Genomic DNA, 127,090 nt, shown 5'->3' on the forward strand with positions numbered 1-127,090 from the left:
GCTGTAAAGTCACTGCCTTTAACAAGTTTATTTTAGTCATCTGCAATGAAATTAGTTAGATTAATTTTGAAATATTTTAGAATGTTGTTGAATATGTTAGAAGTGCTATGGAATGTTTATGTCATGTGGTGAGGAGATTTTGGAGTTATAAATATCCACGACATGGTCCAATTGAAACAAGGCTGAGTCGCCTACACGGGCGTCCATTAGCCAACGAAACCTGACCCCCATCAATGACGATGTACGGTTCGTAGTGACTGCGAAGTCATATGGGGATCTACCAGGGGTGTTCGGTGAATTTGGACTTCATGAGTTTGTTTTTGCATTGTTCTAGTCATCTGCAATGAAATTAGTTAGATTAATTTTGAAATGTTTTAGAATGTTGCTGAATATGTTTGAAGTGTTATGGAATGTTTATGTCATGTGGTGAGGGGATTTTGGAGTTATAAATATCCACCACATGGTCCAATTCAAACAAGGCTGAGTCGCCTACACGGGCGTCCATTAGCCAACGAAACCCGACCCCCATCAATGACAATGTACGGTTCATAGTGACTGCGAAGTCATATGGGGCTCTACCAGGGGTGTTCGGGGAATTTGGACTTCATGAGTTTGTTTTTGCATTGTTCTAGTCATCTGCAATGAAATTAGTTAGATTAATTTTGAAATGTGTTAGAATGTTGTTGAATATGTTTGAAGTGCTATGGAATGTTTATGTCATGTGGTGAGGAGATTTTGGAGTTATAAATATCCACCACATGGTCCAATTCAAACAAAGCTGAGTCGCCTACACGGGCATCCATTAGCCAACGAAACCCGACCCCCATCAATGACGATGTACAGTTCGTAGTGACTGCGAAGTCATATGGGGCTCTACCAGGGGTGTTCGGTGAATTTGGACTTCATGAGTTTGTTTTTGCATTGTTCTAGTCATCTGCAATGAAATTAGTTAGATTAATTTTGAAATGTGTTAGAATGTTGTTGAATATGTTTGAAGTGCTATGGAATGTTTATGCCATGTGGTGAGGAGATTTTGGAGTTATAAATATCCACCACATGGTATTTTGTTATTTGTTGGTTGTGTTTCTGTGTGTTCCTAGTTACTACGACGAGTAATGGTTGTCTGATAAAAAAAATTTCCATGACGACCATCTCGGATTTAGATTATAAATGGTTGGAAGAAGACAACAAACTCCTCGATCATATGACATTTGGACCTTCGATGATGACAACAAAAAGCTCGATCTGTTGGTTGAGCAAGTCAATATGGGGAATAGGATGCCTAATGGGGTTTGGAAGCATGAAGTATATTTGGACTGTGTCAATAGGTTCAATGAAGACACAGCTAATAAAAAAACTGTTGAGCAGCTCAAGAATCGAACAAGATCATGGAAGAAAACTTACCAAGCAGTAACAAGTTGTCTCAACACTAGTGGGTTCGGTTGGGATGCAACCACACATCGAGTTACTGCATGTCATTCTGTATGGCAAGACTATATCAAGGTCAGTAAATTATGATTGACTGTAAAACATTTTGTATGTTTTCCGCATTACTAGAACTCTATGCCAAGTCGTTTAAATGATGTTTTATCCTTGTAGAAGCATACAGAAGCTGAAAAGTATACACAACAAGGTTGCCCTCTTTATGACAAATTGGCTTTGGTAGTGGAAAACTCAATAGCCATGGGGAGAACAAGTCAAACTGACGAAGACATGTGCAATGATGTCCAACATCAGGAAGAAAATGAGCGCATGGACATGCTCGAGGATGTCGATTTAGGTAGAGATACTCCTTCGCCATTCTTTACAGAAAATGAGTCGGCACCTGATCAGTCTCCAAGTACTAACCCGTCAAGTTCAAGTCGTCATAGAAAGAGACCACAAATGGCCACCGATGATACTATTATGTTCGCTGATACAATGACAAGAATTGCCACCCTACTGCAATCTCTACAATCTAAAAATGATAAAACCACCGAAGAGAATTGGTATGAAGCACTCACAGAAATCCCGGACCTGTCGGTAGAGATGAAGTTTCGCTCTCCTCTATTGTTAGATACACCAATGAAGAAGGACATGTTTACGAAGTTGCCAATGGAAGAGCGAATTAATTGGCTTAAATATTGTGCTGGTGAAATGTAGTCAATAGTTTGAAGTACACTATGTATTTTGGGACGATTGTTTTGAAGTTTAATTATGTTTTTTTAATTATGACTTTATAAGACGTATCATTGATAGATTATGAATTTTATTATGGTTAAGATTTGGGTTTTCATGATTGTCGTGTTCTTATTGTGTGGATGAATGTTGTGGGTGTGTGATTGGAGATGGTTTTATATAGGTGTGATTAAAAATAGGTTATGATTGAAGAACATGGTATGTTTTTGTGTTTATGATATTAGGAAGAAACAGGAATTATTGTTGTAGTCGTTATTATGGTTGTGGTGATTGTATTTGCAGGTTTCCATGGAAGACGAAAATAGGAATACAAGAATGATTTTATTGACATGTCTTATGTACATGATGGGAATATACTATATGAACCATAGGTATAGACGTACATTACGTCCTCGTGGGATTGGTGGTCCGATTTATTTGCAAAAGGCATTAGCGAAATCACCTGTTAAATTTTGAAAAGTTTACAGGATGAATCAAATTGTGTTTAAAAAAATGGCAGAGATACTTTATAGTAAAGGATTTTTATCACCTACAAAGACCATCTCAGTGGAAGAACAACTTGCATATTTTTTCCTAACTGTTGGTCAAGGACAAGCGTATAGTGTCACAACAGAGATGTTTGATAGATCAAACTGGATTATAAGTAGGTATTTCAATAAGGTGTTGAATGCTATTATCAAACTTTGGCCTGATTACATCAAACGGCCTTCAGAACGGACTCACTCAAAGATTTTAAACAATCCAATGTTTAATCCGTATTTTAAGGTAACATCACTTGACATATAATGAACAATTTTAGATTAATATTTAGAGGTACTTGTATTAATTGAAATGATATAATTAGGATTGTATTGGGGCTATTGATGGAACTCATATCAAAGCAAACATCCCACTTGAAGAACAACAAAGGTTCTGGAACAGAAAAGGTTATCTCTCACAAAACGTGATGGCAACATGTACATTTGATATGCAATTCACTTATGTACTTCTTGGATGGGAGGGATCAGCAGTTGATTCCCGTGTATTGAAGGACGCATTGACTCGCCGAAATAGAATCTGTGTACCTGAAGGTAAATAATATATTGTTATGTAGTATTTTTTTTATTTTATCTTCAATTATCTTATATGAAAAATATTTTGTATTGTAGGTAAATATTATCTAGTCGATGCTGGTTATACAAATATGTCAGGATTTTTGGCTCCATATCGAGGAACTCGTTATCATCTACAAGAATTTGGAGACAACCTTCCTAGAAATGATAAAGAGTTATTCAACAAGGCACTCATCTTTGAGAAATACTATTGAACGAATTTTTGGTGCTTTAAAAGCTCGATTCCAAATATTGAAAGTCGCTCCTCCGTTTTCTTATAAGATCCAGATGAAAATTGTAATAGCTTGTTGCATATTACACAGTTATATACGTAAAGAGGATTACAATGATATGTTTGAATTGGAAGATGATGATTCCGATGATGAGGTACGTGGAGGAGGTGATGAGGTTCGATTAGCAGGTGAAAATTTGGATGGAGATAGCGATGATAGCGATGATCTTGGGGATGAAGGCAACCTATCAACAACAATGCAGAGGCGTCGTGCATTAGAATCCACTAGAGCTACACAATTTCGAGATGCCATAGCAACTAGCATGTGGAGTGATTATTAGTGGTTGTACTTTATTGCATTTGAACATGTATGTTGTCGTTCGTATCTACTAAACTAGTAATTTGATGATGTTAAATGCACAAACTCGTTGATAGAAATAATTTACTCTAATTATATTCGTTGTTGTCATTTTATACCTTTTTGTTATAATTTTATTTATTAAGTATTTTTATACTATATATTATGTTATTACAAAATAATTTATTTATTAATTATATTCATTTATGTTATTTTTAACTGTTTTATGTAATATAAATAATTTATTCTACTCACACGTTATTAGTATAATAATTTATAATAAACTATAATCATTAATTGGTTTAATTACGCAATTGCTATAATTAATTAAGCAATTTGGTTTATTTATTATATTCCCTTATGTTATTTTTTCATTTTTATTAATTTTATATAATTTATTCTACTCACACGTAATTAGTATAATAATTTATAATAAACTGTAATCATTAATTGGTTTAATTATGCAATTGCTATAATTAATTAAACAATTAGGTTTATTTATTATATTCCCTTATGTTATTTTTTAATTTTTATTAAGATTAAATAATTTATTCTACTCACACGTAATTAGTATAATAATTTATAATAAACTGTAATCATTAATTGGTTTAATTATGCAATTCTATAATTAATTAAACAATTAGGTTTATATTATATTCCCTTATGTTATTTTTTAATTTTTATTAATTTTATATAATTTACTCACACGTAATTAGTATAATAATTTATAATGAATTGTAATCATTAATTGGTTTAATTATGCAATTTCTATAATTAATTAAACAATTAGGTTTATTTCCTTATGTTATTTTTTAATTTTTATTAATTTTATATAATTTATTCTAGTCACACGTAATTAGTATGTTAATTTATAATGAATTTTAATCATTAATTGGTTAATTATCCAATTGCTAAAATTAATTAAACCATTATGTTTATTTATTATATTCCCTTATGCTATTTTTTAATTTTTATTAATTTTATATAATAAATTCCAGTCAAGTAATTAGTATATTAATTTATAATGAATTGTAATCGTTAATTGGTTAATTATCCAATTGATATAATTAATTAAAAAATTAGGTTTATTTATTATATTCCCTTATGTCATTTTTTAATTTTTATTAATTTTATATAATTTATTCTAGTCACACGTAATTAGTATGTTAATTTATAATGAATTTTAATCATTAATAGGTTAATTATTCAATTGCTAAAATTAATTAAACCATTATGTTTATTTATTATATTCCCTTATGCTATTTTTTAATTTTTATTAATTTTATATAATATATTATAGTCACACGTAATTATTATTTTAATTTATAATAAACTATAATCATAAAAGATTACTCATTCTCTTCTTTATTTAGAAAAGGATACTGAAATCTGTTTTCCAAGCATTAACACTGGAATCTGTTTTCCAACCACTTCAACTGGCCTGGACTAACACCCAAACATGAGTTGAAGAGGAAGCAATTCATCTCACTTCAATTCAATTTTCCACTTCATTTCCACTTCATTGTGGACTAACCCCCCCTTAGTGTATAATGAATTACACTTCAAGTGAATCACGTCAATTCATTTGCTCAGGCAAAAAAGGGGTAATTTGGATTCCGACCTGTTTTGAGAATCAAACAATTGAAGAGCGCGGGATGCTCGTGTCCCCCCCTCCCCACTTGATCCTTCGGCCAAAATTTATTTTCTCTTCCCCCTACCAGCTCCCCGCCCCCCCCCCCCCCCCCCCCCCCCCCCCCCCCCCCCTCCGTCAGTTTACCTCTCCTCTCGACCTCCGTCGTAGAGCACAGGAGGCCGAGCCTCTCGCCCTCCCGACTTCTCTTCTCTCTCGGCCTCCCGACTTCTCTTCTCTCTCGGTCTCCCGACTTCTCTTTTCTCTCGGTCTCCCTCTCGACATACTGTCAGAACACCACCTCCGTCGCCGTTACCCGCTGGCCCGCCGCCTTCGTCGCCGTAGTCTCCCACCGCTGAGGAAGACAACGCGCACCGTGAGGAAGACGATGGTTTAATTTTTCCTAAGTTAAGGAAAAATTAAACCATCGTAATAAGAATAATAATTTATATATTTTTTATAAAATAATTTATTTATTTAATTAATATATTCATTTTATAATTACTATATTAAATCGTTATTTAATAGTCATAATTAAAATATTTGATAAATTGTTTTGGTTTAATTATCCCATTGCTATAATTAATTAAACCAATGGTTTTAAATTTGGTGACAATATATTATTAATTAATAATATATAAAAATATATATTATGTTATTGATAAAAAAATATTTATTTATTATATTAATTTTTTATTATTGTATTAAATTAGTGGTTTTTAATGTTAAAACATATCTTATGTTATTAAAAAATTTATTTATTTATTATATTCGCTTAAGTTATTTTTTTATTTTTTTATTTTTAATAATTTATTCTAGTCACACATAATTATTGCATTAATTTATAATAAATTATAATAATTAATTAATATAATATATATTTTTATTAATTATGATATTAATATATTCTAATACTATACATTAAATCACTTATAAGTGTAGTAACCATCTTTATTTTGGTTAATTATCTAGTTAGGTATATGTTATATTTAAGTATATTATAAAAGGTTACTCGTTCTCTTGTTTATATCATATTTTTCATTTGGGGGCATTAACACTGGAATCTGTTTTCTAATGCACTTGAACTCGTTTACACTAACTCCCAAGGATGAGTTAAAGTTGAATCAATTCATTTAAGATTAACTGTATTCTTCACTTCATTTTAAGTTCAATGTAGTAATTCTTGCTCTCTATCTCCATATCTTTAATGGCGCATATGCTAAAAAGATAAATATATGAAATAAGTGTAGGAGGGGTTATTCAACACTAGTGTTAACATGAACTTGAACTTCAAATTCAAGTCCACATCCATTTGAATCATCTACATGAGCTTTAACTTCAAATTTGGTGTTAGTGTGGACGAATTCATGTGCATTGGAAAAAGTTTCTAGTGTTAGTGCCCCAAAATGAGAAATATAACAAAAACAAAAGAATGAGTAACTTGTAATAATATACTTAAATAAAACATAATACCTAAATATCAAATTAGGTAAAACAAACATGATTACTACACTAATACGTAATTTAATGTATAATTAAAATAAATTAATATGATGATTAATTAAATTAGATTATATTATTTAATGATTACAGTTTAATGTACATTAATATATTAATTACGTGAGCCAATTAACTGTGCACATGATTAATTATAAAAAAATAAAAATAAAGTTAAAAATAACATAAACAAATATAATAAATAAAGTTATTAAATTATTAATAACATAAGATATACTTTAACAAAAAAAGAATGATTAAACAAAAATAATTGATAAAAAATAAATATAATGAATAAATAAAAATATTCTTTTATTCATAACACAAGAAGGATTTTTTACGTATTGTTAATATATTTCCACAAAATTAAAAATGATCAGTATAATTATTTATAAAAAAGGATAATTATTAAAAAATAATTGATCAAATGCATACTTTAACTATATTTTAATTACCAGACTTAAATATCTATTTTCATATAGTAATCAATATTAATGAATATAATAAATAAATAAATATACTATTTTATTAATAACCTAAGATAGATTATTCAACAACGAGTTCATGCCTTTAATATTAAAATCATTAGGAAAGAATCATGTGTAACCATCACCGACAAAATTTGTTATCAGAAATGGGCCTAGTGCCAGTTTGTTCAAAACTTAGCCCAGCATTTAAAAGTTTTTTTCGAATGCACTTGAACTCTGTGTATACTTAACACCTAAATTGAAGTTGAAATTGAATTTAAATCATTAACTTGAATATAAAATTAAAAGTAAAAAAAGAAGATGGAGACAACCTTATTAAAGCCCAGATCTATTTCTCCTTGTAAAAAAACTCCTCATTGAAGACAGAGAAGATACGTACCATTTGTCGCCGGTCTTTGCAAAAACCGGGCCTAGCTTTGGTGACCTCACAGAGGGGACATAACCATTATTATAAGCCAACCACCAGCAACCGAGTGGTTTAAAAAAACAAAAACTTAAAAACGTACTTGTAATAGAAAGTGTTGAGCCGACAAAAGAAAAAGACATTCCTATCATTACCGGTAACATTGAATGATTAGCTCAAGAGTTGTGTCGTCAGCACTATGACCTCGAGTTCTTTTGTGAAAATTATTTACCCTAAACAATTATCTTAGTCCCAACATCACAAGTTCGGGAGCAGTCGTTTTCGCTGCCACAGATAGGAACTCGAGGTCATACGGCATTTATAGACGTAAGGAATCTGGTGTAGTAGGATTCCGATCAGCAAGAACCTACCTGCCCGTTACCAATAAGCAAGTAAAAAACAAATCCCGACCGTGGCTTCCTTGAACAATCCAAAAAAGTCCAGATAAGGTAACAAACGGAGAGAGAATCAGAATGTCCACCTTCCATTCAATTTCTTCTGCCTGAACCATCCCATCTTTCTGCTTATGAAAGGCGACGAGCCACTGCTTCATTTCAAATATCCAAGCTCTTTCTTGTCTTCTTTCTGAAAAGAATTTGCAATTTTCTTCCCAAACCTTGGTAGAAAATCCATTGGCCACTCTTTTTTTGTCCTTAGATATTGGTTACATTATTGAGTACCATTAAATAAGGAAAGAGACATGGCTAGTAGATACATTGCACAATGTTACTTGGGTCTATAAGATTTACCACCTTCATAATACATTTTTTATATTATATATTGGTAAAAAGATATTTGAGTCAATTTTCCAACACAAAAAGACTTTTGGCAATCTGAGTTTTCAATAAAGAAAACTCGATATCTGAACCAGCAAAGGTTGGCCATCAGGAAAAGGTATGAGCAACAACAGAAAGTTTCACTTTTTTTAGGCATTTTATATTATCAAGTAGAAAACTTTATATTGAAGAAATAACCTCAAACGAAAGCTATTTGAGGCTAATTTATGACCCAATGAACCGTTTCTTAATCTGATATTTCAAGAGAGGTATCAATATCGGAAGACTCAAAGGTCATGTTGGAAGTACAGAGCTTGTGGAAATCCTAAATTGAAGCTCTCTCAGCCGCAACTGATGATTCATCTCGATGATAATCCTAACAACGGCGCCCCAAAATATAAAGAGAAAACTAGGGTAACCGTAATACAAGTGTGAAATCCACATACCGACTCAGCGTAAAACGTTAATTACTCTCCACAACTTAACAACTTTCTCTCACAAAAAAGTCATTTACAAAGACAAATAGGAGAATAACTCCCTTATTAGTACTCTATTCATTTCATTCATCTAAATAGTAGCCAATGAGATCCTTTTCCGCAAAAGACTCTCAATGTTTCTACTACAACAATCTCAACCTCTTAAGTTGCAGACATTGAAATCGACAACAACTTTGTACTGTGAAGGAGCCATTTAAAGGCCTTTATGTGTAGAACAGGTTTTTACTTTTAAAAATGGTAGACAGGAAATGATCTCGTTTTTTATCTTTTTCTAGCTACAGAGGAACACTTTCCATGAGCAAGGACAGGCTGAGCTCCTTGAGAGCTACAGGGCGCTCATCATCATTGTAGCTATAGGCCATCTGAGCCATTCGGGGTATATTGAGCGAAGCTGTTGTGAAAGCTGCCGAGTATGGATTTGCCGAGAGGCATTCCGCGTTGAGTTTCTTCCATGCAACGTTGAGCCTCTGCTTCACATGTTCTTCAACACTTTCTATAGAAAGGAAGGTGCCACAGCGCTCTTTCATGTAGCAGTCAGCGTAGGACCCATCATGGCCGCGTCCCTTGTCTCCCTTCACGTCAGAAAGCCAACCGATCAGTTGTTATTATTATTTGAAGATAAGAAAAAGCTTCCCATGTCCTTCATGGAGTAAAAACTAAAAGGCGGGGCCAAATTAAGCCAAAGGTGATCAGGTTTCTTACATTGACGCTTTTCATGTCGTTCCATAGCCTAAATATCATGGCTGAATGTGAAATCAGGTCAGGAATGCTGCGCAGTAGGTTCGTCGTCTCCTTCTTCTTCCCCTCTCCCAGCAACACGAACATGTGAATCAGAGCCATCGGCACTCCAGAGCTGATCATTCCGTTTCTCAGGTATACCTCTGACTCCGGCAAATTCCCGGAGGAAAGCCATCTTTTCTCTGCTAGAAATGATCTACACATGGCTGCCCACTGCAATATATAGAAAACTCACAACTAACACATGGATTTCAGCTAGTTAATTTTCATGAGTTAATAACGTTTAGGGTGCAGATAAACACCGTTTTTCTTAATGTCTCTATCGGATTCCAGCCTTGTTGTTTATGGACCTTGCCAGCAATGTCGTTGGTTGTGTTATAAAGTGCCATAAAGCTCATCTTCATGAACCTTGGGAGCATTTTCGTTGATTCAACTTCCCATCTGCAATCAACACAGTGAATTTCTCGTCAATCAAGTAGTCCCCAGAGTGAGTTTCTCTCACTCCGTACCAGAATCGCCGAAGCAGCAAAAAGTCACCTTTCAACTGCTTCCGTGAAGATAATGAGTTCATCAAGTGTTCCATAAACGTCAAAGATGTCGTCGATCAGGAAGATGAAAGCAATGGGCTTAGCCATTTCTACGCGAGAAGTTGATAATTGAGGGTCAGAAGCGACAATCAAAGACCATATGAACCATTCGACGTAATTCTCTCTTGCAAGCTTCAGTTCCTTCTGCAAACCCAAGCCTCTCCACCACCTATAATGGCATAAAAAGTTTCAAGAAAGTGGTTCGTGCGAAGGTCAAATACGCTAAATACATCATTATTATCGACCTCATCAACCAGGGCATCTATTATAGAAATAAGAAGGATCTATACCTCGCAACCTCCTGCAATTCTCTCTGAAGCATCAATTGTACAATGTTGAAGTCCAATTTGGCAAGTTCATTGACGATCTCGTTCTTTCCTCCAGCTCCCGTCGACTTTTCTAGGTAGTGCTTAATGTTGAACCTCGGTATGCTCAAGTAAAAAGGATGATTCAAGATGTACTCTATCTGTCCACTTACGGAAGCCTCAACGTCGCCCACCAACTTCCGTAGGTAACTCGAAGAAAATTTTCTGGCTTCGTCGAGCATGTCTTCTCCTTCTAAACTGAGAAAGGAAGCTTCATACAGAGCCAACATCCCAGCAATGTCTTCGCTTAACTGTGTTTTGAATCGCCCATCTCTGTCCCTGAAACGATTGAACACACCTGCAGCATGGAAATTTGTTATTGGTATCTCACATTTATACGCATTTAACATTAAAATTTGCAGAGAGAAGCAAAATTTACCCACTTGTAGACACGTAGTAACCACATTGCCGCAACAAACGGAAGGAAAGCGCAGCAAAGAGCAGACCATGGTGAGCATCATCATCACCTACGTTGTCATGAATGAGAGGTAACAGTTGCTCGATCTCATCTCTGAAATGGTAATCAATGCCCAGACGTTGCAGTTTGTCAATCAGAACTGCGGATTCGACTGGTTCGTGCTGCGGTAGTAATAATCGTCTTACTTCCTCAACTGCCTTCAGTCGCTTCGTCTGTAAATCCTCCTGCATGGATACAACCCATTGACCAAATGAAAAATCAATAACGAGAAACAACAACTGGATGTGTGAAAGAGTTACGTGCCATGTTATTAGTGAAGGGCGTAGATGTGAATAAGTGAATGACTGAGTGCATCTCTTCTGCCGACACACTGCCTGCAGCCTCCGATGAGAGTGTTTCCATGGGCTGCAAGAAAACTGACGGCAACGGAAGTGATTCTTTTTTTTTATTCTGGCAAATTGAAACAGAAGCTATTGTGATGATTGAGGCTTCCACGGAAGCCTTTTTTATAGTGAGAGCTAGGGCTTACTGCTCCAGGTGTAGCTGCACATGTAATGGACAATATTATACGTAAAGAGCATATAAGTGGTGACGGGTCAAAAGTAATTGTTGCCGAAGGACAAGATGTCTCTTTCGCCATAAATCAATAGAGAGACATAGCACGAAAGATCGATAACGACGAGGAATGCAGTCAGTAATGAGGCTTCCTCCATCGTCAGCTTGCTGCAGTGTGTTCCACGAGGAAACGAACCGTGAAGACAGATGTTCCACGTTTTCCTCCCGTTATGCTTGAGGAACGATTGATTGCTGCCGACGGTTTCATTGAAGACGAGTCCTTGCACTTAACTAGCTCCACATATTTTACTGGTGGGGCACACAAAGGTCGTTCATCCACGACTAAAAGAGGTTTCTTGCTGGGGAATTAAAGTTGAAACCAAGGCTGCCATGACTCCACCTTTTCATTCAATTTCTTCTGCCTGAACCTGCTACACATGGTTCTCTGCAACTACAACTCGAGTGTCCACACATACCATCTTTCTGCTTAGCTTCATTTCAAATATCCATGCTCTTTCTTGTCTTCTTTCTGAAAAGAATTTGCAATTTTCTTCCCAAACCTTGGTAGAAAATCCATTGGCCACTCTTTTTTTGTCCTTAGATATTGGTTACATTATTGAGTACCATTAAATAATGAAAGAGACATGGCTAGTAGATACATTGCACAATGTTACTTGGGTCTATAAGATTTAGCATCTTCATAATACATTTTTTATATTATATATTGGTGAAAAGATATTTGAGTCAATTTTCCAATACAAAAAGACTTTTGGCAATCTGAGTTTTCAATAAAGAAAACTCGATATTTGAAGCAGCAAAGGTTGGCCATCAGGAAAAGGTATGAGCAACAACAGAAAGTTTCACTTTTTTTAGGCATTTTATGCTATCAAGTAGAAAACTTTATATTGAAGAAATAACCTCAAACGAAAGCTATTTGAGGCTAATTTATGACCCAATGATATTTCAAGAGAGGTATCGGTATCAGAAGACTCAAAGGTCATGTTGGAAATAAAGTGCCTATGGAAATCCTATATTTAAGCTCTCTTGGCCGCAACTGATGATTCTTCTCGATGATAACCCTAAAAACGACGGCCCCAAATATAAAGAAAAAACTAGGGTAACCATAATACAAGTGTGAAATTTGCTTACCGACTCAGCGTAAGGCATTAATTAGGCTCCACAACTTAACAACTTCCTCTCACAAAAAAATCGTTTACAAAGACAACTTGGAGAATAACTCCCTTATTAGTATGTCTTAAAAATACTGAGTGATCCATCATGCATCTTTTAAAACCAAACCATGCTCTCAATGACCGTTTTATAATTTGCACGCCAATTCCCCCTCAACCACAAACCCAAGTGGTTGATCTATATAAATTAATCTCCTCTTATACTTCTTCATTAAGAAATGCTTTTGTCACATCAATTTGGCGCCAAGACCAACTAAAATTTGCAACAAGAGAAAGAAGAATCTGAACCGAATTTAATTTGTAGCTCTCGAAGTTTATATAATTTCAAATATAGGAATTACATTTGGTTGTAATTAGATGGAACGTAAAAAGTGAGAAAGTGCTAGAGAGTAGAGAGAAAGAGAGAGAGAGGTGAACAGAAAAAAAGAAAAAAAAGAAAAAGGAATTGTTTTAATTTTTTATTTGTACAACTAATTTTCAAAAAATTAAGATATATCTAAAATGAGTAATAGGATCCATCAATTAAATTAAGCTCAATGCTTGGAGCACTTCTTCAAGTGCTATCAAGGTCGGCTCTTTGCGGCAGTTAGGAGTGGCTGATTCATTTGTACGACTTCCTCTAACAGCAGAATTTGTATTAATATTAGTTACTGCTTTTGCCATATTATCTCCCTTTTGGGAAACACTAGGAATGTCAGGTTCAGCCCTCGTGAGGTTTGCCGGTTCTTGCTAAAATTTGAGCTCTAACTGAATCAAAATGATGCCTTATTGCAGGCCGTGTTACACGAGGCAGATTCATCGTATCCTCGCGCTTCGCAGATTTGCACAGAAACGTGAAGACTAGGACCAGATGTTCCTCATTTTCCTCATTAACTGCTGCCGACTGTTTCATCGAACGGAAATTTCTGTGGTTTTGCTGATCCTGGAGTCACGTTTCTGAAAAGAAGTGAAGTAGAAGATGAGTCCTTGCACTTAACTAGCTCCACATGTTTTACTGGTGGGGCGTACGAAGGTCGTTCATCCACAACTACTTAAAAGATTCCTTGCTGGGGAATTAAACTTTCAAACCAAGGCTGCCATGGCCCCTCCTCATTCAAACCAAGGCTGCCATAGGTTTCGAGATGGGATGGGCAGATTTAAACTGCAAGTGAGTGATGATGCAATGCGACTGTTGGCGTTATACGAAGCTTCTTATCTTGCGATAGAAGAGGAAGATGCACTCGTGGAAGCTGCAGATTTCATGAGTAAACACATTGTGGCGACGTTGCCGACGATGGGGTCTAGTCTGGCAAAGAGAGCTCAGTATGGATATTGTTGCACACGACCAAGTGGGGTCCTCCCAATGCTATGAAGTGTGGTCCTCCCAATGCTATGACTACAAATAAGTACCCATTTCGCTGCATTTATTCATGTTATTTGTAATAGACACAGAACTACCTTTTAAGATTCGTCTTCGGAACTGATATTTTTTCTTCTGATATTGAGTTAGCTCGAAGGAGATGTCGACGAAGGAAACAATGGAGCGAGCATCTGGGATACATTCACGAGAAGACCAGGTTGGAATCCGAATTAAAGAACGCCATGATTGTAGTATAAAGGCATGCTCAGTATGTCGTGCCATCACTGTAACTTTTTTGCGTTTGTAACAGGGAGGATAATGGAGTTAGCAATACAGACACGGCCATAGACCAGTATGATTGTTTCAATGTACAATTTCGCTATAGTTTGATGAAGCCCATGATCAGTTACATTATCTTTGCTAGTATCAGTAGCGTGCAGGTCTGGTGTCCAGTGTCCAGTGTTCGCTTTTGAAAAGCAACCGTGTCTATTCGTCATGCTTGTAAATACAGAGACTTCGAAGAGCACCTCTTAAGATTTGATCCTCATCCAACAACGTTACAGAGTGTAGATAAGACTACTAATGTTCATGTCTTATTTCGTTAATCTCGAGCCTGCCCTGCACATTTGTTAGGCAACTCCATTAATCTATTATGCAAAAGGTCTGTAATCAGTTTTCAGTGACTGGTATCAGCCCACCTTCTTGATTAAGAGGTGCAGCCAACTCACGCTTCATGACAATCAAAGGAGCGCACCTCCTTGAATAAGCCTTAATCTTCATACAACAAGATTGGCAAGTTCACCGATGAATTAACATTAAGATTTAATTAAAATCTAATTAATCATCACGAATTGATGGTGAGAGTTTACATTGAATTTATAAAGAATAATTACAATGGTAATCAGGTTTTTCTACCACTCAGCTAACTGATCTTCTGCCTCTGATTCTGGTAATGGAAGCCTAGTCATCGAGTTTCTATTACGGCAGGATATCCGCACCCCCCCCCCCCCCCCCCCCACACACACACACACACAGAAGCGTCATATTGGAACAAACGTGAAGTTTGAAGCAAAAAAATTCAAAAAGAGTACGTGAAATACTTTTGGTGAATATTGTAGAGATGACACCGACGTAATTAGGTTAAGTTCCAAGGGCATTATTGTAAATTATAGTTTTATTAATCTATAAATTGAGTTTAGGGGGAGGGTTAGGACAACAAGTCCATAACCTCTTCTTGCTCCTGTTTTGTCCCAATGTGTCTTTTTTTTTTTAATCCATGAGCTAAATCCATGGAGTCTTGAAAATTAACATGGAATCAGAGCATTGGATTTTGGGACTCATATTATTTTTAGAATTCCACAGTTTTTTTCTTTATCTTTTTCCTCGTGCCTTGTTTTTTATTTTGGTGATCTTTCGTACTCAAGTTTGACCTATCTCAGGGTATAGCAACAGATTGACCAATCTCGAAGTATCAAGAAGCATTTCCACTGGTGACTCTTCAGATTCGTCATCTTCCTTCCTGTTTCTGTTTTTGCTTCTTGACTCTGCTCTCACAATAGTTTACCCCCACATGACCTTTACAAAAACAACCTCGCCGGTGTGCTCAAAATAGTCGTGATGAAATGCCGGTGTGCATTTTGGGTCGTTGTTGATCTCACTCGTTTGGCGAGCGAGAGTTTCTGGTTGCGGGGAGAACATCTGACTAGAACAACAGAAGATACACCATCTGCGTCGCTAGAGGTGGTGGCGTTAGGGTTCCATCCACATAGGTGACGAGATTCTAACTCTAAAGAAGGGGAAGAAGTTGGCATTTCAAGCAGAGATAGGTTGTGGAGGAGAGTTTAATGGTAATCATGTGGATTAGGGTATGAAAGGGGAGAAGATGAGGAAGGGATTCAACGGACATTGAGGTTTGACCCGAGAGACCGACTACTTCGTGTTTCTAACCTTTGAGATCAATGTCTTGGATAGAACGAAGAGACGAGGGAGTTGGACCAAAAACTTTTGAAGAGAAGTGACTTTTCTTCTTCTTTTTTACTGCCTTAACGGTGAAGGAGCCGTTCAAGTCAACACCATTTGACTGTAGCGGTTACATCACAGTCGAGTGAAAGAGATGAGATAGAGAGACGCCTCGGGTGGGAAAGATAGTATCATGACGACGATGATGATGAGTTAGAGACATTGTTTTCGTCTCGAAAACTGATTTGCCTTAGGATTACAACTAGGTGCTATTGCCAATCTACGAGGCTCAACTTACCCATCATGCTAGGGAAGAGGGGAAGGCGATGGAGCGACAGGAGAGTTTACATTGAATTTATACATAAAATTTACAACAGTAATCGGGTTTTTCTACTTCTCGGCTAACTAGTCTTCTACCTCTGATTCCGATAATGGAAGCATAGTCTTCGTGCTTCTGTTACGGCGGGATATCCTTCACCCAAGCTGACTCGGGCCTCCCTGAATTGAAACCGCGAGGGCAAAAGTTCTCCCCCATGTAGTGTAGGGTAGGGGTGGCTTCGAACCGAGCCGGCTCGCGATCGGCTCGTGTTTGGCTCGGTTCGACTCGTTATATATCGAGCTCGAGCCAAACTCGAACTCAAAAATGGGCTCATTTAGGTTAACGAGTCGAGCTCGAGCAGAGCCAAGTTCGGCTTGTCGGCTCGTGAGCCGACTCTTTAATTTAACGAGCGGCGGGATGGAGCAAATTTTTGGGAGTCTCGCACTCTCTCTCCCAAAAGAAAAAAATTGGTCTCTCTCCCGCCCTCGCTCTCTTCATCCCCTCCTTCCCTTCTCTCTTCTTCCTCCGAAATTCCCTCTCTCGGCCTCCATCTCCCTTCTCCCTCTCGCCGCCGACGCACCTAATCCTTCCCCCTGCTCATCGCCTTCTCTACCTCTCATCGTCGTCGTCGTCGACTCCCGTAGTGTCGCCCTCGCCTCGTCGTACCCCAACTAGAGCGGTTGCTCTAGACCCTCTCCTGTCGTCGTCACCTCCTTACCACCGCCTGCTACCACCGTCAAATCAGTCGGCCACCGCTCTCGCCGGAATGGCAAAGAACCCCCAGGTACCTAAAGTTCGGATACCTAAGTTGAGGGGGGGGGGGGGGGGAGAGAGAGGGGAGGGGGGGAGATTATTTTCCCCCCTCGACGCCCCGTCCCGCACGAACTTGCACGTGCAGTTCACACATGCGAGTTTCGCACATGTGATTTTTATAAAAAAAAAAAAAAAAAAAAAAAAAAAAAGCTTGCAAATCCTATTCTCACCTTGTTTTTCCTCTGGACAATGCAATAATACTTAAAAATATAGTGTTAAAGTTAGTATTTTGATCAATTTTTCCTTTTTATTTTTTTATTTTTTTATAATTAATCATGTACACAGTTAATTGGCTCACGTAATTATTGTATTAATGTATACTAAACTGTAATCATTAAATAATATAATATCTAATTTAATTAATTAAGATATTAATTTATTTTGATTATACATTAAATTACTTATTTATGTTGTTATCATGTTTGTTTTACCTAATTTGGGGTTTAAATATTATGTTTTAATTAAGTATACTATTATAAGTTACTCATTTTCTTGTTTTTCATATTTTTCTTATTTTGGGGCACTAACACTTGAAACTGTTTTCCAATGTATATGAACTCGTCCACACTAACACCAAGTTTGAAATTGAATTTCATGTAAAGGAATTAAATGAATTTGAAGCAGGAGATGAAGATGAACTTCAAATTTTAAGTTTGTTGACTAACCCCCCTTATAATTTTCATATCCACAATAGCTTCAGAGTCATTATTTAGTGCTGGTGGTAGAGTAATAGACTCGTATCATTCTTCCTTGGTACCAAATACATTTCAAACTTTGATTTGTGGCAGTGATTGGGTTCGGACTCTTCACGGTATAAAGAGAAATCAAAAGGTGAATTTCTTTGATTAATTATTTATTACGATATTTTTTAGTATATTTTTAGTTTTATTTATTAAAATTTTGTTTTATGATTACAGCCTGAGAAGAAGAGTGCAGAGATAATGCTACCAGTTACATGATTTTTCATGTTTTTCTCATCATGGTAATTTAAATATTTAACGATATTAAGTAACTAGTAGTGGAAGAGTATTTTTTTATCTGACAATAACTAATTTTATTTTTTTTGTTTTTGTCATAGGTGGAGATTTTACTCAAGCAAATACGTATATTATTTTCTAGCATGAAGAGAAATAACTATAGTTTGTAAATTTATAATGGATTTATAGTTTTTATTTGGGTGATTATAAATTGATAGTGATATTTCATTTAATTTTGTTGTGTTTGATTATTGTATGGAATTTATTTATAATATTATGCAGTGTATGGAGTGTTTAGACTATTTTATGGAGTGTATAAACAATTTCTTAGAGTGTTTATGGAATGTATAAATAATTTTATGGAGTATTTATGCAGGTATTATGTATATTGATTATGCCCAATTTTAAATAGAGGTTATGTCGAATTTTATATAGGTATTATATATATAGATTATGCTTAATTGTAGTAGAGGTTATGCCCAATCTTATACATGTATTATATATATAGGTTATGTCCAATTTTATGTAAAATGTATGCATAATTTTATATATATTTTATTTGATATATATTTTTTGAAAAGTTTTAAATGTATGTTGAGGCTCGAACTCGGTGGGCTTGAGGCCACCCCTAAATCAAACTCGGGTAGGCAGGTTCAGGCTCGGCTAGGCTCGATGCCACCCCTAGTGTAGGGAAGGGCTGTCCTTTTCCCAAAGTCCGGTATATCACTGAGTTAGTGATCTTATAATATTGGTTGAGATGTTCGAAATTGATCCTATCCATTTCTTAAAGGGGGAGGGACCGGCCAAGTTGGCGGCGTCAAGGAGGCTACTGTAATTCACACTGGACGTTTGGTGTTCAGATCTACGCACGTCGACTACTCTTTCTTAACAATAAAAACATCTAAAAGTAGTGGTTGCAGTTAGTCCGACGGAAAGCTGCTCCTGTTCTATTGCCGACAGCTGCTGCTCATTCATGATCTTCTCTCACCATATCCTCCCCGGTATTTATCGAACCGCTACAACAAGGCTTCGATCTTCATCCTCTGATTCTATCGTCGCTATGCAGTTGTTACCTAAACATCAGCTACGTTTATTGCTTAACATCTGGAGGAGGACTCTTTAACGTATAATCATCGTCTACAACATGATTCCTAATGCAGTGAACTAGATTTATGGAATCATTATCTTTGAGGGCCACCAGGAATTACATACTTTTGACATGAAAGCTCACCGGACAGAAGGTTGCATTATTCATGTGAAGATGAATGTTGTGGACAGAGAGCAGTGCCTGTCGTTAGTGTTCCTCCCCAAAAATTGAATATAACGTACAATATTTATCATGAAAGGGTGGGGATATGTTAATCTGTTCATGGATGATTAAACGACTTCCAAGAGAGGTGTCGTGTTCCATGAAATCCCGTGGATCGTCAAAATCCAAAGTGGGAATTTCGTTCTGGCAAGATAGTCTAATATTGGAATCAAGACTGATCGGCCAGTAGGTTAGCCGTGAAAGCAATATATCATCATGAATTTCAATAAATCTGAAAACGGAATCCCGAGAACACATACATCTAGCCATGCAATTAGATTCCAGTTGTGACATGAAAGCTCAAGGTTGCATTATTCAAAAGTAGGTGAAGATGACTGTTGTCGGACTGAGAGCAGTCCCCCATGGATGATTAAACGATTTTAAAGAGAGATCTCGTGTTCCATGAAATCCCGTGGATCGTCAAAATTCAAAGTGGAAATTTTCATTCTTGCGTGGTAGTCAAATATTGGAATCAAGACTGATCGTCATCCTGGAATTCGGTTCACCATGCAAAATAAGGTGAGCATCTCTGAGGGGAGGACATCGATGCGGCTATAAAAAGGCAACGAATCATCTCCAAATGGCATGAGCCCTCGACAGATCTCGAGCCATAATCCAGTACTCTTGTTCCCATGGCAGTCCTGTTCCTCGCCTGCATGATGTTCCCTCCAAAATCTGTATCCTTGCATGTCTCCTTCCCTAAAATGTCTAATGCCCTGCAACGAAGCATCTCCAACCTGAAACACAAGCATTCTTCGGCTTATATCATCAAGGCAAGCTTCCTAACCTACTCCTTTTTTAATTTTTCGTACGTGTTGTTTGGCTGGAATAGACATCTTATCTATCAATGCCGAGCTGATGATGGTCCCATATTTTATGCAGGACGGCATCAAGACTAAACAAGCAGAGAAATTGGAGGAAGTTAGGCGAATAATCATGGAAGAAACTGAACCAGTGCAGTCTCTCCTTATGATTGATGCTCTTCAACGTCTCGATATTGACTACCACTTCTCTGAAGAGATTAATTCGCTACTAAGAGAGCACAACAATAACTTCAATGGCAGCCGAGGTGGGAGAATTATGGAGAGCTTGCATGATGTTGCTCTCAGCTTTCGGTTATTAAGGCAACACGGCTACTACGTGTCTGCAGGTGCTTGCTGATCATAACACTTGAATAGATATGGATTTAAGATGAAGCCATTGATTAATAATTGATGTGATGGGTCATCAGATGTGTTCAACAAGTATAAAGACGGTAAGGGGAGGTTTCGAGCAGAAGTCGCTGAAGATATAAGAGGAATGTTAGCTCTGTACGAGGCTTCCCACCTGGGTATAGAAGGAGAAGATGAACTCGATAAAGCAAGAGTATTTGCAAGTAAACATCTCGAATCTTCGGCGATGAGGATGAACGCGGGTCTGTCAAGGCAGGTGCAGCACATTTTGAAGCATCCTTTTCATTTGAACTTGCCAAAGTTCAACGCCAAGTTCTATCTGAACAATTCCAGCGGATCTGTACAAGGCAAGATGAGAATCTTCCATGAACTAGCCCAACTGAGCTTCAATGTCGGTCAGGCCTTGCATCAGAGAGAGCTCGAGCATTTTTCGACGTACGTAACGTTAATTCAATTGTGACAACTTTTTTCTGAAAAAATATAGTAGCAGCAGATTGTAGTTAATCTATTCGTTTTGCCAAGAACAGCTGGTGGAGGGACATGGGATTAGCACAGCAGCTCAGGTTTGCTCGGGACCAGCCAGTGAAATGGTCCATGTGGTCCATAGCATGCCTCCCTCACCCTGAATTCTCCAATTACAGGGTCCAGATCACAAAACCAGTTGCATTTGTTTACTTAATCGATGACATTTTTGACACCCACGGGACACTAGATGAGCTAGTTCTCTTCACTGAAGCAGTTAACAGGTAATTCTGACCCAAACCAGTCTTTTCTGAAGTCTTAAACCAGAAAGATAAGCATCAAGATCAGTACTGATGAGCAATGAACCAGTTGGGACGACGATGCAATAAACAAGCTGCCAGGCTACATGAAGACGTGCTTCATGGCTCTGAATAAAACCACGAACGAGATCGCTGATATGGTACTCAGACACCACGGGTGGGATCCCTTAGTAATCTTAAGAAAATCGGTAAGCACTGCTGACTTTACTACTCGAGCTGTCCCTGGCTGTGCGCGGTGCTTCAATTTTGTCGCTTTTCTGCTCTGCAGTGGGCGATGCTCTGCGACGCATTTTTGGTGGAAGCAAAATGGTTTGCCTGTGGACACTCCCCAAAGGCAGATGAATACTTGAAAAACGGAGTGATCAGCAGCGGAGTACCCACAGTACTGATACACCTTCTTTCGCTATTGGGAGAGAGAGTAACCGAGGAAGCTGATCATGATCTTGTCGACAACATTCCTGGTCTTATCTCATACCCAGCAAGCATTCTTCGACTCTGGGATGATCTTGGAAGTGCAAAGGTACGGAATTCAACATTTTCTTTTCCTTTTTTATTGTTAAACTCCATTAATACAACCTGACTATCTCGTTTTTTATTCCATTTTCGTGCGAACCTGAAAGGATGAGAAGCAACAAGGGCATGATGGCTCGTACCTGGACTATCACATGCAAGAAAGAGGGAAATCCTTGTCTCTCCAAGATGCCAGAGAACATGTGATGCATTTGATAGACGAAGAATGGAAGAAGCTCAACAAGGCGTGTCTCTCCCCTAATCGTTTCTCTTCCACTTTCACTGTCGCGTCTCTCAACAGCGCTCGGATGGTTCAAGTTATGTACAGTTACGACGATCATCAACGGCTTGAGGCACTTGAACAACACATCAATACCTTGATAGGAGAAAACGATGGGTCTGAGATCAAGCCAGGTGTCGCACTTGAAAATAGTTAAAGCAAATCATTCTTAATAAAGTTATTAGTTTAAAGAGATATCGTCATGTTTGTTGTTAAATTGGGTCGAAGACCCTATCCCAAAATGATTAGCCACTTAAGAAACTTTTTTCCCAGCTAATAAACTCAAGATCTTTATATCCGCTAATCCATGTGAATCTATTTCTTAACACTCTCCCTCACATGTAGGCTCGCTCTCTTTTGTAGCTCTGCCCACATACTAAGTGACTTGCTCTGATACCATGTTAAATTGGATCAAAGGCCCTATCCCAAACTAACTAGCCACTTAGGAAACCTTTTTCCCAGCTAATGAACTCAAGATTTTTATATCCACTAATCCATGTGGGTCTATTTCTTAACATTTGTTTTTTCAAATTTCATCAGATCTTGAAGTGGGTTGATTCTAACATGACCTGAATCTGTGTGATATTCGAGTTCAAGTTAAAATGAACCATTGCACCCCTTAATCGATAATTCAAGAGGTTATTGACGACGCTTTATGTGCCCATGGATCAATAAGGCATTTCTGTATCAGTTCATATATTTATCAAGACACTTTTTTATATTTCACTATTTGAATTACCATAAGTTCAAATTATAATCTCTATGTAAATAGGTTCTATTTATTCGTTTCATATGATCACAGAGCTTATGGAGACACTATCCTCTAAGATAAAGTGGAAACCAATGTTGGTCATTAAGTGTCAAATATCAGTTAAGTGTGTATGATATCTACTTCAAAATATAAAGATTCAGTGAGGCTACCTTCTTTGTAAAACTTAAAAAATTTCAAATTCATGAACAATATTGTATCTATAGAGTATATAAGTGGTGACGGGTCAAAATAATAGTTGCCAAAGGACAAGCCTTAAATTTCAAATTTGTAAGGATGTTGTCTCTTTCTTCATAAATCACAATAAAGAGAAATCGAATGAAAAATCCATGACGAAGAGGAAAGCAGTCAGCATTGAGCTTCCTACAGTGTCAGCTTGCTGCAGTGTCTTTAGGCAGGCCGTGTTACACGAGGCAGATTCATCGTAACCTCGCGCTTCACGGATTTGCACAGAAACAAGAAGACTAGGACCAGATGTTCCTTTTTTTTCTCCAATGGCTGCTGCCGACCGGGACCACTACCTTCTTCATCGAACGGAACTTTCCGTCAAAACCTTCTATTTTCCTATACTTGACACGCTTTCTCTCCTTCATCTTGACATAGGTCTCAACTCCTATACTAAGGATGTCGTCTTTCTCCATAAATCACAATAAAGAGACATCGAACGAAAGAATGCAGTCAGCATTGAGGCTTCCTCCATCGTCAGCTTGCTGCAGTGTCTTAAGGCAGGCCGTGTTACACGAGGAAGATTCATCTTACCCTTGCGATTCACAGTTTTGCACGGAAACGTGAAGAGTAAAACCAGATGTTGCTCATTTTCCTGGTGTTTTGCTTGAGAAATGATTCACAGGCCTTTGCTGTATATAAAACATCCAACTCCACCTCTGATCTCAATATCATCAAACACTTTTATCTATCCACGGTTTACCCAAGCTACTCGGTGCCAAATAAGTCGTGAGAGGTCCATCCCCACCATCCCCAATGGTGTTGGTGTTTTCGGCTTATAGACCAACCTTTCCTGGCCGCGCGGCTGCCTTGCACATCGCCCAAAATACGAGCAGGCTTGTACAAGTCTCACTTCCTACCAAAACGTGTGTCCCTTACGAGCAGGTGATATTGATCTCTTATTTCTCATTATGCCTGTTTAATTTACTCTGGCTTCATTATCTTCCTCTGGCTAATTTAATCTGGACAATGCTTATAGGACGACCTACGCGTCAAGCAGGCGGAGAAAGTGAAGCAAGTCAGGGACATGATCCTGGAATCAGCTGATCATTATTCATTGGAGCATGCGAAATTAATCGACACCCTTCAACGATTGGGCATAGATCATCACTTCCGCGAAGAGATTGCACTGCATCTGGGTCTCTGCTATGAACATATCATGAGTGGTGACAGTGCCAGAGACAGCTTGTACGATGTTGCAATTGCTTTCCGCTTGCTGCGGCAACATGGTTACTATGTATCTCCAAGTAATTAAGTCCTTTTCAATTCAGTTTTTGTTGGGCACATTATTCAGCTCTGAAAATTAACAGGAAGCTGCCAAACAGATGTGTTTGATAGGTTTCGAGATGGGATGGGCAGATTTAAACTGCAGCTGAGTGACGATGTAATGGGACCGTTGGCGTTATACGAAGCTTCTTATCTTGCGATAGAAGAGGAAGATGCACTCGTGGAAGCTGCAGATTTCGCTAGTAAACAAATTGTGGCGAGGTTGCCGACGATGGGATCTGGTCTGGCAAAGAGAGCTAAGTATGCTTTGAACAATCCCATTCACATGACCTTACCCAGCTTTGGCACCAAGTTCTATCTGGAAAACTCCAAATTAGGAGCCACGGGAAAGACCGGAGCCCTCCACGAACTAGCCAAACTCAGTTTCAACTCTGCACAGTTCATGCACCTGGAAGAACTGAGGAGCGTTCGGCAGTAAGCAGCATTAACTTCATTAATGGTCTGTCACTTTAGCTGTAGATTGGTCTAATTTGTTCCATTAATTTGGACTAATAGGTGGTGGAGTGACCTCGGAGTGGCCAAGGAACTCAAGTTTGCAAGGAACCAGCCCCTGAAATGGTTTATGTGGTCGATGGCCCTCGTTCCCGACGCAAGATTTTCAGAATATAGAATTGAGCTCACTAAACCTATTTCATTTCTCTACGTAATCGACGACATCTTTGACACTTACGGGTCACTCGACGAACTCATTCTCTTCGCTGAAGCAGTAAACAGGTAACTATTTTTACGCAACAACCCACTGCAATTACAACAAATAATCCTGAAATTATGGCTAACTTACTGGCAAATTATAGATGGAGCATCGACGGAATCGACAGTTTGCCGGGATACATGAAGATAGGCTTCTCGGCTCTCTACAACACCACAAATGAGATCGCTGATAAGATCCTCAAAGAGCATGGATGGAATCCCATAGACACACTAAGGAAATCGGTACGTAAGAGCTCAAAGACGACGTTCGTGGTAGAGTATAAGTACTTTCCGACTGAAATTCTTTACGGTTTTAATTGATATGTGCTAGTGTAAATATTCCAGTGGGCCGCACTGTGCGATGCATTTCTAGTAGAAGCAAAGTGGTTCAGCATGGGACATTTGCCAACGACAGACGAGTACCTGAGAAACGGATTTATCAGCACGGGGTTGCCCATGGTGCTTCTTCATCTGCTTTCATTGCTGGGTGAAGGAGCATCTTTTGACAGCAGCAACCTCCATTGCGGAATGCCCGTCCTTATCTCATCTCCTGCAACTATTCTTCGCCTCTGGGATGATCTGGGAAGTGCCAAGGTAAGAAGAGAGAAGCAAGTGCTCAAAACTGTCGACTCCTCTGCCTGATTAGATTAGATTATTTCTTGGTAGCTAGTTTCACCGTCTTCTCTAACAAACAATTTGGTACTCTTTTATTTGTCTAACAAATATTCATGGACGGCCTTTGAAGGATGAGGAACAACAAGGGTATGACGGCTCCTATTTGAACTGCTACCTAAATGAAAACGGGAATTCTTTACAAGTTGAAATGGCACGAGAACATGTGGTGCATCTGATCTGGGGAGAGTGGAAGAAACTCAACAAGGCGTGCCTCTCTCCCAATTCCTTTTCTCCAGCTTTCACATCTGGCTCACTCAACGCCGCTCGAATGGTTCAAGTTATGTACAGTTATAACGATGATCATCGCCTTGAGTCACTCGAACAACACACCGACTACTTACTAGGAGAACGAACCCTCGGGATCAATAGATTTTACCCATAGATCATATACACGCGAACTGGTGTATAATCAGATGATGAAATAAAGAATACACGGCTCTCTCACGGAGTTCAATTCACTTTGTAGAAATGTCAAATTAGAAGAGATTCCACTCATGGGATAAATACACCCTGCAGTCCAATGCATTTGAGAACTACACTAGGGAACTATTTGTAGCATTTGATGTGTTATACGGGTGACCTGAATAAATCATTACAGCAATGTAGTAAGATCAGCAGTATTTACAAGCCTCTGACACACAAATCAACAAGCATACAACTAGAGAACCACTCACCAACTCGAGATCTAGCAACCATTGCAGCCTCGCAAAGAAAAGAGTACAGAAGAAGGATACAAACGCAGATCAAAATAAGAAAAAGATGAATGCGAAACAATATTACAAATGATTCGGAAAAACTATTTCAGTCACAGATGATTTAAATCAGGAAATGAAGTAAACCGACAAATTCCAAGTGACTGATTGATAGAGCGAGCTTGAAACAAGAATATTTATCAGCCAAGTCTGCTTGAAACCGTCTTTGGAACTAATGAATTTGAAGACTTCTCCATCCTGAACCAAAAAACTATAAGATCAGCCTCATGTGCCTTTGAGAGAGAGAGAGAGAGAGAGAGAGAGAGAGAGAGAGAGTACTTTGTTATATCATCAATGGCCTTCATGACTTCCGTTGAACTGGTTTCCAACACCTGACCTCCAACCACTATCTCATCCAATATTGTATGCAGCTGCACGCCACAAACAAAAACCATGAATTGAAATAGTAGCATAAACAACAACACAAGATCAGTCGGAGGAAGCACAAAACCTTATTGAAGTTAAACACAATGTCAAGCTCGCAAACATTCTTGAAGCATTTGTCCAGTGTTTCCACAAATACTGAAAATGAAAAATGTTAGCATAAACTCAGGACTGCACTTACCAAAAATACTCGAGATTATATAAACTCATAATTATTTTTTTGAAATGTAATAAGTTTTTTATTCATTATGAAAATAATGATAAAAGAAAAAGAAGGGAAAACCCTATGCCCCTAAGAATACAATGGAAGGGGAGAGAATTCCTACCCAAAGACTACAATGGAAGGGGAGAGAATTTCTACCCTAAGACTACAATGGAAAGGAATTCCCAACAGCAAGGTCCAGTATGGTTTGCTGGTCATGATTTTGAGAATCAAATAAAAAGTATTGACACTGTTGAGGGCTATCTAAGTATATGGCTTTCAATATGCTACTCTTTCAAAGGATCACATTTTATCCAGAAAATATAGAAACACCCATATATACCTTGTATGAGGTCAAGCATGGCTAAGTCATTCTCACAACTGTCAAACACAAAAATAAAATAAAGTGTTGCGTAGTGCTTGTAGACCAAACGGGAATCCTGCAAAGTAGATGAATGGATCACAAAGAGAAAGTAAGCACACAAATAATGGATCACGTATGCAACATTATTACACTTTCCTCGTCAGATAAATAGTGAAATAAAACACACTCCCTCAAATATCAATAATTTCATGCCTCTTGGTTATAAAATTTGATTATCCGTACCCCCTTGCCATTCTATTTTTTTTCTAAAAGAGTAAAAATCCTGATTAAAAGATCAATATATTTCTACTATCAAATAGGCCAACTGTCCCCCCTTTTTAATTTAAGGTGACACCATATATCCTACACAACATCCACATAAGCTATTCTAACCTAAAATAATGCACCCACTTCTACTTATTTACAATACCAAGAAAATGTGCATATCTTTGTCTACCACATTTTGTATATTTTAGAAATCAGAGAATTGCAACACAAACAATTGAGAACTACACCATACCTGGCCAAAAATTGCATCAGCTTGAACAAAGTTGCTAACATTCTCTGCTCTACTGCATAAAACTGCCAACAAAGCCACACAGCATAACCATAAAAATAATATTCATGCATGTGCCTAAAAAAAGTAACAAATAGTATCTAAATCTTGACACTATGGAAGCTTCCAATATATCTAATTAAACTTATACCTCATGAAATTTTAGTGTACACCTTTAAAATGTGAATTCAAACCTTTTGAAACCAGAAGGCTAAACCAAAACCAGAATGTTTCCATTTAGTGCCATTTGAATACAACTTCAGTGTTTGCTAGCATCTTCAAGTAGTTAAAAAGTGAACTAGCTAAAAAGATGATTTGACTAAAGTAGAAATCATAAGGCACAAAAAGCATCCTTTCACAACCTCCATATATGCTTCGAATCAGCTCCTGCTGCTTCTCCGCTGGCTAACATCAAAATTCACCTGAACAAGTTAGTGACCACTTGAAATATTTAAAAAGGAAAATATAAACATAAACCTCTCAAAAAATTATGCACTTTAACAATATTAATAGTGCAGTAAAGACTTGCTATTCTGGTATGTGTAATGCAAATGTTAAAAACAAATACTTCAGAGAAAGGTAGAAGAAAATATTTAAAAAAATAATTCCAAGAGCATTTAAACACACTTGCCTACGTAAATTAAGATTAGGAAACATCAAAATGATTTTCTGACAAAATTACATGAGAACAATAACTTTTAGAATTTTTGCATACCAGGAAGTTATAGAATTTGACAAGACGAGGCTTTCCCTGTGTATTCATCACTATTACAGCCTGAATCATGATGAAATGACTGCCCAATCCCTTGGCTAAGCAAAATATAGCCTCTTTCTTCTAATCCTTTACTTAGTCCTGTACTTCAAACAAAAAAGAGGCTTTGTTATCAGCAGCAATTGTATCGCTTCTGCCCAGATTCATACTTTAGAAGAGTAAGCAAAATTAAGTGAAGGTATCCATATCTCATTCTTTTTCTCTGACAAGAAATCTCGCTTCAACAAAAAATGGCCATAAGTAGCAACCACTAGCTATCTCATACATTGGATCAGCTCTAGTGATTGAACCCACACCGGTGTAGGAGGCAATTCTATGTGCAAAATAGACTAACGCCAAGAAAAGCAAATGAGTCTGACAATTTCAAAACACTGATGCAACTTGGACTTCAGGATGTACGAGAGAATGCAACAATGAGACGAAGAAAAATTTAGGAATACGAGTGGGCAAGGGTCGGGACGCCGAAAATGCCCATGACGGAGTTGGAAATCCAATCCCGTTCCCGTATACCCTGGACTGTTAGAGATAAGGAGAAAAACCAATTAAGGAAAATTCGTTCTCTAATGATCTTCCAACCAATCAATCATAAGACATCAAACACTATAGATGGCTGTACAAAACATCAAACTGTATAATCAAACTCATTATAATGTAAAATCGACAGAAATAAGCGAAAAACACATAATCTAAAACGATTAAAAAAGGGGAACATTTTATTAACAAAAATAGAAACTATAAGAGATAAAGAGAAAAAAATTAAAATAAGAAGTAAAGAAACTTACGAACACTTCAGCTGGGGGATTCATCGGTCAAAATTAGAACCCATTTGCTCGAAATCGGCGGGAACAAGCCAAACGCTCGACAATAGTAAAAAATGAGAAGAAAAAGTCGTGATTTTGGTTAGGGCCGAACGTATGGGGTCGAAAATCAAGAAAATGAGGGAGGGGGGGAGATTGAATGGCGAAATCGCAAGAAAAATGACCAAATATGGTGATTATGGGGGAAAAGAGGGGGCTGAGTAAGGGTGGTTGCGAGCGAGAGGAAGTAAGAATACCCCTCAATCTCTCAATTATAACCGGGTCAGGGTTTTATAGCAACCCACCCAATTCCTTCAATCTCCCTGCTTGGAGTGGGTCAGTTTCTTCGGGGGATAGTTGATTTATTGGTTTATAGTTGTAGGGTCCAGACATCTTTGATTCAATCATCACTACCGTCGATCATGCAAGTCCTAGACACTTCGAACGGGTTGGATCATCGTCAACGTGTTCCTTTACCTTGTTTCTTAAAACTAACAAATACCCTTGTAATGCTCTTTATTTACACCTACACCAGTGTACCGGCCCGAATCCTAATCCAATTGGCTCCTCGCAGCGTAGACAGATCTGAAGGAGAGTATAAAAGCCTGGCTTTCATTCTCCAAACCCTAGCCCGTCCATCCATTTCTAAACCCTGAAAGCCCCCGCGAAGCAGAGGAGCAAGAGATGGGTCGTGTGATCCGTGCACAGCGTAAGGGTGCGGGTTCCGTCTTCCGCTCCCACACTCATCACCGCAAGGGCCCTGCTCGCTTCCGGTCGCTCGACTTCGGCGAGCGTAATGGGTACCTCAAGGGTGTCGTCACCGAGGTCATCCATGACCCCGGCCGTGGTGCCCCTCTCGCCCGTGTTACTTTCCGCCATCCCTTCCGATACAAGCACCAGAAGGAGCTGTTTATTGCGGCCGAGGGCATGTACACCGGACAGTTTGTTTACTGTGGGAAGAAAGCCACTTTGATGGTTGGCAACGTGTTGCCCTTGAGGTCTATTCCGGAGGGAGCTGTCGTTTGCAATGTAGAGCACCATGTCGGAGACAGAGGGGTTCTTGCTAGGGCGTCTGGTGATTATGCGATCGTCATTAGTCACAATCCTGATAACGGGACTTCAAGGTGAGGCTATTTGTGCATGATTACTTCTTCTTTTTTTAAATTAATCTCTATCTCGTCTTTTATGGCACCTTTGGGGCTTTTCTTGTCTCTTTATAGAAGAATTAAATTGGGTTGATTGAAATAGATTATGTACTCGTTATATTTCTCTCTCAAGTTTTCTATGCCATTCAAAAAAAATTGTTTTTGCGTCTTCTTTGATTGAAGATTCTTTCCTTTTTCTTTTAAATCTCGCATTTAATGATATTATGCTTGGTGTTTTCTTATGTAAGATGGATAGATTTGGATATGTGCTAAAACATATGTTGTATTGTAGTTCTTGGGCTATGTTTTTTCTTGTTTTTTGCTCCCGAAGAATGCTTAATTGCGAAACTCGTTCTATTTATGGCGATAATACTTTTTCTCGTACATTTCATTTAAAATAGAGTGTAAACTCAGTCGTTTATCTAATCATTGTTACACCATCACTTTCTTTTTAGTATTTGTTTTTTACAGAATATCAGTGGTTAGATCTGAATAATCAATGTGTTGCGTGGGTTCTGTTTAGTTACATTAGAGATGCCTATTTTACATTATTTTCAATGCAATTTTTTTTTTCTGATCGCGTCCTTAATGACTGTAATAGAGCACTGGGTAGTCTAATAACTTGAAATTGTGGCATTAAAATTTTTATTTGGAAGCTTATCTCCAAATGTTTTGTATTGGCTTGAGATTCATCTCAGAATTTGCTATGAAAGTTTTATACTCTCTTGTTAGTCCTTGTTAGTCATAGGGATAAAGTCTCTGTAGTACTGCTGATTCTTCTTGTGTTGAACTTGCTATCAAAGCTTCTTTATTTTTTATGTGTCAATTGTCTTTTTTCCTTTTTGTTACCCTGTCTTGTGGATGTTAGCTTTTCTACATAGTAACTTCCATGGAGTGGGATGTTTATTTACAGTTCCATTGTCGGTTAAAAACTTTTCAATGGCTGATGTGTTCAATTATTGATGAAGTTAGTGGGATCTCATTGTTGTCTACAAAAAGAAAATTGTTTGTTCTCTTTGGGAACTTTTCTGTTGGTATCTTCGAGCAATTTCATGGTTCATGTGAAAAATGGGTATCCGTGGTAGTATATGTTTGATTGACAGTAATAGTTGGATTGACTTTCCCATAACTCGGAAAACTAGCTCATTTCAAAGCACAAATGGTGTGCTACTGCAAATAGTTGGGGTGTGTAAATAGATCAATCAGTAGCAGGCTTAAACCGAGCTTGGGTTGCAGATAGTGTGTTAGTTTAAGAGGCTTGTTTGGAATATGGGTGGGAAATATATTATGCAACTTGTTGTAGTCTTTACTTATTTAATCTTATGTTGCTTTTTATCTTGATGCATCATTTCAGGATCAAGCTTCCATCTGGAGCCAAGAAGATTGTACCAAGCGGCTGCAGGGCTATGATCGGTCAGGTTGCAGGAGGAGGTCGTACCGAAAAGCCTCTACTTAAGGCTGGTAATGCGTACCATAAATTCAGAGTAAAGAGGAACTGCTGGCCCAAGGTTCGTGGTGTGGCTATGAATCCTGTGGAGCATCCTCATGGTGGTGGTAACCATCAACACATAGGTCACGCCAGCACTGTCCGTCGTGATGCACCACCTGGCCAGAAGGTTGGTCTAATTGCTGCAAGGAGGACCGGTCGTCTACGTGGTCAAGCTGCTGCTACTGCTTCCAAGGCCGATAAAGTTTAATGGGATAAATCCAGATGTTTTGTTGTTTAGATTTTCTTTCTCGGGTTCGTTTGTTTGAACAACCTTTTCCCCTTTTTTGTTGTTGCTGGAAAATTAAGAACCCATCAAATTTTTTTCCTGAAATTAGGAGTAAGATTTGTCTCCTGTCTATGGATGAATTAAATGCTTGGTTTTTATCTTTCGTCGTATTTGATCCTGAATTGCTGTTATATTGCCCTTATAATAGTTTCATTCTTTCCATTCTAGTGCAGCTTCCTCACTCTAGAATCTTTCCTACGAACTTGATATACGATTATGGCCATCCAATCTACTTTCCGTGCCGTTCCTTGCACCCTGTTTGGTTGCAGGCGTCTTCGTTTATAATCGGTCTGGTGCTTAGGTAGATGATCGAGAGGAATGAAGATGGTCTCCAGTACAAAGGTTAGGCAACTCTTTTCGGAACGCATCGGTAAAGCGTATTCTGTTTTTGGGGAGGGTGGACTAAACAAACTTTGAGATCAAGCCATGTACACAAGTTTCCTGCTCAACGCATCTCACTTGAATTTCATACTGAAGCTGACCTGTTCTCCTTCTGAAGTAGGCTGTTTGTTATTAGTACTTCTGTCCAAGAGAAAGATAAAACTCGCGGGTTCATTACATTAATCAAACCCAAAAGAGTCACAGGAATGAACCATTCATCATGTCTATCAGTAAAAATGGAAAAATGGAAAACGCAAGCTCTGATTGAGCCTGGCACTTTGCCTCTAAGTTTGGACTGAATTTGCTTACAGGTATATACACGCAATCAATCACATTTCTCCTCCTCCGGAGGCAATTTCAAATTATACTTGTCAGAATCTTTCGACTTGGAAGCCACCTCCACTAGCTTCTCCGCGTCCTCCCTCCTCGATGCCTTCATAAACCCGTCAACCACCTGTTGCAGCACCTCACTGTTGACGCGGCACCTTTGGCGAATACTGTCCTTTGCCAATTTGAAAGCTAAACCCAGTTCACCCTCCTCGCAGAGGTAAGGGATCATCGTCTCAAAGGTCCGCCAGTTTGGGGCGCATTCGTTTGTAGTTAAATCCGCGAAGACCCTCTTCGCCTCCTCTATATTCCCATCAGAGCAATAAGCTTTAATTAAGGAGTTGAAACTGAAGATATCGGGCTTCAATCCTCGACTGCGCATTTCGTCGATCAACTGCAAAACGTCCGCAGTCTTGCCCTCAGTAGCCAAAGCCTGCATCTTTTCGTTGAAAGTAACCACATCGGGACTGATATTACGTTCTTCCATCTTTGCCCACAACTTCTCCGCGTCCGAAAACCGGTCGGCACGATAGAACCCATGTAAAAGGGTATTGAAAGTGATCACAGCGGGCTCCACACCCTTGGCCTCCATGGTCTTCAGCAAAGAAAGAGCCTCATCCAAAGAACCCATCTTAGAGTACGCCAAAATCAATATATTATAAGTGATATTATCAGGAGATATGGACAATTCCGACGACAATTGCTGAAAAAGCTCCGGAACCTTTCCATGAAGGCCAGAATCTATTGCGGCAGATAGAAGGGCATTCAAGGACATCACGGTTCGCGGGCAGTTGAGTTGAACCAATTCGTCGAACAGTTTGCGAGCTCGATCGAACATATGGGACTTACCACATAACGCAATGAGACGGACAGCGAAACCCTCGCTGGTGATATCCGGGTACTTTTTGTGTGCGTCGATGATTTGTTCGATGGAAGATACTCTCTGAGCAGCGGCGAGACGGCGGAAGGTGACCTCGTAGACGCGGTGCTTGCAGCGGAAGCGGTACATCTCCGAGTTAGTCAAGAATTTCTTCACGACCTGATCAAGGTCGCGCTCTTTCAAAATGTCATTGACCATTTTGCTGACGACCGTGGAAGACGAAGATCCTCCCGAGGAAGAGGAGCGGGAGGAGACGAAGACGGAGAAGAGGCGATTGGCATTTCGGAGAAGGTAAGAGGAGGGTGCGAAAGCTCTCATTTTTTGGGAGAAGCAGCCGTGAAACAGGGGTTTGAAATGGAGGTTTTAGGGTTTAGGCGCCTTCTCTTTGTCCTTTGAGTCTTTTATGGTTCCAGATCCAGAGATCATATGGTGGGTGGAGGAGGGTTGTGGGCCGGATCACAGCATTGGGCAAGTCGGCGTATCACAGAAGTGGGCTTTTACTATAAAAGAGTTGTGTTGTAACCCAACTTTCACCGATCCTATCCCGAATCTAAATAGATTTGGCCAAATTATAATAAAGTGAAATATTCTGAAAAATATTTTAATTTAAAATTAGAATTATGTAAAAATTTGGTACATCGATGACAAATCAATCAAGGGATTGGATTTCAAAAAAAGAGAAACTTAATTTAATTGGTTAATTAAATTATGTTAAACAATTATATTAATCAAGAAAAATTGAATCCTTGGTATAAGGTTTCAGATTCTCTTATTTTCCTATAATAGGATCAAACTTCATGTAAAACAATTATTTAACGAGGACTCTGCAGCTTGTTTCAAGTACTGAAATCAGTAGGAACGATTCAAATGCAGACATTAATTCTGGTAGGAATGATCCTGCCAGCTTTTGCTCATCTTGGAGATGACCTATCATCCACTTCAAAATTATTTATTTAGAAAGATGATCTTGTTGTCCAAAATCCCAATGTTCAGATAATCATTTTTCTTCTATTTGGTGCTGCTGTTAATGTCAGCTCTTGGCAACCTCACCAAACTTCGACCCTCTGAAGAGCATGAGACTATAAAAATGGTGGCACTCGCTGTCTGAAGTAATGAAACTATAAATGCAGGCTATGGAAGAAAGAGAAAGAAAATTCAATTGAAGTAGGTTATATTTGAGTTTTAAAGCTTCCTGATCAGAAAAAGGAAAGAAATAGAGGAAGATGGGAAAGGTAACCATGAACAGCAATCTGCAAACCTGCAACGAGAGTCGACGAAGGAGCTTGGCTCTCACTAACACGGCAAGAGATACAGTAACTCTCATTAATCATTGGAAGCACAGTGGTGAGATACAATGGTTCTGGAAAGTTTCTACCCTAATTACAGTCAATCCCGTCTACTCGGCGGCCTTCAGCGACCAGTTTCTCGATAACTTGCTCGAGATTTGAGAAGTTGAACGAAACGTATGGGACATGAACTGATCACAAAGTCCACCCCTTTTGCTGAATCAGGAAACTCACCGTCGAAGATATCCCACTACAATGCTGGAGAATTATTAATGGACCCTCCTAGCGTAGGGTCCCCAAGAGTTCATCCATACTCCCTGGAATTTGAATACAGATCTGCTGGTGCTTCTGTTCTCTCCCTCTGTTTATAAATCGTATTGTAAGCCATCTGTGGTCTTGTGCTCCGGCGAAATGGCTGCAATTAGAGCCCTTTACTCTTCAGCTCATTTAGCTGGAGACTCATGGAGGAGGAAGAGGGATGTGTTGGCAGAGGCTGAGCAAGGGTCTCTCGGCCTGGGGTGGGTGAATCGCCCATTTCATAACAACAGCATCTCCCTGAAGCTGCAGTCGCCACAGCAAGTGGTAACGCTGGTGCTTTTTTATCTTCTTGCTTTCTAAAGCTTCTGAAGTGTGATAGCTGCTGCTCCTGCTTTTTTTTTTTTTTACTTTCGTCCTTTTAGCTCTCCTCTAAACTCATGTTCTTTCACTTGCGTTCGTAGATACAGGAAGCTGATGGCTGCATAACGAGAACTGACCAACTGAAAGAACAAGTTAGGCGGTCACTGAGAAGAAACACACTTGTTTCTGATCTGCAGTTTATCGATACCCTTGAGAAACTAGGGATTGCTTATCATTTCGAAGAGGAAATTGATGAGATTTTTCAGGAGTCTGTAGATAACAAGGGTGACAGCTATGAAGACATCTTCTTCACGTCCCTCCGCTTCAGACTGCTCAGGCAACATGGCTTCGATGTTTCACCAGGTAGCTCTTGTTCTGGAAAAACCGTATTGCTACTGTTTGCCCCTGAGCTTCTCGAACTAATATGTGTACTTCATGACAACCAGATGTATTTCGCAAATTCGTGGATACAAAAGGAAACTTCAATGATGCCCTGTGTAAAGATTCTTGGGGGATACTTAGTCTTTATGAAGTTTCCCACTTGGGTGCAGATGGAGAAGATATTCTGTCTCAGGCCGTGGAGTTCTCAACGGGGCATCTCAAAACATTAGCATCTCTTGAAACCAGTTGCGCTAAAACCTCAAGGTTTTAGTGAAAGGCGCAACAAGACCTTATACAAGGACCGGCCCAGTCGATATCTCAACACTCCCTCGCACGGGGATAACCCGTGTACATTCGGGTCCCAACATACAAGGGACAAATTTGGGGGGAACGGGATTCGAACTCATGACCGACTTGCTCTGATACCAAATTGAAACCAGTTGCGCTAAAACCTCGAGGGTTTAGTGAGAGGCGCAACAAGACCTTATACAAGGACCGGCCTGGTTGATATCTCAACAACATCATCAGTATCAAGACCAGCAGATAGCCTTCTTCACAGAGAAATCGCAAAGGCCCTGAAGGTTCCCAGGCATAGGAGGATGGTGCGACTGGAAGCTAGGCGCTACATTGAACAGTGGATAGAGGAAGCTGGATTCAACAATCTAGAGCTCCCAGAGCTTGCAGCCTTGGATTTTAACACGGTTCAATCGCTACACCAAAAAACAGTTCGCATGATAAGGTAAACGCTTTCAAAATCAAATCATTGATAGCCTTGCAATGATCATCAGGACCATGGAAAGCTAGTACAGATGAGCAATTAATATATACTGAAAGTTGCAAATTAGAGTTTGTATATTTAAAACTTGAAGAATTTTTATGTCTGATCAGGTGGTGGGAAGAACTGGGTCTGGCCCACAAGTTGAATTTTGCTCGAGATCGGCCAATGGAGTGCTACTTGTGGACTCTGGGGATCAATGGATGAACTAATCAGCTTCACAAACACGGTACAGAGGTTGGCTTTGGGTTTCCGTTGCGGATCCGATCCTTATCTATTGATATATTAAATCAAACCAGCCATGGCCCAAATAAATTCCTCTGATGTTTTCTTGGTCAATGCTAGATGGGATCTTGCTGCGATGAACGAGATCCCTGAGTACATGAAGATATGTTACATTGCGCTGTACAACACCACCAACGAGATCGCTTACAGCTTCCTCAAAGGACATGGCTGGAACACCACTGATCGACTAAGGAGAACAGCATGTATGGCCTGTCTCTTCCTTCTTCATCATCTTTTACTTCCTAAATTAAACTGTTGGTCATTCCTTTTTGAATATATATACGCAGTGGGCAGACTTGTGCGAAGCTTTCCTCGTTGAAGCAAGATGGTTTTCCGAGGGAAAGGTCCCTCATTTAGAAGATTACTTAAGGAATGAGTTACTACTGGAGGAACTCACATGGCACTACTTCATGCTTTCTTTCTCATAGGAGAAAAAATTACAGACGAGACTGTGAGATTCATGGAGCCATATCCCAAGCTGTTTACTTCCGTAGGCAGGATCCTCAGGCTCTGGGAGGATCTGGGGACAGCCAAGGTCAGTCAATTCTAACAATCCATTAACTTGCCAAGCAACATATAAAAATGGGTACCAGTAGAGGATCCAAAAGCCGTAACATTTCAGTTTCAAACTGTTTCAGGAAGAGCTACAGCGAGGAGATACTGCTTCTTGCTTAGAATGTCTGAAGAGAGATGAAGGGGTTTCAAGCTCATACAAAATCGATCTCTCGACGAAAAACCCTCTTTCCAAAATGTCTCAACTTGCTGTCCCGAATAGAGAGGTTTTCGTTTAAGTTATCCGTCGGGTCACAACGTGGATCCGAAACGGGCAATCGGGTTTCGCGGGTACTCGGGTATTCGGGTATCCATTCAAGACTCCCAAATAACAAATCTCCACCTTGGCTTGAATGGAAATAATCCTCTCTGAAAAATGAAACTGTCTATCGCCATCTCCACCTTGCCCCTTAGGGCATCCTCCTTAGATACTGCGAAAACCAATAAAGTCCAAGCAGTGCTTGAACTTGAGTGTAGGAACTAGTTTGGTCATCATATCTGTTGTATTCTCTGTGGTACCAATCTTTTTTACTTCAATCTGGCCCTGAGAGACAATATCTCTCACAAAATGATATCTGACATCAATGTGTTTAGTTCTCTCACAATACATCTGATTTTTAGCCAAATGTATAGCACTCTGACTATCACAGTGAACAACTGTAGCACCTTGTGGCAAACCAAGCTCACCAAGTAAACCTCTCAACCAGATAGCTTTTTTCACTGCCTCAGTCACAACCATGTACTCAGCCTCTATAGTGGATAAGGCAACTGTAGTCTGTAATGTTGCCTTCTAGCTCACTGCACAACTCGAAAGAGTGAAAACATAACCTGTCAGAGATCTCCTCTTATCATGATCGCCAGCATAATCATAATCAACATAGCCAACTGCACCAGTATCTCTGCAACCTCCAAATACCAAACCAGTACTAGTAGTACCCTTCAGGTATCGAAATATCCATTTCACAGCCTGCTAGTGTCCCTTGCCAGGGTGTGCCATATATCTACTTACAACAGTAACCGCATGTAAAATATTTGGACGAGTGAAAACCATGGCATACATAAGGCTCCCAACTGCACTCGCATAGGGAACATGGGACATGTGCTCCTCCTCCACCTCGGTCTGCGGTGATAACTCTGTTGAAAGTCTGAAATGAGCAGCAAGAGGACTGATCACAAGTTTAACGTCTTGCATCCCAAAACGCTCAAGTACCTTCTCAAGATAACTCTTTTGTGACAGGTACAACTTGTTTGCCTTTCTATCCCGGTGAATTTCCATGCCCAATATTTTCTTTACTGCGCCCAAATCTTTCATCTCAAAATCACCACGGAGTTGAGCCTTCAGCTTGTTGACCACAAACATATATTTAGCTGCAATAAGCATATTAACAACATATAACAACAGTTACACAAATGAGCCATTTGAGAGCTCCCAGAAGTAAACACAACTGTCATGCTCACTTCTGGAATAACCATGGTCCACCATAAACATGTTGAACCACTTATACCATTGTCTAGGTGATTGTTTCAGCCCATACAAAGATTTCTGAAAGCAAACAAACATAGTCTTCCTTTCCCGAAACAAAAAACCTCTCTGGCTAATGCATATAAATCTGCTCTTCAAGCTCACCATGTAGAAAAGTTGTCTTGACATCAAGCTGCTCTAGCTCTAAGTCAAACATAGCAACCATAGCAAGCAACACGCGAATAGAGCTATGTTTCACAACAGGTGAGAAGACCTCAATGAAGTCTACACCCTCTCTCTAACTATAGCCCTTTGCCACTAAACGTGCCTTATATCTAGCATCGTCATCACCTGGAGTTCATTCCTTTCTCTTGAATACCCATTTGCATCCAACAATCTTCTTGCCCTTCGGTGGTTTCACAAGCTCCCAAGTTTGGTTCTTTTGGAGAGATTTCATCTCTTCATTCATGGCAATAGTCCATTTTTTTGAATCACTACCCATGACAGCTTCACTGTAGTTCGAAGGCTCTTGAAATTGAATTGTCTCTGCCAAAGTCAATGCATAAGCCACCCATGTCTGCATAGCCATACTTCTGAGGTGGCCTTATCTGCCTCCTCACTTGATCTCGAGCCAAACTGTATTGTTGCTCTTGAGATGCATCTTCTACCTTACTAGAATCTTACACCCTTTCCTCAATAGACTGAATTGGAGTGTTTTCAATATCTCTACTAGAAATATCACACTCAAGCTCACCTGCTCACTGATACCTCGATTTTTGCCTTTATCAACAAACTCCTTTTTGGGGTGAATGATATAAGTTTCATCAAAAGTAACATCTCTACTAATGAGAAAATTAGGTGACTTGGGATCAGTACACCATAATCTATAGCCTTTCACCCCAGATGCATAACCCAGAAATATACATTTCTTCGCACGAGGTTCTAATTTACCCTAATTCACATGAGCATAAGCTGGACAACCAAAAATTTTCAAACCTGAATAATCAGTAGGAGATCCAGACCATACCTCAACAGGAGTCTTACACTCAATAGCAGTCAATGGAGATCGATTCACCAAGTAACATGCTATGGAAACTACCTCAGCCCAAAAATCTTTCCCCAAACTCGCATTAGAGAGCATACACCTAGCTCTCTCCAAAAGTGTCTTGTTCATGCGTTCTGCGATACCATTTTGCTGAGGAGTGTGCCTAACTGTGCGATGCCGAACAATTCCCATATTCTTGCAAAAATCATTGAACTCCCCTAAATAGAACTCTAAACTATTATCAGTCCTAAGCCTTTTGATTTTCTTTCCAGTTTGATTCTCAATCATGGCCTTAAACTGCTTGAAAGAAATAAACGCTTCATCCTTACTCTTCAACGGATAAAGTCAAACCTTCCTAGAGTAGTCATCAATGAAGGTAATGAAATACCGAGCACCACCCTTTGAAGGAACACGAGAGGGACCCCATAAGTCAGAATGTATATAATCCACTGTACCCTTAGTTCTGTGGATTGTCGTACTGAATTTAAGACGCTTCTGTTTCCCAAAAACACAATGTTCATAAAAGTCTAAATTCCCTATTTTCTAACCTCCAAACAAACCCTGTTTGCTCAAAACTGTCATTCCCCTCTCACTCATATGCCCTAATCGCATATGCCATAGACGAGTCGTGTCTGAATCTGAATTTGCAGATGAGGAAACTGCTGCAATACCTATGACTGTACTGCCCTGAAGCACATAAAGGTTGCCAACCTTCTTCCCTTTCATCACAACCAATGCACCTTTATAGACCTTCAAAACTCCACCTTCAGTTGTATATCTACAACCAAGGGAATCAAGAGAACCCAAAGAAATCAGATTTTTCTTCAAATCTAGTACATGCCGAACTTCTGACAAAGTCCTCACTATACCGTCATGCATCTTGATTTGAACCGTTCCAATCTCGACAGTTTTGCAGGGCATGTTGTTCCCCATCAAAACTGTACCACTATTCACCGAATGATATGTCGTAAAATAATCCTTGATAAGACACATGTGGGAGGAGCAGCCCGAATCAAGTATTCACTCATCTTGTGAGTGTACAACACAAGCATCAACTGTGAGAACATATTTTGATCCATCATAATGATCTTCAGCAAACCCAGTAACATCTTTCTTTCCTTCTCTTTGAGTTTTGGACAGTCTCGTACAAAGTGACCCAGTTGTTGACAATAATTGCACTTGCCCCATTTCCCTTTTGACTTCGACCTAGAATGACCACTGCCCTTAGACTTTGCTAACTCCTTTCTCTTCATTCGCCCTCGAACAAACAGACAATCTGCTTGTTCCTCGTTCCCACTGGTAGACACCTTCTTCCTTAACTCCTTAGAGTATAAAGATGTCTTAACATCCTCTATAGAGATGGTATCGTGCCCATGGAGCATAGTCGTAACAAAGTGCTCATAGGAAGAGGGTAAAGAGCACAGTACAATCAGTGTTTGATCCTCATCTTCAATGGTAACATTAATATTCCTCAAATCTATAACAATCTTATTGAATTCATTGAGAAATTCTTTGAGAGATGTACCTTCTTTCATCCGAAGAGTGTAAAGGCGCTGTTTCAAATACATATGCATAAGGCAATTGCCATGTCATGTGCAACGTAAGCCCTCACTTCGTCGATCTTTCTCCTCTCCTCTCCTCTCACTCCCTCTCCTCTTGCCCGCCACCGATCCCCTGCTGCCACCACTCAGCCTCGACCTTGCCCTCGACGCCCCCCTCTCCTCTCCTCTCGCCAGCCGTCGCTCCCCTACTGCCGTCGTTCGGCCTCTCCCTTGCCCTCGACGTCCCCCTCCTCTAGCCCACCACCGCTCCCTCTTCCTTGATCTTTCTCATCTCCTCTCCTCAAGTCCACCGCTGCTCCCTTGCTACTGCTCGGTCTCGACATCGCCCTCGACGCCCCCCCACCCCCCCCCCCCCCCCCCCCCTATCAACCGCCTCCCCCTCCACCACCACCACTTCCACCTCCACCTCCACCTCTACCTCCACCTTCATATTTTTTCAGTTCATATTGTAAGATTTTTAATTAACTAATATATTTTTTTAATAATTTATAATTTTTAAAATAAGGTGATAAAAAGTATACAAATAAATTGTATTTTTAAACTCTAAAATAACTTTTTTTATAATTTTTTCAATTTATAAATATTTTAAATCCACAATAAATGGGTAACAGTAAGATTTTTTCTATTTATAAATATTTTAAATCGATAATATGTTAGTAAATTTTTTAATTAATAGTATATTTCTTTTATTTTTAATTAAGAAATATTTTAATCGATAATAAATGGTGTTAAATAAGTAAGAGTAAAATTTTTAATTATTTATTATATTTTTTAATAATTTATTATTTTAGATATAAGGTAATAAAAAGTATATTTACAAATTTGATTTTAAAATAAAAACAAATATTTTCAAATATTTTTCATTTAATGACGTGACATCTTACCTGGCATATGACGTGTCGAAATAGTGATGTGGCAGTTGATGTGTCCATCTACTCATGTAGTGCAGATGACGTGTGACACATAAGCAGTCAAAGCATACATGTCACTTTTGACTTACACATGTACAGAGGACCGGTCAAAATTGGGTATTTTTCAAAATAAGTTAATGGCATCGTTGTTCCTCAAAATATGTTTTTGAAATTGGGTCTTTTGGTAAAAAACCACATTAATGGCGGCCATAGTAGAGTATTCAGAACCCGCCATTCCAAACTGTTACAGGAAGAAGTGCAGCGAGGAGATACAACTTCTTGCTTAGAGTGTTTGAAGAGACAGCATGGGGTTTCCCGTGAAGATGCGAGAAAACACGTAAGAAAGCTCATTCAAGTTGGGTGGAACTCACATGGCACTACTTCATGCTTTCTTTATCATAGGAGAAAAAATTACAGACAAGACTGTGGGATTCATGGAGCCATATCCCAAGCTGTTTACTTTCGCAGGCAGGATCCTCAAGCTCTTGGAGGATCTAGCGACATCCAAGGTCAGTCAATTCTAACAATCCATTCATTTGCCAAGCAACATATAAAAATGGGTGCCAATAGAGGATTTTTCAGAAGTCGTAACCTTTCAGTTCCAAACTGTTTCAGGAAGAGCTGCAGCGAGGAGATATTGCTTCTTGCTTAGAATGTCTAAAGAGGATGAAGGGGTTTCCTGGGAAGAAGATGTGAGGAAACGCGTATGAAAGCTCATTCAAATGGGGTGGAAGGAGCTCAACAAAGAGTTATACTCTCCAAGTCCTTTGTCGTTGTCCATGGCCAGAGCTTCCCTAAACCTAACAAGAATCGCTCATGTTGTTTATGAATTCGGGGACGACGATAGATGTGCCAGTATTGACGACCATGTCTCATCTTTGCTCGTGAACCCCATCGACCAGGGGAGATTTTCAAGCCCTCAACTCGAGCACCCCCAGTTGCCCTATTGGTCCTAATCATGTATCATATCGACTTTTTTTTTTTGTCAGATTTTGATAAATCAACTTAAAGTTGGCCATGATCTCATTTTGCTATATCATTAAAGAAGCTCAAAATAGGAGAGATTACATGAAAAGAATTGGAAGCTAAGAACGAGAAGAAAACAACAAAGTAAAACCAATATAGTTAAGGATAGTCTCACATACATTAGTGATTATAAAAATCTTGCATTTATTAGTTGACAGAAGAAGTTTCCTTAAATGGCTAGTCATTTTGGGATAGGACCTTGGACCCAATTTCACTTGGTATCAGAGCAAGGTTCTCATAAGTAGCCAAATTATCCATGTACCTATACGTGAGGGGGATTGTTAAGGATAGTCCCACATACATTAATGAGTATAAAAATCTTGCATTTATTAGTTGACAGAAGAGGAGTAATCGAGAAAAACCACTTAACCCAATCAACCACTTCCCAATCCAAGTTGACCTAAGAGAGTAATATTTATATTGTAACTAGTTAAAGAATAAAAAATGGGAAAATTGAATTCTAGTAGGGGTAATTTAAAATCCATGCATTGGTTGTTAACTATTTTTTATTTGTACATTACTTCTAGTAGGTGTAATTAACACTCCATTGCACACATTTTATGTATTTTGTTTTTTAGCTACCTAAACAAGAGCACCAAACAGACACCCACATGAATCACGCCCCATCCCCTGTCGGTGCGACAGTGCCGCCCACTGTTTATTAGTTGAATTGTACCCTATCACCAGCCTATCACCATCCCACGCTGCAATTGGTAATCCTCTTACTCCTCTCCAGGGAACGGAAATGGCAGCCATTAGAGCCCCTCACTCTTCAGCTCATTCAGTTGGAGATTCATGGAGAAGGAAGACATATGTGTCGGCAAAAGCTGAGCATGTGTCTCTCCGGCTGGGTTGGGATCATCGTCCATATCATCACAACTACGTCTACCACAAGCTGCAATCGCCTCATCAAGTGGTAAGGCTGGTGCATCTTATGTTCTTGCTCCCTTTTGATTTCATTTTCTTTCTTTCATGGTGTTAGCTCTTCTCTGAAACACATGCACCTTTCTTCATTTGTTAAATACGGGGAGCTGAAGACTGCTCAACGAGAGCTGACCAACTGAGGGAACGAGTTAAGCGGTCACTGAGGCGAAGCACGCCCGATAGTGCTCTGCAGTTAATCGACACCCTTGAAAGACTGGGGATTGCTTATCATTTCGAAGAGGAAATTGATGGGCGTTTGCAAGAGTCTGTACATAACAACCATGAAGACATCTTCTTCACCTCTCTCCGCTTCAGACTGCTTAGACAACAGGGCTTCGATGTTTCACCATGTAGTTCAGGTTCTGGGAAAACCCCTAAAGAGGCTAATTTTTCTGCCCATTCGTTACTGGTTTCCCTTGAGCTTTTTCTAACTTATCATCTGTATATGTATGCTCTATGAATACCAGATGTATTTCTCAAATTCTTGGATACGAAAGGAAACTTCAATGATGCTCTGTCTGAAAATTCTTGGGGGATGCTTAGTCTATATGAAGCTTCCCACCTGGGCGCAGATGGAGAAGATATTCTATCTCGCGCCATGGAGGTCTCAACGGAGCATCTCAAAACATTAGATGCAGTATCAGGACCAGCTGAGAGGCTTCTTCGCAGAGAAATCGCAGAGGCTCTGAAGGTTCCCAGGCATATGAGGATGGTGAGGCTGGATGCTAGGCGCTGCATTGAACAGTGGAGAGAGGAAAGCTTCAAGTATCTAGAGCTCCGAGAGCTTGCAGCCTTGGATTTTAACACGGTTCAATCGCTGCACCAAAAAGAAGCAGAAAGCATGATAAGGTAAACGCCTTCTAAATCAAATGAGATATAGCTTTGAAATGATCATCAGGCTCAGTGAAGCTACAGATGAGTTAACTGATATTGAGCTAATATTCACCAGTTGGCATGTTTAGATCTTAAAGAGAATTTATTTGCCTGGTCAGATGGTGGGAAGAACTGGATCTGGCTCGCAAGTTGAGTTTTGCTCGAGACCGGCCACTGGAGAGCTACGCATGGGCTCTGGGGATCTTCTGGGAGCCGTGCTACTTGAATTGCCGGACGCATTTAGCGAAGACAATAGCTGTTTTACATGTCATTGATGATATCTTTGACAGACAAGGATCAATGGATGAACTTGTCCGCTTCACAAGCGCGATACACAGGTTGCAACTGGCTTTTAGCTTCCAATATTGCAGATTCACTTGAGCTCAATTTATCTGTCAAACCACCAAAGACACGATCAAGCTTTTCTGATATTTCCTTGCTTGCTAGATGGGATCTCGCATCGATGCCCGAGCTTCCCGAGTACATGAAGATATGTTACATGGCGCTGTACAACAACACCAACGAGATCGCTTCCATCGTCCTCAAAGAACATGGCTGGAACATCACTGATCGACTAAGGAGAACAGTATGTACGGCATGGCTCTTCTCCAGCTTTCTCAATCTTCTTTTACTTACTGTCTAAAGCTGATGATCGTTTGTCTCTGATACAGTGGGCAGACTTGTGCGAAGCTTACCTCGTTGAAGCAAGATGGTTTTCCGACGGAAAAGTGCCTCCTTTAGAAGATTATTTGAGGAATGGAGTTACTACTGGAGGAACATACATGGCACTACTTCATGCGTTCTTTCTCATAGGAGAAAAAATTACAGACGAGACTGTGGGATTCTTGGAGCCATATCCCAAGCTGTTTACTTGCGCAGGAAGGATCCTCAGGCTCTGGGATGATCTGGGAACATCCAAGGTTAGTCAATTCTAACAACCCATTCACTTTCTAAAAACCACATTAATGGCTGCCATAGTAGAGAATTCAGAACCCGCCTTTCCAAACTGTTACAGGAAGAAGTGCAGCGAGGAGATACAGCTTCTTGCTTAGAATGTCTGAAGAGACGGCACGGGGTTAAAGCCCGTGAAGAAGATGCGAGAAAACACGTAAGAAAGCTCATTCAAGTTGGGTGGAAGGAGCTCAACAAAGAGTTCTACTCTCCAAGTCCTTTGCCGCTGTCCGTTACCAGAGCTTGCCTGAACGTTGCAAGAACAGCTCAAGTTGTTTATGAATCCGGGGACGACGATAGATGTCCCAGTGTTGACGACCTTCTCTCATCTCTGCTCGTGAACCCCATCGATCATGGGAGCTTTTCAAGCCCTCAAATAAAGCTTCAATAGTTGCGTCCTAGTCTTGTATCATCTCAACTTCGTTTGTGGTCCAATTCCAAAAGAAACCTAGCTTCGTTTGGGGTAAAAAACTCTGTAACAAGCACTTTCTTCTTGAGTTATAAATTTTCACTTGCACTTGCGAAACACTATGGAAGCAATTGAGAGCTTTGAAATTTGATATATGTAACACTTTTTCTAATATTCTAAAAACTAGCCATTTATGAATGTATATAGTTGTTTTGGCATTTTACATAAATACGTAAAAATAAGCTCTAAAAAGTATAAATAAATATTTAATAAATTTTATTTTATTATTGAACATGTTGGTAGGTCACTTACAAATTTTTTATTACGGCATCAACCATTGGCTTTGTAAACTAAAAGCTATGGTTATAATAAACCTTCGGGCCATCGGTTATGATGTTTAATGCCAACAATTTATGTAAGATCATCGGCTATCATTCAATAACACCGATGTTTCATTGGAAACTGTCAATTATTTGTTAATACCGCCAACTATTCTTCCATAGGACAATAAGTCTTATTCCTTTGTACATGAATTCTAGTAGGGGTAAAAACACTTTTTCTTGAGTTTTAAGTTTGTACTAGTACTTGCGAAACACTATGGAAGCAGTTGAGAACTGTTAGGATATCTTGAAGTTTAGGACGAGTCTGATATATATAACACTTTTTCTAACATTCTAAAAACTAGTCATTATAAATGGATGAGGTTGTTTTGGCATTTTACAAAAATAGGTGAAAATAAGCTCCAAAAATTACGAACAAAATTTAAAATTTTCAATTATGTTTTTTGTGATTAATGCAGTTGATGACTCGACCTTGTGGCTAGAAGATTAGTTAATTATATTTTTATTAAGACGTTATTATTTTTATATAACATTATAAGTTTATAACTAATTTTTTATAATTATTTACTTATAATTATTTATTATAATTATTTTTAATTATTAAAAATCCCATTATAGATTTCTATATTTAAATATATTTAATCTTAATTCTTAATTATTCTTAATTAAATATTTTTTATATGAAAAAGTGGGGTCCCTTATTTTTAGTATTTTTTAAATTATTATAATTACCCATTATAAATTTCGGTATTTAAATATATTTAATCTTAAGATTATAATTAATAAAAATAAAATAAGAAACATAGGTTTGTTCTGAACTTGTTCTATGTCGAGAGTACCACATTTTGTATTTTAGAGCAATTTCATGAGGGGCGAGAGTTTTTCAGTAAACACGTTCCTCGACCCCGGAAGATTTATTTTTGTTTGCCGCTTGTTTTTAGGTGAGATTGAACCTGGGAATTGGTAAGTTGGCGTCGAGTTTTGGCTGCCCTGTGTGAAAAATCAGACGAGCCTAACGTCGTTCATCATCTCGGATTCGATTGCACAAGATCTGCGTCTAATCAGGTTTTCCTAAGCTCCTCCTTCTCTGCTTCCCTGCTTCCCTTTTTTCCGTTTTTAATCTTTTCTTGGTTTTCTTTCAAGTTCCAGAGCGATGCTGTATTTGTTTTGTCGGTTTGCATAAAATTGTGTTAAAAAATCATTGATAAACTACACTTCTCATGAGAAGTTCTCATACTCTAACTATATCCGTCTGAAATTTTATATATTTGCTGACGGTTTGGTTTATTTATACTCCTAACTACGTCCGCCTGTAAGTATGTTATTTCAGGAAATTTATTTCACACTCGGTAAGTTGTGTTATTTGATTTGGTGTTTGATTCAGTGACTATCCTTTGCTTTTATCTTGTACCCTTACATTTTCCACTGATTTCCAGTCAAATTGGTGTTCATTTTTTTACTTTTACCGTGCAATCCATCGGTCTTACATGTTGCGAAGATTTCTGATAAAAGATTAACGATTTGATGAGGAAAGAAGATCCTAATAACGATCTCATTTTTCTCATGTGACTGCAAGGCAGTAGGCTAGCTTTTTGCACGATTTCATTTTTCTTGCGTGCCCACGTCAATAATTCTTGTTTAGGTTGCCTATGGACTTTTATTTTAATACTTGTTTTCAGTCATGAAGGATCCGTATCTTCACGTAATCACTAGTTCCATATGTTCATATTGATCGCAGTTTCCATCTAAAGAAGCTCTTATGTCTCAAGACCCCGCATTTTGTACTTAATCAGTCTGCATATGAAAATACAGTTACCAATACCTACATTAATCGAGATTGACAGACAATGGGGGAGCTGGAAGTTGAGAAGCATGTCCAATACATCTTAGCTGTTGGAAAGGTTGGTGATGAGTTTATTCTGTAGGTCAAAGGCTGGCATTTGCTCAACTTTGTCAATGTTTCTGCATTCTGACGTGCAACTACGCTGCAGAAGAAGGATGACTTTGAATCACAGGTCATGGACCACTTACGAATGAATGGTGCTTATTGGGGCTTGACTACTCTAGATATCCTTCAAAAACTTGACACTGTTGACCCAGATGAAGTGGTTGAATGGGTAATGCAATGCCAACATGACTGTGGTATGTGAACTACGATAATGGTCAAAATACCTGTTATCTATTTGGAAGGACATTTTTTTTCAGAATTTATCCCAATTTCTCTAGCATGCTTAGATGTTTTCAGCTGTCCCTTAAAATGCACAATCTGGACCAACATTGCAATTGAGAAACAGCATATGCTTCCTACCTAGATACAATCTTCAATCAAAGATTTGAATGTAGATGCATATAAGTTGAAGTTAATCTGTTCATTATTTGTATTTCTTTGATGCAGGAGGTTTTGGTGGTAATGTTGGGCATGATCCACACATTCTGTATACACTTAGTGCAGTTCAGGTTCTGGCCCTTTTTGACAAATTAGATGTTCTGGACATTGAAAGGCTGTCAAATTGTATCCTTAAAGTGCAGATTGTTAGCATTTTGTTTTTACCTTGTTCATGGATCTGAACTTTTTCTGTTTTTATGAAAAGATCTCATGATAGTCCATTTGTTGAAAGATTTTTTAGGAACCTACACCCAAAAAATAGCAGCATCCACTATTTATGGCATGTTTTAGGATTTTTTTTTTTAAATGGCTGGAGCTTAAATGGTGCTGCTGATTTGTGGTTTTATTTCGGTCTTTTGCTTGAGAGAACCACTATTTACCTTGATTACTCTATTCATGTTTAGTTAGATGCTCAATATTCCACATGATACGGATCTATTTTATGTAATTTTTATAATTTGATTGAATGCTAACTATGATGCATATGGAATTTGGAACCTCCCTAATTGGAAAATGTAGTCCAGCATTTCTTGTTTCACTTAATCTGGAGGGTAGGTGTATCTGGTCTGCAGAATGACGATGGGTCTGTTTCAGGTGACATGTGGGGTGAAGTTGATACACGGTTGTTTGGTCTTCTTTGCCCTTTTCTTTTGCTTATGGAATTAGCTACATCAAATATAAATAATTACTTTTCTTCTTGACCCATACCTGTAGGTTTTCTTATTGTGCAATTTGCTGTCTTGCTATACTGCACCGCTTGGATAAGATTAATGTAGAAAAAGCTGTAAACTACATTATGAGCTGCCAAAATTTGGATGGTGGGTTTGGTTGCACACCTGGTGCAGAGTCTCATGCTGGCCAAAGTATGTATTTCTAAACCTTCATTTATATGGAGATTGTTTCTCTTTTATTCACTGGTTACTCCATGGATGCCCTAATTTGATTTTGGTGCAAGTCAAATGCATCTGGAGTCTAGACGGCCAAGATCTTCTGTTATAAACTTCAGGAATGTCTTGAGTAGGTGATTGCAGTCAGGAGAGTTATAGGAAAATTTGAATAATACAAAAATTGCTCCCAATTGCAAGCGATGAGCCAAAAGTCTGCAATATTGATCACTGTATTTGAGTCAAGTGCATTTGAACTTGGCAGTTTATATTGATTATAGTTGAAACATTCTGGCTGTTGGTTAATTAATGTGATTGGTGAACAACTTTGATTGTAGTTTTTTGTTGTGTGGGTGCTCTTGCTATAACTGGTTCCCTGCATCACGTTGATAAGGACCTTCTTGGTTGGTGGTTGTGTGAGAGGCAAGTTAAATCTGGCGGTCTTAATGGCAGACCTGAAAAGCTCCCTGATGTGGGTAACCTCTTTGAACTCAGTTTTCTATCACTCACTGTGAAGACTTTTTTTTTTGTGACCATGTAATTTTACATCCTTTCAGGTCTGTTACTCATGGTGGGTGCTTTCTAGTCTGATCATTATTGACAGAGTTCATTGGATAGACAAGAATAAGCTTGCGAAATTCATCCTAGATTGTCAGGTGTTTATTGTGACTCTATTCTTTTTGCTGCTTACTGGTTTATTATTTCTAACTAAAGAGCTCATTAAATGAAAGGACAAGGAGAATGGAGGCATCTCCGACAGGCCAGAGGATGCTGTTGATGTTTTTCATACATATTTTGGGGTTGCAGGTAAAATAAAGAGGTTATCGTTCCAATCATTACTGTCACCATTTCTACTGATCATAACCTCATTAAATCCCACCCTGGATAAAATGATTATCACCATTGTCCCATGCTTGATGAATTTATTTTCTTTCTACTATGACATCTTCAGGCCTTTCGCTGTTAGGATATCCTGGTTTGAAAGCTATAGATCCAGCATATGCCCTGCCAGTTGATATTGTAAACAGACTTTTCTTTGGCAGGTAGAAAAGGTCAGTCAATACTTTTAACTATAAAAAGAGATCTCTTTGTCTCTGCATTCAAGACATTAGTTCTTGTCTTGTGCGTATGGGTTTACAGCTCATTTCATTGTTGATAGATGGTGAAAGCTCTGTGCTTGAGGTTGTTATGGCAAATAAGGTATTGGGGAGCTGTTGGGAGGCAACGCTGGAACAGGGAGATTTTTTATGTTTTGTCTTTCTTAGGAAACTAGCTGAGATAGATGACTTTATGATACAAGCACAGAAGAGAAGACCCAAATCTTTCCCTGGACAATGAATGTGTATTGCCAGTGAATCCTAGCTATACTCTTCCATCAGATGGTTCAAACGATTTTATTGAGGACTGAGCTGTCTTCTTGTCTGATAACAACCAGTCCTTGCTTGTAACTATAACTATAATACTTGTTTGTATAAGGAAATGACTGCAGAAATGCAAAGGCATTAGCTAAGCTTTAGTTATGAGACTCCAACCTTGAGCAATATAGACCCATAAATTGTCTTCTTGTCTGATAACAACCAGTCCTTGCTTGTAACCAAAAACCAGTTATCTGAATAGTTTGAACTTTAATGGCCAGTTCAGTTTTAATAATATTGGTTTTAACATAAATTTAAAAATATTAATTTATAATTCATAAAATAAACACTTTTGTCGATTTTTTTAGAAAATAAAAATAAAAAGGATAAAAGGTGATGACTTTTAGGTGCCAAGGTGAGAGCAAGAGATCATGACCATGATATTACCACTCACTGAGTTGACTCATATTTGGACTGGGTGATCGAATGGGAGAGGGGTTAGACTCAACATGATGGTCATGATATGAATGATTAATAAAGATTAATAAAACTTTTAAGGATTTTAAGGGGTATTTAGGTATTTTCCTATGAAGTTTCAATCCATATACTGGACCTCTTCTTGGGGAGAACCGGATCCGTTTACACCCATACAGGCAGGCATTCGGAATCTCGACTGTGGAGTCACGCGCCAAATTAGGGCGCACTTTTCTTCTGTGCATCCTCCTATAAAAGCTCTTCCCCTTATTTTCCGCGTCACGCTCGGCGCTCACCGCTTACTATCGTCAGCGCTTTCTTTCGGTTTCCGGAATACTAAGGAGGAAACGTAAGACCAGTCCGACCCAGCTCTGATAGTCCACCTCTCGAAGCCCTTCTGCTCTCGTTCATCAGTATACATGGTATCTTCTTCTTCTTTTTGCCTGTTCAGTAAATGGAGTTTGTTGTATTTTCTGATCGTTGTTATTGTTCCTCTTTTGTGTTTATGATGTTACTGTTTCGTATACTTTTGCAGGCTACTGAAATCGTCAATCCGAAAGCGTACCCTCTGGCTGATGGTCAACTTACCATAACCATTCTCGACCTCATCCAGCAAGCTGCGAACTATAAGCAGCTCAAAAAGGGTGCTAATGAGGGTAACTCGTAATGAAGTATATTGAATCTTTTTTTTCTCTTAATATTTTGTCGGAGAAGGTAACTAGGTAGTTCTTGTGCGATTTCAGCGACCAAAACTCTAAATAGGGGCATTTCGGAGTTTATTGTGATGGCCGCGGACACGGAGCCTCTTGAAATTCTGCTTCATTTGCCTTTACTTGCCGAAGACAAGGTATCTATTTCTGACTTTAGTTTCGCGAGTTCTGTAATTCAAGGTGCTATATTTCTGTTTCCTTTCAGATTTTTGACAAGGGGCATTAATGTAATTTAGTTACTGTGATTTTATCGTTTTGCTTGTGTTTTTTGTTTCGTGTGAACGTAATATGCTTTTCGCTTCGTTTCTTTTTTTTTTTTTCTCAAGAGGAATTTTGAGGCCTTTGGTTCATGGTTGTAGTTACTGGAGTCGCAGAGTGTGCAAGCGTGGTTCTTTATATTCTGAACTTTGTGGAAATTCTTCTATTTTTTACTAGAGCAGCTGCTTTACTTTTTCTTGTGCTCATGGGTAGCTAGATTAATTCTGGAAAATTAACTGTTTACGTCTATTTCAAGAACGGTAATTTTCATGAGATGTTCTCCTGTATGATTTTGGTATCATTCTTTAAAATATATTCACTTAAAATTTTAACTTGATAATGACTGACTGTCTTCCTCTTTAGTGTTCATGCTTATGACTTCCTTTCTTTTAAAAAGGGTATTTCTAGTCACATGTCAAACCTATTTTGTAAATCTACTTGAAACGTCGTTTATCTGTGATTCTTTCGGTTCTATATATTGATAACCAACTTGCTTCTTTTCTGTTCTGAAGGAAATCCAACTTGTGTCTTCCTATACTTATTGATAAAATTGTATATGGCAGAATGTTCCATATGTTTTTGTTCCATCCAAACAATCCCTAGGTCGAGCTTGTGGGGTTACAAGGCCTGTGATTGCATGCTCTGTCACAAGTAATGAGGGAAGTCAACTGAAGTCTCAAATACAGCATCTCAAGGTACCCAACCACCCCAGACTTTTAGTTTCATTCTACTCCTGATATTGCTCAATCTTATTCCTAGTTCTTCCTTCTTTAACCCAGGATGCCATTGAGAAGCTCCTCATCTAGACAAGAAATCAATTCAGCATGATGGGCCTTGGAGATCAAACAGCTTGCCCCCTTCAGAGGCTTGGACTCATGAAGTTGTTCTCACACTTCAGATTAGTTGTTCTTTGTGTTTCTTTTTTGGTTAAGCTAAATGCATATTTTGGGATTATTCACGACTTTCAAGGTATATTGGAACAGTATTGTGTTGAGAGTTTGTAGCAGTATCTACAGATGTTTTGGGGAGAGAAACAATGATTCATATGACAACTTGATTCCTACTAGCCGATGACTATCACTTCAATGAGAAGTAGTTCAACTGAGTGTCAGCAAGATTTTGTAGTTTTAGCTGTAATTTTCCTCTGAAGTCATAATCTGAGCTAAATGTTTAGCAATGCAAACATTTGTACTTTGTGGTACAGCGGCTGTGGCAAGAGCCATGAATATCAGGTTAATATAGTGGACTACATCAAACAGAATGTAATTTGTCATTAAGGGTTCAGGGCTATCTGATTATTTCACCCCAGATATTAGTGAAGAAGTGATACTTCGATGTTTATTTTGAGAATTTCAGGATTTTGATCCATATCTTAAGGGTTTCTGTCTATTGTTTTATTGAAAAAACAAACTTTTACTAATATAGCAAATAATGAAAAATGTTTTGATGTTTGTACAAGTATGAAGAAAATGTGTTTTCTATCATCTAATTAAGAACAGTAAGTTTCAGTGGGTCTCAAAGAAGGGGGATGTATCCTAGTTTGTGCATATGAATTCAGTTTATCTGGCAGCAAAGAACAGGAATGAATTTGTAAAATTTTATTACTTGGAGTCTTGAATACACATTTTTGAATTATCTACAAGCATGCTTTCTTATTGACTTAGTGAAATATTTGAGGAAAAAGTAATTGCATTGCTTTGTTCTCATTTCATTTTCTGTTTTTCTGGAAGATGACTTTGTAAGTCCTGTTCCAGACTAATGTTGTGCTTATGTTTCCTTGTGGAACCCATTAAAATTTGATGCAGTGACATTAATCATGCTTATGCAAACCTAGATATTTATTCTTCCCCATAAGATTGCTCATTATGCAATTATGCTAATTAGGGCTGAAAGCCACTTCAACTATAGTTGTTACTTAATTTTTTAATTTTGTTGTATAAAATGATTCAAAAGCAATTTTTATCTCAATTTTATGTATGTCATGTAATATGATATAATAACCCTAGTATAGTATATTAATGACTAGAGTGCTCTTTTAATATTTGTCATAATATAATAAAAGTACAATTTTTACATATTTTAACCAAATGTAAACCCTGTAATGCTAATTTCTTAAGTTACAACAGTTAGCTATATGAAAACGTGGGACAAATAGAATTCTTATATTCTGAAATATACTTAATCTGGAAAAATATGTCTTGCATATAACTCTTAACCCACTAACCTCATGGCGATTAAGAATCAGGATTATTAGCAAAACATATTATCACAGACAAAAATTGAAGAACTTAACGAGAAACTCCACGAATCGCTGCAGCAGGCGCTGATGAAGACGTTACACAACTAATCTCAATACAGCCGAAAAAGGGTACGAGCTATGAACAACAAATTGAATTCCGAAGCCTCTTCTCTCAAAATGCAAGTATTTGTGTTGGTGGGCAGTCCGAGGAAGAGCTACAAAAGGACTCTCTGCTGTTTCAAAGGATAGCGCCTTCTTCTGAGATAACAGCGTACCAGTTTCTTCTGAAATTATCCCTTTGGAACCTAGTGGGTTTTTGAATGCGTTTGTACCGTTTGAACCCCTTTTTGTAATAAGGAGAGGTCAATTTTGTTGCATCACGAAAGATTGACTGCCAGTGGTGAGATAATGAAACGAGGGTACGAGCAGAGCACGTCCACCTCTGTTGGGCCACCTCAATCTTGACTTCGGTTGAATCCGCCTGGTAATTACAGCGGTGCCCAATCCATTTTTACTTTATACGCCGTTGCGGGAAATAAATGCATAAGTTGCTTTTGTTTCTTTCTTTCTTGTTTGAATTGCTGTTTCTAATTCTTTCCTCTATTGAGGGGGTATAAAAACTGGGTCCTTTTTTTCTTTTTCTTTTTTGAATGGGGTGGGGGGTGGTTGGGGTTGGTGGAATTACTGCATATCCTCGTTCTTTTTATAATTTATTCAGAGCCTTGATTTTGTTTTAGGAGAGTGTTCATTTTTGGAAGACGAGAGTTCAGAGAATTTAGCTCGAAGAGTTGCTGAGCATTATAGTGCTAGGACAAATCAAACTTTGGAAGAACGTGAAGCCAGTCCTATTATTCATTTGAAGAAGCTCAACAATTGGGTATCTTCCATCTCTGTCTTTGCCAGCTAACTATCAATGCTTTTATGAACTGTACATTCTAAGAAAGAATAATTTTTCTCTTCAACAATCATTTTATGCATTCTATGGGAGAATTTAGCATGTTGATGGAAATACATTCAACCAGCATTTGACATATCTTGTTGGGTTTGCTAGCTTAACTGCTCCAATCCTCTGAACTTGCATTGCTTAAAAAAGTTAAAGCTGGTCTTTTAATTATGATATTGGTTGGAAGTGTTATAAGTTTAATTCATTTAAATGAAATCGAGAGTTTATTATTACATGAATCTGCTTAAAAAGAGGTGGTGTTCTTGTGAATCTCATCAAATGCCTACATGGACCCGGTTGCTCTTTCCTATGAAAAGTTCTGAACTTTATGTGATCTATTCATATGGCTGTTTCTAATGTTAGGAATTATGTTTGCAATGGTTAGCTACCCTGAAAAGGAGCCTCCTCGTGTCTGAACACTTTAATCTTTCAATTTCTAGGATATGAAATCATCATATGTTGTATATGCACATGCATTTTATGTTTCATACGTACATTAAATTCCTTTTGTTTTAATAACGGGTCCCTATTATAACTCACAGATCAAAAGTGTCCTAATTCAGCTTTATACTCGGAGGGGAAATTCTGTTCTTGATCTTGCTTGTGGAAAGGTATTTAAAGATATTGATTTTTGCTTGTCAATGATGTTACATATCAGCTACTCTAGAATTGCAATCCAAGCTTATGCATGATGTGAACTGTACTATTGAGCATACTTAGCTGGATAGATCCAACAATTAGAGTTTGGCCCTAGATGAGATTATATATATATAACAAATGAACATCTGTAGGACCCCAAGTTTGTGCATTTTGAACCATCAAATGCCTCCACTTTGACCATGTGATTCCAGAAAAGATGTCTAAGGGATCTAATATACTTGAGAAATTCATTATTTTAAGTTTGGTGGAGAGAGATGGTTTGTGAAGAGTTATCTTAACGCTACAAAAGAAATTTTCATTAATATAAAAAGTTTTATTAGACCTTTCCATTTTTCATTTGTACCCCCTCATGGTTTGTTTCTAAAATCTCTTTTATTAACATCTCTTTCTTTATCATGTTCTTGGATCTTTTTTTTCTCATGGAACCCTCACAATATCATTGTTCTTAACATATTTGTATTTAAAGTATCTCCATACTTTCAATCTCTCTCTCTCTCTCTCTCTCTCTCTCTCTCTCTCTCTCTCTCCATCTAATTTGAGCATCACTAGATCCTGAGTGAGGATTGTTTCCTGTTGTTCAGCGTAGGATACATATCAGTTAATAAAACTGATTATTGAAACTGGTGGAGGATTTGTCACGAATTATCTTTTAAGTTTAGATGGTTTTTTAATGATTTTTTCAGGGTGGTGACTTGATCAAGTGGGACAAGGCAAAGGTTGGATACTATGTTGGCATTGACATAGCTGAAGGCTCGGTAATTTGCTTTGTAAATTGGCTCTTGCTTTTATTGTTGTTTAAGGAATTCTCTTTTCCATACTTGTTGTTGTAGACTTTGCACACTCTCGTGCAGTGGAAGAATAATGAATGTATTTTTTTGACAATATGTATTAAAATGAGTGACATTTAGGTTATTTGTGCCGTTCATCCTTGCATTGTATTTTCTTTTAATTATGATTTGAATTTTCTGGTAATGTGGTGACAAGGATGTCTCTTTAATAGCTTTTTAGCTTAGCTTGTGCATTCCCTTTTTGTGCAGATAGAAGACTTTCGGACTCGCTACAATGGTGATGCTGATCAGAATTTGTGCAGAAGAAAATTTACTTTTCCTGCACGCCTTATCTGTGGAGATTGTTTTGAGGTAAATCTTGATGTTGTATCACTTGGATTAAATTGATGAACTGATTTGATGCTCTATTTGATCACGTGGTTGATGGTGCCATTTTGCTGTGTTCCACATTTTTACCAATGGCTAACATGAATTTTTTCCCTTGAGGAATATGTTTTGAGGAGGAGAAATAAAACAGCTGCTATAAAACCTAGTCTTGAATCATGTTCTATATTGAAATGGAGAAGATGATTCTTGCACCTGATGCAACATGGTTGGTTAAGCTTTTGAAGAAGAAGATAAGAAGAAGAAGGAATAAGAGGGAACACTGGAATCAATTTTTCTGTCCTTAGACATTCTATCTTTGATATCCTAGAGTGGAAAAAGGTTGCACTAAGATATGGGTGTCCATGGACAATTGACTGATTGCTTATTGAGAAAGGACCTCAATGTCTGGCCCTGCGCCATGATTCCGTTGATTACAGATGGCCACATATATCACATCATTTTCAGTTTCTTGTCTTGCTTCTTGTTAACATTTTGTCTTTTAAGTATGAGGGTTATGACTTCTTTTCTTCCGACCTTCAAAGTCTTGAAAGTGGTTTCACTGACATATCCAATACTTATATGCTTTGTACAGTAGGTTAGAATAGGTTGTGTCAGTATCATGAAGGGTCTTCAAGTACTGGATGGCATGATTCTGTGGGGACGACAACAGTCGATAGGGTGTTCTTGAAATCTCAACCTATAGGAGTGTTGAGAATCTTTACCTTGGGTAGAATTCACTCTGTTGACTTCGATTAATTAAAATTGAAGAAGAGATTATATGGAGTCATTTTCCTGTGCAGGTTTAAAAGACAGTTCTTTAGTCTTGAGATACCACACTCTTGCTTCTTAAGCCATTTTGACTCACCATACTCATTTTTGCCTCCATTTTTCATTTTCATATCTCAAAGGCTTCAATGACACTAAAATTATCATGTCAAAAGAATGCCAAAAAATATTAAAAAAAGTTAGCTATGTTCCAACCAAATTCCATTTATTTTTCATAACCCAAAAAATTGATGCGCACCGATCTTATCATCTGACTGCTGTGCCTTAATTTCTTAATATATGTTGTGGGTGAATCTCAGGTTCGACTTGATAAAGTTTTGGAAGATGATGCACCATTTGATATATGCAGCTGTCAGGTGAATCCTCCCTTCTTTCCTAGGGTGTGTATTTTGAAGCACCTAGCAGGTCTGGACTTCATGTGAGGCTTGATTGTCTTTCAGGAGGTGGGATTGTCTCTATTGAAGCTAATAAATAGAAAATCATGTAAAATATCTGCTTTTCTACAGTTTGCTCTGCACTACTCATGGTCAACGGCAGCACATGCAAGGCGAGCCCTTGCTAATGTCTCAGCCTTACTTCGTCCAGGAGGCACTTTCATTGGAACAATGCCAGATGCAAATGTGATTATTAAAAAGCTCAGAGAGGGTAATTTACTCATTTGATAGTGTCCCTTGCTCTCTCTCTCTCTCTCTCTCTCTCTCTCTTATTCATTCATACATTCATGGTGTTGTCATTCTGTAGCCATAGTGTCAGTTATAGTGGTTGTTTATATCGATTCCAAGAAAAAGAAAAAAAATTCTATAGGTTGTCCCGCAAGGTTCTGTAGCAATTTTACTATATGTTAAGCAATGAAAACTACAGAAAAGTGCATGGTGGTCTGTACTGGTTCTTTTTTCTACTGCAAAGTAGCTTAAATTAGCATTTTTGTCAATTCTTGGAAATTTAAAAGCCAAAGCACTGTGTGCACATAATTCATATAATATTATGGGCTGTATCAAGATAAGTTCGGATGAGAACTCATATACAAGTACTACTGCTGTTAAACTTCATGCAAATTTTTGCATTTATTTTTTAACTGGATTCTATTTCTCCAATGTGTGGGATGTGGTTATAAAATTTGAAACCCTACTCAACTTTCCTCTTCTGTGGTCTGGTTGTGCAGCTGAAGGTCTTACATTTGGGAACAGTGTGTATTGGATTTCTTTTGATGAGGAATACTCTAAAAAGGTTGAAGCAAATTACTGTACTTCTCTTCAAGCAATTTAACTGTTATATGACTGACCCTGCAATTATTGTTCAAGCAATAAATGATTTGTTTCTGTTTTTGTGTTTTTTCAGAAATTTAAGTCAAGTCCATATGGGATCAAGTATAAGTTCCATTTAGAGGTGCAGTATGGGATGGAACTGATTGCCACTTTGTTGTGATTTCATACTATATTTGGCTTAGCATAGATCCTTATATTTAGTTTCTTACAGTCTGAATGATTGATGCAGGATGCTGTTGATTGCCCTGAATGGATTGTCCCTTTTGATGTTTTTAAAACATTGGCAGAAGAGGTATCTTGCTTTCCAATTTATAATTTGCTTGAGTGGATGATCTTTCTAGTGTTCATTCTGTATATAGTCATAAAATAAATTGAAAATTTAGATGAGCCCTCAAATTGATAGTACTCAAATTTTCATTCGCATGCTTTCCTGATGGTTTAATGTAGGGAGATGCAACATAGCTAACTTATAGTACAATCCAAAGAAAAGGTTCAAACTTCTAATTTGTCTGCTTGTGCAGTACGATTTGGAGCTTGTCTTTGTGAAAAACTCTCATGAATTTGTACATGAGTACTTGAAAAAGCCTGAGTTTGCCGATCTTATGCGGAGACTAGGCGCATTGGGTGATGGAAACAAAGATCAAAGTAAGTCAAAACATTGTATTTGCTTCTTTTCTTTGCTGACTTACTGGTTTTTTAATTTAATTTTGACTAGTGGAGTTTTGCTCCTTACTGGTACCATTTATTTGCAATTTTAGTTATTCAAAACTCATCTTCCCTAGGGTTCATAAAGTATTCCTGTGGTCTCTGAAATGTAGGCACATTATCACAAGATGAATGGGAAGTTGCCTACTTGTATCTGACCTTTGTCCTGAGGAAGGTAACTAACACTCATACACTTGATTCTCATTCCATCTGTATATAAGACCTGGCATTTTTTTGTTGCTGCTGAATATGAACAGAAGCTATACCGCACATTGAAGCTGATTTATCCACATTGCAGCGTGGACATCCAGACACAAGCCGAAGGAGCAACAAGGGGAACAAGGAGCAGATGCAGATTGCTAAGGGTGATATCATGTATCTCACCGGAGAACCATGAGTAATTGCTTCCAGCCAATCTCCAAAAACAGGGATTGCCACACTGTTATGCCAAAACGGCATCACGTCACCATCTTTGCCTGCACTACATGATGAAGATGGTTTCTGTACCTGAGCCTAAAGGCAGGTTTCCTAAATCTTCTCCATTGGCAACAGAGGCAGAGAGAGACAATTGATCATAAAGAGTCCCGAGGGTACTCTTTTTACCAGTGATCAATAATTCAGGCAGCTCACTTCAAACAAGGAGATAAGCATTGAAATTCAAATCAACTACAGTGTGTAACACAAAAGGGAAGACATTAAAAAGGCTGAAAAACATGAAAGGAAAGCTCATCCTTCACGGATGAAACTCACGGAAGCACACACTTTTACACTACCCTTAATGCCTAGGGGGGAAATGGATAGACAGACAATTTTTCTTCCAGATTCGTTGTAGCTCTGCTTGTGGGTTCCTTACTTCCATTCACCAACAAAGAAAAGAATAAAATCTACAGACCCGTCGAAATCAAAGGCCGAGGCCCCTGAGCCTTCTTCATCCCCCCGTACGACGGCTTACTCGTCACTCCCAAGGGCGCCTTGTGTCACGCGCAGCAGTGGCGTCACCATTGGCGAATTTCGCAGCATTACAGACAAGACATTGGCGTCAACTTGTCCCCTGGATTGTCATTTTCTCTTTCTCTGCTTTCCCGGACCGAGACTATGGACGCGAAACCCCGAATTCTATGCGCTCTAATTCAGGGCTCGGCTACTGTCTGCATACATTATGGGCGTCCGTGCAAGGCAGTACAGGGTTTCTCTTGCAAACAAAAAACACATCAAACCAGACAAGGCAAGAAATCAGTAGTATACAGAGCCCTCTCCTGTGCGTGGCCCTTCCCCCGACGGCATGTCCTGCAATTAAAAATTACAGGTCTCACGCTCTAATTACTATAGTAAGAAGGAAAAAGGAGAGAGAAAAGAGGGAATCCGGAATCATAATACAGAACCAGATAAAGCTAGTGGTACTCGAACACCAATGATGCATAAAAGAGAAAGAAGCTTTTTATTCTCAATCTGCTTAACAGTTAATTTGAGTTGACAGCCCATAAACTGATTTCGATGAATCGACTTTGAGGCAAACTAGCTCCGGGGTGGAAAGAAGCTCTCAAATAATTACTGACGTTGAATTTGGAGATTGACCGGACCACAAGCACTGGCATTTACTACCAAATAATGTCATTCACGAGCTTCACAAGAGTATAAGAATCGGTCGCCACCAAATTATATAACAGCGCGGCCGCGCGCGCGCCCCCCACTCTCAACTACCGCAATTCCTCACATTTAATCCGGGAACGGTCCCAAGAAGAAAGAACATCTATTAGAGCACAACGTTCGAGGAAGAGGAAAAGATCTGGGATGGTACAATTACGTGAAATATTAAACGGAAAGCAAAGCAAGATGATTCGAAACGAGAGAGTGAGAGAAGGGACAGATATCTCCAGCTGGCTACTGTCATCACATGACCAGACAGAAGCAAAAAAGCAGAAAGCTCTGGACGGGCTGCAATAGCTTCAGTACCCTTTCCCTTTGTTTTTGTTTTTAACTGTGTCGCGGCTAGTACTGCGTACTGACGAGGGTAGCTCAGGACCAGCTGTAGACGCCACGGACTGTTCGGCAATTGGTTGAACGACTGTCCTGCAGCTTTTCAAAGGGAACCGAGCGTACAGAAACTCCTTTTCAGTCCAGCGGGCGCCAGCTAAGGGGTCGTGGCAACGGCTACTTCTTCCATCTTTTTCGATTCTCTCGAGTACCATACTGATGACATGGATTTTTGAATTCGACGTGGCATTCAGGAACTTGTCTCTCGCTATATAATGCCAGTGGTGAGAAGTAGTGAAGATCGGTCAGTACTGAGGTGTCTGTCTGTTTGGTTTGGAACCTCCGGACTCGGTAATGGCGGCCTCGTTCATTTACTTGATTACAATTTTCTTTCTCTCTGCCTTCCCCGCTGTAATGGGTTCTTCGCGATTCGATCAACTCTTCCAGCCCAGCTGGGCTTTGGATCATGTTACTTATGAAGGAGAGGTCTTGAAGCTCAAGCTCGATAACTATTCCGGTAAAAAGACCATCACCTCTCCTGCGAGTTCAGAGATTTTTCTTTTTACTCAGTTTTGTTTCGTTAGATTCTCTGGTTTTCACCTTCTGTTTCGCGTTCATCTTTGCTGTATGTCGATTGGATATTTATTTGTGTGAAAGATACATTTCCCTTCTAAGTTGATCGGCCTTTTGTTCACTGTTTCAGGTTCTGGGTTCTCTTCCAAGAGTAAATATTTGTTCGGAAAAACCACGATTCAGATACAGCTTGTTGAAGGGGACTCTGCTGGAACTGTTACCGCTTTTTATGTAAGCAGAGTTTTCCAAACAAAACTTCAATTGAATCTCTTCTCTGGTCATACGTTCTGATGATTTTTTTTATTTTTTTTGCCAACCAGATGTCATCAGACGGACCTACTCACAATGAATTCGACTTCGAGTTCCTTGGCAACACGACCGGCGAGCCTTACCTGGTTCAAACTAACATCTACGTTAACGGCGTAGGGAACAGAGAGCAGAGACTGAGTCTCTGGTTCGACCCTACAATAGATTTCCACTCTTACTCCATTCTCTGGAACCAGCAGCAAGTTGTTTTCATGGTGGACGAGACCCCCATCCGCGTCTACAAAAACAAGGAAAAGAACGGAATAGCCTTCCCTAAAGATCAGGCAATGGGCGTCTACAGCTCCATATGGAACGCCGACGACTGGGCGACGCAGGGGGGCCGTGTGAAGACAGACTGGACTCACGCCCCTTTCGTCTCCTCTTACAGAGGATTCGAGATCGACGCTTGCGAGTGCCCCTCTGTGGCCTCCCCCGCGGAGAATTTCAAACGCTGCAGCAGCGGCGGAGCCACTCAATACTGGTGGGACCATCCGGTGATGTCGGAGCTGAACGTGCATCAGAGTCACCAGCTCATGTGGGTGAAGGCGAATCACATGATTTACGACTACTGCACCGACTACGCGCGGTTCCCTGTTAATCCTCCCGAGTGTGAGGGGCGATGAGGACACCCCCACTGTTCTTTTCTCCCCTGAAAAGACAAATTGGGTTAACTCCATTTGGTGCTTCTGTGCAGCCTTTTTCCTGTTTACATTGTAAAAATTGTGGGATTACATGAGCTCCATGTTCTTTTCTTCTTTGCTGTAAGAAAGTATAGATGTCATTTACTGTTTCATCTCGTCGGCTATTATTTCGTACTTTGCGATTGCACAGTAAAGTAGGTGAGCATCTGCTGCTGGTTATTCCATGAGACACAGTATCAAGGCTCATCTGAAGAATTATCGTTTCAAGAGTTTCGAGCTCTCTTATGTGACTGGAAGAGAAGAAACGCCCATGAGAGCAAACTTGTAGTTTCCGCAACATGAACTACGAAACTCAGATAAACAGTGCCGGGACATTTTAAGTAGTAGAATCGTTATTCAAGTACCGCGATAATTTCAACCAACACGGGCTATACAATCCCAATTCTCAGCATGGATCAGTTCCTCTTAAACAATATCACGATCATGGCTAAGATTGTCAATGCCATGAAGGAGGCTCCGAAAGCTTTCTCCATATAGTCTGAGGAGTTTTTCTTGCTGTCTGCTGAACTCGTTGTGTCCTCCTCTGTTCCAATTAAATCCTGCAAATACTCGGATATACTGGAAACCATCTCAGTGACTCTCAGTTTGATATTCTTCACGAACCCAGAGAATCCGCTTTCTCCAGCTTGACTATCCAAACCACCATTCATTGGAACGTCAATTTCTGCTACAGATTCGTCCAGACCCAAATCCTTTTCTTTGGGGAAAATCCCTGTCAAGGTAGCTTGGATTAGCATCACAAGAAGTGAAAAGAAGAGACAAGTGCCAAATAATGTAGAACAAAGGAGTAAACTTACTAGCATGATGTGTGCGGCAGAATTCTAAAACCTTCTCATTCTTCATTACTGCATCCCAGACATTCTTGTCAGCAGCAAGAGCAGCCACAACGCTCTGCAAGCAACAGAAATCCATGTTAGTTATCAATGTTTTCTGTGTATCTCTTGCACAGTAGCTTGGTAGGAACTCACAATCTCATGATCGAAACAAAAGAATAGTTATTCAATGAACACAGAAAATTAGAATAGGGACAGACGCAGGACATGGAGAAGAAATTCTCTTAAATTAATCAAAATAAGTTCAAGTTTGAACCTGAGCTTCAGGAGTTTCCGTAAGCAAAGAATATGCATTGATAACATGCTTTGGCACAGAGGTACTGATCGCATCACTTTGACTAGTAACAAATGATTTTGCCATTGACCTTTCCGAGCTCTGCTCTGCAGAGGCGTGAATGCCTCCGCCACCATTACCACCGGCAGAGGATAAACACATCCTGAAGATGCCATATACACAAGACAGCATTAATCTACAATCAACGAAGGTTAAAAGAATTAATAAAAACAAGTAACATATTAACAGACGCTTCCACAGCCCATAAGAGATTCTTCCTCGGGACACCACAGGCTAACCAAATGAATCTTTTCATCATCACATACTAAAGGAATCTAATTTGAAGGTCTCTAAATCCCAGATTGAATTCTTGGATTGAAATTTGGTGCCTGGGTGAAACAGCTAGATTCACACATCCATCGTCAGGAATCACTTTCTATAGGCTTCAAGCTAGTGAGTGGCCATTCCAAATCAAATGGAACAGGTATAATAAGTGAAGACAATCATGTAAATTGGGGCTGGAAAGGCACGGATGCATCTTTTTCGATTAAAGATATGCGTCACAGAAAATGAAAAAGTTGCAATCCCGTTCCTACCTCAAACAATGAATACGCCACCACGAAGAAACTCCAAAAAACAAAAAAATTGCAGGTCTTAGCAAACAAATGAAGTATCTCGTATAAGACTCTGCCCAAGAGTTTTACTCATATCTCCGCTAAAACTTAAAAATCCGGCTAATTGATCAATGTTACCCACACTTGCCATTAAATTTTTTTTATTTTTCAGATAAGTTTTCATCCAGCCGTGAGCTCGTTCACCAGAATCCAGGCAAAAAAAAAGCAAGTTTTTTTCCAATCGAAAGACACATCCAAGAGAGATTCAAAGGGATTACTTCTCAAGAGCATCTTTCAGGTCGGAAGTAGCGTCTTTGGCCTCTTCAAACGTGGGAGCCGGTCCACAGACGAGTCTGGGCATCGGGTTAACCGAATCAAAAAGCTCGGCTTCTTCATCACCAGCGAACTCCCAGTCGTCAAGTTCCCAAACCGGTCTCTGAACCGGGGCATCATTATCGACATGTACAGAAGAAAAATTGATCACAGCGGGTATGACCTGCGCTTCAGCGACGGTAGCGGAAGCAAGCCCCACACCCGGCCTCGTGGCCTGCGTGCCGATCGCCGCCTGGTCCGTAAACTGATGCCAGTGCGACTGAACGCTTCGCACAGCATTGAAGCTAGCGAATTTGCCGACTGAACGAGCCGCCTCTCCTCCTCCCATCTCCGACGATTGCCTAAACTCCCTCCGATGTCCACAACGCCGATTGACGAGGTTTCTCTTCTTGCCTAGTAGATACGATGGTCGGATCGACGGAAATGGCGGTGCATGATGCCACGTGTCACTCTTACGTAAAGCGGACGCAACAATCGGGATTATCTCGAATAAGAAACGAATCTGCACGACACTTCACATTCCGAGTTCGATGGAATCGGACGATTCGTTACCCGTGGGCCTCAAGGTTTGGGAAAAATATTCTGAATGAACTCGGGCTCAAGTCCGGTCCACATCTTGAACCCGAGTCAAGTGTTTGGGCTGATGGGCTTCTACAAATCGACTTTAGTTTTCTCCAATAATCTATATTGGGCCTGAACGCAATCCATATCGGGCTCTTGCTCTCTGAAGATATGGATTCTTGACCCAGAGTTTTCTCTCCAATAGCCACCACTTGAATCGTTCGGCCGTCGACTTGGTATCAGTGTCCCTTCTTTTACAATTGACACCCAGTTTACATTCTTGATCCTATACAAAATTGCTGCTCAGTCACTGGTTCGCTTGGTTTCTGTTCTTCTTCGTTGCAAGATTACAGCTTTCTCTGATCATGATTTGTCTGGTAATTTATTCGATACGGGATCCTACAATACCCATTTGGACGCAGAGGATGAGACATCGTTGTTAGAGAGTTGAATTGAACTGTTCTTTGTCTTTTGTAAAGCGTGGAGCAGAGATTGACCAGATCCCATGCAACAATGGGAATATAAATATTGGCACAAAAGATTGGATCTTCACAGTCGCCTCTTTTCCCTTTAAAGGCATTTCCGCGAGCAGATAATAGTCATGTCCCAGATGGATCGGGTTCTGCTGCTTTGCCTGATCATCGCTAATGCTTTCGCCTGCCTAGCCATCAGCACGGCTGAGAAACATGGATCAGTGACGGGGACCGCCATCATTGTAGACCCACCAGCTTCGAGTGCTTTGCCTAGTGAGGAGAAGGGAACAGAAACAGGAATTGCAGAAGCACCCATGTTTAGGACACTCAGGAAGCATCATCAATGTTCGAAAGACAAGTCTGTTGTTGGAGGCGTCGTCATTCTCGGTGGGCTTGGAACCACGATGATTGCTGTAGTCTTCTGGTATATAAGGATCACCAGAAGACAAACCGAGAAGCCTGGAAACCCTGTGTGATATACAGTTTCGTTTTCATTTTTAGCTTACACGTAAACGGGGTGAAACAACCTCTGATTATATCTGTAAAATATCAATGGTACAGTAGATATGGAGATCGGAGACACCTTTTTGCTCTCTCCTGATAACTCATTACACCCTTCTTGTCAAACTCTCTCGACATTTTCTTTCCTCTTCCACTTCTTCCTCCTTCATCTTCATAGCATTCTCTTCCAGAATGAAAATCTATTCAGTCCCAACTGTTAAATGATGCCAACGATTTGAGTAAATCAATGAAGCATGATCCTGAAGTTAATTCTTTGTTCGATAAAGGATAACCATGTCTTCTACTTTCTGCATATCTAATCTTCTGTTCGACCTAACAGTTAAGAGCCACTCGTCTAATCAGAGTCGTTAACCTGTCTTCTGTAACGATGAGCTATCACCTTCGACAAGATCATCTTGCCATTTTCTGTTGTCGACAAGGTTTCTGCTGTGTCGAAGTGATCACTCTCATTAACAGTCACTGATAAGTGATTTATCTCCCATCTAAGTACAGTAAGCAAGCAAGACATTACGTTTTCAGCTTGCTCCTGCAGTTGTTTCTGCAACAATGACAGAATGCCTAACATTATCCCATACGATCCACAAAACTAAATTCATCTCGGTTGTGTGACTCCTGTCTCCGTGAGGTCAATTAAGAACAACTCTGCTACGTCCTTTTGCAAATTTATCACCACTTATTTGTTATGGTAAGCTATCAAATCTGTAGACTTGATTATAGAAGCACAAGATGAGACAGTACCGTGCTGAAAGGTTATGGAAAGACCCTACACGTAAATGAAGTTTTTAAGAAGTGGGGAATTGAATGCTCGCAAATCTTCCTCAGACATTAACCCACAGACGGCAATTCTCTTCACAATTCCTGCGAATTAAGCTCCCTGCAGTAAGATCAAGGAACCAAAAGCACTCTGACATGTTTAAGCATATTTGTAAACAGAAGGTTGGAGGGAGGGGGAACAGAGTATCAAGCAGTAATTTGCTGTAGAGCTGCTTCTGAACAATATGATCAACGCATAAGGTGACATGAAAGACAGAATATATTCTTCCTTAACAAAAATCTATTTAGAAGCAGTGATCGAACAGCTCTAGGTGATTTGATTTATCTGTAGGAATCCCATCAACAATTCCACATCTTGATGTCTTCCCGGGTAACATAACCGAACATTATCTTATTTCTGTTGCATTTGCTTGTCATTATTTATCGAACTCCCTATGCATCGTGGGAGGGGCACCGTCGTCAATATTTTAGTTAGAAGCAGATTTCGCTATGATGGAGTTATGGGGGGAGGATCAGCAAGGCACCGACTTTTTCTCCGTAATCGAGATTTATCTTATTTTTTATGTTGACCGAGTGGATTTATTTTGCAGAAGTTGACAGTGGTTGGAGACCGACTCGGTTTGTTTATTAATTGTTACGACGTTTTTCTCTGCTTCCGTTTCGATGTGGCAAAGAGAGAAAATCTATCAGCGACCATCTTCCCCGTTGCCGGTTGTTGTCGAAGATTCAACGCATTTAGAGTCTTTTATTTTCCTCTGGAAGAACCAAACAGACAACGATACAGAGGGGAAAAAAAGAAGGAAGAAAGCAGTCAAAAGAGAGTAAATGAAAGACGGAGAAGAAAACAAAAGCCACGGAAAATGAAATATTTTCCAGTGTGAAACAGCCCAGATTTCGCGTTTCAACGAGAATGGTAATATGAGCTGGTGAGCACGATGGGTAGTAAATTTCACAATTGAGAAAATAAAACTAAGCTTGGCGATCCCACTGAAAAACACCATGAATAATAGTCCAAGTCTCAGTTAAGAATCGCATTAATGCCTACTTTCCAACGGGAAGACGCGTGAAAGAATGACTCTGATTTCTGTTCTTTTCACTGTTGTTTGAACTTCGGATTCTTCTTAATAAGAGCCTTGTGACCAGTGAGATATTGGGTGGAGCTTACAGCTGAGAGGATTATGAAGTCTGAACATGTCACAGCTGTACGATGGCTCCGTCGTCGAAAACGGCATCTCTAATGAGTAATTTCGGCATCTGTAACGATTGATTATGATACCCATTATCAAGTTGTCAGCTTCACCAATTAAGACGTCTACAACTGTTCCAGAAATCCAAACAGCGATCTGCGACTTGATGTGATTAAGAAATGAAAACCAACGAGCAGAGGGAACGAGAGATGCTCTCTGTAAATATTAAAATAAATATACTAAAGGCAGAGTCTCTCTCTGCTATAAATATGTCAGATCCGAACGGAGGTTCTAACCAAGGTTTGGCATTTGAATCAGTCCTCAAGTTCAGAAGCTTTTCGTGAGTTCCCAGAAAGGAGGGCGAAACAGAATGGCTCGGTTTCTTCTCATCTGCTTCATCTTTACTCATGGCATCATCTCCCTCGCCATGGCAGACAAACCGAGAACTTCAGCTCTCCAAGATGAGACCGTTTCTCCTAGTTCAAGTTCCTCGGTTGGCCAAGAGCCGGAAACTGAGTCCAAAATGCCGGTGGTCGCCGAAGCCCCAGGAAATTTACGACCCGTTGAGAAAGTACCGAAAGGTGAACTGGAGAGGGAATTGGAACAGGGGCATGAAGTTGCAGAAGCACCGGAGAATCGAAAAATGGGGAAGCACAAACGGTCGTTGGATGAGTCTGTTGCCGGGGGCGGAGTGATCATCGGAGGCCTTGCGACAGCGATCCTGGCTGCCGTCTTTTGCTACATTAGAGTCACCAGGAGGAAGCATTCGGAGAATCCGGTCTGATACAAACTGGGTTTCGGAGCAGACGCCGGGGGTGAGGTTTTGGGATCGGGAAGGCCACCCCCATTAATGTTTATACTGAAACATTGTAGTTGTAAGTAACGTATACTGGTAGATTCTTTAATTATATACTCCCCCCTTAGGGTTCTGGAAATGTTTTTAGAAGATCGAGTTTGCAGCTTGTTGAAGCTCTTCCCAGCTCTTGAATCTCGCTGTAATTTATAGTCGTTTCTTTTGTTCTGAGGAAGGAGATCTCCAGGGGAGGTCAAAGTTTTTGTCCTTGTAATGTTCATCTAATCTGTATAGCAACTCTTATGAATGGTGTTAGTTTTGAATTTGTGAATTGTGAATTGTGACTAATGAAATGAAGATGTTTAAGTGCCTCTGAAGCTCGCAGAATGGTAGAACTCTGTCTTGTAGTTACTAAATTTTGGAGCGTTCTGGAACCAGACGATGCTAAGCAAGCATTTCTGTTGTGTTTCTTCTGAAACACGTTGAAACCAGAATCTGGGAGCTTTTATTGCAAACAGAGGGAGAGAGAGAGAGATGATTAAAGTGAAACATTATTGAGCTTCATCTCAACCCCCTCATGGGTAAGCAAATGGAAAATGAGAGAAGTCCGGGAGAAGTTCATTGAGATGGCATCGAAAGATCAGAGAAAAATTGGCGAGATAGAACTGGAATAGAAAATCACTTGAGAGAGGAAATCAGGTTCGTAAAAACGAAGAAACAGATCAGATTAAACTTTAAGAGAGGAATCCGGGATTGAGAGTGTGTGTTGATATCATTTCCATGGGAAATTGGGATTCAAAGAATTGTTAGTTATCGTTTTCTTATAATCGCACAGCATTGCTACAGTGTCTTCTCTCAAGCTCTGGTAGTGGTAGTTTCCTTCTCTCTTACTCTACCCACGGTGACACAATGTTTGTTCTCAGTTTTGTAAGGATTATGAATAACTTCATACCAATGGAGATAGTGTTTATACTTATATAGAGTACCACCTGTCTCGAAAGTTTGCTCTATCCAGATCAACTCCTCTTCACCGCGTTGGTACCAAGACACGTCCATGAAGAATCCGGAGTACACCACCTGTCCAATAGAACTTATCCACGGATCCCATCGTGATCTAATCGACGCCCACTACCTTAGTTCGACATTCAAATGATTCATCCATCATGGTTAACTCCGGGGCATAGCTTTAATACCATTTGTAAAGGATTATGGACACTTACCTATCTCCATATTGGTATGATATTGTCCACTTTCGGCCTATGCCCTCATGGATTTGCTTTTGGGTTTTAACCCCAAAAGGCGTCATACCAATAGAGATAGTGTCTATACTTGTATAGCCAAGATCCTCCCCACTTCTAACCAATTTAGGACTTTTGGTCGTATACTCAATAAGTTTAGGATTATGTTCTGTTACTATTTACTCTTCATGTTTTGTATTTTGTCTTTCAATTTACAAGATGTTATGTTCTTTTTTCTCTTCGTTTCATGTTCGATTGATATCTTATTTCTTTCCTGAATTAGTTTTTATGTTTTTAATAATTCTTATAAAAACAATTTTAATTTTAATTTTTTTACAAAATTCTTCACTTTCTCCTCGGATGGATAACTGGATAAGCAAAGTGGCCTCCATTTGTCTCACTGATTTTCATAAAGTTATTTTTTAATATTAATTAAAATATTTTTCTTTTAAGGTTAGTGGGTCATCAATATGGGCCGAACTTTACCTTTTCTCGGGGTTTGCTTTGGCCCATGTGTTAGCGTCCACTGGAATGATGAAGGTAGTTCACAGATGTTGGAGCCTTCCTGCTTCTCCGTTTCTTCTTGAGTTCTGAGATCTGACTTTGAGCACAAGCTTCGCTTTCTACCGAGAAGAGAAGGGCTTTTTGCAGAGGCTGACAGGGAAAAACATGGCTAACGAAACATCAGTGATGGCGGTGATTCGGGCTTCTCGCCCTTCTTTCAGAAATTCTCACGATAAAATCGCTTTCGCGGTCCATGCCTCATTTCTCGCTGCTGGCTACGTTCTCACTGCCACTGGAAGTCGGGCTTTTTCCGAAGAAGCCTCCTCCGCACCATCTTCTTCTTCAGGTTTTTTTTTTTTTTTTTAGAATTTACTAAATTTCATTTTAGTCGGTGATGCCTGTTTTGTTTCCCTTTACCTGATGGAAAATTTATCTGTGTTTTCCCCTTGTTTGCTAGAAAGAGTTGCTCTTTTTGTAGGTTGTTTGATAATTTTGATTTCTTTTTTTTGTCGATAACTCTTTGGGTGTTGTATGTTTGCACTTCTTTTCTGCTCTATCACGTTTTGGTTCTTTAGTTTTAATTCTTCACCACCTATTCCTTCTAGAAGAAAAAAAACTTGGTATCTCTTCTTAATTGACAGTATAAGTTTCTATATTGTGCCCCAGATTTTGTTCATTGCCCTTTTTTTGTTTATTTTCCGGCTTTTCCTTGTACAAACACTGTGTTGATCCTCTTGTTTGCTCATCAATCTCGTTTTATTGGAATTTCTCCCTTACTTTTTCGTATTTCTGGATGTTATGTGAACTTAAATCACTTTCAGTTCCGTTTCTGATTAATTCATGTTAACATCTGTCTCAAAGGGCAAGAGGAAGTTGGAATTGATGGCTGGAATGAGTATGAGGATTGTTACGGATTCGTCTACTCTAAGGCTGAGAAAGGTTCCAACAAAAAAGTGTTAGTGAAGTGCTTGACATTTGATGACAAGCTTGCTATTGATGTTCTCCGTTGTGGCGGTGATCAAGAACCACTACATCTAGAAGTCAAGTAATTGCTCACTTGAAATACTTTTTTCTCTTGCTTTTTACTTATAAACTTTTAAATTATGTAGTTTTTGCTTCTTCTGTTGTGACCTTTTTCTTTTTCTTTGGCAGTGTGAAAGATCATGTGTCCAGCGAGGTTACCGGTTCAACAAATTATGGTGATGTTTATAAGAAGTTCGATGTCCTCATAGACCGTTTGAATTCCAGTGTACTTTCTAAATTGGAGGATAAGAACAATATTAATCCTTCTTCAAGGTACTCATGTTAGCTCATGTGAGGGCGTTTTCTGCCCCCCATGAATTTATTTAAATAGCTTAAACTGCTCATTGTCTTATTTTCCTTTTAGTGCTACTTTCATGGTTTCAGATATAATTCTGAAATATGCCAAATGTTTGGTGCCTTTGGAATTTTGAACTGCTTACTAATGATTGTGATTGTTGGGTGATTCCTCCTTTAAGCAACACCATGTGATAAAACTTCATGATTCTACTTTTGCATGCCAGGTCAAGTGCAACTGGGTCCAGTGATGGAACAGGTGTTAGCCAAACTCATACGAGAGTTCCAGTTAGTAGAGAGAGCGGGTATGTCTGGATAAAACATATAAATTTCTTGAGGCACGATAATTGTTATCTTCTTACATTATTTATTAAGCTTGTGAAGTATCCCAGATGTTCTGTGTTTGTTGGCTGTTTTTTTCTTCTCCTTTCCTTATTGTTGACAAACATATGCTTCAAGTTAAATTGCTATTTTTATATTGTTATGTGTTACCAGTTTCAAATTTATGAATAAAAAATGAAACACTGGAGTCTTACAGTCTCATATAAATGTCACAAAGAAAAAATCCACTCTCCCTTATTTTAGAACAGTTGGTTTTCTATTAATGCCTTAGTTGTCAGTTAATTCTGAAGTACTGTCCTCAAAAACCATTTTGACGTACTGCACATTATTTGCTTTGGGCTGACAGGATAATATATCCACCTGTTATACCTGGAGGGTCTAGCGATCTCTACCCTGGACCTGGTGCTGGCTTTTTCCCTCCCAGGTTCTCCTTCTCTCTATCATTTTTCTTGATTCTCTTTGTCGCCAATTCTTCAGACTGACCTTCACTTAACTTTTTGTTTGCTACAATGTTCTTCAGGGGTGATCTGGGAGTTGGTGGGAGCATGCTTGTAGGTCTGTGTTCAGACTTTATCTTAATTAATGGTGCAAATACTTTTTTGGGCTCATGGGTTCTTTTCCTTTTGTCAACTCAGGGCCTGATGATCCACGATGGTTTGGGATGGGTGGCGGACATCCAGATTTCATGCCAGGAGTTCCGTGAGTGGATTCTTTGTCCAAGTTCTTTTGGTCTTCCAAAATTAGCAAAGATCATATTATGTTTGATACATTAGTTTCAAATTAGAAAAAGGAAGGAAACCTTAACCTACAGTGGTTCTGATTGAGGTGGGTTGGTTGAAACAGTGGTGTCCCTCCAGGCGCTCGCTTTGATCCTTATGGTCCTCCCAATGTCCCAGGTTTTGAGCCAGGCCGATTTGTTAGGTAAGCGATTTATTTTTCAATTGGTCCATCTGGAAACAAGTCAAATGCATCTCAAAATTTACTGATTTTCTATGACCTCATTGTTTCCATACCTCTGAAGTTTTTCATACTTTCTGTGGGTACCACTTATATACGATTGAAATCCTTCTGGGTGGAGGCATCTAGAAGCAAGACCAGCTGAGCCAACCTTTTGGATGGTTTTACTGGTGTCCAAATGTTAGGAGCCCACTGCTTTAGTTGGTTTATTATATAGGTTCACATTATTGGCTTCTTGATAGACTAGTTGCCATCACAAGTTCGATAGATTAGATTGTTGAGATTTTATGTTGGATAACTTGGCTGCAAATGAATAATCTGCCCCTTTGGAACGTTTTGAGCAATCAATCTACTTATTCCCTTTGATATTCGGAGATCCTTGATTGACCATTTCTTAATAAACAGGATAATTTTATTCACCATGTATCTAGGGAAGCCTGGTGGTTAATCAGTGATTTCCTTTCCTCATAGTTTCCCTGTATAAATATCTTTGCAGGAATCCACCAAGACGGCCTGGGGGAGATGTACACCCTGATCTCCCGCATTTTAGAAATCCTCATGATTTTGTGTAACAGTGGGGGAAGTTTCTTTGGAACTATAGTGACTTCAAAGAAGGACATGCGAGAGAAGGAAATATATACTTTGTGAGATGGAACAGCTTCTGAATATATGTAGCAGTGAACAGTTTCTGAATAAATGTCGGAGTGAGTTGACCAAAGGGATTTCATCCTCATATTTTCGTGGACAAAAAATTGTTCTCCTTTTTACAGATCCATGCTTTGTGCTTGCTGCTCTTTGATTCTTCGCTTATGTGTGTTTAAATTGCATTGCTTTAGCGTATATTGTGAAATGCTACCGGAGCTTCATTTCGTATATAAGGAGAGAAACCCATTCTTTTCACTGCCTCTGAAATGTGTATAAGAGCTGAGATGATCGTATTGAAGCTATACAGCCTCCTCCAGTCGAAGCTTTCTACGCAAGTGTGGAGAAGCATAAACTTGGCCAATGGCTTTCTAAGCCTTCTATTGATCCCTTTTTTTGGAAATAAAAAGAATCGAGAGTTATATTTTAGCCCTGTTCTTGGCCGTTCGGCGAAATTGTGAAAAAAAAAAATATTTTAAGGTGAAAACAATTCTACCCGGAAAATAACCTATTTTTCACGGAGAGGTTTTCGTTCTTTTTGCCTTCTGCCTGTTCTCCTTTGCTGCTTTTCTTCTTCCTACTGCTCGTTCACTACCACAACCACTTCCCCCAGTCTCCTTCATTAAAGTGGCAGTTGCATCTATAGAGGAGGGAAGTGGGGGGGCACCGTCCCCCTTCCTCTGCTTTCTACCCACCTTCTCTCTGTTGCCAATGGGCCCCTCTCTCCCTTCTTCCTTGCAACTGGAGCTTTGAGTTTTCTCAATCGACAAATTTTGTCTGAATCAAGTAAAAAGAAAAGTTTTCTGATAACTTGAAACAAGACAAAAATTTGGATCCTTACATGAAATAGGTTAATAATAAAATTTATTATATAACCAAGTAGATTTGATAATACACAAAAATATGAAATTTCAATTATTTTCATGAAAATTATACTAATATTTACCATAAAACCTCTTTAGGTAATTTCCTAGTAAGAGTTAATAATATTTTAAATTATAGTTATATTTGGACACAAATTTCATTGGATTAAAAGTCTAGAAGGCTTACCTTATCCTAAAGTAGTAAGAGTGGTCGTGCCGGAGTGGTTATCGGGCATGACTAGAAATCATGTGGGCTTTGCCCGCGCAGGTTCGAATCCTGCCGACCACGATTATTTCTTTTTTTTTTTAGCTTTACTGAGATTTAAGTTGGCAAGACAGATCTATGAAGAAAAAGATAAATTTCACTCAGTAATGAAGTATCAATGGGTTCGATCTTAGATGCTCATGAACTTACCTCACCGTGACCTAAAACGATTGTTCCTATAACATTCAGGATCTGCTATTTCAAAATTACTATGAAACTTAAAAATATTTGTATGAGAAGTCAAAAACGCTATCAAAGTTATGAGCAGGGGTGAGCTTACCCCATCTCAAAAATTCAGCCTTGAATTTTCTTCCACATCATGCATACCTAGGGGTGACATCGAATTGAATTTTCTTCCACATCATGCATACCTAGGGGTGACATCGAATTGAGTCGAGCCTAAACTCGCCTATGTTCGAGTTGGGTTTTTTAAATATTTCAAACTCGAGCTCTAACAAAACCTAACCTCCAGCCTAAAAGGGAGATGCATAGGGACTAGGGAGAGGGTGGAGAGATGGAGATCAGATCGGGGTTACAGGATGGGTATTATTCAGTTTTTTGTGGAGTGAGAGCTCAAGGTTTTAGGTTTGGGTTTTCAAAAATCCAATGCCACCAAATAATTTTAAGTCAATAGCATTGTTAGGTTCCACTTCCCTCTTCTATCATTTCAGGTTTGCCTTTCAGTATTATACGTACGATTTAGGGCTGGATGACAAGGTCAGGCGTGATGACTGATGTGCTCTTCTTGGTTTTCGTTTTATTCGCTTCTACACCATCGACCGGTGAACCTTCTTCATTTCTTCATCAGACAAACTGGTGGAGGGATTCTGGCAAATATTTTAATCTTCTTGCTTGTTCTTTTAAAATCTCATTGAATGAGAACAAGAAAACCCAGATGTCAGAACACAAAAGCATCCAAATTCCAGACCCATCTGGGAAAAGATTCAACTTCACCAAAAGCCAAATAGATGCGGCAGGAATTACTCGTTTCAGAGATCAAACTGGGGAATCATATCCTTTTTTACAAACTAACAAAAACAATCAATCGTTGAAAAATATCAACAGATCAGAAGCTACTAGGAAAGAGAAGAGTGGAGACATGTGAGTATTAGCAAAAGGAAAGAACAAGAAAAACAGTATCACCAGGCTCGATGCTCCAAATTTACAGCTCACGGCATCTTTGAGAGAAAACAAAACAGAAGAGAATTTTTGCTTAAAGAAGGGGAATTGGAGGATAGAGAAATTCTTGATTTCATCTGAATACGGACACTGACTTCTCCGTCTTCCAATCGTTACGCCGAATCCCTGCAAGAGGCATAAATGCAGTGAACTTATCAAAAAAACCTATCAAGCAAAAAACCTCCATTAAATTTAATACTAAATTCGAAACCTATCAAAAAGGGGAAAAGGTTGAATTTTTAATGCGAGTTAGTAAATTCGCTCCTAGCATTCGAAAATTGAAAACCTAAAAACACGAATACGACGACCCATTTCTGCTGAAATAACATAACAGATACAGGAGGAAACCCAATCGATCTTTTATCGATGCAGATAAAAAAACGCAGTTTAATTCATCCATTAAAAGCCAAGTATTTACATTCTGGTAACGGAATTGGCCGAGTAACCGCAAATTTTAAGCACCCAGAAGAGAGCCAATATCAGGTCTGGGGAAAATTGAATTTCGAGTTTTCAGAAACCCTACAATGTAATAATAAATATGCAGCATCCGATCGACAAAAGCGGTAAAAATACATCGATCATAGGACATCACGAAACAGATGAAGACTCAATTTAGTAGAAATAAATCAACAAATATCAAACTAGGGGCTTAGATGCGAGGCCATAACCCAGATAAAAAACTCCAAACCAAAACCCCCAAAATCGAAAGATCAACACCTATTAAGCATCCAATTAAGAACTCCATTTACCTGACTGGAGAACCGTAACCCCTTTATCATCAAGTTTACACTCAGGCGGATCTTCGAAAAGAGAGAGCGACAACTGCTTATGAGCCACCACAATATCAAACAAAATCAAACCCGAGGAAGGATCATCAACAATAATGTCCTTCACCGGCAGCCACAGAAAAAGCTCTTCCTGCGTTAACCCAACAAGATCGGTCAACTGTCCGTAACTCAGATTTCCCCTTACAACACTTTCAAAATAAGCCCTCGTATCGTATTTCGTCAGACAGGGGCCTTCAAGAAAAACCTCGAGAAGGCCATTTTCGTCGAGAGTGTAGGATTTCACAGCCTTGGGTACAATCCCCGCAGGCAACCCCCTGCTGCGGAGAACATCGTGAATCGAATCAGGGACGGCCAGCGAAACACGAAGAAGAAGGCAGAAGAAGAAGAAGAAGAAGAAAGAGGCAAGGGCGAGGAAAGATGAGAAGGAAAGCGGCGACGTTCGAGCCATGGCGGCCCCTGAGAGAGAAAAAAAAAGAAGGTTTTAGGAGGGTTTAGAGGGAGAAGGTCAGTGGGAACGATGACAGAGCCGTTTTATACTCTGGTGTCCGACTGGTGAAATCACCAAGAAGTCCGAGAGAAAGTATAAATAAAGGCCGAAATTCTTAAAAATAATATAAATTTCAAATAAAATATGAAGTTCCCGTAATACCCTTCTACCCAACTCAGCCGGGTTGGGTTCATTTCGAGGACCTAAGTTGGGGATCGATTATGAGATACGACAAGAGGTATAAAAGTAGTATAAACAAGAGTATAATTTATAAAAAAAATCGGTAGGCGTTGAATCCAATCTCTGAACTTGGCTTGATCGACGATTTGATTTGATTATGTCGTTGATCGTCATTGCTTAATCAACGATTTGATTTTTTTTGTTAGCCCATTGAATTTTTAATCACATAATGCAATGTAAAGTAGAGTTTAATATATACTTCTTCAACCATTCAAAAGCGACTTTCATCTGCTAGAATGGTTTGATCTTCTCTGTTTTTCTGCCCTCCATCTGACCTCTTTTTCCGTCTGCTCTGCTAGAATGGAAATGATCTTTGCTGCGTCACTGAGGATTTTAAGAAGGAGAAAAAGATCTGGGCTTCGATAAGGTTGTCTCCGTCTTCTCCTCTTGCTTCTCATGGTTGTTTGTTTTAGCATATATATGAAATACTTGGCTTCAATCTTCTTGTAATGTTTGATGACTGCCTTCATATAAAGAGTAAAATACACACTGAGTTTGGTTTGGTTTTTGGGGATTGCCTCGATGAAAAGAGTAATATAAACTACATTTATTTCATATATTTATCTTTTTGGCATCTGAGCCATTAAAGATAAGGAGATCGAGAGCAAGAAGTACCTTTAATGATCGTTGCTGCTTCATTTATTTCAGATATTGACCTTTTCGGCAATTGAGCGGTTAAAGAGAGAGGAGGACGACAGCAAGAACTACCATTTACTGTTTTCTGTTTTCTCCGCTGATCTCTCCACAAAACCAGAGTGAGTCTTCAATTTCTCTTTTCGATCGGTTCCTAAAAGCAGTTGGGTGCAGGCTTAAAAATTAAAAATAAATGTTTATTTTTGTCAATTTGATCAATTCAGGCCTTTCTAGTTGCCGTCAACGTGTTGATCTGCGTCAGTGTTACACAATGTCCGGCGGCTCTGGAATAGAGTGAGATGAGCCTCCAATAAAATTGTTTATGATCAGTACCTGTTGTTTCAACATCTGAGAATCTTATACTGACTTGAGATTGATTTCAATTCCAGTGATATGCAACAGCAACTGGTTCGGTCTGTCGTAGGTTCTCTCCTTCAGATCATCCTCGGGCCTCCCGCCGCCTTCCTCTTCGATTCTCTCATCAATGAAGGTCAGGTACTGGTCCAGTTTCGGCCTCTGTTTACTGAGATAAAGCGCCACCTTGAGGAGCTTCAGGCCTTTATGGTGGATGCCGGCCGCCGTAAAAGGAAAGAGCGACATCTTCGGCTGGCATTGACCAGGTTGATGGAGTTGATCTACGACACAGAGAACATATTAGCCGATTGCCGAACCCGACTCAAGGACCGCAGTATCTCGCCTCTTTGGTCTGTCTACTCTCCCAGTCAATTGCTGTTTCGTCGCCGGACTGCCAAAAGGTTAAAACAGATCAAAATAGAGATTGAGGGGATAGAAAAGAAGCTGCAACCATTTAAATTAAATAAGGCCGGAGAAGAAACAAATCAGACAGGAAATGCTAGATCAAGCAGCCATCATGTTAAGGAATCGGAGATTGTGGGTTTAGAAGGAGAGACAGAGAGGATAAAAGATTGGATTCTTTACCAAAATAGGATGAGCAGAGTGGCAATTGTTGGGATGGGTGGGTTGGGCAAAACCACCATTGCCCAGAGGATCTTCAACAACACCGAGGTTGAAAGTTATTTTGAAGTGAGAGTATGGATGTCAGTTTCCGCACAAGTTGTCGAAAAGGAGCTCTTGAAAAACATTTTGGATAAAATCAATAGAGGGGACAGAAAAAAACACCAGGGAGGAGATGATTGTGATGGGCTGCTGACGAGTATAAAGCATAGCCTAATGAACAAGAAGTTTTTAATTGTAATGGACGATGTATGGAGCATCGATGGTGGATGGTGGGATCGGTTATTTGATGCGCTGCCAGAAGATAATGGTAGCAGTATCATCGTCACCACAAGAGACGAAAGCGTAGCAATAAAAATGAGAGTAGTAGAGGACCGGATTCACAGGCCTAAATGTCTCGATGACGAGGAGAGCTGGTTTCTTTTCTCAAAAATTACCTTTTTAGAAAACAGAGTCAGACGTAGAAACCCCCAACTGGAAGATGTGGGAAAGGCGATTGTGAAGAAATGTAAGGGGTTACCATTGGCGATTAAGGCGATGGCGGGTATATTGCGTCTCAAACCTTCATCTCTTAGGCACTGGCAACAAGTAGCAGATAATTTTGAATCAGAAATTCTACGTGAAACAGACACAGAAAGCTCGGAAGTAAAGGCTTCTTTACGTCTCAGCTACGATGCGCTCCCTCTTCGTTTAAAACAGTGTGTCTTGTGCTTTTCTATTTTCCCTGAAGATTTTATGATAGATGTTGAGCAGCTAGTTTCTTGGTGGGTTGGTGAGGGTTTTGCCTATGCAGAGAATGGAAGAATGGCACTAGAGTCGGCATATGATTCTCTCTCAGAACTTGTTAGTAGGTGTTTAGTAGAGGTTGCTGATCAGGGGAACTATGATGGGAGGATCTATACTTGCAAAATGCATGACCTTGTTAGGGACACGATCATTAAAATTGCCGAGGAAGATGGATTTTGCAATCTTGATGAGGAAGAAAACCATCATCTGGGTCTTATAAACAATGGGCAGGTACGTGGGCTCAAAAATTATTCTAATCTCTGGGCATTCTTAGTTACAAACAAACCTGGAAGCTCTGCTGTAAAAGTAAACTGTCTACCCTCGTTGGGCAAGAGTACATCCCTGAGAGTCTTGGATCTTTCATCCTCAGATATCGACAACGAGGATCAGTTGAGATGGATTTGTTCATTGAGATATCTTACTTTCCTTAGTTTCAAGGGAGTGGTGGGGATCGAGGAACTGCCTGACCGAATTAAGAAGCTTCGAAACTTACAGATCTTGGTTCTTAACGGTTGTATTGCTCTTAAAAAGTTGCCTGATAGTTTAATGACGCTAAAGAATTTGACAGTTCTGGATGTAGGAAACTGTACTTCTCTCAGACACCTACCAAGGGGATTGGGAAAGCTGTCTAACCTTCAAGTCTTGTCAGGATTTTGTCCAGCTAGTTCAACCACTACGGATAGTTCTCAACTAACAGACTTGGAGAAATTGAGCCAACTCAGAATTCTGCGTCTGTCCATAACTGAAGAAGATCAAATCGTCAGTGTCAATGTTGATTTGTCTAGGCTCAACCGTCTACAACTTCTAGATATCAGTATCGGGGACAGTAGGGGCGATGAGAACCTGTCAGGGAAGCTTGATCTTCTCGTCCCTTCTAACTGTCTTCGAGAGCTATACCTTAGGAACTTCAAGAGAGAAACTGGACCAACCTGGCTCAATCCCGTTCAACTTCCTCGCTTGGAATATCTTTCCATTGAGAATGGAGATCTTAAGACGCTGATTAGCATCAATACGATGGAGAAATGGATGGTGGAGGGGCTATGTTTGAAAATGTTGCCTGAATTAGAATTGGAGTGGAAGTGGTTGAGAAATGCCATGCCTGGGTTGAAGTATGTGGAAGTCAGTGGCTGCCCGATGCTGAAAAACTTCGAGGTTCCTCATCATCCAGTTGGAATATGGAGGGCACCAGAAGAAGAAGTAGAAGAAGATTCGGAGAATGTGTGCTTGGAAGAGGAAGTTGAGAAATTAAAAAAGTTGACTCTTCACAAACATGTAGGACTTAGCACAGTTGCAATCGTTGAAATTGAGAGTGGCGAAACCAGCATTGCCCGTAAGTTCTTCTACGATACCGAGGTTGAGCTTGACTTTGGAGTGAGAATACAAGTGTCATTTTCTCATCAAACGGACCTCTTGAAAGACATCTTGGATAAAATCAATGAAGGGCAGAGAAGCGAATACCAAGAATGCGATGATTGTGATAGGCTACTGGACCGTATTCATGAAAGCCTTTTGAACAAGAAATTTTTACTCGTACTGCATGGTGTATGGGAGATACAGAGTGGATGGTGGGATCAGTTTTTCGATGCGCTGCCAAAAGGCAATGGCAGTTGCGTCATCGTCACTACACCAAGAGTAGTCGTAGCAAAGAAGATGAAAGGAGTGAAGGATCTCATTTACCGGCCGAGTGAGGAGAATTGGTTACTGTTTTCTAAAATTGCGTTTGAAGAAAACGGTGGCAGATGTAGAGACCTCGAATTGGCAGAGGTGGCAAAGGAGATTGTGATGAAATGTAGAGGGGGACGAAAGGCAATAAAGATGATGGCAGGTCTCGTGCGTCATACGCCTCCTCAGGAGTGGCGACGTATTGCACATATTTTTATTGGAGAGGAAGACTTACTAAAGCGGTCTGTAAGTGTCAGCTACATTTTTCTCCCTATAAATCTTAAGCGGTTTATGTCATTATTTTTTCTCCTTACGAAATCCATGACGTTAGCAGTTGAGCAATTGGTTTATTGGTGGGTTGGTGGAGGTTTTGCCTCTGCAAAGAGCGGGAAAACAACACTGGAGTCAGCTTGTGATTCTCTCTCGGAGCTTGTCAGTAGGCGTTTAGTGGATGTTGTTGATAAGAGGAACTACGATGGGAGCATCTATACTTGCACAGTGAATGGGGAAGTTAGGCATTATTTCTTTGTTCCAAACAGAGATTCTCTCGGGATTGGTAACATTTTGAACGAAATGAAGCATTTTGTCTTTGTTCCAAACAGTGGATTCTCGTCGAGTCTAAATAAGCACCTGAGAGTGGTGGATCTTTCATTCCTAAGAGAGATTGAGAGTCAAGATGAGCTCACCAAGATTTGTTCCCATATGCTTACCAAGATTTGTTCCCTTGAGCATCTTACATGCTTTATTATGAAGGGAATGAAGGGGATCAAGGAACTGCCTGACCAATTTAAAAGGCTTCTACACCTGCAGCTCTTGATTCTTACCGACTGTACCGATCTACAAACGTTGCCTCCCGGTATAATGACTCTAAAGAATCTGACAGTTTTGGATATCCGAAATTGTACTTCTCTCAAGTACCTTCCAAAGGGATTAGGAACCCATTCTAATCTTCAAGTCTTGTCTGGTTTTCGTCCAGCTATCTCAACTTCAACGAATGGTTCTCTGCTAAAAGACCTGAAGAATTTGACCCAACTCAGAATTTTGCGTTTGTGCGTAAGTGAAGAAAATCAAATTGACGATGTCGAAGTTGATTTGTCAAGCCTCAAACACCTTAAGCTTTTAGATGTCACTATCGAGAATAGTAGGGAGGTAGGGAATCTATCAGGGAAGCTTGATCAACTCTCTCCTCCTGCCTGTCTTCGAGAGCTGTATCTTAGGGGATTTAGGAGAGAAATTGGACCAACCTGGCTTATACCAGTCATGCTTCCTTGCTTGGAGTATCTTTGCATTGAGAATGGAAATCTTAAGGTGTTGAACATTAATACGACTGAAAAATGGAAGGTGGAGGGGTTGTATTTGAAGATGTTGCCTAGATTGGAATTGGAGTGGTGGAGCTTGAGAAGTGCCATGCCTTGTTTGAAGTATGTGGAAGTCAATGGCTGCTACATGATAAAAGGATTTGAGATTCCTGATGTCCGTTTGGGTGGGATATGGAGGCTGCCCAATGAAGAAGAAGAAGAAGAAGATGAAGAAGAAGAAGAAGAAGAAGAAGAAGAAGAAATCAGAGTTTGATTAATTGAAGTGGTAGGATAGGGGCTTGCTAAGTTATAGTTCACAATCTTGTTCAAAATTTGATGTTCTTGAAACATCTCAGAATACCATCACATACAATCATAAATAAGACTTTGTTTCATGAAAGTAGATATTGTTTTGATTATTTTGTGAATTATCTCTCCATTAATGTACTTTATCTCCTGGAAAATGGAAGAAAATGTGGATAACAATGATGAGAAAGAGATGAAATTAAAGTTACTGCATCTAAATCTGATGACCAGACGGTTCATTCTTTACTTCTAGAAATCAATTCTCCTTTCCTATAGAATAAAAACTGGCAGCTTGTGCAAGAAAGAAACCTACCTCCATAATCCTTATTTTTCACATCAATGTATGAATCTGGCAGGACCCAAAGAACTCCAGGCAGTCCTAATCCGATGGCAAATATCATCAATTAATTCCCAAAAGCCCTTGAAACAAGTAAATCAAACCAAAGACAGACCTCTTCAAAGATATAATACTAACCTTTGTACTTCTCAGATGTTTCTTCATCAACAGTGCATTGAAACCCCGTGTAAGTAGTGGTGCTGAAAGTATACATATCCTCTCTCTCTCTCTCTCTCTCTCTGATTCTTTTGGTTTGAGAAAAGGAATTTAGTTATCATTTGGAGAATTGCTGAAATATATTAGTGACACATGTCATTTTCTACCTCTGGCTAATGAGCAGCTTCTCTTGAGGAGATACTTCTCACTTGTTTGTATGATATTTTGATGTTTCTTGTAACTGTATTCCATGTGCATTAGACCATGGAATTCACACTAAGTACAGCACTCCCCTCTTCATCTACACGCATATGACAAAAAGAAAATAAAAGAAAAATGAGGTTTTCTTTACTTTTGCATTTGGTGCAGATACGAATACCAAGCAGACCAGTCATTGCTTGGCGAAGATCAGTTCCCATATGATCCCTAACTGGGTGAAAAACCAAATGCACCCATTTTTATACAGCTCTAAGCACTGCACAGCAGCCGAGTCCTCTGGTTTTTGGCTGCTGTCGTCCGTGGTGTTTCACGACAGAACTCAGGCGCTGGGAAGACGAAACGACACCTCGATGAGTTGCTACTGAGGTGGTCAGAGAGAATCCGATAAGTAGCTTCCGACAGCAGGGCCGAAGTGTAGTTTGAGTGAAGAGGAGGCTCCTGAGCACGGCCACGGCAGGGAGGTGCTGTCGGGTTTTTGCCAGAACAGCAAGGTGTTACACTGAGCCACCGGAGATCCCATGCTGTCCGGCCACCGAGAACGACCACGGTGGAGTTTCCGTTTACCGGTGACGGTCAGGAGTTAGCCATCCGATCCGACCAACCTCCGGTGAAAAGCCACGGCTGCCATCATCGATGAGCATACCAGATCATTTATCTAAATAATTGGTTCAAATAAAAATCATTTCATCAAGACGACGAACAGCAAGCAGTTGACTTACCCGCTTTGTGGGGCCAGATCAATCCAGATCTGTGGGCCAGATCAGTCCAGATCTGTCACCTGATAAGTCCAGATCCGTGGGCCCATGCCCTCATAGTCACTGCTACTATCCAGATCAGTCCAGATCCTTGGGCCCATGCCCTCGCAGGCATTGCCGCTATCCAGATCAGTCCAAATCTGTGGCCTAGACCATTCCAAATCGGTGGGCTCACTCCTTCACAACACTGGATCTATCCGACCTTCACTGTGTTACGCTATCCATGACTAGGGACCATAACAGGTTGTGAGGGCTTGAGCCCATCTTCCAACAGAGTTATCTCTCTCTGGTAACAAAGGTTAGAACAATTATGTTATCACCAGCCTTATCATTATCTAATACACTATTCGTGCCCTATCTTTTTCACAAATTACTATCAGTGAATAAAGTTACCAACAAACTGAATTGTGTTGTTCTGATTTACCCTACATTTTATCTAATTCAAGATATTTTCACCAAGGAGATCATTGGGCGTGGCACTAAAGAGGAGGGGGCTCTATTACATGGAAGATTTCAGCATATGCCGTGCATATCAAATGCAACACCCCAACAACCTCAAAGTAGAAGTGATTTTGTTGTGGCATGGTCAGTTAGGCCATCCTTCGTTTAGGAATTTGAAACATATGTTAACCAATAGACAAAGGAAGATACCATAGGTTAGTTGGGAAACTTATTTATCTCTCCCATACACCACCTGATATCGCATATGCAGTAAGTGTAATAAGCCAATTCATGCTTTGTCCAAGTGAAGATTATATGAATGTTGTGAATCAAATTCTTCGATACTTAAAATCCTCCCCTAGGAAAGGACTCATGGTCTCAAGAAACCATCACCTAAGGGTTGAAGGTTATACAGATGTTGATTGGTCAGGGAATATTTCAGATAGAAAATCCACCTAAGGCTATTTTACGAGTGTTGGAGGGAACCTAGTTACCTGGAGAAGTAAGAAACAAAAGGCGGTAGCTTTATCAAGTGTTGAAGCTCAGTTTCGTGAATGGCTAAGGGCCTTTGTGAGCTTCTTTGGCTTCGGAGATTATTAATCGAAATTGGCTTTGGCCCAAACTGTGAGATGAACTTATTCTGCGATAATAAGGTGGTTATTGCTATATCACATAACCTGGTTCAGCATGATCAGACTAAACATGTAGAAGTAGATCGGCACTTCATCATGCAAAACCTTGAGGTAAAGATAATGCGATTTCTGTTTGTTAAATTTCAAGACTAGCTGACAGACGTACTTATAAAAGCAGTACGCAGTAAGAACTTCTACAACTCACTTGACAAGTTGGGCATTAAAGATCTATATACATCAACTTGAGGGGGACTGGTGGCGTGAGTTCCTCCAGAGGAGGACTTCGTCCTTTGTAGCGGTCTTCCAAATTCGTAAGAACAGAGGAAGAAGTCCTCCATAACAACAGCTTCGGAGATGATCAGAGAGACAGGTTAAAATTACAAGTAATCTTTGTATATAAATACAGATGTACTTGTTTCAAATTAATGAATAAGAAAGAAAGATTTTATGAGAGTTTACAGTATCGTATTTCGTCAAACAGGGGCCTTCAATGAAAACCTCGAGAAGGCCATTTTCGTCGAGAGTGTAGGATTTCACGGCCTTCGGTAGAATCCCCGCAGGTAACCCCTTGCTTCAGAGAACATCATGAATCGAATCCGGGACGACCAGCGAAACACAAAGAAGAATAAAGAAGAAGAAGAAGAAGAAGAAGAAGAAGAAAGAGGCAAGGGCGAGCAAAAACAAGAAGGTCAGGAGTTAGCCATCCGATCCGACCAACCTCCAGTGAAAAGCCACGGCTACCATCGTCGATGAGCATACCAGTAAGTTCAAATAAAAATCATTTCATCAAGACGGCGAATAGCAAGCAGTTGACTTACCCGCTTCGTGGGGCCAGATCAGTCTAGATCCGTGGGCCCACGCCCTCATCGTCACTGCTACTATCCATATCAGTCTAGATCTGTGGACCAGACCCGTCCAGATCCGTGGACCAGACCTATCCAGATTCGTGGGCCCATGCCCTCGCAGTCATTGCCGCTATCCAGATCAGTGCAGATCTGTGGCCTAGACCATTCCAAATCGGTGGGCTCACTCCTTCACAACATTGGATCCATCCGTCCCTCACCGTGTTACGCGATCCATGACTAGGGACCATAACAGGTTGTGAGGGTTTGAGCCCATCTTCCAACAGAGTTATCTCTCTCTGGTAACAGAGGTTAGAACAGTTATGTTATCACCAGCCCTACCATTATCTAATACACTACTCGTGCCCTATCTTTCTCAAATTACTATCAGTGAGTAAAGTTACCAACAAACTAAATTGTGTTGTTTTGATTTACCCTACATTTTGTCTAATTCAAGATATTCTCACCAAGGAGATCATTGCGCATGGTATTAAGAGGAGGGGGCTCTATTACATGGAAGATTTAAGCATAGGCCGTGCATATCACATGCAACACCCCCAGCGACCTCAAAGTAGAAGTGATTTTGTTGTGGCATTGTCAGTTAGGCCATCCTTTGTTTGGGAATTTGAAACATATGTTAACCAATAGACAAATGAAGATACCATAGGTTAGTTGGGGAAACTTATTTATCTCTCCCATACACCACCTGATATCGCATATGCAGTAAGTGTAATAAGCCAATTCATGTTTTGTCCAAGTGAAGATCATATGAATGTTGTGAATCAAATTCTTCGATACTTAAAGTCCTCCCCTAGGAAATGACTCATGGTCTCAAGAAACCATCACCTAAGGGTTGAAGGTTATACATATACTGATTGGCCAGGGAATATTTTAGATAGAAAATCCACCTAAGGCTATTTTACGTGTGTTGGAGGGAACCTAGTTACTTGGAGAAGTAAGAAACAAAAGGTGGTAGTTTTATCAAGTACTGAAGCTCAATTTCGTGGATGGCTAAGGGCCTTTGTGAGCTTCTCTGGCTTCAGAGATTATTAACCGAAATTGACTTTGGCCCAAACTGTGAGATGAACTTATTCTGCTATAATAAGGTGGCTATTGATATTTCACATAACATGGTTCAGCATGATCGGACTAAACATGTGGAAGTAGATCGACACTTCATCAAGTAAAACCTTGAGGCAAAGATAATGCGATTTTCGTTTGTTAAATTTGAAGACCAGTTGGCAGACATACTTACAAAAGCAGTACGCAATAAGAACTTCAACAACTCACTTGACAAGTTGGGCATTAGAGATCTATATACATCAACTTGAGGGGGACTGGTGGTAAGAGTTCCTCCAGAGGAGGACTTCTTCCTTTGGAGCGGTCTTCGAAATTCGCAAGAACAGAGGAAGAAGTCCTCCATAACAACAGCTTCGGAGATGATCAGAGAGACAGGTTAAAATTACAAGTAATCTTTGTATATAAATACAGATGTGCTTGTATAAAATTAATGAATAAGAAAGAAAGATTTTACGAGAGTTTACAGTATCGTATTTCTTCAGACAGGGGCCTTCAATGAAAACCTCGAGAAGGCCATTTTCGTCGGAAGTGTAGGATTTCACGGCCTTCGGTAGAATCCTCGCAGGTAACCCCTGCTTTGAAGAACATTGTGAATTGAATTTGGGACGGCCAGCGAAACACAAAGAAGAATAAAGAAAAAGAAGAAAAAGAAGAAGAAGAAGAAGAAAGTGGCAAGGGCGAGCAAAAAGAAGAAGGGAAGTGGTGACGTTCGAGCCATGGCTGCCCCTGAGAGAGAAAAAGAAGGTTTTAGGAGGGTTTAGAGGGAGAAGATCAGTGGGAACGATGACAGAGCTATTTCATATTTTGATGTCCAACTAGTGAAGTCACCGAAGAACGGTTTTGGTTGGTCCGAGAGTTGTATTAATCAAGGCCGAAATTCTTAAAACTAATATAAATTTCAAATGAAATAAAAACTTCCTGTTATACCCAATAAATTGCAATTCTCTCCCTTAATGAACCTTATATATGAAAAATATAAATAAAGAATCTCTACCGGCCTGTTTTATGAAAAAAAATAAGCTTAATTATACTGCAAAAATATGGTACCGCATCTCCGACTGGGTAAAAAATAAGGAACCATTCACATGGGGAGCACTTAGAATGTGATCTTGACCCAACGATGCCGTTAGTATGTTGGTAAAATCGTAATTCGTTCGTTGATTATTTGGGTTTCTTTTAAACCACTCGGTTGCAAACCCCTCTGTGAGGTCACCAAAGCTTGACTTTTCTTGCAAAGACCTGCTATAATATACTTCTTCAACCAGCGACTTTAATCAGCTAGAATGGTATCATCTTCTCTGTCTTCTGCCCTCCATCTGGCCTCTTTTTCCGTCTGCTCAGCTAGAATGGAAAAGATCTTTGTTGCTTCACCGAGAATTTTAAGGAGGAGAAAAATATATGGGCTTTAAAAAGGTAATCTCCATCTTCTTCTTTTGCTTCTCATGGTTGTTTGTTTTAGTATATATATGAAATACTTGGCTACAGTTTTTCATGTACTGGAACGCAGTTTATGATATTGCTTTAGTGGGATTACTTTGTTACATGTGTTTGGCAGGTAACTGAGTTTCGTTTAATGTTTGATGACTGCCTTCATAGCAAGAGTAAAATACAGACTGAGTTTGGTGATCGTCTTTTTGGCATCTGAGCCATTAAAGAGTAAGGAGATCGAGAGCAAGAACTACCTTTAATGGTTTCGATTTTCTCAGCTGATCTCTCCAGAGATCCAGAGTTAGTCTCCAACGTCTCTTTTCTGTTTATAAAAACAATCGGTTCCAGGAATAGAGGTCTAAGATTCCCTTATTTTCATTCATTCACATGGTGCTGTTTCCTTCCTCGTAATTGTGATAACTGAAATTTTGAAATAAAGACCAATAGTTTGTTCGTCAATTTGATCAATTCAGGACGTTGCGGTTTACTTTCTCATGTTTGTTTCTTGCGGACATCACACACTGCTTTGATAGAAGGAGACACGTACAGTTCATTTATTTCAGATATTTACCTTTTTGGCATTTGAGAGGTTAAAGAGAGAGGAGAACGACAGCAAGAACTACCATTTACTGTTTTCTGTTTTCTCCGCTGATCTCTCCACAAAACATGTAAGTGAGTCTTCAATTTCTCTTTTCAATCGGTTCCTAAAAGCAATTGGGTGCAGCCTTAAGAAATCAAATTAAAAGAGTATTTTAACTGTTTATTTTTGTCAGTTTGATCAATTCAGGCCATTCTAGTTGCAGTCAACGTGCTGATCTGCTTCAGTGTTACACAATGTCCGGCGGCTCTGGAATAGAGTGAGATGAGCCTCCAATAAAATTGTTTATGATCAGTACCAGTTGTTTCAACATCTGAGATTCTTATACTGACTTGAGATTGATTTCAATTCCAGTGGTATGCAACAGCAACTGGTTTCGTCTGTCGTAGGTTCTGTCCTACAGATCATCCTCGGGCCTGCCGCCTCCCGCCTCTTCGATTCTCTCATCAATGAAGGGCAGGTACTGGCCGAGTTTCGTCCTCTGTTTTCTGAGATAAAGAGCCACCTTGAAGTACTTCAAGCCTTTATGGTGGACGCCAGCAGCCTTAAAAGAAAAGAGCCACATCTTCGGCGGGAATTGGCCAGGTTGATGGAATTGATCTACGATACAGAGAACATATTAACCGATTGCCGAATCCGACTCAAGAACCGCAGTATCCACTCTCCACGTCAATTGCTGTTTCGTTACCGGTTTGCCAAAAGGTTAAAACAGATAAAAATGGAGATTGAGGGGATAGAAAAAAATCTGAAACCTTTTAAATTACATAAGACCCTTGAAGAAACAAATCAGACAGGAAATGCTAGATCAAGCAGCCATCATGTTAAGGAATCGGAGATTGTGGGTTTAGAAGGAGACACGGAGAAGATAAAAGATTGGATTCTTTACCAAAATAGGATGAGCAGAGTGGCAATTGTTGGGATGGGTGGGTTGGGCAAAACCACCATTGCCCAGAGGATCTTCAACAACACCGAGGTTGAAAGTTATTTTGAAGTGAGAGTATGGATGTCAGTTTCCGCACAAGTTATCGAAAAGGAGCTCTTGAAAAACATTTTGGATAAAATCAATAGAGGGGACAGAACAAAACACCAGGGAGGAGATGATTGTGATGGGCTGCTGACGAGTATAAAGCATAGCCTAACGAACAAGAAGTTTTTAATTGTAATGGACGATGTATGGAGCATCGATGGTGGATGGTGGGATCGGTTATTTGATGCGCTGCCAGAAGACGATGGTAGCAGTATCATCGTCACCACAAGAGACGAAAGAGTAGCAAAAAGAATGAGTGTAGTAGAGGACCGGATTCACAGGCCTAAATGTCTCGATGACGAGGAGAGCTGGTTTCTTTTCTCAAAAATTACCTTTTTAGAAAACAGAGTCAGACGTAGAAACCCCCAACTGGAAGATGTGGGAAAGGCGATTGTGAAGAAATGTAAGGGGTTACCATTGGCGATTAAGGCGATGTCGGGTATATTGCGTCTCAAACCTTCATCTCCTAGCCACTGGCAACAAGTAGCAGATAATTTTGAATCAAAAATTCTACGTGAAACAGACAAAGAAAGCTCGGAAGTAAAGGCTTCTTTGCGACTCAGCTACGATGCGCTCCCTCTTCGTTTAAAGCAATGTGTCTTGTGCTTTTCTATCTTCCCTGAAGATTTTATGATAGATGTTGAGCAGCTGGTTTATTGGTGGGTTGGTGAGGGTTTTGCCTATGCAGAGAATGGAAGAACGGCACTAGAGTCGGCATATGATTCTCTCTCAGAACTTGTTAGTAGGTGTTTAGTGGAGGTTGCTGATCAGGGGAACTATGATGGGAGGATCTATAGTTGCAAAATGCATGACCTTGTAAGGGACACGATCATTAAAATAGCAGAGGAAGATGGATTCAGCAAACTTGATGAAGAAAGCCACCACCTGGGTCTTACAAACAATCGGCAGGTAGGTGAGCTGAAAAATTATTGTAGTCTCTGGGCATTCTTAGTTACAAACAAACCCGGAAGCTCTGCTGTAAAATTGAAGTGTCTGCCCTGGTTGAGTACTTCCCTAAGAGTGTTGGATCTTTCATCCTCAGATATCAACGAGAAGGATCAGTTGAGATGGATTTGTTCACTCAGATATCTTACTTGCCTTAGTTTCATGGGAGTGGTGGGGATCGAGGAATTGCCTGACCGAATTAAGAAGCTTCGGAACCTGCAGATCTTGGTTCTTACCGACTGTATTGCTCTAAAAAAGCTGCCTCATAGTTTAATGACACTAAAGAATCTAACAGTTCTGGATGTAGGAAACTGTACTTCTCTCAAACACCTGCCAAGGGGATTGGGAAAGCTGTCTAACCTTCAAGTCTTGTCAGGATTTCGTCCGGCTAGTTCAACCACTATGGATAGTTCTCAGCTAACAGACCTGGAGAATTTGACCCAACTCAGAATTCTGCGTCTGTGCATAACTGAAGAAGATCAAATTGTCGGTGTCAATGTTGATTTGTCTAGGCTCAACCGTCTACAACTTCTAGATATCAGTATCGGGGACAGTAGGGGTGATGAGAACCTGTCAGGGAAGCTTGATCTTCTGGTCCCTTCTAACTGTCTTCGAGAGCTATACCTTAGGAACTTCAAGAGAGAAACTGGACCAACCTGGCTCGATCCCGTTCAACTTCCTCGCTTGGAATATCTTTCCATCGAGAATGGAGGTCTTAAGAAGCTGATTAGCATCAATACGATGGAGAAATGGACGGTGGAAGGGCTATGCTTGAAAATTTTGCCTAAATTGGAATTGGAGTGGAAGAGGTTGAGAAATGCCATGCCTAGGTTGAAGTTTGTGGAAGTCAGTGGCTGCCCGATGCTGGAAAACTTTGAGGTTCCTCATCATCCAATTGGAATATGGAGGGTACCAGAAGAAGAAGAAGAAGTAGATTTGGAGAATGTGTGCTTGGAAGAAGAAATTGAGAAATTAAAAAGGTTGACTCTTCACAAACAGGAAGGACGAAGCACAGTTGCAATCGTTGGGATGGATGAGGAGGGCGAAACCGGCATTGCCCGAAAGTTCTTCTACGATACCGAGGTTGAGCTTGACTTTGGAGTGAGAATACGGGTGTCATCTTCTGATGAATTGGAGATCTTGAAAGACATCTTGGATAAAATCAATGAAGGGCAGAGAAGAGAATACCAGGGAGGCGATGATCGTGATAGGCTACTGCGCCATATTCGTGAAAGCCTTTTGAACAAGAAATTTTTACTCGTACTGAATGATGCACGGGGGACAAACAGCGAATGGTGGGATCAGTTTTTCGATGCGCTGCCAAAAGGCAATGGCAGTTGCGTCATCGTCACTACAGGAAGCGTAGTCGTAGCAAAGAAGATGGAAGAAGTGATTTACCGACCGCGTGAGGAGAATTGGTTACTGTTTTCTAAAATTGCGTTTGAAGAAAACGGAGGCAGGTGTAGAGACCTCCAACTGGCAAATGTGGCAAAGGAGATTGTGGTGAAATGTAGAGATGTACGGAAGGCAATAGAGTTGATGGCAGGTCTCGTGCGTTATACACCTCCTCGGGATTGGCGACACGTTGCAGATATTTTTATTGGAGACAAAGAAATACTAGGGGAGTCTATAAGTGTAAGCTACCGTTTTCTCCCTCTAAATCTTAAGCGGTTTATGTCGTTACTTTCGCTCGTCACGGCAATAGAGTTGATTCTCATGACGGTAAAAGGTGAGCAGTTGGTTTATTGGTGGGTTGGTGGGGACCATTTTGCTTTTGCAGAGAGTGGGAAAACAACGCTGGAGTCGGCTTACGATTCTCTCTCAGAGCTTGTCAGTAGGCGTTTAGTGGATGTTGTTGATAAGAGGAACTACGATGGGAGGATCTATACTTGCGCACTTAATCTGGCAGTTTGGCAGTGGTCCCCTGTTTTCCTTGATGACATTTTGAACGAAATGACGCCTTTTTTCTTTGTTCCAAACAGTGGATTCTCGTCGAGTCAAAATAAGCGCCTGAGAGTGGTGGATCTTTCATTCCTAAGTGAGATTGAGAGTCAAGATGAGCTCACCAAGATTTGTTCCCTTGAGTATCTTACATGCTTTATTATGAAGGGAATGAAGGGGATCAAGGAACTGCCTGACCAATTTAAAAGGCTTCTGCACCTGCAGATCTTGATTCTTACCGACTGTACCGGTCTACAAACGTTGCCTCCCGGTATAATGACTCTAAAGAATCTGACAGTTCTGGATATCGGAAACTGTACTTCGCTCAGGTACCTGCCAGAGGGATTAGGAACTCTTTCTAATCTTCAAGTCTTATCTGGTTTTCGTCCAGCTATCTCAACTTCGACGGATGGTTCTCTGCTAAAAGACCTGGAGAAATTGACCCAACTCAGAATTTTGCGTTTGTGCGTAAGTGAAGAAAATCAAATTGACGATGTCAAAGTTGATTTGTCAAGCTTCAAACACCTTAAGCTTCTAGATGTCACTATCGAGAACAGTAGGGAGGTAGGGAACTTGTCAGGGAAGTTTGATCAACTCTCTCCTCCTGCCTGTCTTCGAGAGTTGTACCTAAGGGGCTTCAGGAGAGAAACTGGACCAACCTGGCTTAAACCAGCCAGGCTTCCTCGCTTGGAGTATCTTTGCATCGAGAATGGAAATCTTAAGGTGTTGAGCATTAATACGACTGAGAAATGGAAGGTGGAGGGGCTATATTTGAAGATGTTGCCTAGATTGAAATTAGAGTGGAGGATCTTGAGAAGTATCATGCCTTGTTTGAAGTATGTGGAAGTCAGCGGCTGCTACATGCTAAAAGGATTCGAGATTCCTCATGCTCGTTTGGATGGGATATGGAGGTTACCCAAAGAAGAAGAAGAAGAAGAAGAGGAGGAGGAGGAGGAGGAGGAGGAGGAGAACCGAGTAAAATAGGATTGCATTTCCTGGAATTTGTGTGACATGATGTGTGTGTTATGAATAACTGGATCTACTGTGGAATTTTGTTATTCGCTCACTTGCAGATGTGTTTGTTATGTTTAACACTATCAGCTGTGGATTTGGCTTTCTCTTTTGTTTTTTTCCTTTTCTTCTTTTTTCTTATCACTATCTGAAGGTTGTGGTGAAGCTGGATGTACCTAATAAATGGGGTCTTCTGTATATTATCATTCTTCTCTGGGTCGACCCTGTTTTGATTGAGTTGCTGGGAGCCGCTGAGAGGAGATCACTTTTGGGCTACAACAAGGCTCAAAAGAATTCCCTGTCTGTCGGTCTCTCTACATAATTCAATACTGTTTAAATTTCATGGATGTTCGATCAGTTCTCGGACCAGTACATGTTTAAAACATAAGGTGACATAATACCTTCTCCTACACAATATGTGTCTTCCTTGAATTTGTATTTTTATGTGAAAGATGTTTGTGGATTCCCTTAATTATATGAATTAATTTGGTTGATTTGTATGTGCCAGATATTTGTGTGGTTCATACTCTTAGGTTATATAGATACAGATCAACTGTGCAAACAAACCATTGAGTTCTATTTGACATCAAACGATGAGTCAGGCATCTGGGTTCAGGTGGCAAATGCACTTGCTTACATTTTATCTTTGTTTGCCTCTTTCAAGTTGCTTTATTTGAGGTCTTCATGTATTTTTATTTTTATTTTTGCATAATTTTTTGTTCCTTGAAAGACATTTTATACTTTATATACCATTTTATTTTCTTTAACAGAGAATAATAACAGTACATTTTATGTGTGTGATGGCTGGATGGCAAGGTTCATATTTATGATCTTCAGACGAGGCAGTGGCTGTTATGTTTTCAAGCTGCAATTGGTATGGAAATTTGTTTTTCAAATTTCTTGTTAATTACCTTCAAAGTTACCGATGCCAGATGATGCCAATGCTTTACATTTGTGTTTAGTATTCCTATTGATTATCTTCCACTAGTATAGTAGATACTGTTAATAGTTTCTGTTTTCATCCATCTCATCTGTTAATTGCTAAATCATCTGGACATCGATGATTTGTGTTGCCAGAGTATTGTGATGAAGATTTGCTCCCATCTTAACTTCCACAGACCTTAATAGCTTAAGATAACATACATATTTTTATGCAGTTCCATTTCTAGTTCTGGTGAATGCAAAGTCTGCAGTTTTAGGGCCAATTGCTGTTATTTTGTGCAACTAATCTATTCTTGTGCTCCCAGTCTGGGATAGCCTAGTACTGATAACCATTTTTTTTTATCCACAGGTTTCCATACATTGTGAGAGATGATATTGACTGAAAGAGAAATGAAGAAAGACAATTCATTTATAATTCTCGAATCTATACATTAGTTTCAGCTTTTAAGTTCGACAAACAAAAGAATGCAATCAAAACTAGAGGCAGCTAATGAAGAATGATATCTCTGCAATTTGCGAGGCTCTTGGAAGATTGTAGACTCTCTGCTCGATCCCCACAAGTTTCTTCACAAAATTGAAGCTTCCAGTCTGTGATAGCCTAGTACTGATAACCATTTTTTCAAGTACCACAGATTTTGCTAGCAAAGTTCTCATCAAACTCGTAGACTTCTCATTGACCCCAATGAGGTCCAGTTTGCTGTCTTCGCCGTATTTCCATCCTCGAGTGATTGAATTCCCCAGAACTTGGAATACCTGCACGGTTTTGACGTGTCCCATACAAGGCAACAGTTCTTCTGATCCCAAGTGTTCTCTTTCATCAGGCATTTCGTCACTCTGGAATTTCAGAAAGAAAATTGGAACTCTAGAACCTCGGTAGTTTTAATGGATGAGGCACCCAGCAACACCATGTTGATGCCAGTAACCAAATAAATATTTCATGAAGGAGAAACTAAATAATATACATACATGGATTGGGGTCATCATGCCCTCTGTTTTGATGATTAACGTCTCAAGCTTACTGCAGTTCTTCAGCAGGAGAAGTGTTCCTTCCACTGGAACTGTCCCTCCCATCTCCAGCTTCAAGTACTTGATATTGAGATAAGGCATATGCAAGCGAGATGCTTCCCCTACAGACAAAGCCTTCCAACCAAAATTATAAGAAGATAATCGGTCTAAAAAATCATGGGCACCATTAAAATGCTCTTGCTTGCTTTGTGTATTAACCAGAATGAGACAACCCATTGGCATATTTCTGGCCTGGGGGTGAGAATGTGAGAACAGAGACTCCTGTAGAATCTGTTCTACATTCTGCAATTGAGCCAAATCATCTGCTTATTACTAGTACTTTCACTCTTTGAAGCTTCTCACTTTGAAGCTTCCCAAGAATGGTGATAAGAGTTACAGCTGGTGAATTAGCAAACATTTGATCTGCTCTGCATCTGTTGAACTTGAGGCTGCATTGCACAAGTGAGGATAGATTGTTCAAAAGATAACCGTTAGACAGCAAACACCCCCGAAACTCCAGGGATGTGAGATTTGGAGCACTGATCACTACGGAATTGAACCGTACGCAGGTTCTATTTCTAATCTCTTAAGTTGTCTGTTCGAAGTTGAGAAATCAAAACAGGTTAAAATACAATCGTCAATTAGTTGCAATTGCTCAAGGACGGCACAATTTGAGATAATAGATTGAAACACATTGTTGTCGCGGATTATCTCATCTGCTAACAGCGTATAATACTAAAAAAAAATTCAATTTCTGTTATGGAGATTGTATTCACATCATCGGGCATAATATACTTCAAGTTAGGTATGTATCTTCTCTGTCTTATGCTCTGCTAGAATGGAAAAGATCTTTGCTGCTTCTCCATCTTCTTCTTGTACTTTAATTTTAAATTGAAATTACTTTAATATACTTCAAGTTAGGTATGTATCGTGATGTTCTGCTTCAGTTGTTTCAACATCTGAGAACCTTATACTGACTTGAGATTGATTTCAATTCCAGTGATATGCAACAGCAACTGGTTTCGCCTGTCGTAGGTTCTCTCCTTCAGATCATTCTCGGACCTGCCGCCTCTTCGATTCTCTCATCGATGAAGGTCAGGTATTGGTCGAGTTTCGGCCTCTGTTTACTGAGATAAAGCTCCACCTTGAGGAGCTTCAGGACTTTATGGTGGATGCCAGGCCCCGTAAAAGGAAAGAGCCACATCTTCGGCTGGCATTGGCCAGGTTGATGGAATTGATCTACGATACAGAGAACATATTAACCGAGAACCCGATTCAAGGATCCCTGTATCTTGCCTCTCTGCTCCGTCTACTCTCCCAGTCAGTTGCTGTTTCGTTACCAGACTGCCAAAATGTTAAACAGATAAAAATGAAGATTGACGGGATAGAAAAAAATCTGGAACCGTTTAAATTACATAAGGCCCTTGAAGAAACAAATCAGACAGGAAATTCTAGATCAAGCAGTCATCATGTTAAGGAATCGGAGATTGTGGGTTTAGAAGGAGAAACAGAGAGGATAAAAGATTAGATTTTTTACCAAAATAGGCTGAGCAGAGTGGCAATTGTTGGGATGGGTGGGTTGGGCAAAACCACCATTGCCCAGAGGATCTTCAACAACACCGAGGTTCAACAGTTTCCGCCCAAGTTATCGAAATGGAGCTCTTGAAAAACTTGAATAAAATCAATAAAGGGGACAGAAAAAAACACCAGGGAGGAGATGATTGTGATGGGTTGAATATAATTTCACGTACGCAATCGTAAGGTTAATACACACCCTCCCTAACAGAATACACAAACAAAATATTAAACAAAAATAAAACTCGAAGGAAAAGCCCTTGAACCACCTTCTCCCTCCGGCAGGGCAGTCTCACGCACTTCTCTTCTTTGGTGCCCTTGTCCTGCCTTTCTATTTCTCTACTGTTTTTATCCCGCAAAATTGAGTCCCTTTCTGTTTTTGCGTCTTTTACGATTTTGCCCTACCTATTTTATTTTCAACTTACTGTTTCTATATTATCCCCGACACACACTGTTTCTACAACTTAAAACATAAATAATGGGTTCATACGGGCTGGGCCCTTTAGTGGGTTGGTATTGATTTTTAACACTCCCCCTCAACACCAAACTCACCAAACTCCTATGTTTCATCAACATGGTCATGCCACTTGATTTTTTCATCTTTTGACCTTCTCCGTGTTGCACATCCTCTTCCCTCACTGAACTGTCCCTTTCCTTCTGTCGCTCAAATCCCTCTCATTTGAATCCCAGTCTCTATGCAGATAAAAGTGACCAGTATCGTCTCTCCCTCTCGACACTCCCCCTAGCATACTTGAGGGTGCTACATCATCAGGATTGGTGTTTGAAACAACATCTTGAAATGACCAGACAGTTTCTGGTTTCTTCTTGATCCCTTGTATAGACTTGGAATCAGTAGCAATAGCAGGACTCTTACTTTCAGACCGATCCTGCCTCTGCAGACACTCTCCAGCTTCAATAGGTTGTCTTACAGAGTCATCTGCAGGGGATGTGGTTTGCACGTCTTCTTCTGTTATTTCTTCAATAACCAAACTTTGTGATGCACGCTGACCTCCACCTTCTTTTGCAAACCTTTCATTTACATCTCTTAAGACATCTGCAATAGTTTCATCCTCAGGTGAAACTTCATGTGCCTTTGTCAAATCAGAAACTGCAGCTTCCAAGTTCCCCATCTCTCTATATGCGTGACCTCTGCGGTAAAGAGCCTTGACGTTCTTTGCATCATATGACAAGACCTCCGAGCCCTCCTTTATACATTCGTCATACTGCCTTGTTTTCAAGTAACACGACATCAGATTAAGAGAGCATGCCAGCTGAAGCATTCTGCCCCTGGAGACAGTTATGTTTTTCAGGTTGTTCTTTGCAAGCAAATATTTCTATGCAGCTTCAGCACACTTCCCTTGGTTGTGAGGGCTATTCCCTTATTTTTTCACTATCTCTGCTCCATTCAATTCATATGTCATATGAGCATCAGCGCGGGCTCGTATGGCTGCAATTTCTTCAGGCGAAGCATTAGCCATCTTCTCACTGATTTCAGCCATCTCCTCCGGGCGTGTATTCTTCAGTTGCTCCGCGGCAACTTTCAAGTCTGCCGGTCTCATATCTTCTCCACCTTCTCCTCTTCTCTGATAATCCCTGTTACTCCCAGATCTTCCCTTGCTACCATTACTATGAGCTGGCCTCATTCCATCCCCATTCTCAATCTGTTGAGTTGCAGATTCAACTCGAGAACTTAGCTTTTGTTTCTTTATAGAATGATCCAAGCTACTCTCTTCCCGGGTCTCACTTGGGGCTCCCAAATCTGATGCAATTTCATCTCCTTCATACTTTGTGCTATCAGCTTAAGCAAGCTGATCATCTTGACCATCTTCTCTCCGTTCTAGACTTAGTTCCTTGACAGCCTCAACTTCTTCAATTCTGATAGACATAGTTTGTGATTGACCTGAAGGAACCGAATTATTGGACTGAAACTCAGCAGATTGATCTATATTCCATGAATTTCCATGGCTCTGCCCCGAACTCCATCTACCTGCATCAAGTCCCATCCTACCCTCCGAAAAGGCAGAAATCCGAACTCTATCAAATCCCTTGACAAGAATCTGATCCACGATAGCATCCACATTACTCTTCTCATCATCTTCATCAGTTTCAACAAAATCTGCAGTTGTGAAGAAACCTTCTTCATCTCTCTCAAATTCCTCTTCTCTTCCCCCTTTCTTCAACAAACCATCACCTATCTGTTCAGGTGTTGTTACAGTGAGAGCTAATTCTTCTTCCCCCATAACAAAATGCTCTTCAACATCCTAACCCTCTTCAATGTTCTCCTGAGAAGTGTGAGTGGCAGTATTACCTTCAACAGACTTTTTCTTGGACCAACAATTTTTCACCATGTGGCCCATCTTCCCGTAGTTGTAACACTTGCCATTGAACCTTCTACTATTTTCACGATTTTTCGAAGCTCCCCCTTGACGAGAGTTTCCCTCTTCTTGGTGACTTTTCACCTTGTCACCATCCTTTCTAGATCCACCGCCAGTGTACCGCTTGAAAGTACCTCTGTTCTTGCTAGTGTAGAACGCTTCCTCCTCCCCCTTCAGCGAAATTTCTCCCATTTGCTTAGCCAAAGCTTCCTGACCAGCAAGCAAATTTTCAAACTCAACAAGTGATGGTTGAGTCGGCCATCCCTGTACAGTGGCAATGAACCCTCAATATTCGGGTCTCAAACCATGAATAACTATTCTCTTTATCTTGGTTTCCCCAATAAGGGTTGTTGGATTTAATTGTAAAATTTTTTGACATATCGACTTCATCTTGTGAAAATACTGAGCAATAGTTATGTCGCATTGCGCCATCGATAGAAGCTCGTTCTCGAGCAGTTGCAATCTTACATCATTCTTCTTTGAGAACAATGTAGCGAGAGTGTCCCATGGTTCAAAATTATTTTGAAGTGAGAGTATGGATGTCAGTTTCCGCCCAAGTTATCGAAAAGGAGCTCTTGAAAAATATTTTGGATAAAATCAATAAAGGGGACAAAAAAAAACACCAGGGAGGAGATGATTGTGATGGGCTGCTAAGGAGTATAGAGCTTAGCCTAATGAACAAAGAAGTTTTTAATTCTAATGGACGATGTATGGAGCATCGATGGTGGATGGTGGAATCGGTTGTCTGATGCGCTGCCAAAAGACGATGGTAGCAGTATCATCATCACCACAAAAGACGAAAGAGTAGCAAAAAAAATGAGTGTAGTGGAGCATCAAAATCACAGACCTAAATGTCTCGATGACGAGGAGAGCTGGTTTCTGTTCTCTAAAATTGCCTTTTTAGAAAACAGAAGCAGACGGAGAAACTCCCAACTAGGAGATGTGGGAAAGGCGATTTGAAGAAATGCGAGTTACCATTGGCGATTAAGGCGATGGCGGGTACATTGCGTCTGAAACCTTCTTCTCCTAGCCACTGGCAACAAGTTGTAGATAATTTTGAATCAGAAATTCTACGTGAAACAGACACAGAAAACTTGGAAGTAAAGGCTTCTTTGCGACTCAGCTACGATGCGCTCCCTCTTCATTTAAAATAGTGTCTTGTGCTTTTCTATCTTCCCATAAGATTTTATGATAGATGTTGAGTAGCTAGTTTATTGGTGGGTTGGTGAGGGTTTTGCCTATGCTGAGAATGGAAGAACTGCACTAGAGTCGGCATATGATTCTCTCTCAGATCTAGTTAGTAGGTGTTTAGTGAAGGTTGTTGATCAAGGGAACTATGAAGGGAGGATCTATAGTTGCAAAAGGCATGACCTTGTTGTTAGACTTATGTCTAATAATAATAAAATACATCATAGAAATAGATATTAAATTCTCCATAATTCTCCTTATCATGAGAGCCATACATATATCATAAAATTGAAATAAGAAGAACAAAGAGAGTATACCTTTCATCTTGAAGAATATAAATAAAATTTGAAGTGCACAAGATAACCTTTGATAATTCGTTTACAAGTGATAAGGTTGCTCCCGTTCAACCAGACTAGGTGTGCAAATAGCATTAGCCTCACTTGTAAGACCATGGAGGAATTTATAGATTTCCAAAGGGTGTAGTACTAATGACTATTTATAAGGATATATCCCCTTAGGAGAGATACATCCTCCAAGGAGATATATATCCCCTCAAGAGATATACATCTCCTTATTCCCAAAGGATGTGTCTACTAAGTCAATGCACCCAATTAATTTACCACTACAGGGGGATGTGCTGGCCATTATTTCCTGTACTGAACATCCAATGAATAAACATCTAGAAGTGGGCCCCACGCCTATAAAATCATGGTAATTTTATTTTATAAATAATATATTTGAAACAATAATTCCAACACTTGTCAGGGACATGATCATTAAAATTGTAGGGGAAGATGGATTCTGCAAACTTGAAAACGAAGAAAACCATCATGTTGGTCTTACAAACCATCGATAGGTAGGTGATAAGTTGGCAAAATATTCTAAACTTTGGGCATTCTTGGTTACAAACAAACCCGGAAGCTCTGCTGTAAAATTGAAGTGTCTGCCTTGGTTGAGTACATCCCTAAGAGTGTTGGATCTTTCATCCTCAGATATCAACAAGGAGGATCAATTGAGATGGATTTGTTCACTCAGATATCTTACTTGCCTTAGTTTCAAGGGAATGGTGGGGATTGAGGAATTGCCTGACCGAATTAAGAAGCTTCGAAACCTGCAGATCTTGGTTTTTACCAACTATATAGCTCTAAAAAAGTTGCCTGATAGTTTAATGACGCTAATGAGTCTAAATGGAACTTATTCTGCGATAATAAGGTAGCTATTGATATTTCACATAACTTGGTTTAGTATGATCGGACTAAACATGATGAAGTAGATTGACTCTTCATCAAGCAAAACCTTGAGGCAAAGATAATGTAATCTTTGTATATAAATACGGATGTACTTGAATAAAATTAATGAATAAGAAAGAAATATTTTATGAGAGTTTAAAGTATCGTATTACGTCAGACAAGGGCCTTCAATGAAAAACTCAAGAAGGTCATTTTCATCGAGAGTGTAGAATTTCACAGCCTTCGGTAGAATCCCTGCAAGCAACCCCCTGGTTCGAAGAACATTGTGAATCAAATCCGAGACGGCCTATGAAACACGAAGAAGAAGGAAGAAGAACAAGGAAGAGGCAAGGGTGAGCAAAGACGAGAAGGGAAGCGGCAATGTTTGAGCCATGGCTGCCCCTGAGAGAGAAAAAGAAGGTTTTAGGAGGGTTTAGAGGGAGAAGATCAGTGGGAACGATGACATAACTATTTTATATTTTGATGTCCAACTGGTGAAGTCACCGAAGAACGGTATTGGTTGGTCCGAGAGTTGTATTAATAAAGGCCGAAATTCTTAAAACAAATATAAATTTCAAATGAAATAAAAACATCCTGTTATACCATTCTACCCAATAAATTGAAATTCTCTCCCTTAATGAACCTTATATATGAAAAATATAAATAAAGAATCTCTACCAGCTTGTTTATGAAAAAAATAAGCTTAATTATACTGCAAAAATATGGTACCGCATCTCCGACTAGGGTAAAAAATAAGGAACCATTCACATGGGGAGAACAACATTAATCGATTGAATACAATCGCAATACCTTGATACCCTAAGTAACAAATTTAGCTTTATAATGGGTATTTAAAAAATATATAAGATCCAATATCAATATCCTGATATACAATAATTTATGATATAATAGATGTATTTTGTCCCTGGTTGGTTTAATTTATATAAATTAATTCGAACTCCAGAGTTAAAGAGTTTGTGAATAAGATGCATTAGATTTAAAGTATGATTTATTGCGAAGTAGAATTCATTATAGAGAAAAATCCCATAATACCATGCTTAAGAAAGTAAAGTTTTTGTACATTATACCTCGAGTACAAGTTAAGAAGAGCACTTAGAATGTGATCTTGACCCAACGATGCCGCTAGTATGTTGGTAAAATCGTAATTCGTTTGTTGATTATTTGGGTTTCTTTTAAACCACTCGGTTATAATCCCCCTCTGTGAGGTCACCAAAGCTTGACTTTTCTTGCAAAGACCTGCTATAATATACTTCTTCAACCAGCGACTTTCATCAGCTAGAATGGTATCATCTTCTCTGTCTTCTGCCCTCCATCTGGCCTCTTTTTCCGTCTGCTCAGCTAGAATGGAACAGATCTTTGTTGCTTCACCGAGAATTTTAAGGAGGAGAAAAATATATGGGCTTTAAAAGGGTAATCTCCATCTTCTTCTTTTGCTTCTAATGGTTTTTTGTTTTAGCATATATATGAAATACTTGGCTACAGTTTTTCATGTACTGGAACGCAGTTTATGATATTGCTTTAGTGGGATTACTTTGTTACATGTGTTTGTCAGGTAACTGAGTTTCGTTTAATGTTTGATGACTGCCTTCATAGAAAGAGTAAAATACAGACTGAGTTTGGTTTGGTGTTTGGTGATCGTCTTTTTGGCATCTGAGCCATTAAAGAGTAAGGAGATCGAGAGCAAGAACTACCTTTAATGGTTTCGATTTTCTCAGCTGATCTCTCCAGAGATCCAGAGTTAGTCTCCAACGTCTCTTTTCTGTTTATAAAAACAATCAGTTCCAGGAATAGAGGTCTAAGATTTGCTTATTTTCATTCATTCACATGGTGCTGCTTCCTTCCTCGTAATTGTGATAACTGAAAACTTAAAATAAAGACCAATAGTTTGTTCGTCAATTTGATCAATTCAAGACGTTGCGGTTTACTTTCTCATGTTTGTTTCTTGCGGACATCACACACTGCTTTGATAGAAGGAGACACGTACAGTTCATTTATTTCAGATATTTACCTTTTTGGCATTTGAGAGGTTAAAGAGAGAGGAGAACGACAGCAAGAACTACCATTTACTGTTTTCTGTTTTCTCCGCTGATCTCTCCACAAAACCAGAGTGAGTCTTCAATTTCTCTTTTCGATCGGTTCCTAAAAGTAATTGGGTGCAGCCTTAAAAAATTAAAATAAAAGAGTATTTTAACTGTTTATTTTTGTCAGTTTGATCAATTCAGGCCTTTCTAGTTGCCGTCAACGTGTTGATCTGCTTCAGTGTTACACAATGTCCGGCGGCTCCGGAATAGAGTGAGATGAGCCTCCAATAAAATTGTTTATGATCAGTACCAGTTGTTTCAACATCTGAGATTCTTATACTGACTTGAGATTGATTTCAATTCCAGTGGTATGCAACAGCAACTGGTTTCGTCTGCCGTAGGTTCTGTCCTACAGATCATCCTCGGGCCTGCCGCCTCCCGCCTCTTCGATTCTCTCATCAATGAAGGTCAGGTACTGGCCGAGTTTCGACCTCTGTTTTCTGAGATAAAGAGCCACCTTGAAGTACTTCAAGCCTTTATGGTGGACGCCAGCAGCCTTAAAAGAAAAGAGCCACATCTTCGGCGGGAATTGGCCAGGTTGATGGAATTGATCTACGATACAGAGAACATATTAACCGATTGCCGAAGACTCGAGAACCGCAGTATCCACTCTCCACGTCAATTGCTGTATCGTTACCAGATTGCCAAAAGATTAAAACAGATAAAAATGGAGATTTGAGGGGATAGAAAAAAATCTGAAACCATTTAAATTACATAAGACCATTGAAGAAACAAATCAGACAGGAAATGCTAGATCAAGCAGCCATCATGTCAAGGAATCGGAGATTGTTGGTTTAGAAGGAGACACGGAGAGGATAAAAGATTGGATTCTTTACCAAAATAGCCAAAATAGAGGGGGGGGGGGGGGGGGGGATGTTGTCGCCTGAGGGAGGAAAGCCTCCCTCTCCTCTCCCTCTCGACCTCTGTCGCAGAGCCTCTTGACCTCCCGTACTCTACGACGGAGGTCAAGAGGGAGACCGGAGTGAGATGCCGAAGCCGAGAGAAGAGATGCAGAAACGAAATGAGAGGGGCCCGCTCGTTTCATGTAGATGAATGCCAAAATTGGGCGAAAAGCACTTACCATCGTTTACACTTTGGACATGATCTCCTGAGTCATGTTAGTCTTGTACATGATTTGAAGCCCGACTCTCAACTAACGACCTCGGGACATGAATTGAGTAATGCAGCTGAAGTTCATGTCCTGAGTCAAGTTGACTAACCCCCCCTCTATGAAGTTACAAGAGAAAAAGGTCAAATATAGGTTGTTGGGTTTTTGGACAGGTTAAGATTTGCATATGAGGTTGTAAGAGCACAAATATGAGTAGATGATGATGTTCCTACTTTATAAAAGGCTTATATTAGAGTAATTAGAGTTGAAAATATAGTTGTGTCTAAAACCAGTAGGGACGTTAAAGCCTTAGTTGTTGCAGCCGGCTTTGTTCGAAGCCACCCCTAGTGGAGGACGAGGTCATGGATGAGGTGATAAAAAATGTATACATTATGGACAATCCAAACATAATTTTAATAAATATTGGGATAAGTTTGAAAAAACAACATGGCCCAACTAATCATCTATACATGAAGGTTTCGTCAATACATAGGAATATGTCAGTAGCTCTCAAGATTAAACCCAAAAACTTCGTAGATTGACATAACTCATAAGTACTATCTCTATTGCTACAATGGCTAACACATCATCCTCAACTAATGCTAATTTTGCTACACCATGTACTTTGCACTTCATGTGTCTTCTTAATCCTCATCTTTGTTTAGAGATTTATATCCTTCCTCATGTAAGTTTGTGCAATTAGTAGATGGGTGTTTTTCGTCTATCACAGATGAGGGAGTAGTTCATCCCCACACAATTTACTGTTATTTTGTGTCATATGTTGCTAAAATTCCTAGTCAATTTATTCTATGTGAGTTAACTCACTAAATCATTAAATTATTTTCTTTACTTCTTTTTTCATCTCATTGTGTGTTTCAGGGTTTTCATACCAAGAGGATGATTGGTTCTAGACATGAAAAGAGAGAACTCTACTATCTGAGTATCGTTCAAACTAGTCCACAAACTACACTTGGAGTTGTTGTTGTGACACCTTATTTGTGACATACACGGTTGGAACATCCATCTTCATTGAAGTTACATAAGTTTCTTCCTACTTTGCCTTCAGGTTTGTCTTTTCAATGTCAATCATGTCAACTTGGGAAGCACCACAAGAGTTCGTTTCCTTTTAGTAGCCGCAATAAAGTTCATTTTTTAGTTAGTATTAAAAGGAATTCATTTCAAGTTGCTGTTTTTTTTTTAAGATATGCGAAAACATTTTCATTTTGGGTTTGTTTTATATTCCCTTGGAAATTGTGTAATTACCTGCATTATTGAAATATAGGTGAGTACAAATACTCTCTTCGTTTTTTTTCTTCTAGAAAATGAGAAAAGATACAAGGGTTCAAGGTCATTATGTTTCTTCAATGATGTGAGTTTACATATTTTATATGCAAGTCATTCACTCCCATCTTAAAACAAAACATCCACACCACACTTAGTTCTTAGATGCCTTATTCTAAAGGGAATGAAGGGGATCAAGGAACTGCCTGCCAGTATAATGACTCTAAGGAAACTGATGGTTCTTGATATCAGAAACTGTATTTCGATCAGGTACCTACCAGAGGGATTAGGAACTCTTTCTAATCTTCAAGTCTTGTCTGGTTTTCGTCCAGCTATCTCAACTTCGACGGATGGTTCTATGCTAAAAGACCTAGAAAATTTGACCCAACTCAGAATTTTGCGTTTGTGCGTAAGTGAAGAAAATCAAATTCACGATGTCGAAGTTGATTTGTCAAGCTTCAAACACTTAAGCTTCTAGATGTCACTATCGAGAACAGCAAGGAGGGGGAACCTATCAGGAAAGCTTGATCAACTCTCTCCTCCTGCCTGTCTTCGAGAGTTGTATCTTAGGGGATTTAGGAGAGAAACTGGACCAACCTGGCTCAAACCAACGAGTCTTCCTCGGTTGGAGTATCTTTGCATCGAGAATGGAAATCTTAAGGTGTTGAGCATTAATACGACTGAGAAATGGAAGGTGGAGGGGTTGTATTTGAAGATGTTGCCCAGATTGGAATTGGAGTGGTGGAGCTTGAGAAGTGCCATGCCTTGTTTGAAGTATGTGGAAGTCAGCGGCTGCTACATGCTAAAAGGATTCGAGATTCCATATGTTCGTTTAGATGGGATATGGAGGCTACCCAAAGAAGAAGAAGAAGAAAAAGAAGAAGAAGAAGAAGAAGAAGAAGAAGAAGAAGAAGAAGAAGAAGAATAGGAGGCGGTGAACCGAGTAAAATAGGATTGCATTTCCTAGAATTCACGTGACATGATGTGTCTGTTATGGATGAAATTTGGTGATTTGCTCACTTGCAGATGTGTTTTTTTATGTTTAACACTATCAGTTGTGGATTTTGCTCCCTGATCGGTTTTTGTTACCACTCCCAGATGCGATTGTGATGTGTTTGAAGTACCCTTATTAAAAGGCTTTCTCTTTTGTTTTTTCCTTTTCTTCTTTTTCTTTTCACTAGCTGAAGGTTGTGAGGAAGCTGGATGTACCTAATAAATGGGGTCTTCTGTATATTATCATTCTTCTCTGGGTCGGCCCTATTTTGATGGAGCTACTGGGAGCCGCTAAGAGGAGATCCACTTTGGGCTACAACAAGGCTCAAAAGAATTCCCTTTCTGTCAGTCTCTCTACATAACTCACTACTGTTTAAATTTCTTGGATGTTTGATCAGTTCTCGTGCCAGTACATGTTTAAAACATAAGGTGACCTCTCTAACTTCCAAACAAAATGGTAATACCTTCTCCTACACAATATGCGTCTTCCTTGAATTTGTATTTTTATGTGAAAAATGCTTGTGGATTCCCTTAATTATATGTCTCTATTCTAGCTTAATTAATTTGGTTGATTTGTATGTGGTTCATACCCTTAGGTTATAGAGATCAACTGTGCAAACAAACCATAAGCAATTAGTTTTAGGGCTAATTGTTGTTATTTTGTGCAACTAATCGATTCTGGGACAGCCTAGTACTGATAACCATTTTTTCCAAGTACCACAGATTTTGCTAGCAAAGTTCTCATCAAACTCGTAGGCTTCTCATTAAGTTTTTTTCCGTTAGAATCTGAAACACCAAAGAGAGAATACCTGGATGCACCCATTTGCTTATTACTAGAGCTTTCACTCTTTGAAGCTTCCCAAGAAATGTTGATAAGAGCTACAGCTGGTGAATTAGCAAACATTTGATCTGCTCTGCATCTGTTACAGATTATAATAATTTATACATGGAATGATTGAGAGAGGGGGCCATCTCTAGAGTTGGTGAATAAGGTTCATTAGATTTAAAAGTATTATTTCATGTGAAGTAGAATTCATTATTGAGAAAACCCCACAATACCATGCCTAAGAAAGCGAAGTTTTTGTACATTATAGCCCTTGAGAGTACAAGTTAAAATATCTTAATTCATTTATAAGAATTAAAACAGTTAAATAGAGATTTAGCAAATGAGTCCCAAGGATCCCGTTAGTATGAAATGATGGGTATGTTAGTAAAATCATAATTCGACCTAGTTGTAACGTATTAGCTCTAAAAAAATTGCCTGATAGTTTAATGACGATAATGAATCTAAATGAAACTTATTCTGCGATAATAAGGGAACTATTGATATTTCACATAACCTGGTTCAGTATGATCGGATTAAACATGATGAAGTAGATCGGTACTTCATCAACCAAAACCTTGAGGCAAAGAAAATGTAATCTTTGTATATAAATACGGATGTACTTGAATGAAATTAATGAATAAGAAATAAATATTTTATGAGAGTTTAAAGTATCGTATTTCGTCAAACAAGGGCCTTCAATGAAAACCTCGAGAAGGCCATTCTCATCGAGAGTGTAGGATTTCACAGCCTTCGATAGAATCCCTGCAAGCAACCCCCTGCTTCAGAGAACATTGTGAATCGAATCCGAGACGGCCTGCAAAACACGAACAAGAAGGGAGAAGAAGAAGAAAGAGGCAAGGGTGAGCAAAGATGAGAAGGGAAGAAACAATGTTCGAGCCATGGTTGCCCCTTGAGAGAGAAAAAGAAGGTTTTAGGAGGGTTAAGAGGGAGAAGATCAATGGGAATGATGACATAGCTATTTTATACTCTAATGTCCAACTGGTGAAGCCACCGAAGAACTGTTTTGGTTGGTACGAGAGTTGTAGTAACAAAGGCCGAAATTATTAAAAATAATATAAATTTCAAATAAAATAATAACTTCCTGTTATATCATTCTACCCAATAAATTGCAATTCTCTCCCTTAATGAACCTTATATATGAAAAATGTAAATAAAGAATCTCTACCAGCCTATTTTATGAAAAAAATAAGCTTAATTATACTGCAAAAATATGGTACCACATCTCCGACTAGGGTAAAAAATAAGGAACCATTCACATGGGGAGAACAACACTAATAGTTTGAATACAATCGCAATACCTTGATATCTGAAGTACAAATTTTAGCTTTATAATGGGTATTTAAAAAGATATAAGATCCAATATCAATATCCCCTGATATACAAAAATTTATGATATAATAGATGTATTTTGTCCCTTGTCGGTTTAATTTATATAAATTAATTCGAACTCCAGAGTTAAAGAGTTTGTAAATTAATTCAAAGCTTGACTTTTCTTGCAAAGACCTGCTAGAATATACTTCTTCAACCAGCGACTTTCATCAGCTGGAATGGTATCATCTTCTCTGTCTTCTGCCCTCCATCTGGCCTCTTTTTCCGTCTGCTTTGCTTGAATGGAAAAGATCTTTGTTGCTTCACCGAGAATTTTAAGGAGGAGAAAAATATATGGGCTTTAAAAAGGTAATCTCCATCTTCTTCTTTTGCTTCCCATGGTTGTTTGTTTTAGCATATATATGAAATACTAGGCTACAGTTTTTCATGTACTGGAACGCAGTTTATGATATTGCTTTAGTGGGATTACTTTGTTACATGTGTTTGTCAGGTAACTGAGTTTCGTTTAATGTTTGATGACTGCCTTCATAGCAAGAGTAAAATACAGACCGAGTTTGGTGATCGTCTTTTTGGCATCTGAGCCATTAAAGAGTAAGGAGATCGAGAGCAAGAACTACCTTTAATGGTTTCGATTTTCTCATCTGATCTCTCCGGAGATCCAGAGTTAGTCTCCAACGTCTCTTTTCTGTTTATAAAAACAACCAGTTCCAGGAATAGAGGTCTAAGATTCGCTTATTTTCATTCATTCACATGGTGCTGCTTCGTTCCTCCTAATTGTAATAACTGAAAATTAGAAATAAAGACCAATAGTTTGTTCGTCAATTTGATCAATTCAGGACGTACAGTTGCGGTTTACTTTCTCATGTTTGTTTCTTGCGGACATCACACACTGCTTTGATAGAATGAGACACGTACAGTTCATTTATTTCAGATATTTACCATTTTGGCATTTGAGAGGTTAAAGAGAGAGGAGAGCGACAGCAAGAACTACCATTTACTGTTTTCTCCGCTGATCTCTCCACAAAACCAGAGTGAGTCTTAAAAGCAGTTGGGTGCAGCCTTAAAAAATTAAAATAAAAGAGTATTTTAACAGTTTATTTTTGTCAGTTTGATCAATTCAGGCCTTTCTAGTTGCAGTCAACGTGCTGATCTGCTTCAGTGTTACACAATGTCCGGCGGCTCTGGAATAGAGTGAGATGAGCCTCCAATAAAATTGTTTATGATCAGTACCAGTTGTTTCAACATCTGAGATTCTTGTACTGACTTGAGATTGATTTCAATTCCAGTGGTATGCAACAGCAACTGGTTTCGTCTGTCGTAGGTTCTGTCCTACAGATCATCCTGGGGCCTGCCGCCTCCCGCCTCTTCGATTCTCTCATCAATGAAGGTCAGGTACTGGCCGAGTTTCGTCCTCTGTTTTCTGAGATAAAGAGCCACCTTGAAGTACTTCAAGCCTTTATGGTAGACGCCAGCAGCCTTAAAAGAAAAGAGCCACATCTTCGGCGGGAATTGGCCAGGTTGATGGAATTGATCTACGATACAGAGAACATATTAACCGATTGCCGAAGACTCGAGAACCGCAGTATCCACTCTCCAAGTCAATTGCTGTATCGTTACCAGATTGCCAAAAGGTTAAAACAGATAAAAATGGAGATTGAGGGGATAGAAAAAAATCTGAAACCATTTAAATTACATAAGACCATTGAAGAAACAAATCAGACAGGAAATGCTAGATCAAGCAGCCATCATGTCAAGGAATCGGAGATTGTTGGTTTAGAAGGAGACACGGAGAGGATAAAAGATTGGATTCTTTACCAAAATAGGCTGAGCAGAGTGGCAATTGTTGGGATGGGTGGGTTGGGCAAAACCACCATTGCCCAGAGGATCTTCAACAACACCGAGGTTCAAAGTTATTTTGCAGTGAGAGTATGGATGTCAGTTTCCGCACAAGTTATCGAAAAGGAGCTCTTGAAAAACATTTTAGATAAAATCAATAAAGGGGACAGAAAAAAACACCAGGGAGGAGATGATTGTGATGGGCTGCTGACGAGTATAAAGCATAGCCTAATGAACAAGAAGTTTTTAATTGTAATGGACGATGTATGGAGCATCGCTGGTGGATGGTGGGATCGGTTGTCTGATGCGCTACCAGAAGACGATGGTAGCAGTATCATCGTCACCACAAGAGACGAAAGAGTAGCAAAAAGAATGAGTGTAGTGGAGGATCGGATTTACAGACCTAAATGTCTCAATGACGAGGAGAGCTGGTTTCTGTTCTCTAAAATTGCCTTTTTAGAAAACAAAAGCAGACGGAGAAACCCCCAACTGGAAGATGTGGGAAAGGCGATTGTAAAGAAATGCAAGGGGTTACCATTGGCGATTAAGACGATGGCGGGTGCATTGCGTCTCAAACCTTCTTCTCCTATCCACTGGCAGCAAGTTGCAGATAATTTTGTATCAGAAATTGTACGTGAAACAGACACAGAAAGCTCAGAAGTAAAGGCTTCTTTACGTCTCAGCTACGATGCGCTCCCTCTTCGTTTAAAGCAGTGTCTCTTGTGCTTTTCTATTTTCCCCGAAGATTTTATGATAGATGTTGAGCAGCTAGTTTATTGGTGGGTTGGTGAGGGTTTTGCCTATGCAGAGAACGGAAGAACGGCAGTAGAGTCGGCATATGATTCTCTCTCAGAACTAGTTAGTAGGTGTTTAGTGGAGGTTGCTGATCAGTGGAACTATGATGGGAGGATCTATAGTTGCAAAATGCATGACCTTGTCAGGGACACGATCATTAAAATTGCAGAGGAAGATGGATTCTGCAAAGTTGAGGACGAAGAAAACCATCATCTAGGTCTTACAAACAATCGGCAGGTAGGTGATAAGCTGGCAAAATATTCTAAACTTTGGGCATTCTTAATTACAAACAAACCCGGAAGCTCTACTGTAAAACTGAACTGTCTGCCCTGGTTAAGTATATCCCTAAGAGTGTTGGATCTTTCATCCTCAGATATCAACAAGGAGGATCAGTTGAGATGGATTTGTTCAAGGAGATATCTCACTTGCCTTAGTTTGAAGGGAGCGGTGGGGATCAAGGAACTGCCTGACCGAATTAAGAAGCTTCGGAACCTACAGATCCTGGTTCTTAGCGACTGTACTGCTCTAAAAAAGCTGCCTGATAGTTTAATGACGCTAAAGAATCTGACAGTTCTGGATGTAGGAAATTGTACTTCACTCAGACACCTGCCAAGGGGATTGGGAAAGCTGTCGAACCTTCAAGTCTTGTCAGGATTTCGTCCGGCTAGTTCAACCACTATGGATAGTTCTCAGCTAACAGACCTGGAGAATTTGACCCAACTCAGAATTGTGCGTCTGTGCATAACTGAAGAAGATCAAATCGTCAATGTCAATGTTGATTTGTCTAGGCTCAACCGTCTACAGCTTCTAGATATCAGTATCGGGAACAATAGGGGCGATGAGAACCTGTCAGGGAAGCTTGATCTTCTCGTACCTTCTAACTGTCTTCGAGAGCTATACCTTAGGAACTTCAAGAGAGAAACTAGACCTACCTGGCTCAATCCCGTCCAACTTCCTCGTTTGGAATATCTTTCCATCGAGAATGGAAATCTTAAGAAGCTGATTTACATCGATAGGATAGAGATATGGACGGTGGAGGGGTTGTGTTTGAAAAAGTTGCCTGAATTGGAATTGGAGTGGAAGAGTTTGAGAAGTGTCATGCCTCGGTTGAAATATGTGGAAGTCAGTGGCTGCTCGATGCTGAAAGGCTTTGAGGTTCCTCATCATCCAGTTGGAGTATGGAGGGTACCTAAAGAAGAAGAAGAAGATTTGGAAGACGAAATTGAGAAATTAAAAAGGTTGATTCTTCACAAACAAGAAGGACTAACCACAGTTGCAATCGTTGGGATGGATGAGGGGGGCAAAACCAGCCTTGCCCATAAGTTCTTCTACGATAGCAAGGTTGAGCTTGACTTTGGAGTGAGAATACGGGTGTCATTTTCTCATGAATTGGAGCTCTTGAAAGACATCTTGGATAAAATCAATGAAGGGCAGAGAAGAGAATACCAGGGAGGCGATGATCGTGATAGGCTACTGCACCATATTCATGAAAGCCTTTTGAACAAGAAGTTTTTATTTGTACTGAATGATGTATGGAAGACATACGGCGGGTGGTGGCGTCGGTTTTTCGATGCGCTGCCAAAAGGCAATGGCAGCTGCGTCATCGTCACTACACAATTCCCAGACGTAAGAAGAAATATGAAAGGAATGAAGGATTGGATTTACCAGCCGAGTGAGGAGAACTGGTTTCTGTTTTCTAAAATTGCGTTCGAAGAAAACGGAGGCAGGTGTAGAGACCTCCAACTGGAAGAGGTGGCAAAGGAGATAGTGGTGAAATGTAGAGGGGTACGGAAGGCAATAGAGTTGATGGCAGGTATCGTGCGTCATACACCTCCTCAGGAGTGCCGAAGTGTTGCAGATATTTTTATTGGAGACAAAGAAATACTAGAGGAGTCCGTAAATCTCTGCTACTATTTTCTCCCTCCAAATCTTAAGCGGTTTATGTCATTATTTTTTCTCCTTACGGAATCCATGACGGTAGAAGTTGAGCAGTTGGTTTATTGGTGGGTTGGTGGGGGTTTTGCCTCTGCAGAGAGTGGGAAAACAACACTGGAGTTGGCTTACGATTCTCTCTTGGAGCTTGTCAATAGGCGTTTAGTGGATGTTGTTAATAAGAGGAACTACGATGGGAGGATCTATACTTGCACAGTGAATCTGGAAGTTATGCAGCGGTCCCATGGTGTCATTGGCAACATTTTGAAGGAAATTAGGCATTATTTCTTTGTTCCAAACAGTGGAATCTCGTCGAGTCAAAATAAGCGCCTGAGAGTGATGGATCTTTCATTCTCAGATATTAAGAGTCAAGATGAGCTCACCAAGATTTGTCCCCTTGAGCTTCTTAGATGCCTTATTCTGAAGGGAATGAATGGGATCAAGGAACTGCCTGACCAATTTAAAAGGCTTCTACACCTGCAGCTTTTGATTCTTACCGACTGTACCGGTCTACAAACGTTGCCTCCCGGTATAATGACTCTAAGGAATCTGATAGTTCTTGATATCGGAAACTGTGATTCTCTCATGTACCTGCCAAAGGGATTAGGAACTCTTTCTAATCTTCAAGTCTTATCTGGTTTTCGTCCAGCTATCTCAACTTCGACGGATGGTTCTCTGCTAAAAGACCTGGAGAAATTGACCCAACTCAGAATTTTGCGTTTGTGCGTAAGTGAAGAAAATCAAATTGACGATGTCAAAGTTGATTTGTCAAGCTTCAAACACCTTAAGCTTCTAGATGTCACTATCGAGAACAGTAGGGAGGTAGGGAACTTGTCAGGGAAGTTTGATCTACTCTCTCCTCCTGCCTGTCTTCGAGAGTTGTACCTAAGGGGCTTCAGGAGAGAAACTGGACCAACCTGGCTTAAACCATCCAGGCTTCCTCGCTTGGAGTATCTTTGCATCGAGAATGGAAATCTTAAGGTGTTGAGCATTAATACGACTGAGAAATGGAAGGTGGAGGGGCTGTATTTGAAGATGTTGCCTAAATTGGAATTGGAGTGGTGGAGCTTGAGAAGTGCCATGCCTTGTTTGAAGTATGTGGAAGTCAACGGCTGCTACATGATAAAAGGATTTGAGATTCCTCATGTTCGTTTGGATGGGATATGGAGGCTGCCCAAAGAAGAAGAAGATGAAGAAGAAGAAGAGAACAGAGTTTGATAGGATAGGGGCTTGCTCAGTTGTAGTTCACAATCTTGTACAAAATTTGATGTTCCTGAAACATCTCAGAATACCATCACATACAATCATAAATAAGACTTTGTTTCATGAAAGTAGATAGTGTCTTGATTATTTTGTGACCGGTAGCCACATACAGTGTTGGTTCTTATATTGTTTTATGTGTCTGAAAACACAAAATGTGTTACCTCAAGTGTCTGACTGAGATGCTTCCTGTCTAGATCTCCTTTCTGGTGGTGGAGAATCCCTCCTCCTTTCATATCTTCTGCTCTCATACTTTGAGTAGTTGCGCTGTCCCCTTTTACTTGGTTGATAAGTAGGGTATTTGCAGGGAATTATCTCACCATTAATGTACTAATCTCCTGGAAAAATGGAAGAAAATCTACACGCATATGACAAAAAGAAAATAAAAGAAAAATGAGGTTTTCTTTACTTTTGCATTTGGTGCAGATACGAATACCAAGCAGACCAGTCATTGCTTGGCGAAGATCAGTTCCCATATGATCCCTAACTGGGTGAAAAACCAAATGCACCCATTTTTATACAGCTCTAAGCACTGCACAGCAGCCGAGTCCTCTGGTTTTTGGCTGCTGTCGTCCGTGATGTTTCACGACAGAACTCAGGCGCTGGGAAGACGAAACGACACCTCGATGAGTTGCTACTGAGGTGGTCGGAGAGAATCCGATAAGTAGCTTCCGACAGCAGGGCCGAAGTGTAGTTTGAGTGAAGAGGAGGCTCCTGAGCACAGCAACGGCAGGGTGGTGCTGTCGGGTTTTTGCCAGAACAGCAAGGTGTTACACTGACCCACCGGAGATCCCATGCTGTCCGGCCACCGAGAATGACCACGGTGGAGTTTCCGTTTACCGGTGACGGTCAGGAGTTAGCCATCCGATCCGACCAACCTCCAGTGAAAAGCCACGGCTGCCATCGTCGATGAGCATACCAGTAAGTTCAAATAAAAATCATTTCATCAAGACGGCGAACAGCAAGCAGTTGACTTACCCGCTTCGTGGGGCCAGATCAATCCAGATCTGTAGGCCAGATCAGTCCAGATCCGTGGGCCCACGCCCTCATAGTCACTGCTACTATCCAGATCAATCCAGATCTGTGGACCAGACCCGTCCAGATCCGTGGACCAGACCTGTCCAGATTCGTGGGCCCATGCCCTCGCAGTCATTGCCGTTATCCAGATCAGTGCAGATCTGTGGCCTAGACCATTCCAAATCGGTGGGCTCACTCCTTCACAACATTGGATCCATCCGTCCCTCACCGTGTAACGCGATCCATGACTAGGGACCATAACAGGTTGTGAGGGCTTGAGCTCATCTTCCAACAGAGTTATCTCTCTCTGGTAAAAGAGGTTAGAACAGTTATGTTATCACCAGCCCTACCATTATCTAATACACTACTCGTGCCCTATCTTTCTCACAAATTACTATCAGTGAGTAAAGTTACCAACAAACTAAATTGTGTTGTTTTGATTTACCCTACATTTTGTCTAATTCAAGATATTCTCACCAAGGAGATCATTGCGCATGGTACTAAGAGGAAGGGGCTCTATTACATGGAAGATTTCAGCATAGGCCGTGCATATCACATGCAACACCCCCAACGACCTCAAAGTAGAAGTGATTTTGTTGTGGCATTGTCGGTTAGGCCATCCTTCGTTTGAGAATTTGAAACATATGTTAACCAATAGACAAATGAAGATACCATAGGTTAGTTGGGGAAACTTATTTATCTCTCCCATACACCACCTGATATCGCATATGCAGTAAGTGTAATAAGTCAATTCATGTTTTGTCCAAGTGAAGATCATATGAATGTTGTGAATCAAATTCTTCGATACTTAAAGTCCTCCCCTAGGAAATGACTCATGGTCTCAAGAAATCATCACCTAAGGGTTGAAGGTTATACATATACTGATTGGCCAGGGAATATTTCAGATAGAAAATCCACCTAAGGCTATTTTACGTGTGTTGGAGGGAACCTAGTTACTTGGAGAAGTAAGAAACAAAAGGTGGTAGTTTTATCAAGTGCTGAAGCTCAATTTCGTGGATGGCTAAGGGCCTTTGTGAACTTCTCTGGCTTCAGAGATTATTAACCGAAATTGACTTTGGCCCAAACTGTGAGATGAACTTATTCTGCTATAATAAGGTGGCTATTGATATTTCACATAACATGGTTCAGCATGATCAGACTAAACATGTGGAAGTAGATCGACACTTCATCAAGTAAAACCTTGAGGCAAAGATAATGCGATTTCCGTTTGTTAAATTTGAAGACCAGTTAGCAAACATACTTACAAAAGCAGTACGCAGTAAGAACTTCTACAACTCACTTGACAAGTTGGGCATTAGGGGTTTATATACATCAACTTGAGGGGGACTGGTGGCGTGAGTTCCTCCAGAGGAGGACTTCTTCCTTTGGAGCGGTCTTCCAAATTCGCAAGAACAGAGGAAGAAGTCCTCCATAACAACAGCTTCGGAGATGATCAGAGAGACAGGTTAAAATTACAAGTAATCTTTGTATATAAATACAGATGTGCTTGTATAAAATTAATGAATAAGAAAGAAAGATTTTACGAGAGTTTACAGTATCGTATTTCTTCAGACAGGGGCCTTCAATGAAAACCTCGAGAAGGCCATTTTCGTCGAGAGTGTAGGATTTCACGGCCTTCGGTAGAATCCTCGCAGGTAACCCCTGCTTCGAAGAACATTGTGAATTGAATTTGGGATGGCCAGCGAAACACAAAGAAGAATAAAGAAAAAGAAGAAAAAGAAGAAGAAGAAGAAGAAAGCGGCAAGGGCGAGCAAAAAGAAGAAGGGAAGTGGTGACGTTCGAGCCATGGCTGCCCCTGAGAGAGAAAAAGAAGGTTTTAGGAGGGTTTAGAGGGAGAAGATCAGTGGGAACGATGACAGAGCTATTTCATATTTTGATGTCCAACTAGTGAAGTCACCGAAGAACGGTTTTGGTTGGTCCGAGAGTTGTATTAATCAAGGCCGAAATTCTTAAAACTAATATAAATTTCAAATGAAATAAAAACTTCCTGTTATACCCAATAAATTGCAATTCTCTCCCTTAATGAACCTTATATATGAAAAATATAAATAAAGAATCTCTACCGGCCTGTTTTATGAAAAAAAATAAGCTTAATTATACTGCAAAAATATGGTACCGCGTCTCCGACTAGGGTAAAAAATAAGGAACCATTCACACGGGGAGCACTTAGAATGTGATCTTGACCCAAAAATAAGGAACCATTCACATGGGGAGCACTTAGAATGTGATCTTCTGCCCTCCATCTGGCAGAAGACCTGCTATAATATACTTCTTCAACCAGCGACTTTCATCAGCTAGAATGGTATCATCTTCTCTGTCTTCTGCCCTCCATCTGGCCTCTTTTTCCGTCTGCTCTGCTTGAATGGAAAAAATCTTTGTTGCTTCACCGAGAATTTTAAGGAGGAGAAAAATATTTGGGCTTTAAAAAGGTAATCTCCATCTTCTTCTTTTGCTTCTCATGGTTGTTTGTTTTAGCATATATATGAAATACTTGGCTACAGTTTTTCATGTACTGGAACGCAGTTTATGATATTGCTTCAGTGGGATTACTTTGTTACATGTGTTTGTCAGGTAACTGAGTTTCGTTTAATGTTTGATGACTGCCTTCATAGACAAGAGTAAAATACAGACTGAGTTTGGTTTGGTGTTTGGTGATCGTCTTTTTGGCATCTGAGCCATTAAAGAGTATGGAGATCGAGAGCAAGAACTACCTTTAAAGGTTTCGATTTTCTCAGCTGATCTCTCCGGAGATCCAGAGTTAGTCTCCAACGTCTCTTTTCTGTTTATAAAAACAATCGGTTCCAGGAATAGAGGTCTAAGATTCCCTTATTTTCATTCATTCACATGGTGCTGTTTCCTTCCTCGTAATTGTGATAACTGAAATTTTGAAATAAAGACCAATAGTTTGTTCGTCAATTTGATCAATTCAGGACGTTGCGGTTTACTTTCTCATGTTTGTTTCTTGCGGACATCACACACTGCTTTGATAGAAGGAGACACGTACAGTTCATTTATTTCAGATATTTACCTTTTTGGCATTTGAGAGGTTAAAGAGAGAGGAGAACGACAGCAAGAACTACCATTTACTGTTTTCTGTTTTCTCCGCTGATCTCTCCACAAAACATGTAAGTGAGTCTTCAATTTCTCTTTTCAATCGGTTCCTAAAAGCAATTGGGTGCAGCCTTAAGAAATCAAATTAAAAGAGTATTTTAACTGTTTATTTTTGTCAGTTTGATCAATTCAGGCCATTCTAGTTGCAGTCAACGTGCTGATCTGCTTCAGTGTTACACAATGTCCGGCGGCTCTGGAATAGAGTGAGATGAGCCTCCAATAAAATTGTTTATGATCAGTACCAGTTGTTTCAACATCTGAGATTCTTATACTGACTTGAGATTGATTTCAATTCCAGTGGTATGCAACAGCAACTGGTTTCGTCTGTCGTAGGTTCTGTCCTACAGATCATCCTCGGGCCTGCCGCCTCCCGCCTCTTCGATTCTCTCATCAATGAAGGGCAGGTACTGGCCGAGTTTCGTCCTCTGTTTTCTGAGATAAAGAGCCACCTTGAAGTACTTCAAGCCTTTATGGTGGACGCCAGCAGCCTTAAAAGAAAAGAGCCACATCTACGGCGGGAATTGGCCAGGTTGATGGAATTGATCTACGATACAGAGAACATATTAACCGATTGCCGAACCCGACTCAAGAACCGCAGTATCTCGCCTCTTTGGTCTGTCTACTCTCCCAGTCAATTGCTGTTTCGTTACCAGACTGCCAAAAGGTTAAAACAGATAAAAATGGAGATTGAGGGGATCGAAAAAAATCTGAAACCTTTTAAATTACATAAGACCCTTGAAGAAACAAATCAGACAGGAAATGCTAGATCAAGCAGCCATCATGTTAAGGAATCGGAGATTGTGGGTTTAGAAGGAGACACGGAGAAGATAAAAGATTGGATTCTTTACCAAAATAGGATGAGCAGAGTGGCAATTGTTGGGATGGGTGGGTTGGGCAAAACCACCATTGCCCAGAGGATCTTCAACAAAACCGAGGTTGAAAGTTATTTTGAAGTGAGAGTATGGATGTCAGTTTCCGCACAAGTTATCGAAAAGGAGCTCTTGAAAAACATTTTGGATAAAATCAATAGAGGGGACAGAACAAAACACCAGGGAGGAGATGATTGTGATGGGCTGCTGACGAGTATAAAGCATAGCCTAACGAACAAGAAGTTTTTAATTGTAATGGACGATGTATGGACCATCGATGGTGGATGGTGGGATCGGTTATTTGATGCGCTGCCAGAAGACGATGGTAGCAGTATCATCGTCACCACAAGAGACGAAAGAGTAGCAAAAAGAATGAGTGTAGTAGAGGACCGGATTCACAGGCCTAAATGTCTCGATGACGAGGAGAGCTGGTTTCTTTTCTCAAAAATTACCTTTTTAGAAAACAGAGTCAGACGTAGAAACCCCCAACTGGAAGATGTGGGAAAGGCGATTGTGAAGAAATGTAAGGGGTTACCATTGGCGATTAAGGCGATGGCGGGTATATTGCGTCTCAAACCTTCATCTCCTAGCCACTGGCAACAAGTTGCAGATAATTTTGAATCAGAAATTCTACGTGAAACAGACAAAGAAAGCTCGGAAGTAAAGGCTTCTTTGCGACTCAGCTACGATGCGCTCCCTCTTCGTTTAAAACAGTGTGTCTTGTGCTTTTCTATCTTCCCTGAAGATTTTATGATAGAGGTTGAGCAGCTGGTTTATTGGTGGGTTGGTGAGGGTTTTGCCTATGCAGAGAATGGAAGAACGGCAATAGAGTCAGCATATGATTCTCTCTCAGATCTAGTTAGTAGGTGTTTAGTGGAGGTTGCTGATCAGGGGAACTATGATGGGAGGATCTATAGTTGCAAAATGCATGACCTTGTAAGGGACACGATCATTAAAATAGCAGAGGAAGATGGATTCAGCAAACTTGATGAAGAAAGCCACCACCTGGGTCTTACAAACAATCGGCAGGTAGGTGAGCTGAAAAATTATTGTAGTCTCTGGGCATTCTTAGTTACAAACAAACCCGGAAGCTCTGCTGTAAAATTGAAGTGTCTGCCCTGGTTGAGTACTTCCCTAAGAGTGTTGGATCTTTCATCCTCAGATATCAACGAGGAGGATCAGTTGAGATGGATTTGTTCACTCAGATATCTTACTTGCCTTAGTTTCATGGGAGTGGTGGGGATCGAGGAATTGCCTGACCGAATTAAGAAGCTTCGGAACCTGCAGATCTTGGTTCTTACCGACTGTATTGCTCTAAAAAAGCTGCCTCATAGTTTAATGACACTAAAGAATCTAACAGTTCTGGATGTAGGAAACTGTACTTCTCTCAAACACCTGCCAAGGGGATTGGGAAAGCTGTCTAACCTTCAAGTCTTGTCAGGATTTCGTCCGGCTAGTTCAACCACTATGGATAGTTCTCAGCTAACAGACCTGGAGAATTTGACCCAACTCAGAATTCTGCGTCTGTGCATAACTGAAGAAGATCAAATTGTCGGTGTCAATGTTGATTTGTCTAGGCTCAACCGTCTACAACTTCTAGATATCAGTATCGGGGACAGTCGGGGTGATGAGAACCTGTCAGGGAAGCTTGATCTTCTCGTCCCTTCTAACTGTCTTCGAGAGCTATACCTTAGGAACTTCAAGAGAGAAACTGGACCAACCTGGCTCGATCCCGTTCAACTTCCTCGCTTGGAATATCTTTCCATCGAGAATGGAGATCTTAAGAAGCTGATTAGCATCAATACGATGGAGAAATGGACGGTGGAAGGGCTATGCTTGAAAATTTTGCCTAAATTGGAATTGGAGTGGAAGAGGTTGAGAAATGCCATGCCTGTGTTGAAGTTTGTGGAAGTCAGTGGCTGCCCGATGCTGGAAGACTTTGAGGTTCCTCATCATCCAGTTGGAATATGGAGGGTACCAGAAGAAGAAGAAGAAGAAGTAGATTTGGAGAATGTGTGCTTGGAAGAAGAAATTGAGAAATTAAAAAGGTTGACTCTTCACAAACAGGAAGGACAAAGCACAGTTGCAATCGTTGGGATGGATGAGGAGGGCGAAACCGGCATTGCCCGAAAGTTCTTCTACGATACCGAGGTTGAGCTTGACTTTGGAGTGAGAATACGGGTGTCTTCTTCTGATGAATTGGAGATCTTGAAAGACATCTTGGATAAAATCAATGAAGGGCAGAGAAGAGAATACCAGGGAGGCGATGATCGTGATAGGCTACTGCGCCATATTCGTGAAAGCCTTTTGAACAAGAAATTTTTACTCGTACTGAATGATGCACGGGGGACAAACAGCGAATGGTGGGATCAGTTTTTCGATGCGCTGCCAAAAGACAATGGCAGTTGCGTCATCGTCACTACAGGAAGCGTAGTCGTAGCAAACCAGATGGAAGAAGTGATTTACCGACCGCGTGAGGAGAATTGGTTACTGTTTTCTAAAATTGCGTTTGAAGAAAACGGAGGCAGGTGTAGAGACCTCCAACTGGCAAATGTGGCAAAGGAGATTGTGGTGAAACGTAGAGATGTACGGAAGGCAATAGAGTTGATGGCAGGTCTCGTGCGTCATACACCTCCTCAGGATTGGCGACACGTTGCAGATATTTTTTTTCTAGACGACGAAGACATACTAGATGAGTCTGTACGTGTCAGCTACCGTTTTCTCCCTCCAAATCTTAAGCGGTTTATGTCATTATTTTTTCTCCTTGCGGAATCCATGACGTTAGAAGTTGAGCAGTTG

General features: G+C 39.8%; 14 protein-coding genes, 1 non-coding gene and 3 pseudogenes across 17 annotated transcripts; 13 read left to right on the forward strand and 5 right to left on the reverse strand.

Annotated features, from left to right (window-relative positions):
• Positions 1 to 8,898: 8,898 nt before the first annotated feature.
• On the reverse strand, positions 8,899 to 11,720 carry LOC137966104 ((3S,6E)-nerolidol synthase 1-like). The gene is made up of 7 exons (XM_068812591.1): positions 11,562 to 11,720; positions 11,224 to 11,482; positions 10,766 to 11,138; positions 10,426 to 10,644; positions 10,191 to 10,329; positions 9,853 to 10,101; positions 8,899 to 9,722 (listed from the first exon to the last, which is right to left on the reverse strand). The coding sequence occupies exons 1-7, from the start codon at positions 11,658 to 11,660 to the stop codon at positions 9,426 to 9,428; spliced, it is 1,635 nt and encodes a 544-aa protein (XP_068668692.1). The 5' UTR covers positions 11,661 to 11,720; the 3' UTR covers positions 8,899 to 9,425.
• Positions 11,721 to 20,580: 8,860 nt separating this feature from the next.
• LOC137965448 ((3S,6E)-nerolidol synthase 1-like) lies at positions 20,581 to 22,620 on the forward strand. The gene is made up of 6 exons (XM_068811725.1): positions 20,581 to 20,869; positions 20,951 to 21,326; positions 21,419 to 21,637; positions 21,723 to 21,861; positions 21,942 to 22,193; positions 22,294 to 22,620. Exons 1-6 carry the CDS (start codon positions 20,581 to 20,583, stop codon positions 22,618 to 22,620), a joined length of 1,602 nt encoding a protein of 533 aa, XP_068667826.1.
• Positions 22,621 to 24,213: 1,593 nt separating this feature from the next.
• LOC137965449 ((3S,6E)-nerolidol synthase 1-like) lies at positions 24,214 to 26,595 on the forward strand. The gene is made up of 7 exons (XM_068811726.1): positions 24,214 to 24,342; positions 24,437 to 24,704; positions 24,783 to 25,158; positions 25,240 to 25,458; positions 25,539 to 25,677; positions 25,780 to 26,028; positions 26,180 to 26,595. Exons 1-7 carry the CDS (start codon positions 24,214 to 24,216, stop codon positions 26,489 to 26,491), a joined length of 1,692 nt encoding a protein of 563 aa, XP_068667827.1. The 3' UTR covers positions 26,492 to 26,595.
• A 63-nt stretch (positions 26,596 to 26,658) lies between these two features.
• On the reverse strand, positions 26,659 to 30,166 carry LOC137965981 (AP-3 complex subunit sigma). 2 transcript variants are annotated; one of them, XM_068812403.1, is made up of 8 exons: positions 29,922 to 30,166; positions 29,083 to 29,220; positions 28,730 to 28,772; positions 28,332 to 28,393; positions 27,791 to 27,887; positions 27,313 to 27,383; positions 27,141 to 27,232; positions 26,659 to 27,059 (listed from the first exon to the last, which is right to left on the reverse strand). In XM_068812403.1, exons 2-8 carry the CDS (start codon positions 29,149 to 29,151, stop codon positions 27,002 to 27,004), a joined length of 492 nt encoding a protein of 163 aa, XP_068668504.1. In that variant the 5' UTR covers positions 29,152 to 29,220; positions 29,922 to 30,166; the 3' UTR covers positions 26,659 to 27,001. The 2 variants fall into 2 exon arrangements, with proteins under 2 accessions (XP_068668504.1, XP_068668505.1); XM_068812404.1 differs by having other exon boundaries at positions 29,083 to 29,225.
• Positions 30,167 to 30,575: 409 nt separating this feature from the next.
• On the forward strand, positions 30,576 to 32,956 carry LOC137966213 (large ribosomal subunit protein uL2). The gene is made up of 2 exons (XM_068812768.1): positions 30,576 to 31,060; positions 32,436 to 32,956. The coding sequence occupies exons 1-2, from the start codon at positions 30,621 to 30,623 to the stop codon at positions 32,776 to 32,778; spliced, it is 783 nt and encodes a 260-aa protein (XP_068668869.1). The 5' UTR covers positions 30,576 to 30,620; the 3' UTR covers positions 32,779 to 32,956.
• Positions 32,957 to 33,308: 352 nt separating this feature from the next.
• LOC137966321 (small ribosomal subunit protein mS78 (rPPR3a)-like) lies at positions 33,309 to 34,820 on the reverse strand. The gene has a single exon (XM_068812903.1). It carries the CDS (start codon positions 34,760 to 34,762, stop codon positions 33,563 to 33,565), a length of 1,200 nt encoding a protein of 399 aa, XP_068669004.1. The 5' UTR covers positions 34,763 to 34,820; the 3' UTR covers positions 33,309 to 33,562.
• A 1,321-nt stretch (positions 34,821 to 36,141) lies between these two features.
• Positions 36,142 to 44,329, forward strand: LOC137965451 (probable terpene synthase 11; annotated as a pseudogene).
• Positions 44,330 to 45,092: 763 nt separating this feature from the next.
• LOC137965452 (monoterpene synthase TPS4, chloroplastic-like) lies at positions 45,093 to 47,486 on the forward strand. The gene is made up of 7 exons (XM_068811727.1): positions 45,093 to 45,198; positions 45,385 to 45,621; positions 45,739 to 46,120; positions 46,264 to 46,482; positions 46,592 to 46,730; positions 46,816 to 47,064; positions 47,160 to 47,486. The coding sequence occupies exons 1-7, from the start codon at positions 45,093 to 45,095 to the stop codon at positions 47,484 to 47,486; spliced, it is 1,659 nt and encodes a 552-aa protein (XP_068667828.1).
• Positions 47,487 to 48,711: 1,225 nt separating this feature from the next.
• Positions 48,712 to 52,646, forward strand: LOC137965847 (geranylgeranyl transferase type-2 subunit beta 1-like). 2 transcript variants are annotated; one of them, XM_068812214.1, is made up of 11 exons: positions 48,712 to 48,910; positions 49,584 to 49,746; positions 49,837 to 49,987; positions 50,241 to 50,357; positions 50,787 to 50,853; positions 50,946 to 51,094; positions 51,454 to 51,587; positions 51,673 to 51,771; positions 51,847 to 51,922; positions 52,068 to 52,167; positions 52,275 to 52,646. In XM_068812214.1, exons 2-10 carry the CDS (start codon positions 49,693 to 49,695, stop codon positions 52,160 to 52,162), a joined length of 942 nt encoding a protein of 313 aa, XP_068668315.1. In that variant the 5' UTR covers positions 48,712 to 48,910; positions 49,584 to 49,692; the 3' UTR covers positions 52,163 to 52,167; positions 52,275 to 52,646. The 2 variants fall into 2 exon arrangements, with proteins under 2 accessions (XP_068668315.1, XP_068668316.1); XM_068812215.1 differs by having other exon boundaries at positions 49,658 to 49,746.
• A 215-nt stretch (positions 52,647 to 52,861) lies between these two features.
• LOC137965848 (uncharacterized) lies at positions 52,862 to 55,222 on the forward strand. The gene is made up of 5 exons (XM_068812216.1): positions 52,862 to 53,366; positions 53,480 to 53,600; positions 53,688 to 53,791; positions 54,476 to 54,607; positions 54,692 to 55,222. The coding sequence occupies exons 1-5, from the start codon at positions 53,364 to 53,366 to the stop codon at positions 54,716 to 54,718; spliced, it is 387 nt and encodes a 128-aa protein (XP_068668317.1). The 5' UTR covers positions 52,862 to 53,363; the 3' UTR covers positions 54,719 to 55,222.
• Positions 55,223 to 56,559: 1,337 nt separating this feature from the next.
• LOC137965453 (mRNA cap guanine-N7 methyltransferase 1-like) lies at positions 56,560 to 62,061 on the forward strand (annotated as a pseudogene).
• Positions 62,062 to 63,931: 1,870 nt separating this feature from the next.
• LOC137965546 (xyloglucan endotransglucosylase protein 6-like) lies at positions 63,932 to 65,310 on the forward strand. Its single transcript, XM_068811810.1, has 3 exons — positions 63,932 to 64,155; positions 64,342 to 64,442; positions 64,532 to 65,310. The coding sequence occupies exons 1-3, from the start codon at positions 63,993 to 63,995 to the stop codon at positions 65,138 to 65,140; spliced, it is 873 nt and encodes a 290-aa protein (XP_068667911.1). The 5' UTR covers positions 63,932 to 63,992; the 3' UTR covers positions 65,141 to 65,310.
• A 200-nt stretch (positions 65,311 to 65,510) lies between these two features.
• LOC137965545 (uncharacterized) lies at positions 65,511 to 67,652 on the reverse strand. The gene is made up of 4 exons (XM_068811809.1): positions 67,218 to 67,652; positions 66,308 to 66,488; positions 66,016 to 66,109; positions 65,511 to 65,930 (listed from the first exon to the last, which is right to left on the reverse strand). The coding sequence occupies exons 1-4, from the start codon at positions 67,598 to 67,600 to the stop codon at positions 65,614 to 65,616; spliced, it is 975 nt and encodes a 324-aa protein (XP_068667910.1). The 5' UTR covers positions 67,601 to 67,652; the 3' UTR covers positions 65,511 to 65,613.
• A 791-nt stretch (positions 67,653 to 68,443) lies between these two features.
• LOC137965454 (uncharacterized) lies at positions 68,444 to 68,782 on the forward strand. The gene has a single exon (XM_068811728.1). It carries the CDS (start codon positions 68,444 to 68,446, stop codon positions 68,780 to 68,782), a length of 339 nt encoding a protein of 112 aa, XP_068667829.1.
• A 4,618-nt stretch (positions 68,783 to 73,400) lies between these two features.
• Positions 73,401 to 76,713, forward strand: LOC137966049 (probable proteasome inhibitor). Its single transcript, XM_068812508.1, has 9 exons — positions 73,401 to 73,670; positions 74,186 to 74,369; positions 74,477 to 74,620; positions 74,869 to 74,946; positions 75,330 to 75,407; positions 75,504 to 75,538; positions 75,619 to 75,682; positions 75,827 to 75,904; positions 76,437 to 76,713. Exons 1-9 carry the CDS (start codon positions 73,490 to 73,492, stop codon positions 76,510 to 76,512), a joined length of 918 nt encoding a protein of 305 aa, XP_068668609.1. The 5' UTR covers positions 73,401 to 73,489; the 3' UTR covers positions 76,513 to 76,713.
• A 939-nt stretch (positions 76,714 to 77,652) lies between these two features.
• TRNAS-AGA (transfer RNA serine (anticodon AGA)) lies at positions 77,653 to 77,734 on the forward strand. The gene has a single exon. It is a non-coding gene; the product is annotated as a tRNA-Ser (tRNA).
• A 925-nt stretch (positions 77,735 to 78,659) lies between these two features.
• Positions 78,660 to 80,230, reverse strand: LOC137966483 (uncharacterized). The gene is made up of 2 exons (XM_068813111.1): positions 79,639 to 80,230; positions 78,660 to 79,015 (listed from the first exon to the last, which is right to left on the reverse strand). Exons 1-2 carry the CDS (start codon positions 80,123 to 80,125, stop codon positions 78,963 to 78,965), a joined length of 540 nt encoding a protein of 179 aa, XP_068669212.1. The 5' UTR covers positions 80,126 to 80,230; the 3' UTR covers positions 78,660 to 78,962.
• A 20,031-nt stretch (positions 80,231 to 100,261) lies between these two features.
• Positions 100,262 to 111,209, forward strand: LOC137965455 (disease resistance RPP13-like protein 4; annotated as a pseudogene).
• Positions 111,210 to 127,090: the final 15,881 nt, after the last annotated feature.

Source organism: Aristolochia californica, unplaced genomic scaffold, assembly GCF_029961685.1.
Source record: "Aristolochia californica isolate CCGP_79_NKW_82.1479 unplaced genomic scaffold, dmAriCali1.0.hap1 SCAF_5, whole genome shotgun sequence".
Taxonomy (NCBI): Eukaryota; Viridiplantae; Streptophyta; class Magnoliopsida; order Piperales; family Aristolochiaceae; genus Aristolochia; species Aristolochia californica.

Coding starts and splice junctions, on each gene's coding strand:
- LOC137966483 (XM_068813111.1), bottom strand. CDS start 80,125: ATGGCTCGAACGTCGCCGCTTTCCTTCTCATCTTTCCTCGCCCTTGCC. Junction 79,016..79,638: donor GGTTACGGTTCTCCAGTCAG/GTAAATGGAGTT, acceptor TGCCTCTTGCAG/GGATTCGGCGTAACGATTGG.
- LOC137966049 (XM_068812508.1), top strand. CDS start 73,490: ATGGCTAACGAAACATCAGTGATGGCGGTGATTCGGGCTTCTCGCCCT. Junction 74,621..74,868: donor AATATTAATCCTTCTTCAAG/GTACTCATGTTA, acceptor TTTGCATGCCAG/GTCAAGTGCAACTGGGTCCA. Junction 75,683..75,826: donor GATTTCATGCCAGGAGTTCC/GTGAGTGGATTC, acceptor TGGTTGAAACAG/TGGTGTCCCTCCAGGCGCTC.
- LOC137965981 (XM_068812403.1), bottom strand. CDS start 29,151: ATGATTCAGGCTGTAATAGTGATGAATACACAGGGAAAGCCTCGTCTT. Junction 28,394..28,729: donor GATTCGAAGCATATATGGAG/GTTGTGAAAGGA, acceptor CTTTGTTGGCAG/TTTTATGCAGTAGAGCAGAG. Junction 27,060..27,140: donor GCCATTGATGATATAACAAA/GTACTCTCTCTC, acceptor TTTTTGGTTCAG/GATGGAGAAGTCTTCAAATT.
- LOC137965847 (XM_068812214.1), top strand. CDS start 49,693: ATGGGGGAGCTGGAAGTTGAGAAGCATGTCCAATACATCTTAGCTGTT. Junction 50,854..50,945: donor TGGGGTGAAGTTGATACACG/GTTGTTTGGTCT, acceptor CCATACCTGTAG/GTTTTCTTATTGTGCAATTT. Junction 51,095..51,453: donor AGAGTCTCATGCTGGCCAAA/GTATGTATTTCT, acceptor CTTTGATTGTAG/TTTTTTGTTGTGTGGGTGCT.
- LOC137965848 (XM_068812216.1), top strand. Junction 53,601..53,687: donor CAAAAAGGGTGCTAATGAGG/GTAACTCGTAAT, acceptor GTGCGATTTCAG/CGACCAAAACTCTAAATAGG. Junction 53,792..54,475: donor CTTTACTTGCCGAAGACAAG/GTATCTATTTCT, acceptor TGTATATGGCAG/AATGTTCCATATGTTTTTGT.
- LOC137966213 (XM_068812768.1), top strand. CDS start 30,621: ATGGGTCGTGTGATCCGTGCACAGCGTAAGGGTGCGGGTTCCGTCTTC. Junction 31,061..32,435: donor CCTGATAACGGGACTTCAAG/GTGAGGCTATTT, acceptor GCATCATTTCAG/GATCAAGCTTCCATCTGGAG.
- LOC137965448 (XM_068811725.1), top strand. CDS start 20,581: ATGGTCCCATATTTTATGCAGGACGGCATCAAGACTAAACAAGCAGAG. Junction 20,870..20,950: donor CGGCTACTACGTGTCTGCAG/GTGCTTGCTGAT, acceptor ATGGGTCATCAG/ATGTGTTCAACAAGTATAAA. Junction 22,194..22,293: donor ATGATCTTGGAAGTGCAAAG/GTACGGAATTCA, acceptor CGAACCTGAAAG/GATGAGAAGCAACAAGGGCA.
- LOC137965452 (XM_068811727.1), top strand. CDS start 45,093: ATGGCAGCCATTAGAGCCCCTCACTCTTCAGCTCATTCAGTTGGAGAT. Junction 45,622..45,738: donor GGGCTTCGATGTTTCACCAT/GTAGTTCAGGTT, acceptor TATGAATACCAG/ATGTATTTCTCAAATTCTTG. Junction 47,065..47,159: donor ATGATCTGGGAACATCCAAG/GTTAGTCAATTC, acceptor AAACTGTTACAG/GAAGAAGTGCAGCGAGGAGA.
- LOC137965454 (XM_068811728.1), top strand. CDS start 68,444: ATGGATCGGGTTCTGCTGCTTTGCCTGATCATCGCTAATGCTTTCGCC.
- LOC137965545 (XM_068811809.1), bottom strand. CDS start 67,600: ATGGGAGGAGGAGAGGCGGCTCGTTCAGTCGGCAAATTCGCTAGCTTC. Junction 66,110..66,307: donor CGGAAACTCCTGAAGCTCAG/GTTCAAACTTGA, acceptor TGTTGCTTGCAG/AGCGTTGTGGCTGCTCTTGC. Junction 65,931..66,015: donor CTGCCGCACACATCATGCTA/GTAAGTTTACTC, acceptor CTACCTTGACAG/GGATTTTCCCCAAAGAAAAG.
- LOC137966104 (XM_068812591.1), bottom strand. CDS start 11,660: ATGGAAACACTCTCATCGGAGGCTGCAGGCAGTGTGTCGGCAGAAGAG. Junction 10,330..10,425: donor TTCACGGAAGCAGTTGAAAG/GTGACTTTTTGC, acceptor TGTTGATTGCAG/ATGGGAAGTTGAATCAACGA. Junction 9,723..9,852: donor ACGACATGAAAAGCGTCAAT/GTAAGAAACCTG, acceptor TCTGACGTGAAG/GGAGACAAGGGACGCGGCCA.
- LOC137965449 (XM_068811726.1), top strand. CDS start 24,214: ATGGTGTTGGTGTTTTCGGCTTATAGACCAACCTTTCCTGGCCGCGCG. Junction 24,705..24,782: donor TGGTTACTATGTATCTCCAA/GTAATTAAGTCC, acceptor GCTGCCAAACAG/ATGTGTTTGATAGGTTTCGA. Junction 25,678..25,779: donor TAGACACACTAAGGAAATCG/GTACGTAAGAGC, acceptor TAAATATTCCAG/TGGGCCGCACTGTGCGATGC.
- LOC137965546 (XM_068811810.1), top strand. CDS start 63,993: ATGGCGGCCTCGTTCATTTACTTGATTACAATTTTCTTTCTCTCTGCC. Junction 64,156..64,341: donor CAAGCTCGATAACTATTCCG/GTAAAAAGACCA, acceptor TCACTGTTTCAG/GTTCTGGGTTCTCTTCCAAG. Junction 64,443..64,531: donor GAACTGTTACCGCTTTTTAT/GTAAGCAGAGTT, acceptor TTTGCCAACCAG/ATGTCATCAGACGGACCTAC.
- LOC137966321 (XM_068812903.1), bottom strand. CDS start 34,762: ATGAGAGCTTTCGCACCCTCCTCTTACCTTCTCCGAAATGCCAATCGC.